This window comes from Tachypleus tridentatus, chromosome 8 (assembly GCF_004210375.1).
Source record: "Tachypleus tridentatus isolate NWPU-2018 chromosome 8, ASM421037v1, whole genome shotgun sequence".
Taxonomy (NCBI): domain Eukaryota; kingdom Metazoa; phylum Arthropoda; class Merostomata; order Xiphosura; family Limulidae; genus Tachypleus; species Tachypleus tridentatus.
In genome coordinates, this window is record NC_134832.1 from 157,603,352 (window position 1) to 157,747,530 (window position 144,179).

Genomic DNA, 144,179 nt, shown 5'->3' on the forward strand with positions numbered 1-144,179 from the left:
ATAGCAAAATAATGTAGAGGCTTTAAACACGCAAGTAAACTGCCTTAACTTATTTTGATAAGTTGATAGAGAGAACAATCGACTTCGGCTTAATGATATTGATCTAAGAGAACGTGTTAAACAACAGAGAAATATCAGTAAAGAGAAAGACAGAGAAAGAAGAAATTAGAATTGAGGGAATAAAATCATATTTTCAGAAAGAAATTAAAGAGAAAGATTGAAATCAGGAAAGATAACACAAGTTCAAATCACCAAGTTCACACAGAGAATGAAGTCAGAATCAGTTACCCAAATTTGAAAAGCAGAAAGACGAAATTCGTGGTTTTCAATAGCGGAACGAACAATTTGCTCAAAATCAGAAAAGTGAGACAAAGGGGAATGAGCTGTTTGTTTCAACTTCTTTCTGACAGTAAAATACCTTTTAGTTTGTGCAGGCAGCCGTCAAATGGTTCCGACAGCTATGACAAGTTAAAAGTGGCCATCATGAAAGGCTATGAACTTATCAAGTGAATTGTTATCTCGAATATTAACGAAGTCATATTGACACTGAAGAAACTGTATTTCAGTTTTTTACACATTTACATCGATACTTCACAAGGTCAAGTGTGAAAATAGTTTTGAAGTACTGGTAAATCTAATAATAAATGAACATTTCATAGTCAAGTGTTTCAGTTACATGTCACTGAATAAAAATAATAAAGTGATTTTTAATAAGAAAAAATCTTCAAATTAATTTAGAATTATTTTCAAACCAATAAATCTTAGCCTGCCATTTCTTACTACCAACAAAATAAGGTCATCTTCCATTGAAGGTTTTGAATTTTAAAACCAAGATTCATTACATTCGTGACTCGCAGGCCTGTCGTTCATATCAACGCCGTATTCTTTAAGTAGAAAGGTAAAATATGGAAGATTAAAGAAACTTACCAGTTAGCGTGAGTCATGTTATTTAGAATTTTGTTTCTTGCACGGACTTCAGTTACCTTAATAACAATATAAACGCTTTAAACTCCAAAATATTAGTCCGTTCTGAATAAATATATTTCAAAGTGTTAAGTTATATCTCTGTTAATTCGTTAAACTCAAACCAACTGATGTTTAACTTCGTTGACGTTGTACTTCCTGAAACTTACAAATCTGTTCTATTTATGGAAAAAAAATCTTCTATTTGTCAACATTTACATTAAAATTTAGTGATTACCTCAGCCCCTAGAATCTACCTATTAAACATTCAAATACCAAACTATCTTGTAAAACACTGTTATTCTGGATGTCAGTAATGCTATTAAAACTACAATAATAATGAAACATTGGTTTGTCGTCTTTCTACCACTTTAATTCTCACAGGGCACCTTGTTTTAGATCACTGAACTCTGAAAGAATACTGCCAAAAATTTCATTACTGTACCTTGTAGACAATTTCCACTGCAGTTTCAGTTGTGGATGATTTATCTAAAATGTAGAGTTTCAGATACACTATATCTTTCCTGTTACTTGTACATCCCGATTTGTACATTTTTTTCGGTATACCATATTTGTTTCGCTACGTGTAGTTCTAGGTTTGTACATTTTTAAATAGTCTATATTGGTTTTGTTATGTATAGTGTTTGGTTGGTACATTTGTTCTTGTATGCTATATTTGCACTGTCACGTATAGTGTTTTTCAGTTAATCTTATTGTCTATACACGTGTACATTAGAAAATAGTGTTTTGTTGTTTTCTCATCTTTAGATATTGATTACCTTGGCTGTGCATCCAAATTTATAGAGAAAAACCGAATGATTCATTATTGTGAAGGGTTTTGTCGTCAACCGTGTAGGTAAGAGAAATTATTTATTTGGAACAAAACACTCATGACCCAGTTAAACTACACATAATGAACACTAGAACCTAAAGTAAACAGTAGTGATGGTATCTTATTTAAAGGTATTTATGAAGTCGTAGATTTCACCACGATAACAATACATTGTCCATTTGATGGGATATGTGTCGTGAAGCATCGAAAGAACACTTTCACAATATAAACAAAATAAGACAGTTATTGAAGTATATTTTAGGGATACACTTATAAAAAATTCTAACTAAACTGTATTTCTGTAGGTAACAAGAATTATGTTCCTTTATCATTAATTCTTCATTAAGTTTTATTAACAACAGTGTTGAAGTGTATTCAAAACAAGTACGATGGGATAAAAAATCCCTTTAAACATCATATAAAGCTTTACTTATAATTTAGCTTTGAAACTGAAATTAATATTTTATAATATATAAACGGAACACGATTTAAAACAAATAATATTTACTATTGAATCCATTAGAATTAATTGTATGTATGCTCCGTTTTGAACGTTTGTTTATCTGACAACAGATTAACTATGAAACTTAAATGCATTTCATACGGACATTCTTGTAGACAAAGGTTTTGTATGGATATTTTAGAAACTGTTAGTTGTTTCAAAAAGCATCTAACATTAAAGATGTTCTAGGACTGCGTAAGCTTCAACCCTACTTCTGTTAGCCGGAAACAGAACCACCGGCTTCCTTTTACCTACGAATAATAGAACTGACCGTCATTTATGAAATTCCTACAAGTGAAAGTACGAGTACTTTCGGCGACAGGGTTTGATCCCACTTCTCACCCCAGTAACCAGGTCATGTCAAGCACTACTTATTGGTTGTATCACGTCTCAGTTGTATACCAGCAGTACAATGTGTATCATGGCTAATTCGAACATTAAGGACTACAACCAGTTTCTGCATTATAATAATGGAAAGGGTTCATAGTTATTGTAATTATGGTAGTATTCGAATGATCAAACAGAAAATAACAACGTAAGAACATAAATATATCCTCACATAAGAACTAATAGAGTCTATGATTTAAATAAAATAACAAGAAATCAAAACTGTTTTAGAGTCCATCTTCCTTGACAAATGGCGTCTCATGTTTTTAAAGATACAGTAAAACATTAATGGCTGCTTATACATAGACGAGAACAAAATTAATATTGAGAAAATGTAGGAACACAATATACTGGGTAAGAAGATCTGAACAAAGCTCAGCAAGGTACAGTGGAGTTATTATACATATGTAATACTAGTAATGGCGTATTGTGATAACAAACAAGGTATAAATTGTGGTTTTAGAACTTATTAAATGAATACATGATAGTAATAGTATATTTTGATAAAAAAAAACAGTAAGTTTAAAGGTGTTTTTAAAACAGTAACTTCACAGTAACAGTAAATACACGTATTTACACTCTAAAATCAAATTGTTGTGTAAATATTTTATATATATAAGTAGTGTTTCTCAGACCACAAAATAAACTAACTCTCTCTAGTGTAATCCACTGACATGTAAACAGAGATACACATTTCTCTGATTTTAGCACATAAAACAACACAACAGTTAAGCAATTCAACAATAAATTAGTCCTTTTAACAAATTTCAACAATAATATCCCATGATAACAGTACTAACATGTGATAACAATAGAATCACATTACCAGAACTTTTAACAAATTAACAATACACCTATTCACACCAGATGGACCTTCTCTCAATGTGACCCTCCAAGTAATAAACATAAACAACACTTCCACAAAACATCATAAATAGCGACATTTGTTGATATTCTACTTCTGTTGTTTGTTCTTCTTTACCCACAAACCCTAACACTTAAAACAGATACTGTATGAAATTACTAAAACACAATTATCAATGTTGACTGGATTCTTTCAAAACTATATTTCCCAAACTTGGGACTTCTTACACAGATAGCGCTCGAGTTGATTTGCACGAATTCTGGAAACAAACAATCCTTGAAGAATCAGTTTTAAAAACTCAATATCTTAAAGAAAGAATGGAAGATACTCCCCAGAAAAACGTGAACTCTTCACCAGAGATTAAAAATTATATATATATATATATATATATAGGTTACTAAGCCTACTGTAAATAAATGACAATAAAACCTATTTATAATGTGAGGAAATGTAAAACATTAGAGGACTTCAGTTTAAATAATATCTTTCTCTTCAACTTTTTAAAGTAAGTAAAGTTAAAAACTATAGTGTGAATATTTATTATTACCAGATTTTGTATATAAACTTAACTTCCGTCTTCATGATTTTTATTAGAATCAGATATATGTAGATAATGGAATAACAGTATCACAAAACATTCAAATATTCTGTAAAAATAAATACCTTCCGTCTTATTTATCATTTTCATGTTTATTATCAGACTTCATTACTGCTTATGTCCGTTTTTTTCTTCTAAAGACAGTAAAGTAAACATGGATGTAGCAAAGTCAGCCTTTTGTCCAACTGCTCTTATTACTCCAAGATTCCTTTTATGTCACAAATAATATTTCTCATTAACATCACATTCCATACCTAAGTTACGGTGAGTTAGGAGGAAAACCTCAGTTTTATAATGAATTACACATAGGAACATAAAATTTTTTACAGTATAGTGGACAAATAACTTTGATAAGGTATTAGATTTTAATACAAAATAAATCACTGTTTAGGTTTTGAACTTATTTATAAGATTGATTTAATAAAATAAAAGTCTTTGTGTTCGTTCGACATGATATTTTGTCCTATGTTTGACAGAGACAACTCACGGTCCTCACAGTCTTCAGTTTTATGTCTCCCGAAAACAAAATGTCTTGTCCTAAGATTCTTGAAAGATAATACGCTGCTGCCCTGACGATATTCTCGACACATTTCTCAATAAAGAATTATTAATGTATTGATGCAACAACATTCTTTGTATCTTAAGTTTTTCTGATCAGTTAACATTTATTTATTCAGGAAAGTTACTTACACCATTGAAGAAGAAAGCAGAGTTTGGCCTCTACCTAATGAAAAATACCAGGTAACGTAAAAGTCACAGTGAAAGTAAAGATAAAAGTTTTAACAAAAGTAATTTACATCAGGTTTCCTTTTTAACAAGTTGGTACACAATAAATAATGTTATTTTATTTCAACACTAACAGATATAGAACTTAACTTGTTCAACTACAGTTAAATCACTGTGTTTATGAGTGATGTCGTGACATCTTACTCAAACATTGTCTTCTGGTATTTACTAAAACTTTGATTAAATTAAGATAACAGTACAATAACAGATAGCTTTCTAGTGTATTCATGATGTCAGAAAAGCAAGTATTCAAGAGATCTTGATACAAAATGGTAAAACCCAATAACTGTATCACTTTCGAAAGATGGACCCTTCTTTTTTACAGTGAGAAACTTGGAATCATTGTGCATATGTCATTCTGACAGTATTATCAAATATATTTATTACTGGAATATTTCTGAACATTCTACTCCAGAGAAAGATTTAATCAAGTGTCAATTTTTATGGACTATTTTCAGTAGTCATGACAGCATGATGAACAAGGAAGGTCGAAACGTTGTTATTTGCTTATCAATAAAAGTGTTAATACCCATACCAGTCGTTCTCAGATACATTAGTGTTTAAGTTTATGTTAGAACTTTTGGTCTGTGGTCAGTAAACATCACAGCATTTGAGACTAGTATAGTGTATTCGTAAGTTCACTGAAATATCCTCGAATCACTGTCTCTTAAGTTAGACAACATGAAGTGCAGTTTGTCATTCTCATAGGTCTTTGGTGTTCAGTTTATAATTGCCAAAGGTGGTCTCTTGTGATGAATGTTCATAAAGGTTCCAGTAAGAAACGTATTTGATTATAATGTACTGATTGTGTGTATACATATATATATATATATATATACGTATACCCAGCAGTTCACATTATTTTCTGCACTACTTTGTAATAAATAAGTATACATCTAATAAACCACACTTTACTTAAATTATGTAAATAATCAGCTAAGTCACGATAATTTTGTGTATAATCCCACTACACAGGCAATAATATTAACGTAATATCCTTTTCAGCCACACTGTTATAACATCTGTGACCTAATGGTTATCGGACACTCTCCTGGTAGCAAAACTGGAGAGTTTGAACAAAACAAATATAAAAATTAATAACATTTATCCAGTTTTTATAATGTTATTCACTGTTCCCAAAGGGTCGAGCTATCAAAGAACAACTGTTTCTAAAAACAGCTCTTGAGCTTTGTAGGTTTAACATTAAAATATTTAGAAAATGTATTTAAAACTGATATCTTGTAGAACAGCTTTAGTTTTACTAACTTTTCTTATTTATGTAACGATGTTTTATTGTTATACACAATATGAAACTTTAAACGTGATTTTAATGTTTTCTTTCAATTTCTAAGTTAATCGTTGCTTTGTACAATGGATATATTTTTTTATTTAAGAAATATTTTTCCAGTTTACCTACTTAATGGATTTTTGGGTTCAACTGGCCAACAAAAGCAGCAACTGGACACTTACCAAAGATTTCATCAGGTGAGATTTGCCTCCCTTAAGAGTCATAGTGTGCTAAAACTAAAGATTCTTAATTTAGGATACAGAAATATAAATATGAGTTACATTTTCTAACACGAAACATAATTTATATCTAAGTATATTGTATATAATACACAGATTATAACTTCTTATCCACGGTGAAGACCAGTGAATTGATGTGCTAGTAGATATATACCTTTCTAAATTTGGTATTATTACATGATACTATGTCAGGCAAAGCACAAAAGTGTTGAATGAGCTTTGAAAATGAAGTTAAAGATGGGTAGGAAAAGTTCAATTAAGATTGAGATGTTTGTACAGCGACTGTTGTCGTCTTTATTTTGTTTTATTAAAATCTGAGGCTTAGTGATTTGTAGAATCCTTAATTGGCACAACGAGTTTGAGTGTGATAAAATACTTTAAACTTTGGATGTGCGATATGTGTGTATGATACTGCTAACCAACTAACTTCCCTCTGGCGAGTGATTCAGTTTTACCACAGATGTAAAAGTGTGAAACATATAAATAAAATCATACCTATATTACGGATACAATTTATCAGTTGAACCTAACATTTTATGTTGAGTATTGTTTTGCTTATTTCCTTAGACATCAATGTATAAATTACGTGAAGTGTGATAACTGATGCAAATATAATCTTAAACTGTTTTTCGCACATACTTAACGTTACAATCAGCCAAAGCCAACCTTTATTAATTTTCAAGTAAACTTACAAACACACTGTATCATGTAAAAGAATAATGTTTATATCATGTATTTTTATATTATTTGTACACTATGCGTGTATCCAATCATGTATACAGAATGGATATACTATATGTTTCTATGATTATAACCTGGTCAGATGAAAGAGTAACTCAATAGCTAAAAAGGTCCCTTATTTAGTATGGATAAATAAGACAAAGATACTATTGTCAACTCTTAAACGAAGAAATAAGGAAAAATGACCGTCACATTACTAGACTCTCTAGTGTGAAACACCTGACCATCTCTATGAAGGAATTTGAATTTTAAATTTTGTGGTCCACAGCTGACTTAGCTATCACACGATTGAATACTTATAAACGTGTATACATACGTAAGTAAGGTTTCTATATATCACATACAATAATCTGTACTTACACAGAATACTTAAATATCATGTGATTTTTATGTATAATTATTCTGACCATCGTACTTTATCAGAACTTAAATAATTTTTACATTGTATATTGATGTATACCATATTTGTGTGTTACTATTTTTAAGTTTAGTGTAATATAACTTGAAGTTACGCCTCTAACTTCAGTTTCATTTACAACAATAACATCTTCACTTTGGTTGATCACCAATACCAGATTCTACTTAATTTATCTCCAGTACTAGCTTTTCGTTAAATAACTCCAATACTAACTTAATAGTAATTTATCTCCAGTACTAGCTTTTCTTTAAATAACTCCAATGCTAACTTAATAGTAATTTATCTCCAGTACTAGCTTTTCCTTAAATAACTCCAATACTAACTTAATAGTAATTTATCTCCAGTACTAGCTTTTCCTTAAATAACTCCAATACTAACTTAATAGTAATTTATCTCCAGTACTAGCTTTTCCTTAAATAACTCCAATACTAACTTAATAGTAATTTATCTCCAGTACTACCTTCTCCTCAAATAACTCTAATACTAACTTAATAGTAATTTAACTTCAATATAAGCTTCACTTTAATTTAACTCCAATAACAGCTTCATCTTAATTTAACTCCAATAATAACTTATCAAATACCTTAACTGAGTGTATGGAATTACTGAATATATCATGTACATTAAATCAAATGATACGTCAAATAGCTAATTACTTATTATAAGGCCCGGCATGGCCAGGTGGGTTAAGCGACTTGTAATCGGAGGTTTACGGGTTCGAATTCCTGTTGTATCAAAAACACACTCGCCCTTTCAGCCGTGGAGCCGCTATAATGTGACGGTCAATCCCACTATTCGATGGTAAAAGAGTAGTCTAAGAGTTGGCGGTGGGTGTTGATGACTAGCGTCTTTCCTCCAGTCTTACACTACTGAATTAGGGAAGGCTAGCGCAGACAGCTCTCGAGTAGCTCTGCGCGAAATTCAAAACAAATCAAACCAAACTTACCTTTGAATCATGCGACCATATCTTCAAAGAGAATGTATGACATTAATGGTTATAAGAAATTGTGAAAGAAAATAAAGAAAAACGTATGGTACCAGACTATATGATATGTTTGTCACTTCCCGAATTAATACACAAAGGTTTAGAAATTTCTGTTTTATTTCAGTTCAGTTAAAAGACCGAGAGTTACTCAAAACATGTTATCTCACAAGATTTGTACACGGGACGAAGATCCACTAATTGGTTAGTAAGTGTGTTTGTTTTTTTTTTTGCTGTGGAGCCGTTATAATGTGACGGTCAGTAGCACTATTTGATGGTAAAAGAGTAGGCCAAGAGTTGGCGGTGGGTGTTGATGACAAGTTGCCTTCCCTTTAGTCTTTCACTACAAAATTAAGGACGGCTAGTGCAGATAGCCCTTGTGTAGCTTTGCGCCAAATTCAAACCAAACCAAACTTATAAGCAAAACTCGTAAAACTATAATATTCTGTAAGTGTTAATTTAGATTCACTGTACTATATTTTGAAATAACTGTTACTGACCTTGTCTTTCAATGACGTCATGAAGTAATAAAGATACTATAGTATCACAACTGTTAATACACAAAATGTTACTTCATTTGTATTTCAATTTTAACAGCTTTAAGTTTGACTTTATCGATTTCATTTTTATCCAGTGAACAAGTCCTTCTCGTTTCTATTGAACCCAGTAAATCTGAGAGTCTTGTCTATAAGTATTACCCAACTTTTCAGGTAAATAGTCTGTTATTACTTTAAGTTTTGTAATATTCAGGTTGCTTTAAATATTTAACAATTATACAGTTTACAGTTTCCAGAGTAAATGTTCGAATATTACTTTTTATTCTAAAATATAACATACGAGTGTCTTTATATCTGTTTATTGTTGTTAATAACAAAACTTCATTACTACCTTTCAAGTCAATATCTTTTACGTTATATTTATATCAATATTTCCTTGGTTATATCTTTCAGTATCAGACACCTTGTCATCTGTTATAATTATGAAACACATGGTCATCTTATATACGGATAAAGTACATAGTTTTTGTTATAATAATATTTCGACTCTCAAATTCATCAATGGAGTTCGTGGATACATTTCAACTAGCTGTCAGACTGATATAAAGCTTCACTGTGTGACATTCTTTTTGTCAACCCATGTAATATTGTTAGAATTTTAGGTTCTATATCGACTTAAACTTTAATGAATGACATTCTATATCTCAGTCATCCTGTTACCATAGCCACCAGATTGATTCAAGACTTCATTAGATAACATTCTATGTATAAAACAGTATAATATTACAGCTATCAGACTGATCTAAACTTTGTTAGGTGGTATTCTGTATCTCAACCATGTTGATATCACTGTTTTAAGTTTGATACAAAGCTTCGTTACATGACATTCTATGTCCCAACTATGTTGATATCAAAACTATCAGATTTATAGACAGCTTCATTTGATAGCATTCCTTATGTCAACCATATTGATATCACAGCAATCTGATTGTATATATTTGTTATTAACTTAAACAAACAAAGAAACAGAACAACATAATGTATGTCGTCTTCAAAGCACGAATATTTACTAGAACAAGACAAAACACAATAACTTGACTCTCTGATTAACAGATAATAAAGAAATCAATATTATCTTTTATAGATGATGAACACGTGTATTTAGTTTTCTCATTTTACCACACCAACATAATTTGGTTTTAACACAGAAGTTGTGTTCAGGTTGACGTTTAAACTGTGGTCGACACTTTACAATGTTTACTTTATTACTCTTTTTCAGAATATTGAGATATTCAGTTACTTTGGTGGTTACATGGGTATGTGGATAGGATACTCTGTACTAAGTATGACGACTATTTTGGTGAATCTACCATCAATTGTGGCCGATAAATATTTGAAGAAACGTAGAAAGGTCCAAACTGAGGAAGGCCTGGGTCAAGAAAAACCGGTTTCCTGTGATACTACAGTCACTGTTATATCTGTGGAATAGAATGCATATTTTAAAATAATCGTTTTCAACATGACGCACGAGAGATGCCTTATTTTGTGTTCTTTGAAACAATTTTTGTGATGAAAGTAAAGCAGCTGTAGACAAGCTGTGAAAACGAAATAAAAAAAAACAATTACCACATGTTTTTACCGCAGACACGTAGCTATAACTGGTTAGTTTTATCAACACACAAAAACACTACGTTCACCACAAAAAACACTACGTAAACTGTTCATAGTTTAGTGTAATTTGATGGTAAGATAAAAGTTTTTTAATATTTAAAATTATAACCCTTCTGTTAACAATACTGTTCAGTTAGTTCTGTAAACGTACATAAAATAGTCACCTGTATCTCCAGAATGTAACATTAAGTATTATTAATATAATACACGTTTGTTTTTGTTTCTCGTTATTTGTACTGAACTTCTACACCAAGCTACCTGATTATATGAAATTCATAATAACATGAAAATTATATGATAACCATTATAACATATTACATAAAGAATTCTACTGAAACATGTGTTGCATATCGCCATTGGATGGAAATGTGTGAACTCACGTGTGTAAGATGTGATGTGTATCTTCGACTCACAGTGTGATTTTTTAATTAATTAACATGTAGAGCTTGATATTATATTTGAATGTGATATTTGAATATATTAATGATGTTCGTATATCATGTTCTCGAATAAAGGAAAATATTTAGTATTTGAACTAACAAATCAAGATATTAATATTTAAATATAATTTATTATGATTATTTTTTATTTCACACATTTAAGATTGGTTTTTAATAATAATACATTTTTCTGTCCTATGAATGATTTAAGGCTGGTTTCTAACACTCTTCCAGTTTCATTTCAGTAAAATCATGAATTTTATTTTATTTTACACTTTACATCAGAATATTTTATACTAGTTATTACAAGAAACATTGTACGACTGTTTCTCTGCGCAGTAACACAATATAACGAAAATTTTGGTGTGTGCAGAACAATATTTCGTGTTATATAATTATGTTGCTGAATTACTGTGTGTTACGAATCAATGACCACTAACAACATATGAGGAATGATCAATAATCGCTAGAAACTATATATAAATTGTGACCAATAAATACTAGAAGGTACATGTAAAGTGTGATAAATAGATATGAGAAATTATATATATGGTCGATTAAAATATTGGAAATAATATATAAAATAAGAGTAATAAACACTAAAAATCATTTTATTGTGACTAATAAATACTAGGAATTGTGTATAAAGTGTGAACAATAAATACTAACTATTATATATAAAGTGTAACCAATAGGTACTGGAAATTATATGTAATGAATGATTAACAAACATTGGAAATTATATATAAAGCGTGACTAATAAATACTATAAAGTATATATATGGTGTGATAGAAATAATGGAAATAATATATATAATGTGAATGTATAAAGTGTGACTTATTAATACTAGTTATTTTATAGAAAGCGTGATAAAAATGCTGAAAAAATATAAAATGTCATTAATAAACACTAAAGGTTGTATTCAAGGTGTGACTAATGAATACTGTAAATTATATATAAAGTGCAAAAATAGTTACTGAATATTATATATAATGTATGATTAAATAATACTGTAATTTATTTATACAGAATGAACAATAAGTACTGGATATAATAGCATAACGTGTAAGTAATAAATAGTAGAATGTGTCGATAAAGAGTGATCAATACGTATTGGAAACCATTTATTGGGTGATTACTAAATACTAGAAACAATACATAAACTGGGAACAATAAGTATTAAAAACTATATATGATGTGTCACTTATATTTACTAGAAACTGTATGTAAAGTGTGACTAATAAAAAATAGAAGTTACATATAAAGGGTGACTAATAAATTCTAGAATTGAGATTTCAAGAGTGATAAACATACTAGAAATAATATATAAAATGTTATTAATAAATAACGTAAGTTATATACATAACTTAGCAGCGTGTCTGCGGACTTACAATCCTGAAATCCTGGTTTCGATACTCCTGGTGGTCAGAACACAGATAGCCCATTCTATACATTTGTAGTTAATTCAAAGCAATAATATATATGATGAGGGACTAATAAATACTAGATATTATTTTTAAAGTGTGATAGAAATACTGGAAGCAACATATAAAATGTGATTAATAAACACAAGTTATGTTTTAAGAGTGAGTAGTTGTTATTAAAAATTCTATGTAAATTGTGGCCAATAAAAACTGGAAACTAGATATCAAGTGTGATTAATAAAGATTGGAAATTATAAAATACTGTGACTAATAAATATTAGAAGGTATACGTTAGGAGTGATAAAAATTTTAAAAATAATATAATTTGACAATTTTTTTCAACGCTAAAAGTTATATAAAAAGTGTGAATAATAACTATTAAAATTTAAATACAAAAATGACAAAAATACCAAAAAATTATAAAATGATGATTAAACGTTATATATAAGAAGCGACTTACAACTGCTAGAAATTATATATGAGTGTGATAATTAAGTACTGAAAATTTTATATTATGTGTGACTAACAAATACTAGAAATTATATATAAATTGTAATGAATAAGTACTGAAAATTATAAATAAATTATGATTAATAAATAATAGATGTTACATGTAAAGTGTGATCAATAATTACATTAATGTGTGTTTAATAAGTACAAGAAATTGTCTATAAATTGTGATCAAAATATATTGAACATTATGTATAAAATTTGAGAAAAAAACATTCAAACTTACACATAAAGTAGGACTAACAATTCCATAAATTATATATAAAGTATGATAAAAATTCTGGAAATTGTGTATCAACTATTATTATTAAACTTTAAAAACAATATATAAAGTGTAAATAACAATAACCAGGAATTATATACAAAGCGTGATAAAAATACTATAAAATATATAAAATATGGTTAATAAGAACTAAAAGTTATATATATGGTGCGACTAAAAATAATAGAATTTATATATAAAGTATGACTAATAAATACTAGAAATCATAAGTACTAAATATTGTATGCAAAGCATGATTAATAAATACTAGTAATTATATATAAGGTTTGATGGGAATACTACAAATTATATATATGCATAATAAGATTAATAGACACTAAAATTGTATATAAAGTATGACGAATAAATACTAGAAATCATAAGTACTAAATATTGTATGCAAAGTATGATTAATAAATACTAGTAATTATATATAAGGTTTGATGGGAATACTACAAATTAAATACATGTATAATGAGATTAATAGACACTAAAATTGTATGTAAACTGTGACGAATAAATAATATAACTTATACATAAAAATATACTTTTGTAAAAATATACAAAATATTATTATTAAACACTAAAAGTTCTACATAAAGTTTGTCTAATAACTACTAAAAATTATATTCAAAAAATTATATAAATACTGGGAAAGTATATAATATGTGATTTATAAATACTAAAAGTTATATATAAAAAGCGACTTATAAATACTAGAAATTAGATATAAAGTGTGATTATTAAGTATTAAAATTTCATATAACGTGTAATTCATAAGTACTAGAAGTTATATACTGGAAATTATGTATAACGTGTGATTAAAAAGTACTAAATATTATATATAAAGAGTGATTAATAAACACCTGAAATTATATTTCAAGTGTGATCAATAAATTATGGAAATTATATACATATAATGCGTGACTAATAAATACTAGAAATTATATATTAAGTGTGATCAGTAAAAACTCAAAATTATATACAAGATATGTTTAATAAATGCTAGTAATTTAATTTAAAGTGAGACTAATAAATAACAACAATTATGTATATAGTGTGATAAAATACAGTGCAAAACATATAAAATATAATTAACAAACATTAAAAATATATGAAAAGTATATACATAAATATATTAACTAAACATAAATTATATAAATAGGTACTGAAAATTGTATATCCCGAATTTAGCAGTGTAAGATGAGAGGGAAGGCAGCTAATCTTCATCACCCACTGCCAACTCTTGGGCTACTCTTTTACCATCGAATAGTGGGATTCCCCGTCACATTATAACGCTCCCGCGGCTGAAAGGGCGAGCAAACGTGCGACCTTCAGATTACGGGTCGCACCTCTCAACCCACCTGGCCATACCGGGCAACATAATTGGTATATGAAGTTGATATAAGTAATGTTTCAGCCTCTTCTGTTCATTTATTCAAAAAAATATGTAAATTCTGAATACCAAACGCTAAAAGATATATATAACGTGTGACTAACAAGTAGTAGAAATTATAAATAAAGTGATATGAATAAATACTAGATGCTATGCGTAATGCGTCATTAATAAACATTAACAATTTTATATCAGGTGTGATTAATAAATAATAGAAATTATCTATAAAGTGTGGTTAATAAAAATTCAAATTACCTGTTAAGTGTGAGAAATAACTACAAAATATTGTACATCAAGAGTGATACAAATAGTGGACAAAAACGTATAATGTGTTTAATAAACAATAAAAGTTACACATAATCAATGACTAATAAATACTAGAAATTTTATATTTTGTGTCATAAAATACTGTAAATAATACATAAGAAAGATAAATAAACACTAAAAGTTATAAATAAAGTGTGACTAATAAATACTAGAAATTATAAATTAAGTGTGGTGAATAAGTACTGAAAATTATATACAAAGTGTGATTAATAAAGTCCAGTAAATATATATAAAATGTGTCTAATAAATCCTAGGAATTATATATGAAGTATGATAAAATACTGTAAAAATACATAAAATGTAATTAATAAACACTAATAGTAACACATGAACTGTGACTAATAAATACTAGAAATCTTACATAAACTTTGGTGAAAAAGAACTAAAAGTTACATGTAAAGTGTGATTAATAAATATTGGAAATTATATATAAAGTGCGACTAATAAATACTAGAAATTACATATTAACAATGACAAATAAGAAGTTAAATGTATATGTAAAGTGTGATTAATAAAAATTAATAATTAAACATAAAGTAACCCAATAATTACTGTAAATAAAATAAAAAGCGTGATAAAAATACTGAAAAATTATATAAAATGAGATTAATAAGCACTACAATTTTTGAATAAATGTCACTAGTAAATATAGAAATTATATATAAAATATCTTAAAAATGCGAAAGAAATATATAAAATATCATTAACAAACAGCAAAGTCACATGTAAAGTGTTTATAATAAATACTAAGAATTATATATAAAGTGTAATTAATAGGTACTGATAACTGTAGATAACGTGCGACTAGTAAATAATAGAAATTATATGTAAAGTGTTATAAAATATTCGAAATAATATATAACCTATTATTATTAAACACTAAATGTGACATATAAACTGTGACGAATAAATACTGAAACTATATAAGTGTTATAAAAATACATGGAAATAATATATAAAACATAATTAATAAATACTATAAATGAATATAAAGTGTAATTAATAAATACTAGCAATTATACATAATGTGTGATCAATAAGTACAAGAAATTGGGTATAATGCTTGATTAATAAACGTTGGAAGTAATGTATAAAGTGTGACTAATATACACTACAAAGTATATATAAAGCATAATATACAATATATATACAATAAAAATAATATACAAAATATTATCATTAAACACTGAAATTTATACATAAAGTGTGAGTAATAACTACTACAAATTATGTACAAAGCATGATAAAAATTATGTGAAAAATATATAATATGTGATTAATAAACACTAAGAGTTAAATATAGGAAGTGACTTACAAATTCAAGTAAATATATAGAGAGAGTGTGATAATTAAATAATGAATTTTTTTGATAAATATGACAAACAAATGCTAAAATTATATAAAAATTGTGAAAAATGAATACTGAAAATTATATATAAAGTGTGATTAATAAATACTAGTAATAATATATAATGTTTGAATAATAAAAATATAAATAGTACACCAAATTTGATAATAATATTCGATATAAATACTCTTATAAACTGTGACTAATAAACAATAAAGTTATCTATAAAGTGTGATAAATATATTGAACACAATATATAAAATTTGATAAATCAACACTAAAAGCTATATATAAAGTGTGACTATTAAATATTAAAAATTACAGGTAAAGTGTGTCCCATAAAGACTAGAAATTATATATAATGTGTGATTAAAAACATTGAAAATTATACATAAAGTGTGAATAATAAACACATTAGAAATTATACATAAACTGTGATGAATATGTACTGGAAATTAAATATTAAATGTGTGTGAATAATAATTCCTATAAATTATACATCAAGTGTGGCCAATAAATACGAGAAAAATATATAAAGTACGATCAGTTAGTTCATAACATATTGATCACAATTCATGTATAATTTTTAGTATTTATTAGTCATAAATCAAAATAATATTCTGATTAGATACACTAAAAGTTATCTATAAGGTGTGACTAACAATTCCATAAATTATATAGTTTTTGAAATGTTATCAAAATATACCAGACATCATATATAAAGTTTCTTAAATAAACATTTTCTATTTTATTTAAAGTGTGATTATTAAACCCTGGAAACAATATAAGTTCATGTCAAAAAAGTTTCAGATGCTCACATTAAAATATTGTTTGTAAATATCTACAGTTAGGATCCGTGTCTACAGATGATAGGATTTTGCAGCCTAATAACCAACAATAAAACTCTTCTTCAGAAACATGATAATCAGTTCGAACACTAAATCAATTCGAATACAGATGTGGCATGCTTAGTAGGAGTGAGTCAATGAACAATTGGAACAACATAATTAGATCTTCCATCATCGATGTTACATGCTCAGCAGAAGTGAGTCAATGAATAATTGGAACAACATAATTAGATCTTCCATCATCGATGTGACATGTTTAGTAGAAGTGAGTCAATGAAGAATTGGAACAACATAATTAGATCTTTCATCATCGATGTGACATGTTTAGTAGAAGTGAGTCAATGAAGAATTGGAACAACATAATTAGATCTTCCATCATTGATGTGACATGTTTAGTAGAAGTAAATCGATGAAAAAGTGGAGTAATGCCGCCAGGTCTTCAATGATATTCATCTACAAACATTGTCTGAAGGAAATTCTCGTGCTGCCAAGACCGTGTTTGGTTACTTTCAATTATGGGGTGCAACCCAGCCAGTTAATTTTCCTGATCAAAACGTTTTTCAGGATATCACTAATACATTAATCACAAACAGGTGTTGGGTAGCAATAATTAGAAGAATGTTCTAGCCGTTTGTCTCAGTGACACTATTGTTTGTAAGGCTGCATTCCAATATCTAGTGTCGCATATTGTCTCGTAATAAATATGTGTTGAAAATGATTCATGTTCTCCAATTCACTGTCTAAATATTTAACTGTTTGGAAGCATTTGTACATCCTGTAAACTACTTATAACAAACTACCTTATAGAATCTTTTATGGTAGACCTGTTTGACGACTCCCTTTCTGCCTTTGAAGAAAGAAAGTCGGCCTTTAGAAATCGCTCTGGTTATAGGATTTTTATTTCATTTCTAGAAAGCCTTTTTGAACCTACGTGTTTTTTTAATACTATGAAAATAGAATAAAATATTTATTTTACAATTATACACATAACCCTTATAATGTGCATGTCGAATCAAGTGATTTGTCACTTGATACATATTTTGCCCAGGAAGAAAATAGAGTCTCATTAACATTATATAAGAATGGTAGTCATAACTATCGTGTACAAAACTCCATTACCTTTATTATTAAACAGAACTTAAGATAATTTTATTTTAAAATTGTTGTGAATTAAGCTAAATGTAGTATTCGAGCTTCAATATGAATAACTATACGAGGACACTAATAAATACTGTTGTTTATTAGCACAGAAAAACAGTAGAGCTATTATTGTTCACTAAATGTTTCTAGATTGATGTTATATCTTGGATGGAGAAAAGTAAATAATTGAAAGAAAATGGTACTCCAAGAGAGAGTAACTTATAAAATAACAAATAGTTTTATTTTCAAAATAAACAGTCTCATGTAATACGAAACATTAAACTAAATGAAGATAAAAATTAAATTTCAACCCATCGTGGACAGCTTGAAATGAAAACTTTGACTCCAGCAAAATTTGAACAAACTCGAAAAGACTTAAACAAATAAACAAACATAAACTGAGAATAAAATCAAAACCTGTCTTCCTTGAAAAGAGTCAATCAGAAATCATAAGGTTTTGAGGAACTAGTAACTTGGAACTTCATGATTTTTCGTAGACTTACCGCATGTGAATGTGTTACAAAATCAACTATATCCTGCTTATTGGTTGGCATAGTGACTTGTGAGAACTTTAGAAAATTAACTACTTGGAACTTATTAGTTGTTCTATGAGAAAATGATATCGTTACAACGTAAACAACTTCGTACTTAATGGTACCAAAGTGACATGTCAGCATGTTTTACAATCATCAACTTCGTGTTTAGTGACTGGTTTAATGGCGTGTGAGTATGCCACAAAATCAATACCTTCTTGATTGCTAACATGCTTACTTGCCACTAACAAATGTTAAGGATGAAGTAGTTGGCTTCTTAACATGCACATATGTCACTATGATGACTTAATATAATGTGAGAGTGTTCTCAAGCTAATGATTGGTTTACTAGAATGTGAACATGCTATGTGGTCAAATACATCGTGCATAATGGTTGCCTAGTTGTTTGTGAGTATGATATAAATACATGTTTTTCATGGCTAATGATTAGTGTACTGGTATATGAATATGTTTAAAAACCAACCACTTCATGCATAATCATTGGCGTTATGGCGTGAGAATACATTTGCAAGACATCTGGTTCGTCGTTTATTAATAACTTTGTGTTTAATGGTGATTGAGTGACATGTGAGCATTCTTACTACTTAATAATTGACTTCATAATATGTTAGTAAGTTCGAAAGCCAACTACTTCGTTCTTAATGATCAGCTTACTGCAATGTGAACGTGTTATGTAGCTAACTACTTGTTGCTTACTAGTTCTCCTGGTTGTACGTGACCACATTACAAAGCCGTCTTCTTCATGCTTGACGATTGAATAATTGGCACGTGAAATTTTATAACGCCAATTATGTCATGCTTAATGATTGGTTAGTGGCGTGTGATAAGTTTACAAAGCTAACTTGTTTGAAATTATTGGCTAGATTACGGGAATGTTATAAAACCGACAATTTCGACCTCAGTGGATAAAGTAATGTATGTTAGAGTGTTACAAAGCCACCTTCTTCGTCCTTAATAATTGATTTTGTGCCATGTGAGCATATTATAAAACCAATTAATTCGTGCTAAATAGCTTTTCAGCATAATAAAAAACAAAATTCTAAGTGTTTTGTGGTCAAGTTAATGCATGTGAGAATGTTACAAAGCCAATTATTTCTTCCTTAGTGGTTGGACTAAAAGCATATGGAGCATGCTAGAAAGTAAACTACTTTGTTTTTCTTTGTCGGCGAAGAAGTATGTGAAACTTTTAGAAATCCAACTAATTTGTGCTTATTGAATGAGTTAGTGGCATGTCAGGATGGTACAGAGCAAACTATTTCGTGATTATCAGTTGGTTTTGTAGCCTGTGAGAATGTTAAAATGTCAACTACTTTATGTTTTATGGTTTTAGTTTGGCATGTGTTCATGTTTAAAAACCAACTAATTCATGCTGAATATTGGTTCAGTGGCATGTAGACATGCTAGAAATACAACTATTTTGGGGAAGGCACAAAAAACCACAATTCTCAGATCTTATCACGACCATTAGAGTGTTTCTTTATTCAGACTGATTAGTGAACCAGTAAACTCCATTTACGTGTTATTGGGATATGTGGCAAACAAGAAAAGCATAGGGAATCACTACCATAATCGATTAGGTTTTCTAAGCATTAGAACACTATATTTTTGAATAACAGATAGTCTATCTTTAACATAAAACATTTCAGTACCTACAAAGATGTATGATGTCGTTGGTTTCTAAAGAAATACATTAGTTGTCGTAGTGAAAGGATTTTGCTGGGTTTACGAAGGCGATGATTCCAGTCAAGCAGGTATTCTGTCACAAATATTCTGTCACACTTATCTAAAATACAGATTCTAAATCTTATATGTGTCTATACAGATCATGTAGTTCTTAGATAACTGAAATTGATCTTAAATTGTATAGGATGTAATACCTTGTGATGTAATGACATTTGTAGGATTTACAAACACGTGGTGTTTATTTTCAGTGTTAAAGCATATGAACATATTTCATACTTCTTGTTTCCTCATAAAGTAGAAAACTTACACTACGTCACTCGCTCAGTTCTCAGTTTTGAAGAACATTTTAGAAACGAGATAGGGATGTTAAAATTAAAATATAGGTTGGAATGTTCACGCATTAAGGACAAAATTTTTATTCTCAACTTGGAAAACGTACACAAATATAATTCGAAACATCAGGTGTGTATCAAAATATGGTAAGAGTTTGTTTGTTTGTTTTTAATTTCGCACAAAGCTACTCGATGGCTATCTGTGCTAGCCAACCCTAATTTAGCAGTATAAGACTAGAGGGAAGGCAGCTAGTCATCACCACCCACCGCCAACTGTTGAGCTACTCTTTTACCAACGAATAGTGGGATTGACCGTCACATTATAACGCCCCCACGGCTGAAAGGGTGAGCATGTTTGGCGCGACGGGGATGCGAACCCGCGACCCTCAGATTACGAGTCGAACACTTGGCCATGCCAGGCCTGTTTGGTAAGAGATGAGAATGTTCAAAATAATTGTAAAATCAGTCTGAAAATTCGAACTTTTGGAAATAGTCGGTGAAAACGAAATTTCTAAAATATTGTGGTTAAATTAGTTTCCAATAAATTCTGATGTTAAAATTATAAACAGATAAAACAATAATAATAATTCAGTCAAGATGAACATTTTTATTGTTATGTTTGTTAAAGGAAATACAAATAAAATGAAGAAAATGGAAAAACATTGGTGTTAAACCTATATTCACCCTAATTTTATTTTTTATCTCTCCGTCTTTCAGTCCCAAAACTACATGTCATGGTCTTTCGTTTATGTTCTGCTTCAGGAATATCTTGTTTCAATGACCAGAAGTGAACAGCCATCATGCTGATGTTCCATCTTCCCTAATACGTCATCTCCATTTTCCTGATGTCTGAATGAAATTTTTCCTCTTGTTTTTCAACATTTAAAGCATAAAATACTGTGATCTGATTTCAATGGAAATGATTGATTTGTGAGAAAAGTCTGTATTTGTACGTGATGGTGTAAAATGGATTTAACATATAGGGATTACAGTCGAACATGAAACATTTTAAAAATAAAACAGTTTTAGACCAATGTTAGATTGTTTATGATTGCCTGTATCGACTATATCTTTAATTATTACATTTAACAACTATCTAATTCCTTTATAACCCTGATTTTTAAAGTTAACCATCATAACCTATTTTTTGGTTTTGGTTCTTTACTACAAAACTCTTAAGATGATAAAATTTTCATTTCAGATTTTTAAAAAATATGACACACACAACTGTCACTGTTTTCCTTTAATATTAAATTAATGTATTTTTATAAAAGGTTTGTTTTATCAAATTATAAAATATTAATTGCACGAACAGATTATGAAATAATTAGAGCAATAATCGTCTTGTTTAACTTTTCTATTTAAATAAGATATACACTTGTACAACTACTGTGATAATAGGTATGTAAACAACGGTTTATATACATAATTTAAAACAAAATAGTAATAGAGAAGCGTATAACCTATTTGAAGAGTACTTTGACCTGTATTCTTGAAGTATAATTAGTACTAAGAAATTCAATCAAAACAATAAATATTAAAAACTCAGGAAAAAGACAGACCAAGGTTCTATATAAACATGTAAAACGTTCCATCATAAATGTAACACTTGGTTTGAACTATAAATTATTGTCCACCTATTTTATACTAAATCATATTATGATGAAACTCCTGGTTATATGTATGATACTAAAATAAAATTTTATTACACGAGGTACATTTTCAAAATGTTTATCCAGTATGCATGTAGATTTGCAATAAAGGTCACGATCTTGCAGTTTCGCCTCCGTTTCCAATTACGGAGGTGCAGGGTATTAAGACAGACCTGAAACATGACACAAAGATCTCAGAATGTAACTTCAAGTTTATATATATAACAATACTGTGTATTTTATAACCATGTAACTACTTCTAATGTTTCGATGGATCTTCACCCAAACTGGTATGGAGGTTTGTTGGGGGTCGGCTTGGACATATACAGTTTTCCAGTTTAGCATTTTACGTATTGTGTGTTTTTAAGGGTGTTTTATTCCTTACCACTACCCGTCTGTAAATAGGCAAATGAATTTCCAATAAATTTAGTGTTGATCTTCATTGAGTCCAAGATAAGATACGTAAAAATGTTGAATTTTGTGTGTTTCACTGTTTTGGTGGGTGATATTTTGTGGGTTTTCGTTTATTTTGCAATTACATTTAATGGAGCAAGTTCGTTTCCTGAGATAACCTTTCATTAGTCAATTAATTTATAAAAATCCAGCTAGTTATTCTAGTACAACTAACTATTTCAGGTTGAAAAAAATATAACTTTAAATTTCCGAGGACGATCTAAATTAAACTGCAGCGTAAAATATAAAATTGTTTCTGTGCAGAAAACCAATGACATGTATACTTAAAGATATCAATGATTTTAATACTTTAACCATTTTGTATGTCTGTCATTATAGAACGAACTATAAAAATTAAATTATCAAAACAAAAGTCATAGAAATAAATAAAGGTGAACGGCAGGCAGTACCAAGATGATTAGTACATGCACTTCAAGACGGTCCCTGAAAGTGTTGTGTTCAAAAGTAACAATTGTTTTCATTTCTTTGGTTTTGAACTTCATACGACATTCTGTTGTCTTCTACAAGTTGTATATTTGTTTCCGTTATTCATGGTGTGGCCACGCTGCACTGCTGTCTCGAAAATACAAATTCCAACGTTCGGTGCCCTTATGTCATTTTAGTGTCTACTGATTGACTGATAGACAACTCACTACTGTGTAACAGTGCAAATTGTCTCTACTGATTGACTGATAGACAAATCACTACTCTGTAACAATGTAAATTGTCTGTCAAATATGAGTTCTATCAAGGGTTCATCTACAAAGCTTAAGAATTATCTGTCATATATGTGACCTAAAGCTTTTTCTTCAACAAAGATTAGAGAAGTATTATTCAGATAAGTGGCATACCAAGTGCCAAACATTTTCACCTGAGAAGTTATCAATTATAGGGTCAAAATACAGTGGAGCGCCGTTAAGCCGCGGTATTTGGGGGGTCAACCTGCTTAACCGCGGCTTAAGTGGTCCGCGACTTAAACCTTTGTGACTGAAAAGCCGAAGTCGTCAACAGCTCCGCCGAGGAGCCTCATCCGGGCCATTGCGTGATCATTGTAATATTAATGTATGGATTATTCAGATACAATTGACAAGTGCCATTTGTCAATATGATATGCTCACTATTAATTCAGAAACTGAAGTGATTTCTATTGGGTTTGTGGCCAATATTTATACAATTCAATAAAAATATCGGATTATCGAATTAAATATAATACTTTAATTATTGATCACTTTGTTCACAGATTTACCGCGGATTAACTTTAATGTATGGAAAGGTGTGATTCGGTAACAATGGCGGCCTCCATAAAGCTGACATAGAGAGCGGATAAGGTAGATTAACGGTCGATTTCTATTGTAATATATTTTATTTATTTCCCAAATTAAAGCAAATTTTTTTAAAATATCTCTTTGAAGTTATAAATACAAGGAGAGTGTGAGAAATTTTAAAAAACCAGGTAGTAGATTTAATACATCAAAAATTTTGGGACAAGACTTGCTACAGCGGCTTAAGCGATTTCGCGGTTTACTGGTCCGCGGCTTAATGGCGCTCCATTGTATTAGAAAATGTTAAAGCATGAAGTTTCAACTGCTTAAATCACTATACAAAATCTTCAACTTCTATTTATATAGCTATAAATTTAAGGATCTGTCTTTGAACATTGAAATCCTAAAAATAGTGGATTAATATTAAAACTACAAAACCACGAGTTTTTACATATTACAAAATAAAATATGTAACGAGAAAAGAACCATGTTCATAGAATATTTTCAGTTATACTTGTCATGTTTTATGCCAAATATTATACTTCAAGTGCAAAAAAAATTGCGAAGATATAATACGTATTAAGGCAGGAAAATCTTGCCTTAATACTACTTCATAGTTCAACAAGATAGGATCTTAATTTAACAACAGCAGATCTCAATGTTTCAGTTTTTGAGTGCAGGAACGTTTATCAGATGGCTGAAAAAATATTTGAAGCTTGCCTTAACAGATGGCTGGATTTCAATTTTTGACTATAAAGAACTTTATCAGATAGCGGAAGAACTATTTGAAGTTTAATTCAACAAATGACTGGGTTTGTGTTCATTAGTAAAACAATCTTTGTCAGAAAGCTAAATAACTATCTCAAGTTATCCATAACAAATATCTAGGTTTCATTTCCTCACTACACTACCCTTATCAGACAGCTAAAGAACTGTTTTAAGTTAGCTAAAACAGATATCTGGGTTTGAATTTCTGATTAACAGAACCTTTATCTGACAGCTAAAGAACTGTTTTAAGTTAGCTAAAACAGATATCTGGGTTTGAATTTTTGATTAACAGAACCTTTATCTGATAGCTAAGGAACTATCTCAGATTAAGTATAATATATGCCCAGATTTCTGTTCTTAGGAACAGACACCTTTATCTGACAGTTATACAACTATCTTAATCCAATCATTACAGATGTCAGGGCTACGTTTTTCAACTAAAAGAGCCTTTATCAGATATCTAAGCAACATTCTTAAACTAACTATTACAGATGTTTAGTTTGAATCTCCTTATTACAGGAACCTTTATGTAATTGTTAAACAACAATCTTAAGCTAACTATAATGAGATAATATACGTACAAACTTGTTACGTTACTTTACATTTTTTACCCTTGTTTGTAACTTTCAAAAATATTTGTATGTATTTATAATACCATGTTAAAAACAGTTAACATATTATAAATATCTAATGGCATATTTGAGAAATCGTACAGAAAACAGGCACACATATGTTTATACACTGATCGTTTGACTCATTCCAGTTTACCGTAAGGAGTGTGCATTTGGTTTTTGACTCCTGAGTGCAAATGGACAAACACGTTCTCTGTTTGCTGAATTTCCTGCTAAACTAATGTAGTGATATTTGTATTAGTTCTACCTAATATTCAAGTGAAAAGTTACAGGGAAGATAACAGCCATTGACAACTCTTTAGGTTTGTGTACCTGTTTCTTTGGTTGTGCATGGTTAATGTAAAGTGACTGTAAACTTTTAAAAAATGAAGTTAATAAAGATTCACAGAATTCCCAACAGTTGTATATTTGTCAGTATTTGATTAGCTATGAGTTTTTTTTTAACTATCTCATGCTGTATATGTGCAGTAATTAAAGTATAAATCATGTGAATGACTCAAACAATTATGTTTCTTGGAGAAAAAACCCAAAGGCCTGATGAATTTGGTATTAATGAAAGCCTCATCGGTACTGTAGTTATAGAGTAATTGAGATATTATTATTATTATTTTTAAGTTTGATTCATAAATACCTATAATTATTAATATAATTTTGTTTTTCATGGTTAATTGACTTAATTCGGGATCAGAGAATCAGTCTTGTCGGTTCTTGAGTTTTGATGAATTAACATTCAATTAATTCAAATAGAATAAATTAATTAATAATATTAACAAATAATTTTTCTTAACATGAAGTCAATAAATTAAATTAATACACAACAGACCTAATTAACGCTGATAAAAATTAAAATCCATCAAATTCCGAATGAAACAGATTATGTTCAATCAGTTTGGTACACAAATAGTGTCCAGACCGTTACAATATCTGTTTGGCTGACAAGTTTTGATATTGGAAAAAAATACCTCGTCAACATTGGATATTACAGATATGTTGTAGCTTAAATGTTATTTCATTAATGGTGCATTTCGTTTCACTGCAGACAGTGTCATAACAAAGGGTTAGAATAAAATATTTCAAGTTTTCAGACTTCTTCAGACACACAAGTTAAGTGTCTGTCCCAGAGGAAAGAAGGGGTACCAGCAAAGATGATGTTATAGTTGAAGAAAGTGGAACCAGACAGAATAATGTACTTAGGATACAGTATGTCAATACCTCATCAATGTCTAGATTTAATCATGTTTTAAAAGTTGCAGGACAGTATGAATACAACAGACGTGATCATGGTTGAAATACTGTTTGTAGTGTTTACATGAAAAAGAACTATTTGCTAGAACAAATTGGTGAACTCCAATTTGGTTTTCAAACGTCTTTACTATTTTCACACATCAGAATTGCTTTAGGATTTACTGTCATATTATTTTATACTGTACAAAATCCACAATCACTGCTCTATGTTATTATGTCTGAGGAAACATATATTATTTGTAGTTTTCATTACCTGATAGAGTAATTATTGTTTGTCGCCTAGTGGTAGTTAACATGACTGATGAAGAAAGATCAGTAAGAATTATACACTAAGTGAACTGTACAATATTTCTGTGAAAGCCAATTTAATCTTAACAGTCCAGTATTTTATAATAAACATATATTTCAGTCAGTTTCATTTATAAATATGAAATGTTCTTGACTATCAGAGGAAACTGCTCCTTTCATAAATATGTTGAACACGGCCCACATTTTAAGATGGATGTTTGTGTTATTTTTTTGCGTGTTTAAAAAAAGTTAAATATCCACTATGTTAGACTATATACATATTTTAATGAGTTATATTCGTGAAATTATACTTAAATGAAAAAAAAATGAGTTAACACTCTCGAAACGAATGATACAATTCAATCCTTCTAATTATGTTCTGTACAGAAACAATAATATCTAATATCCACTATTTAAAGTCCTCCTTTTGACACCATATTTGTCATACGTCCTTGAACTTTCGAATATGAATATTCAAACTATTTGAATAAAGTGATGAAACAGTCATTACCGATACTTTAGGCATAATATTATTGTTTGTTTGTTTTATAATGTTGCGCAAAGCTACACGAGGGCTATCTACGCTAGTCGTCTCTAAAGTAAGACAAGAGGGAAGGCAGCTATTCATCACCATCCACTGCCAACTTTTTTACCAACGAATAGTGAAATTGACCGAACATCATTACGGCCCCACGGCTGAACTGATGAGTATGTTTAGAGTGACGGGGATTCGAACACGCGACCCTCAGAAAACGAGTCGATTGTCCCTACCACCTTTGTGACGTTGTTCCCCCAGTGGCGCAGCGTTATGTCTAGGGACTCACATCTCTAGAAATTGAGTTTCGATAGCAGTGGTGGGCAGATCACACATAGCCCATTGTGCAGCTTTGTGCTTAATTATAAATAAATAAACAATCGTCGCGTTGTATAACATTAGAGGAACCTAAAGTTGCTTATCTGATTATGTTGGGTAATGTAAAAAGTAAACGTGACACTAAAATTGAAGATTTGCTGATCCATAGTGAACTTCTGAAAAAGTAAAACTATCATCTGACATCAAGCTGGCACTTAGAGCGGTCAGAGGAGCAGATACAACAAATACCATTACACTGATCATAGAATATATCGTTCTAAATCAACGTATTTTGTGAACAACCATTTCAACGAACAATTAAGATAAAAAAAATATATCAAATAACTTTATTTAATTGTTTTAAAAATTATGTTATTGGTTTTTGCTATGTATAATTGTTCTATATTTCTAATAATTCTGAAGGATGTTTTTAATCTTCAGCTTTATTATGCTGTTTCTTTCTTGAAAAGGAGAATGAGCTCGAAACCTTGCCAAGCAAATGAATTACTACTATAATGATATAAATGTGATTTATCTCTAAACATATAATTCTAGAATTTCAGTATACGCTAGACTACCATCTCTATTTGTTTCACGCTAGTCCTTTGTGTATAATTCACTTACAATCATGTTTCCAGTTATTGATATCACAATCGTTTGGTCTTTTTGACTTCTAAGTGTCCTCTTTTCCTTTCAAAAAGTGTACTCAAGCAGGTCAAACTACCTTAACAAGTACACTCAGGCTAGTTAAATTACCTTAAAGAGTGCACTCAGGCGCGTTAAATTAATTAAAAAGTGCACTCAGGCTGCTTAAATTAGCTTAAAAAGCGTACTATACATTACCTATGTATAGTTTGCACTTTCTGAGGTAATTTAAGCAGCCTGAGTGTACTTTTTGAGCTAATGTAACGTTTAGCTTTGCAAGAAAAAATGAATGAATAATATATCTATATATACACTAAGTAACGTTTAATTGAGAAGTAAAAGTAGTAACTTGCAAGGTTTAAAACAATGAATGAATAATATATCTATATATACACTAAGAATGAATCTAAGTATGAAGGTAATTGAGAAGTAAAAGTAGTAACTTGCTAATTAACTGGTTTAAAGGGACAATATAAAAATGAATGAATAATATATCTATATATATACACTAAGAATGAATCTAAGTATGAAGGTAATTTAGAAGTAAAAGTAGTAAGTTGCTAAAGAACTGGTTTAAAGGGACAATATAAAAATGAATGAATAATATATCTATATATACACTAAGAATGAATTTAAGTATGAAGGTAATTGAGAAGTAAAAGTAGTAAGTTGCTAAAGAACTGGTTTAAAGGGACAATATAAAAATGAATGAATAATATATCTATATATACACTAAGAATGAATTTAAGTATGAAGGTAATTGAGAAGTAAAAGTAGTAAGTTGCTAAAGAACTGGTTTAAAGGGACAATATAAAAATGAATGAATAATATATCTATATATACACTAAGAATGAATTTAAGTATGAAGGTAATTGAGAAGTAAAAGTAGTAAGTTGCTAAAGAACTGGTTTAAAGGGACAATATAAAAATGAATGAATAATATATCTATATATACACTAAGAATGAATTTAAGTATGAAGGTAAGTGAGAAGTAAAAGTAGTAAGTTGCTAATGAACTGGTTTAAATATAAAAAGAGTATTGAAAATGTCAGGTTGAAAACAGAGAAGTTTGGTGATGACAATTTTGTCCAGAATAATACTTTATGAAGGAAGGATGAATGACACATTTTGGGCACATCATATGCTTCAAGTATTGACCAGTTGTGTGTATAAAAGATAGTTTGACACATATTCACAGAAGTATACAAAAAATATTTATATAACGGTGACTGCCAAACAAAAAAGACATGTTGAGAAACGTTCCTGCTTGTCTGTTTATGACAACCGTAATCAACGCTATCAAGGTCATGAGAAGAGTTATAAAGCTTCATTTGAAAGACAGAACTGAGAGTGTTCCCAACAGACCAGTTTCAGCACAGTAAGGAGAAAGCTACAGGGAACCTTTACATTATTATGCACAAATCTGCCAAAAAAGGAAGTTGATAAGAACTTTGAAGTAATATCATTGTCAAAAGTGTGTGTGTAGATAAAACCTAGAAGACTGTCATTTTACCAACTTATCTTCAACCAATGAACAAGCAGTTTTGTTTTTGTTGTTCATTATTGCAAAACGATCAAGGAAAATTAGCAAATTAAGTGTCAGAACTACTTGTGGGTTGTTCTGTGTGTTATTTGTAAGATTGCAAGAATACTAAATCGACTTTGATTAAATACTTCTGTTTGAAGCTAAAACGCAAGTTCCTTTCAACCCAGAATAAGTTCTTCCGAACCAAAATAAAGTTCTCCCTGAGCTGAAGTGAGTTCAGGCATCGCCAACTGGATCTTTTAAATAAAATCATGACCATTATAATGATGAGTTCTCCAAATGTTCCTTACCTAAACTGTTTGTAATTATCTTACTGTCAATATTCTTAACATCAAATAACACAGTAAAAAAATAGTTAAATTAATGATATTTTATAAAGTATCTTTAAAGAACAGTTTGCTGATTTATACAAAAACAATTTAGAATTTATTAGCTTAGTCAAAGAATCTAACATTCATTATAAACAGATGATATTTTGAAAGTATATTAAAAGTGCTGACCAGTGTGAATCTTAGTCTCAGAAACGGATTTTTACTTTAACTGTAACTACCTCGATTTAGTGGTTTTGCGCTTTACCGGACACTGCATTCCTCAGTTATCATAAATAAAATGTGGACTGACAGAAATAGACGAAATTACAATTGTTAGCCTATCCAATTGGCCTGTTTTTATGACATTCTTATGGAATTCTGCAAACCCCAAGTCAGATTTTACTGGCTGGTTGGTCATTGGAGTTGGAATATCTTCAAGGTAGATCATATTTTCATCTTACAGGGATACTTTTCAGTACTAATCTTTATGTCCAACAAACTTCAGCACAGAATATCCCATGTAGCACTTGAATAATCTGATAGTGAGATCTGCTATCCTGACTCACCAGAACCACCTTTCCTGCTGTTAGTTTTACTCTCTTATAATAGAAAACCTAAAAAAACATAGAATATTAACTTGCAAAATAAACTGAATAATAATGTCTACACTAAGCAGTATTTAATATCACGACATTGGTCAAGACATATAACTCTAATATTACGTCACACAGTTCGCGTTTGAACTGAGACAGAATTAATGAAGAAAGTGGACGTCAATAGATAAAAAATGTAAAACAAGGACTTTTAACAGACAGATATGAATAAAGTACAAACGTTCTCTTGGTATCAGACTGGCACAAGAAACAGTGAAAGGAAACATATATTTGTTCTCTCTCACAAGTTCTGTGTGAGTTCCCATCGATATTAAAATAAGACCTGTGAGTTATAAGACACAAACATTAAACTAAAAACTCACAATTTCGTATATTGTTGAGATTTACAGTTAAAAAATAACATAAAAATATTATTGCAATATCTCTAAACTACTTGTAGTCTAAATATAAGTATCACCAAATAGGAAAATAGACTCTGAGTTCAAAATAATATACTCAGACAAATGAATTGGACAACAAGGTTAAAGAAAGCATTCACAGTTAAAAATTTAACATCAGTGCTGAACGACACCACTGTATGTTAAACTTTGATCAACTTGTCATGTATGAGGTAAGCAAAAGTGAATACATCGTCGAGCCGTTTTTACATACATAAATAAATGGATACATCTGAAAAGTATCTGTTTGTATAGCGACAAATAGACAGGTAAACCTGCGAATCACTGTATGGTGACAACTTGACAAATACACACGAGAACCATTGTATCTTAGTAATGTTTCAGAAACAATAACACAAAGTTAAGTTAACGACAAAAGTACAGTGAAAGTTATTAGTAAACTAAATACAAGGATGTTGAACTATATGGAATTTCATTCATATACCAAGTCGCATTCTAGCATCTCGTAAAGAGATAGTACGAAAAAGTATGAAGTTAAACTTAACGCCATTGTTATTGTGGAGTCATCATACTAGACTAACTCCCAATAGATGGCGCTTACTCTGTGAAGTTAGTGATTGATTGCATATCTCACATCCACCTCCATGTAAACATACCCGTTTAAACAAATCACATTAGAACTTCTAAACGAAGCCAATTACAAGATGGTAGTAAATTTACTACTGAAAGTTTGTTCGTTTTATATCAGTTTGAAAGTGAGAAGGAACTGTACACTGCCTAAAATATGTTACATTGTTTTTTGTTTTATTGAAGGTCGTAACTATAATGCATCTATAAAAATCAGCTCGAAATAAGTAAATCTTTAAAATGGCGACTGATCCTTTATAAAAATATGAAAAGTTTTTGCTTAAAATAAACGATAGGTTTCAATATTTAACTTTTTATCAACTGTGGGTGGAGAAGGTGACAAGGACCAGCAGGTTCCTTTGTATCGATGTCTTCGTGAAACACAAACACGTCTGTGGTCTGCCTTAAATTAACAACCAAAACTTACCATCTTATAGTCAAATGCAAGAATACAGTCATGTAATGGTTTGATCAGAAAATTTAGAATCGTGCAAGTTCATGGTTACAGTTGGCAGAAGCGGAAGAAAATGAGACAAATGTCACTTGGGTTCTTGCGAATTTTTCGTGAACCAAACAAACAAGGGATAAGTACATTGGTTACTCTTTAGTTGTTGTACATATTTTTCTGTGATGTCGTTGTTGTCTTTGAGCTTTAAAACTGGATTATTGAATTGTCTTTTGTAACATTCGTTAAGAGTTTATGGTTCTTTGAATTTCATTGAATATTTTATGTCTTTTTTAGTAAGTTCTTTTATTATTCTGTTTCCATAATTACGGTTTCACAACCTTCATCAGTGTTTACTACAATAATTTGAGAATTATTCCATAATTACTTTTATATTGGTATATGACGTTTCGTAACGTTTTGTTTAATGTTGTAGTTATTAAGTAGATAATCTACAATTCTAGACGATGTTTCATGGATGAAATTGTTTAGGTTTTTATAAATACTGTTTCTTGATAATCAGTTTTAGTTCATTTTGCGGCCGTTAGGGTTTAAGTCTGCATGTGACACAAGGTTCATGATACCTTTATTTGAGCTACCTCAAAAGTTCTTCATTATATTATATTTAAATATGTATATCATAGAGAGAAAATATTTGAAAGATATAGAGAACACTTTGGGATGTTAGATACTTTTAAAATACATTTAATTGGAAATTTTATGTTCTTGTTTTATAAAATACGGTAATAATTACAATAGTGGTTCAGCCCACTACTGGAAAACAAAGATTCCATGTATTCACTTGTTTTATTAGATACAGCTGTAATTATAATAATATGTCATTGTACAATATAATTCTGGACAATAAAAATCCAGTGTATTACCCTGTTTTATAAAATAGAGTTATAATTCCAATGCTACGCCGTGGTACAACACACCATTGGGTAATAAAGACCGAATGTGTCTATCGCTACTTCTGTACGTATGTTACAGTATTTTTATAGCTGTAAGAGAGTAGTATAAATATATCACCCACATCTTAAAACTTCACGAAATTCTCTTGTTTGTCTCTTATAGTAAACAGAGTGACATAAAAAGAAATGTACCAGGCAATTCATGGTAGTCTTAATATCATCGTGGAACAAAATGATTAATGTTTGTTACGCATTATTAAAGACCAAACGGAATATAAATTGTTAATTTTCATGCTGTGTCAGGCTGTTTTCCTGTGTTTCTTTAATAACTTCATATCTTGAGTTTGTATAACATGTATCATAAGTTGATTTCACTAACAAATATTATTAGCTGACTTCAGTCACACAAAAGAAAGATTAGCACTACATGACAATTTTTACAAAGCAACCAGACTCCATATGTTTCAAAGGTATCATTATATGTTTAATACATTATTTCTAACATGTCATCAACTGCTTTGAACTATTTATTATTAAAGAGTTTAGGTGTTCCTTGAATAACTAACAAAAATTGTTATGCACGACAAACAAAATTTGTATTACGATGTAATTGTGTCATGTATTTAAAATACATTGTTCTAAGACTCTAAGTTTATTTTACTAATGAATTATTTTGTGTATAATGTTGTCACACAACTAAATTGATTACCGTTAAACGTAGTAGTTAAATATTTATATAGCTGTGTACTTTTGAACTGTACAAAGAAACTAAATTTGACAGGAACTTTTGCTTTAACGTATTTTTTCACCTTTAACATTAGAACTGCTTAAAATATTTTTATTTCCAGATCTTCAACATTAACATAAGAAGCTTCTACTCAGATTTTTTCCCTTACGTCTTTCATAACTTCTCTAATTATAACAAAAAAGATGATTTTTCTTGCAGTATTAATGATGTAACAATCAGACGTTAGAGTCATTAATTGTAGTTGCTCAGAAAGACGGCAACTTAGTTACAAATAATAATCAACAGAATAATATACTCAGAGCACATATCGAATTGTGACAGGCTGTGATAAAGTGAAATATAAATAGCTGTCTAACTGAGATGATTCCTCATGATGTGATAAAGAGAGAGATAAACAGACTGTCTAACACACTACGTTCTTTTACTGTGATACATATATAGAGAGAAAGAGGTTCGTTATCTTAGAAGATTCCCCATGTAAATAAATTACTTAAATTTGTTGATAATATTAAGGTGTTTGGTGCTGATGGTTGTGAACAAGATGGTGCTGATTTATATAAGGATTTAGATTATTTAGTGAGTTGGACAAATAAATGGTAGATGGGTCTCAATTAAGATAAATGTAAGATAATGAATGGGGTTATCATGATTTGAATTATAATTTGTATGGGAATAACTTTAACAGTGTTATGAAGGAAAGATATCTTGATGCTCTCTAACGCTATATGATCAGAGGGCTGTTACAAATGACAGGGAAAGTAGGATTTAGGTTGTATCTACAGAAAAATTGCATACAAGTTTAAAAAGGTTATAATGTGATTGTATAGTTTACTGGTTACACTACATTTGGATTATTGTGTTCAATCATGGGTTCTTTAATTCAGGAAAGATATTCTGTTGCAGAACGTATGCTTTCTGATCACAACCTTTCTCTTTTCAATACTAGTTCTTCTACTTATTTCCATACATCTACTCAGTTCTTTACTGCTAATGATCTCTCAATTTGCTCCCCTTATTATTTTCCCATTTTTCATGAAGGGTTAACAATAATAATGCATGAGTAAGTGATTATTTTCCTTTAATCGTGAGATAAATTGGCAATGGTCAATGTCACCCAACATGCGTGCCCCAGTGGAAGCTGTATCAAACACACTGGCCCTCTTTCACTGTTCTTGCAGAACTTGACACTTTCATCGTCTGTAAGCCCTCAATAGACAATTGTGTGGCAGCAGTACCTGATTGTATTATACAAGCAGCTGCTCAATGTATTCCTATAACCTCGATATGCTTTCCACAATATCCTCGTCCATAGTAGAATCCTGTCTGCCATATGGCACGTAGTGATCAAAACCAAGCCTGGGATATTTGCTATAGATATCCCACATTCTCGATCGGCATCGCTCTCCTGTGGGCCCGTGCTCGGTGGGTAAGACATTAAAGCCAGAAGGAATCTTGGATTAAGTTCACAACCAGCATATCTTCTACCACAAGTACCAAAGTCATATGGGAATCAAAAGAATCAAAAGGTCAGTGGGCAATATAATTCTGTCCCCCTCTTTATCTTGCTCTCTGATGGTCATGAAGTAGCTGATACCTGGAGCACTGCCGATACTCCAGATGAAAGCTTTTGCCGGGTATCTGGCACTTCTATTTCTTCTTCCACCTTCTTAGCCATCAAGAATCTGGCAGAGCAATCACCTGTTTCCTTTCGAGTTGACTGTCTCTATAATCGTCCCTTTACACTGGTGGTACTCAAACTGGCTCTTCAACTGTCTGATAGTAAATCAGTTGGACCTGATGATAAACATTATGACATGCTGTGCCATCTATCATCGTGATCCTGAACTCAGTATCAGTGAAGTTGTGCTACCTGAAATGTCAATCAGAGAAGCCATTGTCAAACGACAACCTTTTGTATCAATATTCTTTGACACTGAGAAGGCTTATGATACAACATGGAGGTATGGCATTTTGCAAGACCTCCATATATATATGGGTTATGTAGCCATTTGCCCATTATTACTAATTTTTTTTATTGACAGGAGATTCCGAGTTCGTGTGGGTTCGACATTTTTCTACAGGAACTTAGGGTCCCTCAGAGCTGTGTTTTGAGTTTCACACTTTACAGTATAAATATTAATACCATTACTGAACAACTCCCTCTCACTGTTGCAAATGAGCTCTATGTCGACGACTTTTACATCTCGTGTCGAATCTCCGCTATGGATCACTGGTCTATGGCTCTGCCAGACCGTCGGCTTCAAAGACGCTAGACCCTATTGATAATTAAGGACTTCGGCTCTGGAGCTTTCAACACTTTCTCAGTTCAGAGCTTATACAGAGAAATATATGTGCAAAAACAGCTCGTTTGGGTTGAGAAAATATTTTACATAGAAGAGCGAACAACGTTTCAACCTTCTTTGGTCATCGTCAGGTTCACAAAAAAAGAGGTATCTGACCGGAAGCTGACCACATGTTTGGAAAGGGTTGTGTAACCATATACTCCTGCACACCATATATTCCCGGCATCAGCAGAAAAATAACCAACATTTGACAAAAACTAGTCAAAAATATAACATTACAGTTAATAACAAATTTATTCAAAAACCAGGCACAAAACTAAGGTCTACACTATGTAAAAACTACATTGACAAATACCACACCAACATTATTTATAAAATACAATTAGACAACAGTCACGACTTCTATATTGGAGAAACAAGTAGAAAAATGGAAACCAGATTCAAAGAACATAAAAAGTCACCTTCACACGTTTTCGAACACTGCAAGTCAAATAAACACAACATAACCATAGAAAACACTCAAATACTAAATAAAGAAACAAACATAAACAAACGCAAAATTAAAGAAGCCTTACTTATACAACAACTTAAACACAAAATAAACCAATATAAAGGAACGCCATTATACCTATATTAATATAACAAAATAAATAAATTATATATTCAAACATCTAACACGGCCCTCTACATTCCAACACTCAGTTACACAACCCCTTTCAAACATGTGGTCAGCTTCCGGTCAGTTTCCTCTTTCTTTGTGAACCTGACGATGATCGAAGAAGGTCGAAACGTTGTTCGCTCTTCTATGTAAAAATTTTTCTCAACCCAAACGAGCCGTTTTTGCAAAAATATTTCTTTTCAAGTGGGTTTTCTCGACATCACTGATTATACAGAGAGTCTCATGAACATTCCTTACACCTCCGCCATTTTCAGTTGTCTTGAGTATATGCTTTGAAACTTCTTTCCTTACCAAATCATCTCACCTGGGGTTGTGTTTTCCTTCCTCGATGGGCCATGCTCTTTCAGACCAGATGGTCTGCAATTGCTACTTTTGTTCTTCGGGTCCTGGCACAGTTGGATGAATTGGTTCTGTTCTTGGATAACATTGCTGTGTCCACTGGTCATCCTATCCCTCCATGGCTTCTTACAGTCCCCAATTGTTACCTATCATTAAGTCAGCTGAGAAAAGTAGACACTCCAGATTGGAAATACTGTCTGCTATTTGCTGAAAATTTTTCGAACCATCTTTCTATTTCTCTTTATACAGATGGTTCGAAATCAGGTGACTGTGTGGGCTCTGTCATGGTTTGTTGTGATTCGGTAGTTGCACTGTTGAACTGTGTACCATTTCTCATGCCCTAGATCACATAGAAGCTAAGCAGTACTCGAATTGCACTATTTTTACTGACTCGCTTAGTTCTCCACTGGTTCTGGAATTGCTTCATGTTGGCTTACACTCTGTTCTCGCCGATATTCAAAGCCGATTGGTACATTTCTCTTTAACATCTACTTCTGTCCAGTTTTTCTGGATACCGGGCCACGTTGGTATAGATGGGAACGAGCTCGTGGACACGGCAGTTAAATCTTCTTGCTCTGGCACCATCACTGCTGTGCCTGTTCCATACATGGACCATGGTATTGTATTCAACGCTCGGCTCCATGCCAGCTGGCAGTCGACTTGAAGTGAGCAACGTGAAAACAAGCTTTTCCAAATAAAACCCTAAATTGGACTTTTGTGGTCTCGCTTCCGTAAGGATCGAAAAGACTAAGTTGTTCCAACTAGACTATGCATTGGTCACAGTTTTCAACTCATCGTTTTCTTTTATCTGGAACTGATGCACCAGTGTGTAGTTTGTGTAACACTATCTAGTTCAATTTGAAATTAGAAACTGGCCGTAACATTAAATAACTGGACACCAGCACTGAAAAGGCCAACTTTAGGTAACTAATGCTGCTGTTTGAACTACCCGTTAGTCATCCGGGCGAGTTATTATTATAATTCTGCTACATGTCTTTTAAAACCTTTTTATTACTTTCCTTTTTGAAAATGACCACAACGTCAAATAACTAGGAACCAGGACTGAAAAGGCCAACTTCAGTTACTGTTGTTTTTCTCTTAATCTTGTAGACTAGATGTAAACATATTTTTTTAAAACTTTGTTTTGTTTTATCTTAATTCTCTTTTATTAATTTTACTGAATTTACTTTTAACATTTTACCAGATGTTTGGCGCAGATAGCCTAGCTGCTTTGTGCCATAAAATACTAAATCAACCAACCAACCAATTGTGCGAAATGGTTCAAAGGAGGATATGTAGACTGGTACCTGGGACGAAGGATCTGTTATACAAGACGATACTGAAATCTTTCAAACTCTTTTACTCATGGAGAAAACAACAATAATTAAAGGGATGTTATTAAGGTGACTAAGATTGTAAAGGGAATTTAAAATGTTTATTTATCACTTATTTCCATATTCACAGGAAGAATGGTTGTGGACTCGTATAAATTTTGGCAGGATAGAAATCGTCTTCAGCTCAGACAATTTTATTTTTCTAACAATATGGTTAGTTTAAGGAATGAGTGGCGTTCAAATGTTATAGAGGCAGTAAAATTAAATAAGTACAAAAAAGCTTGATATGTATATGAATGAAAAGGGTTGACTTTAAATTTCTATGTATTAATTAACGGTTTTAATTTAACTTAGAACATGGCATAGCCGAGGTGGATCAATATGTCCATATTGTTTTAACACGTTATGTTACCTTAACAGTGTGTCATAAGGGAAGATGTTAACTATATAATGAACGTTATAGTAGTTTTTATATTTTAATATTGGTGTTCTAATACGATGTTAGCAGATTTGAAACATTAAGAAATGCTACAAGATGACACTAGTTCTTTTCAGTAACTAGTTAAGAATCACTGTTATGAGGAAGAGAAAAAACGAATGAGGTTAAGTTAAAGGACCAAAAACAAACAATGTGTTCATTATGTAAATATGAATATATTAAAATATATTGTTGTAGATTTACCGGTCAACACGCTTTTCAAGCAATTCTTACTCAACAATTAATCGTTAAAAGTAAAAATGGTCGATTTTGTGAAGCAAGTGTCTATAAAACAGTTTAAAACCATCCGGTAAACAATCAGAAATTCTTATTACATATATATATATACATTTACACTTACATGTCTACACCTGTAAACACATTTATAAATATATCCTGATATATAAGACACATACAAAAAAGGCACACATACTATAAACGTTTAAAATAAACATATAGAAATCAAAATGTGATAAAAATATTTGAAGGATCAGTAAGCAGAAGTTATTGAAACAAGCGTGTATCAAAAAAAAAGCACAAATAATTACATAAATTAGTGTATTATTTATTAAAAGTTAAATCAAAGTATAACAACATTATAAAAACATAAAACGTTCGTTTTATTAAATAGAATGGACAGTTCATTAATACGTTTCCTTTTGTGGTTCACAAACCCAACCATGATAATACAGAAAGTGTCTTGTTGAGAACCTCTGCTACCACATAATTATCACAGGACAATATTACTTTTTACTCTCTAGTTAAGAACCTTAACCACAACAGGATACTAAATAACATACTAGTGGTATAAACATGCTTTATAATCACCATAATAAAAAAACTGGATACTGGATAGATGAAGTGAAGGAAAAGTGACGTTGACCACTATTCAGTTCCTAACCTTATATAGCAGTACAATAGAAGATATAATATAGTGTTGCGAAAACTGTTACGTCATTGTCTCTATCTCCAGTCAATAATTTTCAGAATATATGTATATATATATCATATTTTAACTAGGTATTATTTCAATTCAATAGCTAGTTGAGAACCGGTGTTATAATATAGCTATAACAGAGTAATGTCTGTCTCAGTGACTGGTTAAGAACCAGACATAACACTCGGCTACAGCAAAACATAAGTCTGCTTAGGTCATAACCTTTGCTTTCACAGCACAATAACAGTTATCACACTAGTGTCAGAGTCTAGTCTAGAACCTTTTTTATAAAATAGATATAGCAGCACAATACTACTTGTAAATAAATTTGTTCAGAAAGTTTTCTAAGAAGTAACTGAAACAGAACACTTGTCCAAACTAGGATATAATTCGGAAATTTTACTAAAACCTAGTTATAAGTAATCAATAATGCAGCCAGTGCCCAGTTGATAATCTTACTACTGATGTCAATTCAGGACATTTAACTATTACAAAACTACAACAGGTTGCTAGTCCGCCTGGTTGTAAAGAAATGTTATTAAGATGTAATTGAGATCCTTGGCTAAAATAAAGTTATAGCACAAGGCTACACCACCTGAAAAACCAGTTCAGGACATTCGCTATCTTATAGATATAACAGATATCAATTAAAGTTAAAGGCTAGTTCAATCCTAGGCCATAACACAATACAGCTTTTATAGGTAGCAGTTTATCTTTGTGGCTAGTTCCGAACCTTTCTCATAATATAAGCTATAATAGGTGTCAATTCATGTTAGTAATTAGTTGAAACCTTTGCTGTATTTTATTAATTACTTGTATTTTGCTGTAATTTCTTAACTGTTTCGTTAAGGCAAGTATTGATTTGTTAATAGCGTGTTATTATATAATCTTTAATTTAAAGGTGTAATAATAACATAATATAATGTAATAATAACTTGAAATTTGTGGAACTTAATTGTAGAAAATTTATCACTTGTGAAATGCCAACATTATATAAATAAGTTACCAATTACATGTAAAACCAAATGACTGTGGAAAATTTGCTTTAAGTTTCTTAGCTTTCTTAAACACGCTCTCCCTTTATTCGATAAATAGCTTTTACTAATTAGGTTCAACATTACCTTAAGAATGAATTACATTTACTTAGATACCTTACAGAAAGCATCATTAAATTTAAACCTTAAGTTGTGTGTAGATTGTTTTTTCTTTCCTTGATAAGTTAGAAAAAGTTACTTTTTGTCAATATCTCTCAATTTCTCACTCTATAATTTAAAATTTACTTAAATATTTATGGTACTTTAAGTTTTCTGGTATATTTTTCTGGTAAAACTTATATTTTAAGTAAATTATTTTGTAATTAAATACTGCATACCAAGACATACCATTACCAAATGGTGGGCTTCCTAACTTATACGTCGCACCAAACATGGTGACGCTTTCAGCTGTGGATGTGTTATAAATTGACGGTCAAGTCCACTATTCGTTGGAAAGTGTGTAGTCCAAGAGTGGGCGGTAGATTGTGTGTACTAGCTGCCTTCCCTCTAGTCTTACACTGCTAATTTAGGTACCGCTAGCGCAGATAGCCCTCTTATAGCTTTACGTGAAATTCAACGAAACAAAACAACCAGAGAAACAATCGTAAATTATAAAACCTCATAAAGAAGTTTGAGGATTAAGTAACAAACGCGCAAGAAAAATGATATCGTTTTAAAATAACATTTAGTGTATACAATTAGTCACTCAATTTCTCTCAGTTTGAATGACGGGAAATGAAATACTTTCATAAGCTATAATTATATAATGGTGATAGTTTTCTTTATAATTTAGCTCTTAAATCACGACTCAATTAGGCCTAAACTCCAAAAAAGGCATGATATATTTTTTTTGCATTTTCCTACATAAGTGAAAAAACATTAATAACTGTTCTGTATTGTCAGAGATAAGACAAATTTATCTCTTACCAACTAAAAAAATGGATAAGATGAGTTTTATTATAGTGGACTTTTAGGTATTCTTGAAAGAAATGTTTCTTGTATAAACAGGAAATCAGATAACAAAAAACTATCTGAAAAAGGTTAACTGAATATGGAAAATGAAATATTTTAGATTAATTTATATTATCAGTAATAACCATAAAGTTAGGATAGGAATAAACATGAAAGAAAAACGATATAATATCATGATGATGGGATAGATTGGCTATTAAATAATTATCTTCATTTAATGTTCACTCATGCAAATTAAAGAAAGAATCATCAGTTCGTAGATGGAGACAAGATTGAATAAAATAAACACAATAGAACTGATCTTGTTAGAATAAAGTTAGAAATATGAACCTCTTAAGCCAAAGAACATTGAAACAAGGATTTTTAAATAGAACATTGAAACAAAGATTTGTAAATGGAACATTGAAACAAGAATTTTTAAATAGAACATTGAAAGAAGGATTTTTAAATAAAACATTGAAAGAAGGATTTTTAAATAAAACATTGAAAGAAGGATTTTTAAATAGAACATTGAAAGAAGGATTTTTAAATAGAACATTAAAAGAAGGATTTTTAAATAGAACATTGAAAGAAGAATTTTTAAATAGAACATTGAAACAAGGATTTGTAAATGGAACATTGAAACAAGGATTTTTTAAATAGCTAAGGACTTGATATTCAAGTTGTTTTATAATTAGTTAAATAGATGGATGTGCCTAAAGATGAAATGCTGACTAATTTTTTTTTTTTTTTCTTTTTACAAATAAGTTGAAGAAATGTACCATTAATTATTGATCTATTAGTTTTACATAAATGGTGGGAAAAGTCTTTGGAAAAGGTGTTGGACAATGTCATTTAACAGTGTTACAATTGAATAGTCAGCACTGTTTAACTAGGAGAGAACCTTGTATTAATAATTCTTTATATATTTTTTTTATAATGTTACTGTCTATATACATGAGGTTAAAGTTACTTCTATAGCTGTGGAGGGTAAGTTGGTTAATTTTATTTTAAAAGTAGCAAAGTTATAGAAAACACAGGATTATAGTGAAAAGATTTAATATGATTAAAGTGACAACTAAAGTAATTCTATTAGAAGTAATTACAAACAGGGTTGTTCTTAGATTCTGATGAAACGTTATTTGATCTTCTACTAGAAGTAAGTATAGGGAGTTTAGATCCTACAAAATGTTATGTAAACTTCTATTAGAAGTATATAAGTGTGGGGTGTTTATATTTTGAAATATCGTTATGTGATTTTCTACAAGAAATAAATAAGTATTGGGTGTTTTGGTTCCAATATAATGTTATGTGATCGTCTACCAGAAGTAAATAAGTACCGAATGCTTAGATCGTGATATTCCGTTACGTGATCTCTACTAGACGTTAATAAGTATATTGTGAATAGATCCTGATATCCGTTTTATTTGATCTTCCACAAGAAGTAAATAAATATGGGTTGTTGAGATTCTGATATAATGTTACGTGGTTTTCTACTAAAAATAAATAAGTGTGGGTTGTTTATATCCTGATATAAGGTTATGCGAACTTCTGTTAGTAGTAAATACGTATAGAGTGTTGATGTGAATATATGACGCATGTGATCTTCGACTAGAATCTGTTTGTTTCGTTTTTGAATTTCGCGCAAAGCTACTCGAGAGCTATCTGTGCTAGCCGTCCCTAATTTAGCAGTGTAGGACTAGAGGGAAGGCGACTAGTCATCACCACCCACCGCCAACTCTTGGGCTACTCTTTTACCAACGAATAGTGGGATTGACAGTCACATTATAACGCCCCCACGGCTGAAATGGCGAGCATGTTTGGCGCGACGGGGATGCGAACCCGCGACCCTCAGATTACGAGTCGCACACCTTAACACACCTGGCCACGCCGGGCCATCTTTTACTACAAATAAATAAGTATGGGGTGTTTAGATCCTCATATATCATTATGTGATTTTTTTCAAGAAGGAAATAAGTATTGAATGTTGATATCGTGATATAATATTATGTGGTTTACTAGAAGTAAGTAGGGGGTGTTTAGATCATGATCAATCGTTAAGTGATCTTCTACTAGAAAGAAATGAGTATGAGGTGTTTAGATCATAATATAATGTCATGTGATCTTCTACTACAAATAAATAAGTATAGGGTTATCAGATCCCGATATAACGTTACGTGATCTTCTAGTAAAAGTCAATAAGTATGGATGATAAAACATTCCACAAATTTAACATTGGCAGTCAACGCATGAAGATAAATAAGATATTTTAATTTACAATACGGATAACCAACGAACGGAGTCTAAACAATTGTTTAGAAGACTAATCTGCAGAAGGTACAACTCATCTTCATAGCTGATGGTGGACATAGGGGAGAATAATGTTGTGTAAAAAATCAATAAATATCTTTTATTAAAATACCTTAAAATAAACTAATATCCAAACCGTTATAACTTGACATCCTTGAGAAAGTACTTGAAAAGAATGTAAAGACATATTTTGACCACCTGACTAAAAGAGACTTGAGCAGAGTAGACTTTGATATCATGTAGAAGTAATTATGTATGACTGAAGTTACCTGACACCAGGCACTCCTCTCTCAATCAATGGCTTAAAAACCTAATTATGTTTATTTTTATAGATAGCTTTTAGTGTAAATAACCAATTTTCGTGTTGTGTACTTTATGGGTTTTTTGTCATAATGGATTCGTTTAAATTGTTCATTATTCATATCTTAGCTGATTTAAGTACAAAGGAAAACCGGGGAAAGTTGCTTCATATGTCCTGGACTTTAAATAAACGTACTGAATAAACATTGTGTGACGGGTCTAAATATTATACCAGCTGTTTGAAATATCAACTACGCTTTAGTTTGTTATTCATATTTCTTTTAGCTGTTATTGAGTTTTTCTAAGTAATTATCTAGTTTTGTTCTAGTTATTAAGTTAAAAACAGGAGTTTGTGTTGAATAATTTATTATATTTAGATTGAACTGAATTCATACAAAAATATAATATGATGACTTAAATACATTTCTAAAACATTATATAAACTATGTATCTGTGGTGTAAGCGAAACAGAAACTTAATGAGGTAAAACGTTTTCTTATTTTTATTGCATGATAACGAGAAACCCACTTGAATGAAATATGTTATAAAGCTAGCTGATATGAATACTAAAAACGTTTGTGTATAACACAAGTTAATCTGTTAATGACCTAAAGTTTTTTTCTTTCTGAAAATTGCAAACAAAGAACACAACACGAATTACAAAAACACGTCATTTCAGATACAACTAAAACAGTAAACATGAATGTTAGTTTCTTTTTAATTTCGCGCAAAGCTACTTAAGAGCTAGTTGCGTTAGCCGTCCCTAATTTAACAGTGTAAGGCAGCTACTCATCACCACCCACCGCCAACTCTTGAGGTACACTTTTACTAACGAATTGTGGGATTGCCCTTTACAGTATAACGGCTGAAAATGCGAGCATGTTTAGTATGACAGAGATTCGAACCGGCGACCCTTGGATTATGAGTCGAGTGCCTAAACCACCTGACCATGCTGAGCCAAATACAGATGAAACACTTTATATGAAATAACCACTCTGTATAAAATAAATGTGAAACATTTTGTACAAAAGAACATAAAAATTATATATAAAATGAACGTCAAAATACGTATAGAAATCATAATAAAACATTCTATAAAAATAAACTTTAAAAACTGTATTTGAAATAAAGGTTAAACTCTGTATATAAAGTAAATATTAAACACTATATACAAAAGAAACATGAAAACTATGTTGAAATAGGCATGGAACACTGTATACGAAATAGACATGAAACATTGTGTGTAAAATAACATGAAAATCTGCATCTAAAATAAACATGAAACACTGCATATAATGTACGCATGAGACACTGTGTAGTAAAGTAAACATGAAACACTGTATGTAAAAGAAACTGTTTATTTATACATCAATACATTTAAAACGAAAGTTTATGTGATTAGTAAAATTATAGGGAGTAAAATCCCAGTCCGCTATATTTTTTAACTTTTCTATTCGCTAGTATAACACCTAGATATTTAGAGAGAGAGTGAAACAACAAATCACCAAACATCTTTAACCTTTGAATATAATACCAGTATAACCTGATCGTTATGACAATATAATAAAATATACATCCTTGTAACAATCTATATTAAAACTTAGCCCTTAAAGTCATTATAACAAGATTTACTCCCTTAATGAGTATACAATAGAACATTTACCATTCAAGTCACTATGGCAATATTACACTATTGTAGATAAGATAACAAAATCAATTTATTTAAAATAAAAATTGTTTATTTTAAATTGTTTGTGACTATATATAAAGAGAAAGTTCGATAGATATTTCTGATGGGAAAACATAAACTTTCTTCTAATCTCTGAATCTCACGTAATTTCATGAAACTATTAATTGTTTGTAAATTTATAGATTGTATATAGTAAATTTTGATGCACGTTCCATATTTATTATAGAATGAAAAGTTTAGTTGATCTTTTTTACATCAACTGAGTTAAGGTTATTAATAAATCTCGTAATGTTGGGAAAGAAATTACTCTGAGCAATTCAACATGATGCACTGTGTTTTTGAAAGTTTTTGACGTATCTCAACGTAAACTTATTTATATTGTCAGTGACTCACATTCACATAGGATTTATGTTATTAGCCCAATTTTTTACTTTAAAATCGAATCCAGATAATTTTAGATAAATAATTGATAAACTCTACATTTTTAGGCCTAACATGTCTTAATAGTCAGTTTACTGGACATTTTATGAGCGGGTTTCAGATAAGAATCTTTGTTATTGAACTTTCTTTCTCTTTTATTCTTGATAAACGAGTAGCTGAATAGTTGGCAATAGGTGGTGTTGTTTAGTTGTCTTCCCTCTAGTGTATCACTGCTAAGTTGGGGAAGGATATGTTCCTGACCTCAAAGTTCACAGTAAACAAAAGGATTTCTTCAGAACTGTATTATCATCTTACAAATCTGCATACAAAACCAGAATATTTCAACTAGTGCATGTTAAATAATTTGCCTTTTAATTAGAATTCAGAAATATATAAAACGGTCTAAACATGTGTTAAGTTAATATCGAAATAAAACATACAGCCGTGTTTTTTGTAAAGCTAGTATCCAAAGAAAACATATACACATTTCTTTTGGTACGCCAATGTCTAATTAAAAGAAACAGATGTGTTATTGGAAGATTGAAAATAAATCATACATTGTAAACTGTATTTTGTGCATTTCGTATGTATGTTGGTTTCATGTTTCTAAATCTTACCGTAAATATAAATTTGGATAAAAAACAAAATGATAGTGTACCAACTAGACGGGACTAATTTTTCAAACAGCGCACTGACACAAGTGATCACTGAAGTGTCTAACACATAAATAGAGGTGTTTACAGTTGCTCGTCCGGATTTTGCACAAACTCGATATCGAGGTAACACCAGCTTGCTTCTGTCTTAATCACAGACTCTACACACGAAGGTAAGTTTCCCTTGTTCAACAATAGAACTAAACAATCACTTCCCTATCGTCGCTTTCAGTCGAAGAAACCAACATTTTGTTTCTAAAAAAACTAACAAAAAACATAAAAATACGTCGATTAGAATTACATATACTGGTAATATTTTCAATAAATAATGTAGAGACAAAGGATATAGACAACATCAAAGGATTACACTACTCTATCCCATTCCATAGTCATCCATTCCATCGTTACGTTACAATGCTGATAGTGTACTGGTACGCTGTTGTTTTAGTTTATCTTTGTCAGGTTTTGCACAGAGTCAGTGGTGTACTCGTGTTTTAGATTATCTTTATCAGGTATTGTTAACAGGCAGTGGTGTACTGATGTTTCAGATTATCATTATGATTTTTTGGTGTACTGGTGATTTAGACTGTCTTTATTAGGTTATGTTAACAGAGATTTGTGTGCTGGTGACGTATATTATCTTTATCAAGTTTAGTAAAGAAACAGTGGTATGCGGTGTTCTAGATTATTGTGATCAGATTTCGTTAATAGAGAAGGGTAGGTCATGTTTTAGATTATCTTTCTCATAATTTGTTAATAGACACTAGTGTACTGGTGTTTTATATTATCTTTCTAAAATTTTGTGAACTGACAGTGGTACACTCGTGTTTTAGATTATCTTTGTTTCGCTTTGTTTATAGAAATTGGTGTACAGGTTTTTCAGATTATCTTTACCAAGTTTTGTTAAAACACAGTGATATATTGATTTCTTTATATTTTCTTTATCAGGTGTGTTTAAGATACAGTGATACACTGATGATTTAGATTATTTTTGTCAGGTTTTCTTAACACACAGTGGTGATCTGATGTTTTACATTATCTTTATCAAGTTTTGTTAACAGACATTGGTATACTGATGTTTTAGATTATCCTGAACAGGTTTCGTGAAGAGAGAGGTGTATATTCGGCTTTTATATTATCTTTATTAGGTTTAGCTAACACATAGTGTGTACTTGGGTTTTCGATTATCTCTCTCAGGTGTTTTTAACACACAGCGGTGTACAGGTGTTTAATATCATCAGCTTTTGCTAACAGACAGTGATATACTGGTTTTTCATGATATCATTATCAGATGTTGTTAGCAGACAGTGGTGCACTGGTGTTTTAAAATATCTTTTTCAGGTTTTGTTAACAGAGAGGATTACACTGTGGTTTCAGATTATCTTTTTCAGGTTTTGTTGACATACAGTTATGTACTTGTATTTTAGATTACTTTCTTTAGGTTGTGTTAAGAGTCAGTGGTGTAGATGTGTTTTATATTATCTTTTTTCATGTTTTGTTAACATAAACTGCTGTAATGGTGTTTCAAATTATCTTTGTCAGTTTTTTAAAAGACAGAATTGTGCTCGTAATTTAGAATATATTCGTCAAGTTTTGTAATCAGACAGTGGTGTACTGGTGTTTCTGATTATCTTATTTTAGGTAATAATAACATACTGTGGTGTAGTGGTGTTTCAGATGATCTTTGTCAGGTTTTGTAAACAGACAGTGGTATACTGGTGTTTCTGATTATCTTATTTCAGGTAATAATAACATACTGTGGTGTAGTGGTGTTTCAGATGATCTTTGTAAACAGACAGTGGTGTACTGGTGTTTCTGACTATCTTATTTTAGGTAATAATAACATACTGTGGTGTAGTGGTGTTTCAGATGATCTTTGTCAGGTTTTGTAAACAGACAGTGGTGTACTGGTGTTTCTGATTGTCTTATTTTAGGTATTAATAACATACTGTGGTGTAGTGGTGTTTCAGATGATCTTTGTAAACAGACAGTGGTGTACTGGTGTTTTTGATTGTCCTATTTTAGGTAATAATAACATACTTGGTGTAGTGGTGTTTCAGATGATCTTTGTAAACAGACAGTGGTGTAATTATCTTATTTTAGGTAATAATAACATACTGTTGGGTAGTGGTGTTTCAGATGATCTTTGTCAGGTTTTGTAAACAGACAGTGGTGTACTGGTGTTTCTGATTGTCTTATTTTAGGTATTAATAACATACTGTGGTGTAGTGGTGTTTCTGATTATCTTATTTTAGGTAATAATAACATACTGTGGTATAGTGGTGTTTCAGAAGATCTTTGTAAACAGACAGTGGTGTACTGGTGTTTCTGATTATCTTATTTTAGGTAATAATAATATACTGTGGTGTAGTGGTGTTTCAGATGATATTTGTAAACAGACAGTGGTGTACTGGTGTTTCTGATTATCTTATTTTAGGTAATAATAACATACTGTGGTATAGTGGTGTTTCAGAAGATCTTTGTAAACAGACAGTGGTATACTGGTGTTTTTGATTATCTTATTTTAGGTAATAATAACATACTGTGGTGTAGTGGTGTTTCAGATTATCTTTGTCAGGTTTTTAAACAGACAGTGGTGTACTGGTGTTTCTGATTGTCTTAATTTAGATAATAATAACATACTGTGGTGTAGTGGTGTTTCAGAAGATCTTTGTCAGGTTTTGTAAACAGACAGTGGTATACTGGTGTTTCTGATTATCTTATTTCAGGTAATAATAACATACTGTGGTGTAGTGGTGTTTCAGAAGATCTTGGTAAACAGACAGTGGTGTACAGGTGTTTCTGATTATCTTATTTTAGGTAATAATAATATACTGTGGTGTAGTGGTGTTTCAGATGATATTTGTAAACAGACAGTGGTGTACTGGTGTTTCTGATTATCTTATTTTAGGTAATAATAACATACTGTGGTATAGTGGTGTTTCAGAAGATCTTTGTAAACAGACAGTGGTGTACTGGTGTTTCTGACTATCTTATTTTAGGTAATAATAATATACTGTGGTGTAGTGGTGTTTCAGATGATATTTGTAAACAGACAGTGGTGTACTGGTGTTTCTGATTATCTTATTTTAGGTAATAATAACATACTGTGGTATAGTGGTGTTTCAGAAGATCTTTGTAAACAGACAGTGGTGTACTGGTGTTTCTGATTATCTTATTTTAGGTAATAATAACATACTGTGGTGTACTGGTGTTTCAGAAGATCTTTGTAAACAGACAGTGGTGTACTGGTGTTTCTGATTATCTTATTTTAGGTAATAATAACATACTGTGGTGTACTGGTGTTTCAGGTGATCTTTCTCAGGTTTGGTAAACAGACAGTGGTGTACTGGTGTTTCTGATTATCTTATTTTAGGTAATAATAACATACTGTAGTATAGTGGTGTTTCAGATTATCTTTGTCAGGTTTTTAAACAGACAGTGGTATACTGGTGTTTCTGATTATCTTATTTTAGATAATAATAACATACTGTGGTGTAGTGGTGTTTCAAATGATCTTTGTCAGGTTTTGTAAACAGACAGTAGTGTGCTGATGTTTTATATTATCTTTATCAGGTTTTGTTAACGGAGAGTGATACACTGGTGTTTTAGATTATCTTTGTCATGTTTTGCTAACAGACACAGGTGTAATAGTGTTTTAAATTATCTTTGTGAGGTTCTTAATATACAGAGCTGTACTCGTGTTTTAGATTATATTTGTCAGGTTTTGTTAACATACTGTGGTATACTGTTGTTTTAGGTTATCATGACTCGTTTTGTTAATACACAAGTCTATATCGATGGTTTATACAGGGTGTTCGAAAAGTCACTGTGCACTTATACATTTATTAACAGACAAAAAAAAACTGCACAGTAACTTTCCGAACACATTGTATTTTCTTTGTCCTCTTTTGTTAATAGAGAGTTGTGTACTGGTGTTTTAGATTGTCTTTGTCAGGTTTTGTTAACAGTAAGTGAGGTACTGGTGTTTTAGATTTTCTTTTTAATATTTTGTTAACAGACGGTTATATACTGGTGTTTAGATTATCGTGATCTTCTTTTGTTGAGAGACAAATGTATATTCGTGTTCCATATTATTGTTATCAGGTGTAGTAAACAGACAGTGGGATATCAGTGTTTTAGATTATCTTGTTACCTTCTGTTAACAGACAGTTGAGTACTGGTGTTTTGCATTATCTTCATCAAGTTTTTTTTTAACAGACAGTGGTATACTGGTGTTTTAGATTATGTTTATCTGGTGTTGTTAACAGTCAGTGTATGGCAGGTGTTTTTTTATTATCTTTTCAGGTTTTGTTAACAGACAGTTGTGTACTGGTGATTTAGATTATCTTTATGAGGTTCTCTTTATTGACATGATTGTACTGGTTATTTATATTATTTAAATCACGTTTTATAAAGAAATAGTGGTGTATGGTGTTTTATATTATCGTGATCAGGTTTTGTTAGAGACAAATGTATATTTTTGGTTTATATTTCTCATGTTTTGTCTACACATAGTTGTTTACTGGAGTTTTAGATTATCTTTCTCAGGTTTCATTAACAATCAGTGGTGTATCGGTGTTTTAGATTATCATTATGAAGTCATGTCAACAAACATTAGAGTATGAGTGATTTAGATTATTTTTATTAGGTTGTGTTAAAAACATTTGTGTATTGGTGATTTATATTATATTTATCACGTTTTAAAAAGAAATATTGATTTGTGGTGTTTTAGATTATTGTGATCAAGTTTTGTTAATAGACAAGTGTATGACGTGCTTAGATTATCTTTTTAATTTTGTTAACAGACGGTGGTATACTGGTGTTTTAGGTTATCGTGATTATTTTTTTGTTTATAAACAAGTGTATATTAATGTATTATATATTCTTTGTCAGGTTTCATTAACAGATATACGTGTTCCGATATATTACTTTACCCTTGTCAGGTTTTGTTAACATATAGTGGTAAATTAGTGTTTTAGATTATTACTGCTAAGTTTCGTTAACAGAAGGTGTAAATGTGTTTTAGATCATCTTTTGGAGGGTTTGTTAACAAAAAGTTGTGTACTCGTGTTTTGGATTATCTTTGCAATATTTTGTTTGCAGACAGTGGTGTATCAGTGGAGTCTTAGATTGTCTTTGGTTTTGTTAACAGGTAGTGGTATACTGGTATTTTGGATTATCTTTGACAGGTTTTATTAACAGACAGTATAACTTTGATGTTTTACATTATCTTTGTTAGATTTTATAAAGAGCAAATTGTGTACTGGTGTTTTATATTATCTTTTTCAAATTTTTTTAACAGAATAGGAATTACAGATATTTCAGATTATCTTTGCCAGATTTTGTTAAAAGAAAGTTGTGTACTGTTGTTTTAGATTACTTTTGTGAGGGTTTGTTAACAGACAGTGCAATACTGTTGTTTTAAATTATCTTTGCAAGGTTTTGTTAACAAACAATGGTGCACTGTTGTTTCAGATTATCATTATGCGGTTTTTAAAAAACACGGGTGTACTGGTGATTTTCTTTATCTTTATTAGGTTATGTTAACAGACATTTTTCTGTTGGTGATTTATATTATCTTCATCAAGTTTTGAAAAGAAATAGTGGTATTTGGTGTTTTAGATTATTGTGATCAGGTTTCGTTGATAAACAATGTTATGTCGTGTTTTAGGTTATTTGTGCAAGGTTTTGTTAACAGACAGTAGAACATTGGTGTTTTAGATTATATGTGCAAGGTTTTGTTAATAGACAGTAGAACATTGGTGTTTTAGATTATTTGTGCAAGGTTTTGTTTATGGACAGTGTTGTACTATAGTTTTACATCATCTTTGTTTGATTTTGTTAAGAGACAGTGGTGTAATGGTGATTTTTTTTATCTTTGTTAGGGTTTGTTAACAGACAATGGTGTAGTGGTGTTTTAGGTTATTTTCGTCAATTTTTGTTTACAAACAGTGGTGTTGTACTCTTGTTTTAGGTTATTTTCGCCAAGCTTTGTTTACAAATAGTGGTGTACTCTTGTTTTAGATTATCGTTATGATGTTTTGCTAACAGACAGTGGTGAACTGCTTTTATGTTATCTTTGTCAGGTTTTGTTAAGAGACAGTGAAGTATTGGAGTTTTAGATTGTCTTTATATATTTTGTTAACAGATAGTGGTATAGTGGTGTAATAGAATATGTTTGTCAGGTTTTGTTAAGAAACAGTAGTGTACTAGTGTTTTAAATTCTATTTGGCATGTTTTGTTAACGGACAGTAGTGTTCTAGAGTATTAAATTATCTTTGTGAGGTTTTGATAAGATACTGTGGTGTACTGGTTATTTAGATTATATTTGTCAACTTTTTACTAACAGACAGTTGTGTACCGGTATTTTAGATTATCTCTATCAGGTTTTATTAACAGACAATGGTATGCTTGTCTTTTTTACTATCTTTCTCAGGTTTTGCTTCTCAAATAGTCATGTACTGGTGTGTTAGATTTTCTTTGCGTAGTTTTGTTAACAGACAGTTGTATGTTGTTGATTTAGATTATCTTTGTCTGATGTTTTTAACAGACAATTGTATACAGGTGTTTTAGATTATTTTTAACATATTTTGTTAACAGACGGTGGTATATTGGTCTTTTAGATAGATATTGATGACTTTTTTAACAGACAGTGAAACACTGGCATTTTAGGTTATCTTTGTCAGGTTTTGTTAACTCACAGTGATGTTCTGTTATATTAGATAATGTTTGTCAAGGTTTCTTAACAGACAGTTGTGTACTTGTGATATAGCTTATCTCTGTCAGGTTTTGTTAATAGACAGTGGTATAGTGGTCTTTTAGAGAGATCTTTATTAAGATGTTTAACAGACAATGATACTCTGGTGTTTTAGATTATCTTTGTCACGTTTTTTTAACAGTGGGTGGTATATGTGTGTTTTAGATTATCTTTATTAAATTTTGTTAACAGGCAGTTGCGTTCTGGTTATTTATAATATCTTTACCAGGTTTTGTAAAGAAATAATGATATATTGTATTTTAGATTATCGTATTGTTTTTGTTTAATAGACGAAGGTATATTCGTGTTTAAGATTGTATCTGATACATTACTACTTCTCTATCAGCATGTCTGATACTGTTTACATTAATACAGAGTAATCATCATATCTGTTACTGTTTACCTTAGCAACATATCAGCGTATATAATACTGTTTATATTATTACCATGTCATTATCATACCCTATACTATTTACTTTAACACAGTGTAATCAGCATATCTTTTATTGTTCACATTAACTCTGTGTCATCAGCATATCTGATACTGTTTCTGTAGAATGGAGTAAAAATGTTGAGTCTTGTACTACCAGTTTCTACAGAACAAAGAGTATTGAGTTTTCCAAGTGTAGTTTCTATAAAATAGATTAAATACATTGAGTTTCTATTTAAGCCATATTATTTACACTAAAAACTGTTGATTCTTTTTCTTATCTCTTCTTGAATATGGTTTATATTCAATGGTGTAAGTTATGCTGAGTCATCAGCTTATATGTTTATAGTATTTTTTAAGTTATATTGATACATTCACATTTTCTTATTATATGGAATAAGGTATGCTGTGTATGTGCTTATGGTTTATACATTGTAGGAGTATTTAGGATTATGCCTTGTAGTTGGAGTTTCAATATTATGGGGTAATTTATATAAAGTATTGTAATTCTGGTTTCTATAGCTTGTGTCTTGTACTTATGGTTTCTATACTAAGGACAGTGGAATATTGAGTCTTGTAGTTTCTATAGTAGGTAGTAAAGAATGTTAATTTACAACGAAAGTTGAGCTTTCTATTTATGTTTTGTTTTGTTACGTAATAAAAAATTCGGATTAGTTAAAATAATCTTTAACATTTCTTTCAGTAAATAGATGAATATTTGTTTCGAAATGGTAGGATTGTTTGTTTGATTTTTTTAGAAAGTGGTTTAATGTGTTAAAGTGTAGTCATCGGAGAGAACCACTGCTTTTAGTAATGTTTCAATTTTCTTTTCTTTCAAGTAAGTGTTGAGATCGTCACGTGTATAACGTTTAAATTAATTAACTAGACACAATTGTCATAGTTATCATTTGCCAATATGCATAGAATTACAATTGATGTCTGCTCACCAAGGGTAACGAAACCCGGTTTTTAGCGTTATAAGTTAACATACATAGCGCTGTACACCTAGGAGACAGTTGTTTATAGGTTACGGAGTAAGGAATTATGAGTTTAATATTTCATGTTAAGTTAATATGGTCTACGAAATGTCCCTTTTTGTACTTGTTGTTTATACGGTATATTTCATTATGTGATGCATTTCGTGTTTAACTTCTATCGTACGTAGTAAAAAATATTGAGCATTTTAATATAGTTTCTATTGTAGGTAAAAATTTGTTGAGTGTACTTCTTACTGTGGTATAGAATTTTAAGTCTTGTATTTACGGTTTGTATAATATAGAACGTTCGTTTCTTCAGTATGGACCAAGGAAAGTTGAGTCTCGTTCCTATGGGTTCAATAAAATGGATTGAAAATAATGACTATTGTTATTATATTTTAATTGGTATAAAGTAAGGAATATTTAGTTTAACTGTGTGAAATTTTGTTATTGTGTTTCTTCTTTGTATTGTATGGAGTAGGGAATGTTGAGTGTTATACCTACTGTTTCTATAGAATGGTTCACAGTGTTGAGTTTGTACTTATGGTCATGACGCACTTTCGTCATGATGAGTTTTCTATTAATGGTTTTTGTTGAAAGGAGTAGAGAACACTGCTTCTTGTACTTACGGCTTCTAAAGCATGCAGCAAAAATATTATTTATTAACAGCTTTTATAATATGAAGTGAAGAATGGTTAAACTTCAAGACACCAACAACTGTTTAATTCAATATGTTAACATATTTGGTTACATCAAGGTTATGAATTATCTTGAATATTTTCACTGTTGAAGCTACTAACTTCTTCAATATGAACATGTAACTATTCTTCAATTTAAATTCCAATAATACATATTTAATTCACTATTAGAACAATTAAATTATGTATTGAAACATCAAGAGATATATTGTCAGACATAGTTTACTTTAATTAACAATAACTATCTACATCCTGTCCTGTCTAAGGTATTCGTACATGAAGTTGGAGCGGGAAAAGTTTCTATATTCTTCAAAATGGTAATCATTTTTTATAATCATTTTTTAGTATTTCTATGTGCTGGTCTTGCAAGTTTTAAATTAGTTCTATATTCTGGTCTTTCAAGTTTTAAATTAGGTCTATATCCTGATCTTGCAAGCCTTCAAATAGCTCTATATGCTGCTCTTGCAAATAGATCATTAGGATGTTGGTGAAATATTTATAACATTTGTCTGTTACTTTACCGAATAATCCTAACTGAACAAATAGGCTTAGATGCTACTCAGTAGAAATATAACCTTTGTTATTGTGTTTGTGTTTTCTTACAGCAAAGCCACATCGGGCTATCTGCTGAGCCCACCGAGGGGAATCGAACCCCTGATTTTAGCGTTGTAAGTCCGTAGACTTACCGCTGTACTAGCGGGGAGCTTCTTTGTTATTAGCTGCAAATAATCTGCTGAAAAATATGGAAATGAATGAGTATACAAACACAACGGAAATAAACATGTCAATTATTGTTTGAACACAGCTAAAGTAAACATGTTATTTATTATCTGAGTTTATTTATTGCTAATCTTTAACTACCAGGGCAATTCGTTTCAGGGTATTATCAGTGGATCACCTCAACCAACTTGTGTAATGAAACTCAAAATTTTACTCAAGAGACTGTTGGGCCAGGAGGTCCTGGGCAAGCTTATTTTTGTAGGTTCACTTATTGGCTTTATCTTCCAAAGTTTCCAGTTTCTCCAGTTATTCATGGAGTATCAAACAACCATGGACATCTCCATAGAACCCCGTTCAGGAGTTATCTTTCCTGCAGTCACCGTATGTAGTTTCGAAATGTATGTGATGTTTTGTTACTTTATCTTATTTACCGTAATAACTAAAAAAAAACACACAATTTTCATTAATATTATTGGTTAGTAAACTGTGCAAGATAGATCTGAGAGTCATCACATCAGTGGCATTTGGTATTTCTTGTCACCACAACAACTGTCGACGAATAATTCATATATTTTCAACAGTATACACAAATAAATAATTATCATCATTTATTATATTCATTCGTTAGAAAATTTCAAAACACTAAAAGTAAAACATACAGACATATACTTAAAACTTTGTTGCAAAATATTAATAACGTCAACATTTGACTCGTACTGAAACAAGACTTGAGTAGAATATTTTATTATTTTAAATATCATGTTGTGTAACTACTTTTTATTACAAATACAGTACTGTCTGTTTTATGTCTGTGTAATTATTTATTTATCTAAATACAATAGTATTATCCATTATATGTCCATATAAATAAATATTACAACACCGTCTAAATGTCCATATAACTCCTCCTTAGAGTACTAATGGATCTTCACCAAAATTGGTTTGGAAGGCTCATAAGGTCAATGTTAGTGGTACATACTGATTTTCAGTCCTGCATTTTACCATTTTTATGTGTATGTTTTTTTTCGCCGCTATTGGCCTCATGTTAGTGGTTATTCAACAAATCTGGTGCAAAGATGTATTGTATAAAGAGGTGTTGTGTTTGTTTGTTTTTGAATTTCGCACAAAGCTGAGTATCTGTGCTAGCCGTCCCTAATTTAGCAGTGTAAGACTAGAGGGAAGGCAGCTAGTCATCACCACCCACCGCCAACTCTTGGGCTACTCTTTTACCAACGAATAGTGGGATTGACCATCACATTATAACGCCCCCACGGCTGGGAGGGCGAGCATGTTTGGCACGACTCGGGCGCGAACCCGCGACCCTCAGATTATGAGTCGCACGCCTTACGCGCTTGGCCATGCCAGGCCTAACATTAGGCAGGTGCACCCTTATCAAATTCCATTGTTTTTCTTTTACAATCTTATACCACAGAAATGTGATTCTATTGTACTTAACATTTAAGAACAATGAGGTCTTTTTCATATTCTGTTTTATGCTTGAAATATTAATTCAGTTTATTTCTAGGTTCAGAAACTCATACGACGAAATTTGGAAGGCTCTTCGAAGAGAGTATATGGAAGTAAGAAAATTTGTTCTCATACAAACATGTCATTTTGTTTATATATTTCATAGTAATCAAATTTTAAAAATATTAAAATGTCATATTTTGTGTGTTCTAGTGGAAAATATTTCCTATTTAATGCTATTAAAATGCATTTAAATGTATCCACGTCAACCAGCAAAGTCATCAACAAAAAATAAAAGCTACTGATAGACAGAAGTTTTTTCGATCTCACCAAGTGTGAAACAGGATATTGGTTGAAAAATAACTGGATTACTTTATTTTTATTATTAAATTATTTAGTTGTTAAATAACTGGATTAATTTAATGTGGTTATAAATTACTTAATTGTTAAAAAATCGAATTAATTTTATTTGGTAATAAATTGCTTATTTGTGTAGAATTAAGCACAAAGCTGCACAAGCTCTGCCAACCAAGGATATCTAAACCCTGTTTGCAGTGGTGTGAGTCCATTTGTACCATTGGATTAACTTGATTAATATAATTTTGTTAATAAATTTCTTAAATGGTTAAATATATCTTAACTAAAAAAATATTTGTGAAATAGCCTCAGTGAACGACATTTTATCGACGGTGGAAGTCAAAAGGCTCATATCGGGTTTCAATATCTGTGCTGTGTCTACAGCTCAGATACAAGGTATTGATACCCGTGGTGGGCAGAACACAGACAGCCCACTTAGTAGTTTCCTGTATATAACAAACAATGGGTTGCTACTTCTTTATTTTATTTCCATCTTTTGGTACATTTACTAACTAAACCAGACACATACTTAGAGCTTGAGTCGTAAGAAACTAAAAAGTTCATGGCAGGTTTGATATCTGATCTCTTGCTGAAAATATCTACCTGAGAATCACGACTCTCCACCTCAAATCAAGTACTGTCTGCTTTATAAACTTATTTTAATTTTAAATTATAGTTATAATTCACATATACTTTATCTTGAATAATATATATTTTTGTCAGTACGTAATTGCGACATTAACTGTTTTACGATAAAAATAATTCTTTCGGGCACTCGCTAATAATATCAGTTTTACATTAAAACACGGTGTCACTATTTTATGGATAAGACAAAATAATTCTGTATCATTTGAATATCTTGCAGATATCTAAAATGTTTGTACTTCTTAAACGGATAATTAAGTCCTCTTTAGAAAATCGTTCTCCAAACAGTTTCAATTTATTTTATATATATCTCGTACAGAACTATGGAGAGGACTTTTACATAAGAATATAGCACAGATGTATGTGGAAAGAGCCTTTATGTAATAATATAATAAGAGTTATACACAGGAAAATTACAAAATAACACAGTACAGACGTATAAAGAAGACATTTACATAATAATTTACTATGGATGTATAGACATGACCTTTATATAATCTGGTACAGATGTACAAAGTAACTGTATGTAATAAGCGATGTGTACATACTATGTACAAAAAATAATGTGATTGATCTGGAAATTACAATAACTCCCACCTCTAAAAAGGCAAATATGTTCTATACAATGATTTCAAACCACGACTTGCAAGTTCTGACTTCTTGCTTATGCCAAGCCATGATGTAAATTTCACTTCAACCAATCACGTTTGTTTCACAATTAATTTAAGGCAGATTTTAAACAGTCTGAATGCTCTTCCTCTTCGAACTGCGACTGAAAGGTTAAAGTGTCGGTCTTTGGGTTACGTGGTAAACACTCTGTTAACGCTAGGAAGTACGACGACACTCCATAGTTTGAACTCGTGACAGTATGTTATGAGAACGTGTGTCAAATGTTGTTACTGAATTAGAGCAGCTCTTATGTTGGTGTCGGGTAGAGTTTATTAGCTACTTTTTATCCAAAATTACGGATGGTTGATACAAATAAACCTCGGAAAAGAAAGCATCTGGTTAGAAATTATTGTATTTGTTAATAAAATGTGTGAAATATTCATGTATACAGTTGTATATCTTATAAGGTTGAATTGGTGTAAAACACTGTATAATATTAACCTATTGAAACTGCCTCACATACATTCTATTAATATTATAAACACACATGATACAAAGTTAGATATTTAAAACTGTTTCGTTTTAGCCGTTGCTGTAGATTCATCTACGTGGTGAAGGAACCTCCCATAGAAGATTGTGTTCTTTCAATTTACCTCTTTTTGGTTCCAAACAGCCACCCATGTGTTCGCCGTGAGTGACAACTCCTGAAACCCCAACGCACCACTTTGGCCTTAAAATCTGTTTACGGGCGGCCTTGCGGTGTTCCTCCAAGTCAATTGTCTGATCCACTTGTGTTAGAGTCTACCAAGTACCAATGTTTTTAACGGGTGTTGTGGGCATTGTATCTCATGATGGTGTTTGAGTATAGTGCTCACAAAACCCTGGTTGCTGCAATGTCCTGGTCTGGCATTGTAGTGCGTCCTGTCGTAGGTTTCCATGGTGTATGGGATCAGTGGGCACTGAAATGTATTCCCTTTATTATGGATACCTCCATCCACGAAAAAATAAACAATGAAAAATAGATTACCGATAAATGACCACATATGGAATACCGTTGTACAGTCACCGTCTCAGTTGGATTCTGTACTTCGATTTCTAATCCTGCACTCCATATCAGAGAAATCCTTATGTCTTTCTTTATTTATGTAAAATGGATTAAAGGGAGCATGCTAACTCCTCAAGACAGTTAGTAAGTTACGATCCGGAGACATTTTGGCAAAAACATTTTCAACAGAACATACTAACTTCCTTCTGAATTAAAAAAAAACATCGAGATATACCCATCGAGATTACTTACCATGTAACTTTGAATTATTCCAAATGAATTATAGTTGAAAGTAATTTAAAGAACATTCCTGAGTTGGAGAGCCTCGCTGGTTTCTATAACCAAAGAATTTCTGTGGTGCGCCGAATCTCCTCTCACAAAGACCGAATAATGCTATCTATAGATGTTCACATCGCCACATCTACCTGCCACTATCAAAGCAGGATACGTAAATTGTAAGGTTAGTTCATATATATCAAACACTCTCTGATGTTATCAGTGCCAGAAATATAGGTATTCTAAGACCTCTTGTCGTGCATCTTATACACGTGTTCGTTGTGGCAGCAAAGACCACGACGCCTATGAACTTGAACAAAAACTACCCTGTGTCAACGGTAGTGGTTCACAACCCTAGTGCTTTTGTTTTTTCATAAGCAAATGGAAAAGAAAGAGGAACAACGTTTGAATATCGTAAATATCTCTGGTCCAGAAGCTCAGAAATTAATGTCTCCTGCTCCACCTCGGTTATATGCTGCTCCACATCATTCCACTACCACAGTGAGAGTGCAGACAGATGTCTCTCTGCCACCAGCAAAGTCATTTTCAAATCACTTTAAGAGTCTTTTGTCCTTCATGATTAAGGGAGTAGACGAGTCAATGTTTACTTCCATATCTGCTTCATCATTTCATCCAGTAGCTCCCTGGATGTACTTCTTTTGGTTCATGATTATGGCGTTTCCTAGTGTCCATCTTCTTCTGCCCCACGATGCAGAACGATTATTTGTCACGCCCTGAGTCCCTGGAATCTACTTCCAATGGTAAATTGACCCAGGACAGGATGCATGGAGGTCGATACACATCCTTCTAATAAAGAGAATAGAGTAAAAAGATGTGATCGAAAACAGAAGAACCACATACACAATTCGACTATACTCATGCAAAAATGGCCACTTTGACATAGAGAAATTGTCGACGTTTCTTATCATCTGGATGACTTCAAAGCATTGATTGATTCTTGAGATTCTCTGTGCCTTTCTTTACAAGAAACATTTCTGAAATCTGCCGATAAAGTCACGTTTCTGCAGTTTTCAGTGCACAGAAATGACAGGTTATATGATTTACAAGAGCATGGAGTGGTGCAGATCCTATTTGATCAGTATGTGTCCACTCGTTTATGGCGATTCGACACACCCTTGAAAGATCTAGACATCCGTGTTTCATTGGATCGTACCATCACTGTTTGCTCTCTCTACCTGTCTTCTTGAGATACATATGATCAATCAGACGTTGATGCTTTCATTGAACAGTTGCAATCTTTCTTTTTAATCCTGGATACTTTAATGGACATAATCCCTTGTAGGGAGGTGCTGATATTGATGAGAGGGGTCCATCCGTAGAGCATATGCTCTTTGTATCACAACTTTTCTCTCTTCAATACTGGTGTTTATGCTATTTTCATTCACCTATTCAGTCTTTTACTGCTATTAATCTTTCAGTCAGCTCAATTTCACTTTTTACCATTTTTCACAGAGGGTTAACAGACACAATCAGGGGAGTGATCATTTTACTATCATTTGGAGAGAAACTAACCGTGGTTGATACCACCTGACCCGTGTGTCTCGGAGGAGGCTAGGCCAAGCCAACTGACTCTCTTTCACTACTCTCTCGGAACATGATCCTGCCATCGTCTGTGAGCCATTAACAGATAGTTGCATGGCAACGATAAATTATTGTAGTATCTAAAAAGTTGCTCAATTTATTATTGAAACTAAGTCCGTGATGTAGTCTCACCTGTTATATGGCACGATTGGCTTCAAAACAGGTCTAGGAAACCTTTTGTAAATATCCCACGCACATTATTTTTCTGCGAGCCCATACACATGCTTGGAAGTAAGACGTAAAAGTCAGAAGGAATCTTGGATTAAATTCAAAATCACCATTTTGTCTATCACTAGTTCCAAAACCAAAGCCCGCGAAAGCTTTGCGCTAAATTCATAACAAACAAACAGTCTAAAGTCATACGAGACAAAATTCGGAAGGTAAGTGGAGAGTATAATTCTGTTCTCTTCGAATCTCGCTCCCTGATGGCCAGGAAGTTCCTAATGTCCAACGCATCATCGATACTCTTGGTGAAACTTTTTGCTGAGTATCTAGTGCTTCTGCTTCATCCTCCATCTTCCTAGCCATGAAGAATTGAGCAAACCATTTGACTCTTTCCATTCGAACTGATCATCTCTATGAGTATAATCTTCCCTGGTGGAACTCAAGCTTGCTCTTCATTGGTCTGGCAGTACATCAGTCAGACCTGATAATATACGCTACGAGATGCTGCGCCGGCTCTCTTCTATTTTCTTGCTGTTCTTCTGGTTGTTTTTAACTGGATATGGCAGGAGAATGTTTATCCTGATGCGTGGTGTCAAGCTATTGTCCTATCTTTCTTTCTACCTGAGAATGATCCCAAGATTCCTTCAAACTACCGTCCAGTTGCATTGGCGAGCTGTCCCTGTAAGACCTTACAAAGAATGGTTAATGTTTGTCTTGGTTAGTTCCATCAATCAAACAATATCCTTTCGCCCACCCAGTATGGGTTCCGATGACAGTGCTCTTCCATGGACGACCTGATTCGACTTGAAACGTCAATCGGTGAAGCCTTTCTCAAGTGGCAACATCTTTTGTCAAAATCTTTGACCTTGAGAAGGCTCACCATACTACATGGAGGTATGGCATTTTGCCAATATTTATAACTTTGTGTTGTTCTGATACTTTCTCGTTCTTTCATAAAGGATCTTGAAATCTCTCAGGGCTGTGTTGAGTGTCACACTTTTTCAGTGTAAAGGTTAATGCCATCACTGGACATCTCCCTTCTACTGTTGCAAATGGTTATTTCTCTATCCATGAATCATACAGAAGCTAAATATGACCCACTTTGTACCATTTAATCCATTTCTCTCTGCTAGCCCTAGAATTGCTTCACATTAATTCTTACCCTGTTCTCACTGATATTCATGTATCTTTAATATCCGGTTTTTCTGGGTACCAGGCCACGTTGGTATTCACGGGAACGGCCTCGCTGACTGTAGATATGTTTGTCTGCTCTAGTACTGTCACTACCGTGCCTTATCCATACATGTACTATGTACTCGGTTCCACGCCTGTCGACTTTGAGTGAGCAGCTTGATAACAAGCTTTACTAAATAAAACCATCTAATGGAGTTTGGTCGTTTTGTTTTCGTAACAGTCAGACTGAGGAAGCTATCCTAACTCGACTACGCATTGGTTACAGTTTCTTAACTAATCGTTTTCTTTCATATGGGACATATGCGCAAGTGTGTGGTCTGTGTGACACTCAAGTCAAAATAGTCCACATTTTAATGTCGTGCTGTCGTTGTAAGTCTGAATTCCACAATATTTTAGACGTTTTATCCACATATTTACTCCTGACGCTGGAAACATTAATGGACGATAGTGACACTTTTCACCTTACAAATATTTTTTTTTAATTTTTTGAGGGCTATTGGCCTTTTTAATGCTCGTTAAGTTTTAAAATAAAAAATAGACTTCGTAATAATTTAACATGATTCCTTTTACAAATTTTCTTTGTTTTAAAATTTCGCGAAAAGCTAAACGAGGACTATCTGCGCTCGCCATCCCTAATTAAGCATTGCAAAACTAGAGGGAAGGCAGCTAATCATTACAAACTAACGCCAACTCAGATTGTGAGTCGCTCGCCTCAACCACCTGGCCATTTACAAATTTTAATAATTATACTTGATTTGTAATTTTATTATCGGTTGTTAGGTGCATATAGCTTTACCCCATTAAACACCAACCAACCAACCAATTTTCGTTTTAGATTTTCTTAACAGTTATAAGAATTCAAACATTCTAGTAAAGGTTATAGACAATACCAGATAAGTAATTAAAGAATGAATCAAACGACTACTTCAGAACATCCAAATTATTTTTATCACGTCCTTCGTTCTCCTGTGATTGGCTGTTGAGAGAAACATACACAGTATTTATTTCATCATAGAAGTTCTATGTAATATAAGTGAGGCGGTTCAGCTTAAGCTGATCTTTTTTGGTGTTTGAAGTGTGTGAACTTTTGGATTAACGAACGTTCCACATATTTATTTTGACGTATCCTCCAATTTTATATATTAATTTAACTATATTTCGATTGATTTTATTATCGTGTATAGAAACGTGACATTAATTGTTTGACAATCTCCTACATCACTCTGATGTTCTGTGGTTTTGATAATCTCAATCAATCAAATAACATTGTATCCATCAGCTGGATCAGAAGTTTACTTCGCGAAGGTGTTAACCTGATGGAAGGTTGTAATCACAGATATTGTACTTGGTTTAAAATGACAACTGAAACAGTGTAAGGTTTGTTTGATTAAAAAATAAAGAAATTAAATAACAGTTATTTCACTTTCAGTATTTACATATACATGTACATAAACAAAAGAGAGAAAACAAAAAGTCTTATAAATCTTATTTAAAAGGCAGTAAAAAGATCTTTGAAAACACTGAATATATCGTTTCTTTAATCTTGGATCGCAGATTTTCTTTGTTATGATAAAGTTTACTGGTGGTAGTATATAAAGCTATTTCTACAATATCATGTACGTCACATACATGAAGTATATTGTTTGAATTAATAAAAGTTATTTGTATGTTTTGTTTATGATATTTTTTGTTCTTTGATAACATCTCATGTCATTTTCCTTACAATTACTGTTTGTGTACTTTACAAGTAAAGCTTACCTTTTATTTCTTTAATGTTATTTTCATTAAGTAATGGTTAGAATTGTTAATTAATTATTTTTTTATTTTAACTCAATTTTTATTGTCATAAGTTTATTATAGAGTAATTTTTTACTGTTAGCTCAAATATATATGCATTAAGAACTAATATAGTTTTATGCTGAAGAACATCGTGAGATATTAATGGGTTTATGGCCTAAAACAACGCTAAACGTATTGGTACCTAACTGATGAAAAATTTTACTTCAAAATATAAACTTAGGAATCTATAAAAGCATATTTAATTAGGTATATTCATGTTGTTTTCTAACATTACTCTAAAGAGATATTTTTAATGAGACATTGATATTAAAATAATGAAATTACTTTTCCATTTCTCTTTGTGAACATTTTTTTCCTAGAGAGGAAGTTCTCAAGGAGTGAAATTATTATTTAAACAAGCGTGTAACTTTGTGTAGCTTTAATTCAGAAAACAAACAATCAAACAATTTATATCTATAAAAACAGATTGTATATTAACAGGTATTAACTTCATCAGTTTACCTGAAACTTTGAGGTTTGGTGAAACATAAAGTTCTGTAATCAGTAATACAAGCTTTGCTATCCACGAGTATTGTTGGGTGCGAAATATTGAGGAGTAAGGATAGGTTGATAATAGTGGAAATAAGTCGTTCACATAATCAAATCTGTAATACAACATTAAATAAACAAAGACTTGTGCAAATTAACATAACGATGATAGAAACAATCATAGTTAGAAGTGTTAAGTGTATAAAACACTTTTTACATCTTTATAAAGTATGTTTTTAATACCAAGATAAACTGTTACAGACACGATTTTTTGGTAAAAATGAAGTTCATATTCTCTATACACTCATTAGGCTAAATGTTATTGTAATGTTTCGTAGTCTTATCATTTCATTTACATTGGTTTTAAGTTTGAAATCGTAAGATCAGGAAATTATATGATTCACGAAAATAAACAAATAATAGGTGAACCAGACTAACATCAGTAAAAGTACATATTAATGGTATCATATAAACTGTTTTATTTTAATTTCATGTTAATTCGTATTAACAACTCATTATGGACCATTACAAGTTTGAAAATATCATCAATAGTTTTAAGTTGTGTAAGAGATGTCTATATTTTTTCGTCAAAACAGTATAATATAAAAATAGTTGGAGTGGAAAGTTTGTAGTTTATTTTCTATAAAACCCATTCATTTTTTCTTTAGGATATCAACATGACATTCCTCAAGAAAAGTGGATTTCAACTAGAAGATATGATACCCAACATTGATCCTTATTATATGTATGTTGCTCTCTATATTTAATCATTACGTACAATATTAGTCTTAAAAATAGGCTTTTAATGTATAATTTTTTTCACATTAAGAAAGTGCAGAAGCGAAAGTTCTTGTTATAAAAGAATTAATCGTAAATATTTGTATATTTAGACAATGTTGTTGAGAAACGTCATAAAATATTTCATACAGTATATCATGTTGTACCGTATATACTGTAATTCTTTTTTTTTTCATCTTTCATGATAATTCATTTTCCAGAAATAACTAGAGGTCGTCTAAAACACCAGGTAAATAAAGTGAACCTGTAATTCTGAGGGATACAGAAAGTTCATATTGTTGAATCTTATACAGTCAGTTATTTGGGCTGATGTCCATGTATTGGCGATGGAATAAAATCCGAAGGACAAACAAGATCTTCACTCAAGAGTTCAACAAATAATTCACTTGAAACCTGTTCGTTGACCAATAAACTAAATTGTTTTTGGTAATAGTGTACTTTTTGTGGTTAATTCATGGAATCAATATAAAAATTTTCTGACAAAAAATCATGTTTTAATTTCGTCATGTTAGACGTTGTTGTCCTAAGTAGAACATGATTTTTGAAATTTGGTGAAATATTACACATATAAAGTGCACGATTCTTTTAGTTATTTTGTATGGCGAGAGTATCCTGAAACCTATTATATAATTTAAAAATAAGGGTGTTTTTTTTACGAAAGTCGCCTTTTACGCCAATATATACACTAGCGCTGCATTTTTATTATTATTTGTTCCTTTGACTAAGAATGAGACTTATGTCATTCTAATTCACTGTAAATCTATTTATTTTCTTATTAAACAGCAACCTTGAAAATGTATATTCGATGAGAAATAAATGTTAAGATTTGTTTACGACTACAAACCTCACAGTAGGTGTCTGTGATGTTTTGGCAATAAATTTCAACAATAAACGAAGAGCACACAATCAAATCGTTTAAAGAAATATGCTAAAAGAATTAAACGTACATACAAATTTTTTGCAATATGAATCAACACAATTGTATTCACTTGCACTTTAAAACTGTCTAAATTATTACTCTTGCAATACATGTAAATGAAGCATTCGAATATCAACACACTGGAACCACTGAAATTTCTTACTTAAAAAACAACAACAATAATCTTAAAAGCTTAGGTGACACATCCAAACTTACAACTTAAAAATAGTCAACAACTGCCCGTTCTTTCTAGGTTTTGTTTTTAATGTAAATATTTGTAACATGGATTGACCCACGAGATATTTGATATAGCGTAAGTGGTGTGGATAAAATTTAAAACATTCAAGTTTTAGAATAGTTTCAGCAATACAGAAAGTAAGGTAGGCTATAAAAACTAAATATTGATAACTTGATGCATCAACAAGTTACACGGAGATTTTTGAGTGAAGTTCTAAATATGAGTTGGTTAGCGAATTTGTTCAGTGCTGTAAATATAAAGTTTACGTTCCTCATGAAATAGTAAGATGTAGCCATACAATTTGTATAGATCCAGAAATTATTACGATAATCGTATATAAAAATAACTTAAAGTAAACTGAATTCTTTGTAGTAGAATAAATATAAGTGTATTATTTGAATTGTGAAACACGAGAAGCCTTTACAAAATATAACTAGTCACGAAATGTTAACTAAAAATCGTTACCAAAACAAACAAATTGAATGAGATAACTACAACTATAACTTTGAATTTTATATGAATTTATGTCTTGTTTCAATTAATAATTATAAAATATTTTTGTTTCCCACTTACAACAGGTTTAATCGAGTAACCAGTTATTTTGATCCTGTTTATGGAAACTGCTACTCTTTCAACACAGCATGGTCTGGTGCTGAAATACGGAAAGCATTTGTCAAACATATCGAATCTCTGCATCATTCTCCGACTCTTAAAAGCAACAGTAAGTATCCGTACATATTACTGATAGAAAATATTGTTTATTTTCAAGAACAGTATTGTTATATTTCAGATCCAGATATACAGATTAAAACGTATCTATAGATACAATTTGTTGATAAAAAATAACATTCACATTCAACCACGATATTGATCGCTTTTATCTTTTGATACGGAGATAAATAGAATGAGAGAAGGTTATAAAACTATTTGTCAAATTCATTGTGCATAACGGCCATTAGAACAGAAAACGTAAACAAAGCTTATTATTTGAAAACAGAATAATTGTAAAAATGGTATCATTCATTATCACTGAATCATAAGGATTAACAAAAATATTATGGACTCACAACTCTAAAATACAAGACATAATTCCACACGGAGGAGAAAGCGGATAGTCCAGCGTGGCATTCTCAAAAATAAGGAACATGAAGCACGTCAAAAATTTAAATAGAGAGACATATAGAATGACGTAGTTCTGGACTTTAAAGACTGAATATCCATTATAATTACATCTACCAAATATCTAAAAAAAAATAAAACTAACATAAGCACCTAAATATGAACTTATTTTGTTACATATGATAGCAACACCAAAACGCAATTTATTGGAAATAAATTCAAAGTAAAATCACTTTAAGGTTACATAAAGGTTTGATGATTAAACATTAGTTCAAGTAAGTAAAGCAGATTGTTAATTTGACAACCAGTTCAACGAGCTATAAAATTTTATTTTTTTAACAATGTATACAAGGAAGTATAATAGCTTGTTTATTTGAAAATCAGTTAAAGGATTACAGTAGCAAGTTGATTTAAAAACAGTTGCACACGAGTACGACAGAGAACTAATTTCACAATCAGTTCAAGGAAATATAATAGTTTGTCGAGTCAACAATCATTTTATTGGAGTACAAAAACTTGTTCATTTAAACAAAAACTAATTCAAGAGAGTTTAATAGCTTCTTGATTTAACAACCAGTTCAATGAAGTACAATAACTTGTTTATTTAACAGTCAGTTCAAAGAAATATAATAAGTTGTTTATATAACAATCAGTTCTCTGAAGTATAATAGCTTTTTAATTTAACAATCATTTGAATGGAGCATAATAACTTTTTATTTAAAAATAACTTAATTATAATAAAACAATTTGTTCATTTAACAATCAATTCAAACGAATAGAGTCGCTTGTTAATTCACACTGTACAGTTATGCCAGAAGAAATCACACAGCCAATATTTCCAGATTAAACTCAGATAAAACACGTTTCCAATAATAACATCCGTGTTCATTTGTGAAACCAGGAGATCGTTATGTTGCTTGTAGTATCGTGGTGCAAGTTCTGTTACGGTTTAGGGGTAGTAGGGTGAGGAAGTCTGCTCGACAGTTTGCACTGTCCAAGAGTTTATTGATATTAATTGATGACTGTACAGAGATGACAATCTGTACCCTGATGTAATACCAAGTGTCATTGCGGACAACTTCACATTAATTTAGGATAACGTCATATCTTACCATTCCAAGTTATTCATAAATTACTTAGGGACTGAAGTGAAGTGTCCACTAATTTACCGGACTTCTATCCAGTTCAACCCCCTCGGTGTGGATTCCTGTACGTGGTGAGGGGACCTCTCAGGGAAGGTTCTGTTCTATCTGGTTACCTTCTCTGGGATCTAAACATCCACCCACGTGTTTGCCGTGCGTGGCGACCCGTGAAGGGGAGGAGAAGATCCTGGTGGTTGAGGGGTCCAACCCTAACACACCACTTTGGCCTCAAATTCCTGTAGACGGGCGGCCTTTGGGTGGCCCCCCTTGGGTCAATCGGCTGGTCCACTTGGGCTAGAGTCAACCAAGTACCAATGTTGGAAGTTCTCAACGGGTGTTGTGGACATTGTGCCTGATGCTGGTGTTTGGGTATAGTGCTCACGAAACCCTGGCGTTGCTGCATTGTCCTTGCGTGACTTTGTAGTGCGTCCCCTTGTAGAGCTCCATGGTGGGTGGGGTCAGTGGGTACCGAAATTTTTTCCTTTTCCTATGGATCCTCAAAAAAATTTAAATAAAATTGTAAAAAAACAGTCAATGGGTAAGTGACCACGTCTTGAATACTCAGAACAGCAATCTTCAACATCAGTAACACATGTACCTCATTTTCTTATATTACATTCTCTTTCGGAAAAACCTTTAGGGCAAATGTCCCCTTTTTTTATTCAAAAGGGACTAGAGGGACTTGCTGGCTCTCCAAAATCAGTAAAGAAACTTCGATCTGGTGACATATTAGTTGAAACATCCACATCCCAACACAGTGAACTCCTGTTGAAATCAAAGGCAATTGGGGATATACCTATTGAGGTTACACCCCATGCTGCCTTGAATTCTTCACGAGGAGTTATTGTTGAAAGGGATTTGAAGAACGTTCCCGAGTCAGAGATTCTCGCTGGTCTCTCCACTCAAGGAGTTTCTGCAGTGAGGCGCATCTCCACTCGCAAAGATGGAATTACACTGCCAACAAATACCCTCGTTTTAACATTTACTTCACCACGTGCACCTGCCACCATCAAGGCAGGTTATCTCATTGCAGGGTTCGGCCATACATACCAAACCCTCTTCGATGTTTCCAATGTCAGAGATTCGGCCACTCAAAGACATCTTGTCGTGGTTCCCTGACATGTGCTCGTTGTGGAGGCAAGGACCACGATGCCTATGACTGTGACATGAACCCACATTGCGTAAACTGCAATGGTTCTCACCCCTCATACTTTCATTCTTGCCCAAAATGGTTGGAGGAAAAAGAGGTGCAGCGTTTGAAAACAACACATAACATTAGTTATCTTGAGGCTCGGAAATTGCTGTCCACAACTCCATCTCGGACATATGCTGCTGCACTTCATTCCACAACTACAGTGGGAGTGCAGACAGATCTCTCTGTGCCTCCAAAAGAATCGTTTTCAAAACAAATGAAAAGCCTTTTGACCTCCGTGGTTAAAAGGTTGATGAATCAATTACCACACCTATCTCTGTCCCTCCCATACCTTCCAACACACCTCAAGATCCACGTCCTTCAGTTTCAAATACAGGCATTTCTTCTGATACATCTTTTTCTCCCACCACAAGAGACAACACAATTATTCGTTCGCGTCCTCAGTCACTAGATTCCCCTTCCAATAACAAAAACCTGCCCACCCGACACAGAGCAGGATCCATGGAGGTTGATAGACCTCCTCCAACTAAAGACATTAAAGAAAAAAGACGTGGTCGTAAACCGAAGGGTTCTCCAGCCACTTCACCTACCCGTTCTTAAAAATGGCCACCTTGATACAATGGAACTGTCGAGGTTTACGTTCTAATCTGGATGATATCAAAACGCTGATTGCTTCCTACCATCCTGTTTGTCTTTCTTTACAAGAAACATTTCTCAAAACTGCTGATACTGTCTCCATTCGGCAGTTTTCTCTGTACAGAAATGACAGGTTGTGTGATGGTCGAGTACATGGAGGGGTGGCACTGTTGGTTGATCAACACGTGCCCACCCTGTCTTTGTCACTCAACACACCCTTGGAGGCTGTAGCCATCCGTATTTCCTTGGGTCATACCATCACTGTTTGTTCTCTGTACCTGTCCCCTGGAAAGACATATGATCAATCAGATCTGGATGCTCTCGTTGAACAATTGCCATCTCCATTTCTAATCCTAGGGGATTTTAATAGACATCATCCCCTCTGGGGGAAGTGCTATTATTGATGGGAGGGGCCGATCTGAAGAGCGGATGCTCTCTGATCACAATCTTTCTCTTTTCAATACTGGTTCTTCCACTTACTTTCATGCACCTAGTCAGTCCTTTACCGCTATTGATCTCTCAGTTTGCTCCCCTTCATTATTTTCCCATTTTTCATGGAGGGTTGACAGTAATCCACTAGGCAGTGATCATTTTCCAATCCTTATAAGAGAGACTGGCCGTGGTCGATGCCACCCTACCCGCGTGCCCCGGTGGAAGCTGGATCAGGCAGACTGGTCCACTTTCACTGCTCTCGCAGAACTTGATCCTGCCATCGTAAATCAGCCATCAATAGACGACTGTGTAGCAGCGGTAACTGACTGTATTACACATGCAGCTGCTCAGTGTATTCCTAAAACCTCGACACGTTTTCCACGATATCCTCGTCCGTGGTGGAATCCTGCTTGCCACTTAGCACGGAAGGCTCAAAAGCGGGCCTGGGATACTTTTCGTAGATATCCCACACTTTCAAACCGGGTTGCTTTCCAACGGGCCCGTGCACATGCTAGGTGGGTAAGACGTCACAGCCAGAAGGAATCTTGGATTAAGTTCACAACCAGTATATCTTCTACCACCAGTTCCAAGATCATATGGGACAGGATTCGAAAGGTTAATGGACACTACAATTCTATCCCCCCTCTCGATCTTACTCTCTGATGGTCAGGAGGTGACTGATGTTCGGAACATCGCTAACACTCTAGGTGAAAGCTTTTGCCGGGTATCTAGCACTTCTGCTTGTTCCTCCACCTTCCTGGCTATCAAGACTCGGGCGGAGCGATCACCTCTTTCCTTTCGAACTAACTGTTTCTTTGACTATAATCGTCCTTTTACCCTGGTGGAACTAAAAAATGGCCCTTCATCGGTCTGCCAGTACGTCTGTTGGACCTGATGATATTCATTATGACATGCTGCACCATTTATCTCCTGCTTCTCTTAATGTCCTTCTGATTGTTTTCAACCGGATCTGGCAGAAGAATGTTTTCCTGATGCTTGGCGCCAGGCTATTATTTTACCTTTCTCTAAGCCAGGGAAAGATCCCAAGATTCCTTCAAACTACCGTCCAATTGCTTTGACGAGCTGTCTCTGTAAGACATTAGAAAGGATGGTTAATGCTCGTCTTGTTTGGTTCCTTGAATCAAACAACCTCCTCTCGCCCACACAGTGTGGGTTCCGTCGACAGCACTCCTCCACAGACCACCTAATTCGTCTTGAAACATCTATCAGAGAAGCCTTTCTCAACCGCCAACATCTTGTATCAATATTCTTTGACATAGAGAAGGCTTACGACACAACATGGAGGTATGGCGTTTTGCGAGACCTCCATACATATGGGTTACGTGGCCATCTACCCATGTTTATTAAAATTTTTTAATGGACAGGAGATTCCAGGTTCGTGTGGGTTCGACACTTTCCCGTTCTTTTGTACAGGAACTTGGAGTCCCTCAAGGATGTGTATTGAGTGTTACACTCTTCAGTATAAAGATAAATGCCATCACTGAACAACTCCCTCTCACTGTTGCGAATGGGCTGTATGTCGATGACTTTCACATCTCATGTCAGTCGTCAAACATGAGATATATTGAGCGGCAACTACAAACCGCCCTCAATTGTGTACGGAAGTGAACTATGGCGAACGGCTTTAATTTCTCTCTCTCCAAAACTGTGTGCATGCACTTTTGCCGTCGACGGGGTATTCACCCTGATCCTGAACTTCATATCGGTGGAGTTTTGCTGCCAGTTGTCCCGGAGACCAAGTTCTTGGGGCTTATCTTTGATCGTAAACTGACCTTTATACCACACTTAAAGCAGCTTCGGGTCAAATGCACAAGAGCACTGAACATCCTCCGTGTTCTCTCTTCTACCAGTTGGGGCAGATCGCTGTTCAATGTTAAAGGTATATCGTGCTCTTATTAGATCGAAACTCGATTATGGATCAATGGTCTATGGCTCTGCCAGACCCTCAGCCTTAAAGATGCTGGACCCCGTTCATCACCAAGGACTTCGACTCTGCACTGGGGCTTTCCGTACCTCTCCAGTTCAAAGTATATATATTGAATCTCATGAACCTTCTCTACACCTTCGCCGTTTGCAACTATCTTTACAATATACTTCGAAACTTCATTCCTTACCAAAGCATCCCACCTGGAAATGTGTTTTCCTTCCTCGGTGGGCAGTACTTTTTCAGAACAGACGATCTGTCATTGCTCCGTTTGGCCTTCGCATCCGGAAGCAATTGGATGAATTGGGTCTGTCTTTGGATAACATTGCATGTTCCACAGGTCGGCCCATCCCACCATGGCTTATTACAGCCCCCAAATGTGACCTTTCTTTCAGTCACCTAAAAAGGCAGATACTCCAGATTGGAAGTACCGTCTTTTATTCAATGAATATCTTTCAAACAATCATTCAGTTCCTATTTATACAGATGGTTCCAAATCAGGTAATTCAGTGGGCTCTGCTATGGTTTGCTATGGATCAGTAGTTGCACGCAGAATCCCTTCTACAGCTTCTGTGTTCACTGCTGAACTGTATGCCATATCTCTTGCCCTGGATCATATTGCAGCTGAGCAGTACTCCAACTGCACTATTTATACTGATTCGCTTAGTTCTATACTTGCCTTGGAATCGCTACACGTTGGCTCACATCCTATTCTCGCTGATATTCGTAACCGACTGGCCCGTTTCTCATTAGCAGCTACTTCAATCCAGTTTTTCTGGATACCAGGCCATGTTGGTATTCGCGGGAACGAGCTTGCAGACATGGCAGCTAAATATGTCTGCTTCAGCACCATCACTCCTATGCCTATTCCGTACATGGACTATGGTGTTATCTTCAAGGGTCGGCTCCGTGCCAGCTGGCAGTCCACTTGGAGTGAGCAACGTGACAACAAACTTTTCAAATCAAACCCAAAATTGGACTTTGGCCATCTAGCTTCCGTAAAGTTCGGAAGGAGGAAGTTGTTCTCACTAGGCTACGCATTGGTCACAGTTTTTAACTCATCATTTTCTTTTATCTGGAACTGATGCACCAATGTGTAATTTGTGTAACACTCAAATCACTATCAGCCACATTTTACTTTCTTTCCATCGTTACAATTCTCAACGACGGCAATATTTTAAACATATTTTTCCCAGGGTCAATCTGTAACATTGGACAGAGTTATTGGTGATGGTGACTCTGTCCACCTTGATAATGTTTTTAATTTTTAATGGCCATTAACCTTTTAATCTCATTTAAGTGTTGCATGTTTATTCATTACACCTTTTTAATTGTGGTTCCTTTTTTACAGTTTTAATCTCTCATTCAATTTGACATTGGACAATAGCCAGAACATTAAATAACTCAACACCAGAACTGGAAAGGCCAACTTCAGGTGACTAACGCTCCTGTTTGAACTATCCGTTTGAACTACTCGTTAGTCATCCTGGCGAGTTGTTATTATACTTTTACTGCATGTCATTTCACACTTTTACTAATTAACTTTTTAGTACTGGCCATATTGACTCATAACCCGGAACCAGGACTGGAAAGACCAACTTCAGGTGACTGACGGTGGTTTTTATACTTACTTGTTAGTCTTCCTGGCGGGTTACGATCATTACCATTCTGCTACAGGTAGTTCTTTACAACTTTGTTGACTGGATGTCAACATTGGTTTTTACGCCATTTTCTGTCTTAATTGCCGTTTTGCTTTTATCTTCAATTACTTCTACAAATTTTACTCTATTTACTTGACTTTATCCTTTTACTGGACATTTGGCTACTCATTATTACGATTTTGCGGAGTGTCTTTTAAAACTTTTACTTTCTTTTACATTTTGATAATAGCTGCTATGACACATAACCCAGAACCAGGACTGGAAAGGCCAACTTCAGGTGATTAACGGTGGTTCTTGAACTTACCTGTTAATCTTCCTGGCGGGTTATGATCATTACCTTTTTGCTAGAGTAAATACCTTACAACTTCTTATACTCTACCTTTTATCTTAACATTGTAGACTAGGTGTCAACATTGGTTTTATACTTTTTTGTTTTACCTTCAGTTCCATTTATGTCTGTTACTACATTTATTTATTTATTTTTTTTTTACATTTTTACCGAATGTCTGGCGCAGATAGCCTCGCTGCTTTGTGCCATAAAACACTAAATCAATCAATCAATCAATCAATCCAGTTCAACCCGCATGGGACCAATTGTAGAGACGGATTAGTTGTGTAAACCTTCTTGACAGAGTGAGGTAGCTGCGACAAGGTTTGACAGATGCATAGAATAACATGCTTCAATGCAACAATATAGTATTGTAAAAATATGACAGGACGTTGTCGAGGGTTAAAATAAGCTCAAGATAGTTGCAGCTATTACTGGAGGTTAAAATGTAAACTTTAGTTTTGTGTTTCTCGTGTTTTACACAGTAAACAGATTCGTTTTGACGATTGTTTCATATATTTAATAAATTTATTGGAAAACAAAAACGTAAAATTTTCCTCGAAAAATTTAATGATTTTTTCGTTTTTTTAAATTAAACGTTGTTGTTATCTTCATGGGGTTACAGAAGTGATGAGTACATGTTAGGTTCGTTGTCAATAATGTTGGAAAACGGTTATGAGTATTATCTTTTGACTTATGTTTCACATAACAAAAATTCAGAGAATATGGTTGAATGTTTATATCTGTTTTGATTAAATATTCTTAATTTTGCATGAGGCTAATGCGTGACTAAGAAAATTTAAAATAAATAATTTACAAGAATCAAAAGACAGAATCTAATTTTATTTTTACAGGTTTGAATTTATTAATCTACCTACCAATAAAAGATTTTTCCGAGTCTCCGACAGCGTTAATTACTTTCCACCCACCAGATGTGGCTCCGAATGTTCACAACTACGCCAATAGGTGGATTCTCAAACCAGGACGCTTGCAACAGTATTTTTTTACTCAGGTGAAAATAAAATCGGACTAACCTAACGTGCAAAAATCATTTTAAAATTTGCTTTTTGTATCTACTTGTTTTTACTAAATAAAATATGTAAAGTTTTCCTCAAACAAGTTTTTCTTACTCGATGTAAAAGTATTTACTTCACTATATTTGATAAATTATTACATAGCACAGAAAATATTTGAAACTAATTATTCCAGTACAAGTTACAGCTTTAAAAGTTATAAAAATATATCTATTTGTTTGTAGTAAAGCGCAAAAGTACACCTGTTTCGAAACTCGGTCTCTACCGTGTAAAATCCGAAGACGTTTAATTGTGCCAGCGAGGAACGAAAAGAGAAAACAAAAACAAATATATCGTTTCTATCACTGACGCGAAACGACATACCTATTTATAAAATTCGTTTTTCTTTACTGTAAAACAGTAGTGTGTAATAAAATAATACTTGTAATCAGCAAATAAACTCAAAGAAAAACTATTAGTTCAAACTTTGTTTACAATATTCTTGTGATTAAACAGAAAACATCACTGATGCTAGAACCACCGTACCAAACCAACTGTACAGACTATGATAAGATTGGTACAACACCAGCAAGACCAGGACTTTTGGAAGAAAATGTGAGAATGTTTTTGTTTTTATAATAGATTTGTAAAAAATTTTCTCGTAATTCTTACTACTAGCTTTCGGTGAAGGAAGTTTTATAATTATGTTTGTGTTACCGTTGGCTTTTAAGGAATAACATTGTTAATGTTGAACATGTTGCTTTACAATAAGTTTCTTTATATTTTGTGAGAAACGTGACGAGAATCATCTACTTATATTTAATCTCTTCCACACTACAGTATTAGTTAAAAAACAATAACAATATAAGACTAAATTTGACCGTTATAAAATATGTACGTGCGTTGACATTGTTTCAGTTGTAACTGATTGTTGTACTATAAATGTTTCCTGTAATAAGAGATGACCAATGAGTACTATTTTAATCTTCTCTGTAATCCTTTATTAACATGAGAAAGGGACTGTTTTATGGCGACGTCAAGATATTCTTAAAAAACTGTATTTTTAGAAGCATGTTGTGTGGTAACATGAACTTTCTTTGTTTCTAATTACTTAAATCTTCAAACTTTATTTGATAACATAAAACACATTCAATAACATTTAATAATTCTGATGACATTGATGAAGATAACCCGAAGAAATTAAGTCGGCAAAAATGTCCTTAATAACTTTTCAAACTGTAAGTCATATTTCTTTCGCTCGAGACCATAATTTTGATTAGTGAAACTTGTTTGTAAATTTAATGTTAAATCATTTATTAAATTAATAATAACACATATTATAATTTCTTTAATACTCCAATGGTTACTTGTAATTAGAATGTTGACATTGTTTATCTTTGTAATGGAAGTTAGGTTTGAGTATAACAAGAGATATATTAGTCCACCTGGGCTACGTCATCTTCTAAACTAAATTAAAACTATAAAGTAAATAAATCAAGGAAAATGTTGAAGCCAGCATTCATGTACTTATCAAGATTTATCTTAAACGATCTTAAATTTACTGTCTCTACAACATCTTAAGGGAACCCACCATCTTAGAATAACAAAACTGTCTTGATTGAAGATGACTTCTACGCTGCCAAAATTTACATTTGTGTCCTATAATTCACACCTTTAGATATGAAACAAAGATGATGCATCAACAAATCAATTTTCATTACAATCTTAAACACTTCAATCAGATTCACTCTAGTTCTTCCTTTTTTCAGATAAACAATTTGGGAGATTTCTGCCTCTCTTCATTTTGCAACCACTCTATCCAATATACCATTTTAGAAATCCTCCTTTGAGTACTTTCTGTTCAATGTCCTTTCTGAAGTAACTGAGCACAATACTTCAAATGTCGTCTGTACAATCGCATTATAACCTCTTCAGGCTTGTATTCAATACTTCTCCAAATACAACCTAAAATCCTGTTTACCCCACCACTAATAACAGCACACCTCTTATAGGGCTATCGAGTATGATCAACTATTATATCAAGATCCATTTCTTTTATAACTATTCCCGTCCAAATTATACTTATACTTGAAATTATGAAAACCCATATACATTATCTTACATTTATTATAATTAAAAACCATTGTGCCATTTATTTCCTCAAGTCATTAAATGATATAAATGTTAAATCAGCTACATCCTCTTCACAGCTAGAAATACTCAAGATCTTAATATTGTCTGCAAATTTAAGTTATTTATTGAACATTCTTTCATCTATGTTATTTATATAAATCAAAAAGTACAATAGTCCTAAGGTTGAGCCCTAAAGTACCTCACATGGGACACTAATCTAGTTTAAGTGAACCCCATTTATAAGAAGCCTCTACTTTCTTTCACCCAGCCACTCTTTTCTCCAAGTTCCTAACTTATCTCCCGTACTTAGAAAGATATTTTTTACAAGCCTCTTATGTGGCTACCTTATCATATGCTTTCTGTAAATCCAGATTAACTAAATCTATAGCTTTATAGTCATCTATATAGGCAGTAGCTCTTGCAAGATGTGCCAAAAGAATTATGAAGGAATAGTTTCCCTGAGAGAAACAATATTGAGCACCTAATAAAATGTTACACTTTCTGATGTGCCTTTCAAATTATCCTTTATTACTTTCGTAAACGTTTTCCACAACTGAAGTAAGTATCGTGGGTTAATAATTACTGGGACATATTTATCACCTTCTTTGAAAAGAACAGTGAGATTATCCAACTTCCAAACCTCTTGTGCCTGCTCTCTATTTAAGGACTGAAAAAAATTAGTTGTATGTGGCTCACAAATCCGATCTTTAACCTTCTTCAAAACAGCTTGGGAAATACTATCTGGCCCAGGAAATTTATCGTTTTTAAAACTTCCTTATTATGGTAATCTTGTTTGATCTTTTCCTATCAACTAATCAAGATAAAAACTAAAGAAAAAGCAGATATTATTTATGCAGCCATCTTATAACCATAAATTTCAAGTCTTCTTTTAGATATCCTAATTATCTTTTAGATATCCTTATTATCTATTAATATCCTAATTATCTTTTAGATATCCTAATTATCTTTCAAATGATTCAAATTATATTTATTTCCCCTCATTTTATCCCTTCGTGTTTGTTACTTACAGCCACTTGTTTTTTCAGTAAGGAGCATCTTTACCTTCAATATTTAAAAACACAAAACTTTGAACATTTCCGTAATTTATCAGTCTTAAAATTCACAACAGACAATTCTTGTCTGAAGTTTTCTTTTTAACTTTCTGACAAAAATATTGTTATTCTAGATCTCTATACCCAGCAAAACATCAAACCTAAGATAGAAGTAACTTGATCAGATGTTCTTCAGTTTCCATCCTCTTCTCGTCTAATCCTATATTGAAAATTAATAACAAATTGAAACTACTGTTATTTATAGTAGGTTTCTTGACAATTGATAAATAAATTCATCTTGAGCAGTTGCCAAAAACCTTTCTCGCTCGTTGTTTGACTCTAGCAATTCCCAATCAATATGTCTGAAATTAAAATCATGCAAAATTATAACTTCATTTCCAGCCCAAATATTAATTTCATCAGTTTCATCCGGTGATATGTTACGAATTCCCACAAAAAACACATTTCTCTTTATTCTATTTCCTAAATAGACACCAAAATGTATTCACTCTATTTGCTATTATCTTTCTTACTCTCAACCTAAACAGCATGTAGCTCACAGTTTACATATAGAGCCACATATCCATTTATTCACTGTTCATATTAAATAATCTATAACAATACATTTAAAAAAATGTTTGTCTTCAGAATCATCTGTAGTCCAACGTGTTCCAGTGATTAATATCATATTAAACTCATCCATTCTAACCAGTGATCTAAAGTAATCTAGTTTATTCCCTAAACTTACAAGAGTAAAATTATGTCTGTACTTATAACTCTTAAAATTAATCTCAACGTTTTCGATTTCTTATTATTTTTGGATTTATTTTATCTTGACCCTTTGACCCTCATCAGTGTCTAGTCCCAGTTTAAAACTTCTTTCACAGCTTAGTAAATAGCTTTAGAAAACAATCCATCCTCTACCATATTTAAGTGTAAGCCATCCATTGTAGAAAAGCTCCTTTCATCCACTGAACTGATGCCACAAGTACAAATAGCCTATCTGATCATCCTAGCGTACTTACAAAACTTGGAATTTAATCCCAGTGACCCACTTGTAACTTCATACCAACAATTATTTTTCATCAGTATCCTTGACAAAATTAAGTTATATCTCTTTTCTTTAAATATCTGTATCAACTCTTTGAAGTTATTAATTAGTTACTATGAACTATTTTTCCCTACTTCATTAGGCTCTCTATGTACAACAAAAAATTGTTTGTTATAGCTCCTTCTGTTATATCCACATACCTTGTCAACGAATCACTATAACTGTGTGTAACCTTCTTATACCTTGTCAACGAATCACTATAACTGTGTATAACCTTCTTATACCTTGTCAACGAATCACTATAACTGTGTGTTACCTTCTTATACCTTGTCAACGAATCACTATAACTGTGTGTAACCTTCTTATACCTTGTCAACGAATCACTATAACTGAGTGTTACCTTCTTATACCTTGTCAACGAATCACTATAACTGTGTGTAACCTTCTTATACCTTGTCAATGAATCACTATAACTGTGTGTAACCTTCTTATATAACTTCCTTATCATCCATATCCTTTTCTGACTCTGTTTTCCTTCCCTCTAATCGCTCCTCATCTGCAAAATCATACCTTTCAATTTGTATCAATTTTCTAAATTTCAAACAGAGTCAAAACACAGTTCCACCGTCACTTCATATCACTTTTGGTTGTTATTGATATTGAAAATTGGTTTAACACATTTTACTTAACGCTCAGTAAATTTTAATCTTACACTGAAAATCAAAGTTATGACTAACTTTGTAAAATAGTAATTGTCTATGTGCTAATTTTGTTTTTTGGTTCTTTTTTACAGTTGTGTGAAATGGAATGTCTCGAGAACGTAACGTTGGACGCATGTGGTACTGTATGTTCATTAGTGTCTCCGTTTACTATGGAGTCTAACGCCAAGACAGAAAAAAATACACTAGCTCGTAAGATAAAATATTTCTTTATTTATTGTTAACAACAACACTACAACGAACTATTTATGTTATGTTTACCAAGGGTTTCTAAAATTAATTTTTAGTGTTACAAGCTCAGAAACTTGTCCTAAACTACCATTAACGGTCAGGTTTTTTCAATTTTATAACCACAATGGAAAGATGAATTATTGATTACAATGGTACAATACAATTACTGAAATTCTGTAGCAGAATAAAGTTTTCTGCAGATCACAACTAAGAGTCAAGTCTTTCAGCTTTAAGGCGTCACCAAAAAATTTACACGCAAATTAATATAAAAATTCATTAACCTTTGTTAATGTACACGAATCTTTTCTTTAGACGTATTTTCCTTATCCCTTGTTTCTGGTTAAATCTTTCTCTTCAATCCATGGAATGTCTTCTAATTCCCACAATTATTTCCTTGGATTACTATTTCATTTTACTGATACATTATTTTATTATATTGTAAATTATATTTATTATTTTCCTGCGTATATATTTCCAAATCCAGTTTTAGTTGTTTTAATTACTTATTACATATTCTTAGTAATTTCAATAATGTTTGCATAATAATTTCATGAATTTTTATCAGTATTCTTGTCTTCATGTTCCACAATGAAATAACGTTTTACAATCTTTGTACTATGTAACATTAGTTAGGGTATCGTTTTGTGTCCAAAGAATGGCGCCTCAGTGGGGTCGCTAAATTATTGGATATCAAAGGATGCCAACGCAGAGTTACATAACTATTATGTAGTACGTAGCCGTCTCACGTTACATAATATGCAAATTATCCCGACACTTCAAGGTTACATAAAATGAAATATTAGGGACATCGTAGGACGATGACATTCACAAAGTAACACCAGATGACGCTTTTATATGACGATTGGGGAATTAAATTTATAGGAAGGAAGTCTGAAAACTAATATTTTAGTGAAATTGTACAACATCTGTTTCACAATTTTATCTTGAAAATGAAATAACATTAAATACAACTTATAAAGGCTGACAGTCCTATGGCGCTGTGTGCATGTTTCACATTATGTTTTTTGTTTTCATTTAAATATTTATTTATAATACATATATCTTACAAAAACAAACAATACTACAAAGCGAATATTAGATTTACATTATCATTTCAGAATCGATTGTGTTTTAGGATTTTATCATCTCATACTGTAAGCATACTTATCCAATGAAATAATAGAAATGTTTGACTTATTTGTATAGCTTTAGCGTCCTAAAAAGGATGCTTATTTTACAACAATTAAATATAACAAATAAAAGACTCACTCTTTATCAATACGTTTTCTATGAACATTCACTCACAGATAAGAAGTTATTTTTCAACATACCTTGAGATTATATTTTGTCTAGAGCATTGTTTTTAGGCACTCATCATGTCGTCAATCACACAAACAGTGTAAGGAATGACATGTAACAGCTGTAGGCAAACAGAACTTCAGACCAACATAATGACTTTTACTTATAAATTAAATGACTATCAAACATACTTAACAAAACTTCTGATTATATAAGCATCATAGTTTAAAACTGTAATGGATTAATATCTTGTAAATTACGTTAATTACAACTCAGTCCATAAGATTTTATATAGTTTATAAATGACGTTGAAGAATCTGTCAAAGTTTTATTTTATTATCCCATGTTATAATTTTCACACACTCTGAAAAATATGATTAGCATACAGAAAACAATATAGTAAGAACAAAAATCACTTTTACCATATATGAGATCATATGTCCTCAAAACAAGGCTGATTTTCATACTTATCTTCATAAGTCAGTTGGGTTTAAAGGATTTTTGTCAGTAACAATTATTGTTATGCCTTATCTAGGGCATTTCTTTATTAAATACACATTATCTGTATGTTTGCTTTGTCTGTTACAACGTATTCTTGACATGAATTTTATGTTAAAGTCTACTGGGTGGCTCGATAAACTCAGATTGTAGAAAATATAGAGGACAAGATGTTCACTTTTAGAAAAGCTTTTGACCTTTTATGTATGCTAAAACAGACAGTGATTTTGTATTAATGTAGGAATCTATATCTGACATACAGTTAATAGAAGAGGGTGATGAATATGGCAGAATATGGCTATCTGTGTAATTATACTTATTAAACTGTTCAAACTTACATAATCAGCTATTTTCTACATCAGTGTTTACTACACTAGAGTTTTTATGTATCAACTAATTTAAAGTTGGTAAACAGTGTTGTTTCAGTTTATGTAGTTATACAAAATACAATTTTCTTTTTCTGAGTATTTTATTGTACATTTACACAATACTCGGTGTACAATTCTCACATACTTTCTATTCAATACTGTGTGTATGTCAGTCAGTGTAGAATAATTTTGAAAATAAAAACTGATTTTATTCTAATATGTACTCGGGAATTAACATGTAAGATTGTAAGTGGGTTTATAGTCATCAAGAATGTATTGACAAAATCAAGAAACCAATCTCAGAATCAAATATTGTACATATTGAAACAGTTATTAGCAAATATTAAAGATTCTCTGATACACTATTTACTATTTATAAACTAGAGACTAATATACGTCTTGCTTATACATTTATGATAAACTAAACCTCTTCAATTTTAGTTTTTAAAAAAGTCTCCATTCATGCTAAACGAATATATTAAAAAACGTATTAACAAAGTTTCACGATAAACTAATACACTATAAACATCTATAATACAATATATTAGTTTTCATCCAACCAGTGTATAGTGTACTAATATTATTATTTTAGTTATTTGTGTAAACAAATATTTAATTCATCATGAAATATGTTAACATATATTCTTGGCATATCATGTATTATCTTTCATAGTTATACCAAGAAGGAAGTGTGCAAGAATTGTACGCTAACTGAAATGTAGATGTCCCATCAAATATTGAGAAATAAACTATCGTAAATACACTTGTAGCGTTTTGTATCACTACATAAGGCGAAGTAGCTGTATTTACTGACTTTTAAATAAGATGTTCAACGAAAGCTATAATGTGAATAATAAACGGATTAGAAATATGCATAGTTTGAACCTTTTTATTTTTATTAAGTATAATATTAATACATTGAGAACAACAATGTATTGTAATTTATTTTTTCCAAATTTTTAATAAGATCTCTACCGTTTCCATCACCCTGTTCTTTTAGTTAAACTGTAAGTCAAATAAAGTGTTCTACGGTAAAACGAAACCATTTTCTATTTTAATGTACATGAAAGGTGAAAAACTTTTATAAAACGTGATGTCTCTTCGTTGTTTGCAATATTACATCCAATGAGTTTAACATTTTTGGAAGTGCGGTTTAGAAAGAAGCGCTACTTTCGATACAGGCCCGGTATGGCCAGGTGGTTTAGGCACTCGACTCGCCATCTGAGAGACGCGGGTTCCAAACATGCTCGCCCTTTCAGCCGCAGTGCGTTCTAATGAGTGGTCAATCCCACTGTTTGTTGGTAAAAGAGTACCTCAAGATTTGGCGGTAGATGGTGATGACTAGCTGCCTTCCCTCTAGTCTTACACTGCTAGATTAGTGACGGCTAGCGCAGATAGCCCTCGTGTAACTTTGCACGAAATTCAAAATACATTAAACAAACCAATCCATCGATACAAAGGAAAGTCAAGAGTTAAACACAAACAAAACAGCGCCATCTTTGCTTCTAAAACTGCTGTCAGAACATAATTCAAGAATACCTCATGAGCTTAAGCATTACATTTAGACTATAATAAAAACATGCAGATGCAAGAAAATAAGTTAAAACACCTAATGACCTAAATCTTAGCCTGCCATTTCAAGTTAAAACACCTAATGACCTAAATCTTAGCCTGCCATTTCATACTACCTAGAAAATAACGTCATCTTCCATTGAAGGTTTTGAATTTTCAAACAAAGATTCATTACATTCGTGACTCGCAGGCCTGTCGTTCATATCAACGCCGTCTTCTTCAAGTAGAATGGTAAAAATGGAAGAGAAAAGAAAGTTACCAGTTACCGTGAGTCATGTTATTTAGAATTTTGTTTCTTGCACGGACTTCAGTTACCTTAATAACAATATAAACGCTTTAAACTCCAAAATATTAGTCCGTTCTGAATAAATATATTTCAAAGTGTTAAGTTATATCTCTGTTAATTCGTTAAACTCAAACCAACTGATGTTTAACTTCGTTGACGTTGTACTTCCTGAAACTTACAAATCTGTTCTATTTATGGAAAAAAAATCTTCTATTTGTCAACATTTACATTAAAATTTAGTGATTACCTCAGCCCCTAGAATCTACCTATTAAACATTCAAATACCAAACTATCTTGTAAAACACTGTTATTCTGGATGTCAGTAATGCTATTAAAACTACAATAATAATGAAACATTGGTTTGTCGTCTTTCTACCACTTTAATTCTCACAGGGCACCTTGTTTTAGATCACTGAACTCTGAAAGAATACTGCCAAAAATTTCATTACTGTACCTTGTAGACAATTTCCACTGCAGTTTCAGTTGTGGATGATTTATCTAAAATGTAGAGTTTCAGATACATTATATCTTTCCTGTTACTTGTACATCCCGATTTGTACATTTTTTTCGGTATACTATAATTGTTTCGCTACGTGTGGTTCTAGGTTTGTACATTTTTAAATAGTCTATATTCGTTTTGTTATGTATAGTGTTTGGTTGGTACATTTGTTCTTGTATGCTATATTTGCTCTGTTACATATAGTGTTTTTTCAATAAATCTTATTGTCTGTACACGTGTACATTAGAATATAATGTTTTGTTTTGTTCTTATCCTCAGGTATTGGAGACATTGGCTGTGCATCCGAGTTTATAGAGAAAAACCAAATAATTCATTATTGTGAAGGGTTTTGTCGTCAACCTTGTAGGTAAGAGAAATTATTTACTTGGAACAAAACACACATGATCAGGTGTGACTCAGTTAAACTACACATAATGAACACTAGAACATAAAGTAAACAGTAGTGATGGTATCTCATTTAAAGGTATTTATGAAGTCGTACATTTCAGCCACGATGACAATATATCGTCCATTTGATGGGATATGTGTCGTGAAGCATCGAGAGAATACTTTCACAATATAAACAAAATAAGACAGTTATTGAAGTAATTTTTAGGGATACACTTATAAGAAATTCTAAGTAAACTGTATTTCTGTAGGTAACAAGAATTATGTTCCTTTATCATTAATTCTTCATTAAGTTTTATTAACAACAGTGTTGAAGTGCATTCAAAACAAGAATGATGGGATAAAAAATCCCTTTAAACATCATATAAAGCTTTACTTATAATTTAGCTTTGAAACTGAAATTAGTATTTTATAATATATAAACGGAACACGATTTAAAACAAACAATACTTACTACTGAATCCATTAGAATTAACTGTATATATACTCCGTTTCAAACGTTTGTTTATCTGATAATAGATTAACTATGAAACTTAAATGCATTTCATACGGACATTCTTGAAGACAAAGGTTTTGTATGGATATTTTAGAAAGTGTTAGTTGTTTCAAAAAGCATGTAACATTAAAGATGTTCTAGGACTACGTAAGCTTCAACCCTACTTGGCCTGTCATGGCCAAGCGCGTAAGGTGTGCGACTCGTAATTTGAGGGTCGCGGGTTCGCGCCCGCGTCGCGCCAAAGATTCTCACCCTCCCAGCCGTGGGGGCGTTATATCTGTGACGGTCAATCCCACTATTCGTTGGTAAAAGAGTAGCCCAAGAGTTGGCGGTGGGTGGTGATGACTAGCTGCCTTCCCACTAGTCTTACACTGCTAAATTAGGGACGGCTAGCATAGATAGCCCTCGAGTAGCTTTGTGCGAAATTCCAAAACAAACAACCCTACCTCTGTTAGCCGTGAACAGACCCACCTTTTACCTACGAATAATAGAACTGACCGTCATTTATGAAATTCCTACTATCGGCGACAGGGTTTGATCCCACTTCTCACCCCAGTAACCAGGTCATGTCAAGCACTACCTATTGGTTGTATCACGTCTCAGTTGTATACCAGCAGTACAATGTGTATCATGGCTAATTCGAACATTAAGGACTACAACCAGTTTCTGCATTATAATAATGGAAAGGGTTCATAGTTATTGTAATTATGGTGGTATTCGAATGATCAAATAGAATATAACAACGTCAGAACATAAATATATCCTCACATAAGAACTAATAGAGTCTATGATTTAAATAAAATAACAAGAAATCAAAACTGTTTTAGAGTCCATCTTCCTTGACAAATGACATCTGATGTCTTTAAAGATACAGTAAAACATTAATGGCTGCTTATACACAGACGATAACAAAATTAATATTAGAAAATGTAGGAACACAATATACTGGGTAAGAAGATCTGAACAAAGCTCAGCAAGATACAGTGGAGTTATTATACATATGTGATACTAGTAATAGCGTATTGTGTTAACAAACAAGTTATAAACTATGGTTTTAGAACTTATTAAATGAATACATGAGTACATGATAGTAATAGAATATTTTGATAAAAAACAGTCAAGACAGTAAGTTTAAAGGTGTTTTTAAAACAGTAACTTCACAGTAACAGTAAATACACGTATTTACACTCTAAAATCAAATTGTTGTGTAAATATTTTATATATATAAGTAGTGTTTCTCAGACCACAAAATAAACTAGCTCTCTCTAGTGTAATCCACTGACATGTAAACAGAGAGACACATTTCTCTGATTTTAACACATAAAACAACACAATAATTAATCAATTCAACAATAAAAGTAATCATGTTAACAAATTAACCACACACTTATTGAGACTTAACCTTCAACTTAACTTAATTAACCACCTAAACATAATACAATCACTAATATTCTCACACCAAATGAACCTCATCGCAACATTTCTGGTATTGTACCTTGATTTTAAGTACTTTTTTACCATAACATTCTCCCACTTCCTTTTCTAAGTTACCACAATCATCTCTTATTTCTACTTCTAACATATTTTTTGTCCCACTATGTACAAATCCTACAGTTCTCCCCGTTTTAGGAATAACCAACGTATCACACAGCATTACCTTTATAACTCAATATACTCAACTAAAAACTCGTTCTCTCTCTCAATGTGACCCTCCAAGTAATAAACATAAACAACACTTCCACAAAACATCATAAATAGCGACATTTGTTGATATTCTACTTCTGTTGTTTGTTCTTCTTTACCTACAAACCCTAACACTTAAAACAGATACTGTAATAAATTAGTGAAACACAATTATCAATGTTGACTGGATTCTTTCAAAACTATATTTCCCAAACTTGGGACTTCTTACACAGATAGCGCTCGAGTTGATTTCCACGAATTCTGGAAACAAACAATCCTTGAAGAATCAGTTTTAAAAACTCAATATCTTAAAGAAAGAATGGAAGATACTCCCCAGAAAAACGTGAACTCTCCACCAGAGATTAAAAATAATATATATATATAGGTTACTAAGCCTACTTGAAATAAGTGACAATAAAATCTATTTATAATGTGAGGAACTAGAGTCGTGATTGTAAGCCAAAATAAGTTATTCCAAACATTATTTGAACGTCAGTTTCACTCTTCATAACTCGATCACGTTTTTAATTAGTTATGGTTAACTCTTTAACAATAAATACCTAAACCATTAAACTTCAGAAACACGTGAGTTAAAACATTAGAGGACTTCGGTTTAAATAATATCTTTCTCTTCAACTTTTTAAAGTAAGTAAAGTTAAAAACTATAGTGTGAATATTTATTATTAGAAGATTTTGTATATAAACTTAACTTCCGTCTTCATGATTTTTATTAAAATCAGATCTATGTAGATAATGAAATAACAGTATCACAAAAAATTCAAATATTCTGTAAATATAAATACCTTCCGTCTTATTTATCATTTTCATGTTTATTATCAGACTTCATTACTGCTTATGTCCGTTTTTTTTTCTTCTAAAGACAGTAAAGTAAACATGGATGTAGCAAAGTCAGCCTTTTGTCCAACTGCTCTTATTACTCCAAGATTCCTTTTATGTCACAAATAATATTTCTCATTACATCACTCACATTCCATACCTAAGTTACGGTGAGTTAGGAGGAAAACCTCAGTTTTATAATGAATTACACATAGGAAAATAAAAGTGTTTTACAGTATAGTGGACAAATAACTTTGATAAGGTATTCGATTTTAATACAAAATAAATCACTGTTTAGGTTTTAAACTTATTTATAAGATTGATTTAATAAAAAAAAGTATTTGTGTTCGTTCGTCATGATTTTCTGTGCTATGTTTGACAGAGACAACTCACGGTCCTTACAGTCTCCAGTTTTATGTCTCCCGAAAACAAAATGTTTTGTCCTAAGATTCTTGAAACATAATACGCTGCTGCCCTGACATTATTCTCGACACATTTCTCAAAAGAGAATTATTAAATGTATCTTTGATGGAAGAAAATTCTTTATATCTTAAGTTTTTCTGATCAGTTAACATTTATTTATTTAGAAAAGTTACTTACACCATTGAAGAAGAAAGCAGAGTTTGGCCTCTACCTAATGAAAATTACAAGGTAACGTGAAAGTCACAGTGAAAGTCAAGATAAAAGTTTTAACAAAAGAAATTAACATCAGGATTCCTTTTTAACAAGTTGGTGCATAATAAATAATGTTAATTAATCTACTGATGTTATTTTATTTTGACACTAGTAGATATAGAACTTGTTCAACTATAGTTAAATCACTGTGTTCATGAGTTTTAAGTCTTACTCAAATATTGTCCACTGGTATTTATTAAAACTTCGATTAAATTAAGATAACAGTACAATAACAGAGATATTTCTAGTGTATTCATGATGTCAGAAAAGCAAGTATTCAAGAGATCTTCATAAAAAAATGGTAAAACCCAATAACTGTATCACTATCGAAAGATGGATACTTCTTTTTTACAGTGAGAAACTGGAAATCAGTGTGCATATATCATTCTGACAGTATTATCATATATGTTTTCGACTGGAATATTTTTAAACATTCTACTCTGGAGAAAGAAAAAATCAAGTGTCAATTCTTATGGACTATTTTAAACAATCATGACAGCATGATGAACAAGGAAGGTCGAAACATTGTCCTCTGCTTATCAATAAAAGTGTTAATACCCATACCAGCCGTTCTCAGATACATTAGTGTTTAAGTTTATGTTAGAGCTTTTGGTCTGTGGTCAATAAACATCACAGTATTTGAGACTAGTATAGTTTATTCGTAAGTTCAGTGAAATATCCTCGAATCACTGTCTCTTAAGTTAGACAACATGAAGTGCAGTTTATCATTCTCATAGGTCTTTGGTGTTCAGTTTATAATTGCCAAAGGTGGTCTCTTGTGATGAATGTTCATAAAGGTTCCAGTAAGAAACTTATTATATCTTATAAACCACACTTTACTTAAATTATGTTAATAATCAGCTAAGTCACGAGAATTTTGTGTATAATCCCACTACACAGGCAATAATATTAACATAATATACTTTTCAGCCACACTATTATAACATCTGTGACCTAATGGTTATCGGACACTCTCCTGGTAGCAAAACTGGAGAGTTTGAACAAAATAAATATAAATATTAATAACATTTATCCAGTTTTTATAATGTAATTCACTGTTCCCAAAGGGTCGAGACGATCAAAGAACAACTGTTTCTAAAAACAGCTATTGAGCTTCGTAAGTTTAACATTAAAATATTTAGAAAATGTATTTAAAACAGATATCTTGTAGAACAGATTTAGTTTTACTAACTTTTCTTATTTATGTAATGATGTTTTATTGTTATACACAATATGAAACTTTAAACGTGATTTTAATGTTTTCTTTCAATTTCTAAGTTAATTGTTGCTTCGTACAATGGATATATTTTTTATTTATGAAATATTTTTCTAGTTTACCTACATAATGGATTTTTGGGTCCGACTGGCCAACAAAAGCAGCAACTGGACACTTACCAAAGATTTCGTCAGGTGAGATTTGCCTTCCCTTAAGAGTCATAGTGTGCTAAAACTAAAGATTCTTAACTTAGGATACAGAAATGTTAATATAAGTTACATTTTCTAACACGAAACATAATTTATATCTAAATATATTGTATATAACACATAGTTTATAACTTCTTATCCACGGTGAAGACCAGTGAATTGATGTGCTAGAAGATATATACCTTTCTAAATTTGGTATTATTACTTGATACTATGTCATGAAAGCAAAGAAGTGTTGAGTGAGCTTTGAAAAAGATAGGTAGGAAAAGTTCAATTTAGAGTGGGATGTTTGTACAGCGACTGTTGTCGTCTTTATTTTCTGGGGCCTGGCATGGCCGAGCCCGTAAGGCGTGCGACTCGTAATCCGAGGGTCGCGGGTTCGAATTTCTGTCGCATCAAAAACATGCTCGCCATTTTAGCCGTGGAGCCGTTATAATGTGACGGGTCGCACTATTCGACGGTAAAAGAGTAGCCCAAGAGTTGGTTGTGGGTGTTGATGACTAGCTGTCTTTCCTCCAGTCTTACACTACTAAATTAGGGAAGGCTAGCGCAGACAGCTCTCGAGTAGCTTTGCGCGAAATTCAAAACAAATCAAACCAAACTTACCTTTGAATCATGCGACCACATCTTCAAAGGGAATGTATGACATTAATGGTTATAAGAAATTGTGAGAGAAAATAAAGAAAAACGTATGGTACCAGACTATATGATATGTTTGTCACTTCCCGAATTAATACACAAAGGTTTAGAAATTTCTGTTTTATTTCAGTTCAGTTAAAAGACCGAGAGTTACTCAAAACATGTTATCTCACAAGATTTGTACACGGGACGAAGATCCACTAATTGGTTAGTAAGTGTGTTTTTTTTTGCTGTGGAGCCGTTATAATGTGACGGTCAGTAGCACTATTTGATGGTAAAAGAGTAGCCCAAGAGTTGGCGATGGGTGTTGATGACTAGCTGCCTTCCCTCTAGTTTTACACTGCTAAATTAGGGACAACTAACGCCGATAGCCCTCGTGTAGCTTTGCGCCAAATTCAAACCAAACCAAACTTATAAGCAAAACTCTTAAAACTACAATATTCTGTCAGTGTTAATTTCGGTTCACTGTACTATATTTTGAAATAATTAAAATATTTCATAACGATGTTATACATATTCTGAAGATATCATTTTCAAAGCTCTAGCCTGATCAATGTAGATACTGATTTAAGGCCTCCAGATAAACCTACGAACAGTGAGTTTTTAGTTTCTGATATTTTAGGAAAATCTCAGTTGTTGTTGATATCCTTCTGACATACAGTAAACATTATACTATAATGACTGAGATGTAAGAAATGACTAGTATTTTTATTACTGTGTATTAAAAGTAACTCCTGGTCAGTATCAATTACCCTACGATCATCTCACTCTTATTGTTGGCCCAAATCCACTACACCTTTTGTTACTGACCTTGTCTTTCAATGACGTTATGAAGTAATAAAGATACTATGGTATCACAACTGTTAATACACTAAATGTCACTTCATTTGTATTTCAATTTTAACAGCTTTAAGTTTGACTTTATCGATTTCATTTTTATCCAGTGAACAAGTCCTTCTCGTTTCTATTGAACCCAGTAAGTCTGAGAGTCTTATCTATAAGTATTACCCAACTTTTCAGGTAAATAGTCTGTTATTACTTTAAATTTTGTAATATTCAGGTTGCTTTAAATATTTAACAATTATACAGTTTACAGTTTCCAAAGTAAATGTTCGAATATTACGTTTTATTCTAAAATATAACATACGAGTGTCTTTATATCTGTTTATTGTTGTTAATACCAAAACTTCATTACTACCTTTCCAGTTAGTATGTCATGTGTTATAATTATGAAACACATTGTCATCTTATATACAGATAAAGTACATAGTTTTTGTTATAATAATATTTCGACTCTCAAATTCATCAATAGAGTACGTGGATACATTTCAACTAGCTGTCAGACTGATATAAAGCTTCATTGTGTGACATTCCTTTTGTCAACCAATCTAATATTATTAGAAATTTAGGTTCTATGTCGACTTAAACTTTAATGAATGACATTATATATCTCAGTTAGCCTGTTACCATAGCCACCAGATTGATTCAAGACTTCATTAGATAACATTCTATGTATAAAACAGTATGACATTACAGCTATCAGACTGATCTAAACTTTGTTAGGTGGTATTCTGTATCTCAACCATGTTGATATCAGTGTTCTCAGTTCGATACAAAGCTTCGTTACATGACATTCTATGTCCCAACTATGTTGATATCAAAACTAGCAGATTTATAAACAGCTTCATTTGATAGCATTCTATAGGTCAATCATATTGATATCACAGCAATCTGATTGTATATATTTGTTATTAACTTAAACAAACAAAGAAACAGAACAACATAATGTATGTCGTCTTCAAAGCACGAATATTTACTAGAACAAGACAATACACAATAACTTGACTCTCTGATTAACAGATAATAAAGAAATCACTATTATCTTTTATAGATGATGAACACGTGTATTTAGTTTTCTCATTTTACCACACCAACATAATTTGGTTTTAACACAGAAGTTGTGTTCAGGTTGACGTTTAAACTGTGGTCGACACTTTACAATGTTTACTTTATTACTCTTTTTCAGAATATTGAGATCTTCAGTTACTTTGGTGGCTACTTGGGTATGTGGATAGGATACTCTGTACTAAGCATGACGACTATTTTGGTGAATCTACCATCAATTGTGACCGATAAATATTTGGAGAGACGTGGAAAGGTCCAAACTGAGGAAAGCCTGGGTCAAGAAAAACCGGTTTCCTGTGATACAACAGTTACTGTTATATCTGTGGATTAGAATCCATATCATACAATAATCGTTTTCAACATGACGCACTAGAGATGCCTTATTTTGTGTTCTTTGAAACAATTTTTTCTGATGAAATTAAAGCAGCTGTAAACAAGCTGTGAAGACGAAATAAAAAACAGTTACCACATGTTATTACCGCAGACACGTAGCTATAACTGGTTAGTTTTATCAAACGCACACCATACAAAACACTACCTAAACTGTTCATAGTTTAGAGTAATTGGATGGTAAGATAAACGTTTTTTAATATTTAAAATTATAGCCCTTCTGTTAACAATACTGTTCAGTTAGTTCTGTAAACGTACATAAAACAGTCACCTGTATCTCCAGAATGTAACATTAAGTATTATTAATATAATACACGTTTGTTTTTGTTTCTCGTTATTTGTACTGAACTTCTACACCAAGCTACCTGATTATATGAAATTCATAATAACATTAAAATTATATGATAACCATTATGACATATTAAATAAAGAATACTATTGAAACTTGTGTTGCATATCGCCATTGGATGGAAATGTGTGAACTCACGTGTGTAAGATGTGATGTGTATCTTCGTCTCACAGTGTGATTTAATTTATTAACATGTAGAGCTTAATATTATATTTGAATGTGATCTTTGAATATATTAATGATGTTCGTATATCAAGTTCTCCAATAAAGGAAAATATTTAGTATTTAAACAAAAAATCAGAATATTAATATCTAAATACAATTTATTATGATTATTTTTTGAGAATTGTTTTTAATAATAATACATTTTTGTTTACTAAGTATAATTTAAGGCTTGTTTTTAATACTATTTCAGTTTTATTTAACTAAAATCATGAATTTTACATTATTTTACACTTTACATGAGAATATTTCATACTAGTTGTTACAAGAATCATTGTACGACTGTTTCTTAGTACAGTAACTACATCTTATGGAAAATTTTGGTGTGTGCAGAAAACAATATTTCGTGTTATATAATTATATTGCTGAATTACTGTGTGTTACGAATCAATGACCACTAACAACATATGAGGAATGATCAATAATCGCTAGAAACTGTATATAAATTGTGACCAATAAATACTAGAAGGTACATGTAAAGTGTGACAATTAAATATGAGAAATTATATATATGGTGGATTAAAATATTGTGAAAAATATACAAAATGCGACTAATAAATACTAAAAGATATATGTAAAGTGTGATCAATAATTATTGGAAATTGTATTCATGTGTCACAAATAAATACTAGATATTATATATAAAGTGTTAACAATGAATACTAACAATTATATATAAAGTGTAACTAACAGTACTGGAAATTCTGTATAATGAGTGATTAACAAACATTGGAAATTATGTAAAAAGCGTGACTAATAAATACTGTAAACTATATACATGGTGTGATCAATAAATACCGGAAATTATATCTGATGTATCATTAATAAATACAAGAAATTATATGAAACATGTGATAGGGATATTGGAAATAGCGTCTAAAATGTGATTAATAAGAACTAAAATGTATATATAAACTGTGAGTAATAAATCTTAGGAATTATATATAAAGTTTTATCAGTAGGTGCTGAAAGATATATATAAAATGCGACTAAAATATAGTGGTAATTAAATATAAAGAGTAACTAATAAATTGTATCAATTGCATATTGTATATCATAATAAATTCTTGATAATTTATATAAAAGTTATTGCTAAACACTGAAAGTTGTATATCAAGTGTGACTATTAAATACTAGAAAAGTTATAATAATTACTAGTAATTATGTACAAAACCTCATTAATAAAAACTAAAAGTTGTATATAAAGTGTGACTAGAAAACACCTGAAAGTACATATAAAATGTGATCAAAATATTGGAAAAATATAAAAAATATGTTTAGTAAATATTAGTAAATAAATATAAAGTGTGACTAATAAATACAAGAAATAATATGTCAAAAGTGTGATAAGGATACTGTTAAAATATACAAAATGTGATTAATAAACACTAAAAGTTATATATAAAGTGTGATATAAATACTGTAGTTAATATATAAAATGTGATTAATTAATATTAAAGTTACATATAACTTTTGACTAATAAATACTGGAAATTATATATATGGTGTGATATAGATATTGGAAAAATATATAAACAGTGATTACTAAACACTAAAAGTTATAAAAAATGTGACTAATAAATGTAGAAATTATATATAGAGTATCATAAAAATACTTGAAAAATATATAAAATGTTATTAATAAAGAGTAATGTCATATATAAAGTACTTTAATAAATACTAGAAATTATTTATAAAGTGTGATAGAAATAATGGAAATAATATATAAAATGTTATTAATAAAGAGTAATGTCATATATAAAGTACTTTAGTAAATACTAGAAATTACTTATAAAGTGTGATAGAAATAATGGAAATAATATATAAAATGTTATTAATAAAGAGTAATGTCATATATAAAGTACTTTAATAAATACTAGAATTACTTATAAAGTGTGATAGAAATAATGGAAATAATATATATAATGTGATTAATAAAGAGTAATGTCATATATAAAGTACTTTAATAAATACTAGAAATTACTTATAAAGTGTGATAGAAATAATGGAAATAATATATATAATGTCATTAATAAAGAGTAATGTCATATATAAAGTACTTTAATAAATACTAGAAATTGTAATCAATAGGTAAAGAAAATTATACAAAAAGTGTGACTAATAAATACTAGAAATTATTTATAAAGTGTGATAGAAATAATGGAAATAATATATATAATGTGATTAATAAAGAGTAATGTCATATATAAAGTACCTTAATAAATACTAGAAATTACTTATAAAGTGTGATAGAAATAATGGAAATAATATATATAATGTGATTAATAAAGAGTAATGTCATATATAAAGTACCTTAATAAATACTAGAAATTACTTATAAAGTGTGATAGAAATAATGGAAATAATATATATAATGTGATTAATAAAGAGTAATGTCATATATAAAGTACCTTAATAAATACTAGAAATTACTTATAAAGTGTGATAGAAATAATGGAAATAATATATATAATGTGATTAATAAACGCTAAAAGTTACAATAAAATGTGACTAATTAATACTAGTAATTTTATAGAAAGCGTGATAAAAATACTGAAAAAAGTATAAAATGTCATTAATAAACACTAAATGTTATATTCAAGGTGTGAGTAATAAATACTATAAATTATATATAAAGTGCAAAAATAGTTACTGAATATTATATATAATGTATGATTAAATAATACTAGAATTTATATATACAGAATGAACAATAAGCACTGGATATTATACATAACGTGTAAGTAATAAATAGTAGAATATGTAGATAAAGAGTGACCAATACGTAGTGGAAACCATTTACCGTGTGACAACTAAATACTAGAAATAATACATAAACTGGGAACAATAAGTACTAAAAATTATATGTAATGTGTCACTTATAAATACTAGAAATTATATACATAGTGGGGTAAAAGAGTGGAAAAACATATATAATGTTATTTATCAACAATTAAAGTTATATGTAAAGTGTGACTATTAAATATTATAAATTATAGATAAATATTAACAAATAGACACTGGAAATAATAAATAAAATGTGATAAATAAACATTGGAATTTATTGATAATGTGTGACAAATAAATATTAGAAATTATGTATAATGTATGAATAAAAGTAGTAGAAATTATATACAGAGTGTGATCTATATGCGCTGGAAATTATAAATAATATATCACGAAGAATACCAGAAATATACAAAGTATACAATAAGTACTAAAAATTATATGTAATGTGTCACTTATAAATACTAGAAATTATATACATAGTGGGGTAAAAGAGTGGAAAAACATATATAATGTTATTTATCAACAATTAAAGTTATATGTAAAGTGTGACTATTAAATATTATAAATTATAGATAAATATTAACAAATAGACACTGGAAATAATAAATAAAATGTGATAAATAAACATTGGAATTTATTGATAATGTGTGACAAATAAATATTAGAAATTATGTATAATGTATGAATAAAAGTAGTAGAAATTATATACAGAGTGTGATCTATATGCGCTGGAAATTATAAATAATATATCACGAAGAATACCAGAAATATACAAAGTATACAATAATTACTAAAAATTATATGTAATATGTAATTAATTGATTCTAAGAAATACATATAAAGTATGATCAGTATGTACTGGAATTATGTATAATGTGTGAGTAATACATAGTAGAAGAAATATACGAAGTGTGATCAATACGTAGTGGAAACCATTTATCGGGTAACTACTGGGATCAATACGTACTAAAAATTATATATAATGTGTCACTTATATTTAGTAGAAACTGCATATAAAGTGTGACTAATAAAAAACTGGAAGTTATATATAAAGGGTGACTAATAAATTCTAGAATTGAGATTTCAAGAGTGATAAACATACTAGAAATAATATATAAAACGTTATTAATAAACAACGAAAGTTATGCATAACTTAGCCTCCCAGTGGCTCAGCGGTATGTCTGCGGAGTTATAATCCTAAAATTATTTGTATACATTTGTAGTTAATTCAAAACAATAACATGTATAATGAGGGACTAATAAATACTAGATATTATTTTTAAAGCGTGATAAAAATACTGGAAGCAACATATAAAACTTTGTATTTCCATTAACAAACATAATAATAAAAGTGTTCATTGTGGAAAACGACATAATAATTTCATGTAAAAGTATTAAGCAGTACAGTAACTATATATATTTGGGTATAGATTATGATGTTGTTGGGTTCAGGATTCTTCTACAGCAAGTGTCTGATACTTGTTAGTGATGAATTCAAAGATAAATGAAGAGCACAATCTCCACATGTTTTAAAAACAATATATGCATACGAAACTAGTTTAACATAAATATACAACAAATTATTTACACTATAATTATCGTAATGATATAATGAACGCTATATGGTTCTTTTCTTCTTGTCAAAAGTCTGTTTAAGTTTATTCAATTACTTTAGAATTTCAGTTGACAAGCCAAACTCTATCTTCCTATTTATATTGCACCAGTATTCTTGGTAAAATTCAGTTACAATTGATATGATAGTCATATGCAGCTCTTCTAGTAATCGTTTGGTTTTATTCCTTTAAAATAATATTTACTTTTCTGTAAAAATACATTTAAGTAGGTTAAACCACTTTAACATCACATTTTGATAGAATTATTATTACTGTTTTATCCGTTTATAATTTTAACATTACTGATCTATATTATATGTCTGGCCGATGTGAATCGTTCGACTTATCACTTCTTTCAAAGTTAAATTCACCTCAATATTTTCCTTGGGCTACATTTATTTTATTCTTATATAGTATGTCTGCTGTTTTCTGTTCATTTCATATTGTTTACATGTTTATTATCAAGTCGCTATATTCTTTTTGATATCTTTCTCTTGGTATACATCTTCCATGAGATTTTGGTTATTAGTGGAAGTAGTGACATTCTGGTGATTTGTATCTTCTGTGGCGTCTTGTTTAATAATGACAATACTAATGTCCTAGTGTTATACGTATCTTCTCTGGGGTATTGGTTAATAGTAGTAGTACTAATGTTCTGGTGATCGGTGTTTTTTGTGGTGCATCGGTTAGTAGTAATAGTAATAATGTTCTGGTGATTTGTATCTCCTGTGGTGTAGATATTAGCAGTGGTAGTACTAATGTTCTGGTGATTTGTATCTTCAGTGAGGTATATGTTGGTAGTGGTAGTACTAATGTTCTGGTTATTTGTACCTCCTGTGGTTAATATATATTAGCAGTGGTAGTACTAGTGTTCTGGTGATTTGTATCTTCTGTGGGTTTTTGTTAGTAGAAGTAATACTAATGTTCTGGTGGTAGGTGTCTTCTGTAGTGCATTGGTTAGTAGTGATAGTAATAATGTTCTAGTTATTTCTGTGGTGTGTTGGTTAGTAGTGGTACTGATGTTTTAGTGATTTATATCTTCTATCGATCTTCGTTAGAAGTGGAAGTTCATAGCTTACCCTTATGTATTTCTTTCCAACTGGTACTGTATATGGTTTGTTAAATAAAATTTAAATCTTCAAATGGGTGATACAAGTTAGTTTTCCCTAAAACTAAGTTTGATTAGAAGTGATATAGAGTAAGGCTGAATATTTGTGCCAATATCTACAGTAATTGTTCTTTAGATATTAATTTACCTTTTCATAACTAAATGTTGCTGTATTTTAGGGCAACGGCAGTTTGCAGGTTATATTTACCACGGATTTATTACTGTTTTGGAGTTTTATTTTCTAAAGATTCGTTGTCTAAAGAGATGTTGGTATGTTGTTTTTTTTATTCAGTACAATTGTAGAAATCCTATTTGTATCACACCAGTTTGTTTTGTTTCAGGTGTACTAGCTATAGTGCTGCAGGGGTTATAATTGTCTGGCAGAAACGTTTTGCTGGTTTCAGAAATTCTAGTGTATAATGCAGGGATTTAGATATTTTTGACAATAAATTAAGAAAAAACTACTTTTAGTCTCAAGATAATTTAAGTCACACGTTTGACCTAACCTACGTTTTGACAACGGATTAGTATGAAAATATATGTGTAAAATTGTTGTTTTTAAAAAGTAAGTTTGTCATTTAGAAGAAGTAATATAATTATATGATTAAGTACAATGATAATAACATTATAATGAAAAAATATAAGTTCAAAGACAAAGAGCATGTTTCAATGTTAACTGGATTGAGTCGTTTTTCCTGTAATGTTACTTTAAAAAAAAAAAGTCTACATTAATTTATTATGCATAAAGTACAGCCTCTTAAAACAACCACAACATCTTTATTAAGCTTGCAGTTTCACTTACGTAATCTCTAGAATGGAAACTAGTTACATACTCGGTTTGTATGTTTATATAATGTATTTTTGAATAGTGGTTAGTGTTACTAATGTGAAGTAGCAAAACATTAGTGTTTGCATTTCTGTATGTAATTTGTCTTTTTTTCTGGCGTTTTTAATGTAATTTGAACAAGTCTGTTTGTTGTGCACACATATTCACAGGTTCCTGCCTTGTTGCACAAAGTGCGTGTAACTTTCTATTCTGAATTACCTCTTTGATTATTTTCCCATTCTAAATGGTAAATTATATAATAAGTATTATTATACGTAATAACTTTTTCTAAGTTAATCCACTTGAAATAGAGTAAAATACTTAATTAATTGACAACTGAATTATTCTATCATTCACTTCATACCTGGTATTGCCAGCTATTACCTTGATTTTAAATGGGGAGTTATGAAGAAAGCCAAAGTTACAGTAAAGAGCACTAAAACATTTTTATGTTCATAGTTGGTATTACTAATATGCCAATTACTTTCCCTTTAATATCTGTCCATTTTATTTTAACTTGCAGTAACATCTTTAGAATTTATTGGAAATTAATTTAACCACAATGTTTCAAAAATTTCGTTTTCACCAACTACTTCCAAGAAGTTCGAATTTTCAGACTGATTTTAAATTATTTTGAACATCCCTATCATTTACAAAACATATTTTGAAACACAACTGACGTTTTGAATTATACTTTTACATGCTTTCCAAGTTGAGAATAAAAATTATGTCCTGAATGCGTGAACATTCCAACCTATATTTTAATTTTAACATCCCTATCTCGTTTCTAAAATGTTCTTCAAAACTGAGAACTGAGCGAGTGACGTAGTGTAAGTTTTCTACTTTATGAGGAAACAAGAAGTATGAAATATGTTCATATGCTTTAACACTGAAAATAAACACCACGTGTTTTGTAAATCCTACAAATGTCATTACATCACAAGGTATTACATCCTATACAATTTAAGATCAATTTCAGTTATCTAAGAACTACATGATCTGTATAGACACATATAAGATTTAGAATCTGTATTTTAGATAAGTGTGACAGAATATTTGTGACAGAATACCTGCTTGACTGGAATCATCGCCTTCGTAAACCCAGCAAAATCCTTTCACTACGACAACTAATGTATTTCTTTAGAAACCAACGACATCATACATCTTTGTAGGTACTGAAATGTTTTATGTTAAAGATAGACTATCTGTTATTTAAAAATATAGTGTTCTAATGCTTAGAAAACCTTATCGATTATGGTAGTGATTCTCTATGCTTTCCTTGTTTGCCACATATCCCAATAACACGTAAATGGAGTTCACTGGTTCACTAATCAGTCTAAATAAAGAAACACTCTAATGGTCGTGATAAGCTCTGAGCACTGTGGTTTTTGTGCCCCCCCAAAAAAAAAATAGTTGTATTTCTAGCATGCCTACATGCCACTGAACCAATATTCAGCATGAATTAGTTGGTTTTTAAACATGAACACATGCCAAACTAAAACCATAAAACATAAAGTAGTTGACATTTTAACATTCTCACAGGCTACAAAACCAACTGATAATCACGAAATAGTTTGCTCTGTACCATCCTGACATGCCACTAACTCATTCAATAAGCACAAATTAGTTGGATTCCTAAAAGTTTCACATACTTCTTCGCCGACAAAGAAAAACAAAGTAGTTTACTTTCTAGCATGCTCCATATGCTTTTAGTCCAACCACTAAGGAAGAAATAATTGGCTTTGTAACATTCTCACATGCATTAACTTGACCACTAAACACTTAGAATTTTGTTTTTTATTATGCTGAAAAGCTATTTAGCACGAATTAATTGGTTTTATAATATGCTCACATGGCACAAAATCAATTATTAAGGACGAAGAAGGTGGCTTTGTAACACTCTAACATACATTACGTTTTCCACTAAGGTCGAAATTGTCGGTTTTATAACATTCCCGTAATCTAGCCAATAATTTCAAACAAGTTAGCTTTGTAAACTTATCACACGCCACTAACCAATCATTAAGCATGACATAATTGGCGTTATAAAATTTCACGTGCCAATTATTCAATCGTCAAGCATGAAGAAGACGGCTTTGTAATGTGGTCACGTACAACCAGGAGAACTAGTAAGCAACAAGTAGTTAGCTACATAACACGTTCACATTGCAGTAAGCTGATCATTAAGAACGAAGTAGTTGGCTTTCGAACTTACTAACATATTATGAAGTCAATTATTAAGTAGTAAGAATGCTCACATGTCACTCAATCACCATTAAACACAAAGTTATTAATAAAGGACGAACAAGATGCCTTGCAAATGTACTCTCACACCATAACGACAATGATTATGCATGAAGTGGTTGGTTTTTAAACATATTCATATACCAGTACACTAATCATTAGCCATGAAAAACATGTATTTATATCATACTCACAAACAACTAGGCAACCATTATGCACGATGTATTTGACCACATAGTATGTTCACATTCTAGTAAACCAATCATTAGCTTGAGAACACGCTCACGTTATATTAAGTCATCATAGAAGAATCCTAATCGTGGATTCTCCTCACAGTTCGTTAATGATGTGGCAGTCTGGAAAAATGTCACAATACCAACAATAGCAGCCACAAACATACACAAACACAACTTGTCGTTTTTACAAAGCTAACGAAGTACAAAAACCTATAGTCTGAAATATATATGAATGGAACACTACTTCAGACTGCCACATCGAAGAAATTTCTAGGTCAAACCTATGACTGAAAATAAACATGGATTAACCATGTAAATGAAATTAAAAGTAAAGTCTGGTGAAAAACCACTTATGCTAGGAGTCTAACTGACAAAAATAATAGAGTATCAATAGACAACATACTGAAAATTTACAAAATATACATTAAACCAGTAATCGACTATGCAACTCCAGGATGGATAACTGTAAGTGACAAAACAACTAAAACCAAGCTACAAACAATAAAAAACTTACTCCTCACAACAGCATACAGAGTTCACAAAGAAACATCATCTAAATTTATATACATAAATATTCAAACATAACAGACATAGCAGATAGACTCCTACCCAGTACAACAACGTATTTATATACATAAATATTCAAACATAACAGACATAGCAGATAGACTCCTACCCAGTACAACAACGTATTTATATACATAAATATTCAAACATAACAGACATAGCAGATAGACTCCTACCCAGTACAACAACGTATTTTGATAAAAATACGATGAAAAATGAGCTTGACAGGCACTTTTATACATAATGAAGATAGGCCTAAACACCCGATTAAAATATATAATGAAGATAGGCCTAAACACCCGATTAAAATACATAATGAAGATAGGCCTAAACACCCGATTAACATATTTCAAACACAAAAATAAATAAATAAATAAAATAAATAAATATATAGAGAGAGGGGAAAAAAAAGCTACCATCAAACTAGATTCCCTACTGATGGGACAAATGTATCTGTAAATGAAAAGCTACCATCAAACTAGTTTCCCTACTGATGGGACAAATGTATCTGTAAATGAAAAGCTACCATCAAACTAGTTTCCCTACTGATGGGGCAAATGTATCTGTAAATGAAAACCAGTACATAAACATTGCCCTGAAAAAGGTCGGAGAAATTCAGCCCACTCTGACCCTAAAGCAGTCACTAACCCAACATGACCATATAAGTAAAGGAAGGATGAAAAGGTTAAAGATCAGCTGACCCTCCAGGGTTCATATGATACCCAAATCCCAAGAGAGAGAGAGTGAAAGTAAATTACATTATGAACACGAGTGTCGCCCCATATAACTTAATTATCTCTTGTTTCACAAGAGAAATAAATCATTTTATAACACACTTGAAGTATATATAACACGTATATTATATGCTTGTAAACATTCTTAAAGATTATTTAGCAACACCGTCGATTAATTTGTTATGGTGTAAAATTTCTGAACTAGTTTTGTTTTCCTCTTCGCGTTCCTGTTTAGGCCTACATTTCTATGACTTTCTGTGGGAACAGTTCTGTGATCGCGAATGGCTCCTGTTCATGAACCAAACGGTGTTTATGCCGGAAATGATATTTGGAGTATTTCTATCTGGTCATCTCAGCATCACAGAACCTGGATTATCATTTTATAAAACAAACTTATTTATTGTAAATACATTCTAATAGGAATGAATACAAATCACAAGAAACATAATTCTTAAATAAAAGCCATTATTCCTCAGTTTGTATTTATCTATAAAAATTAGTGTGTATTAATATTCGCATCCTGAAGACAATTATTACAAAAGGTGTTTGATGTAATTCTAACCCTAACATTTTTTACAGTAAGCTACTTCTATAAAGGACTAAACCTACCTTTTAGAACCTGCATTGTACGGGTGAAATATTTTACGTATATGCATAAAGATTACGGGGCTAAACTCATTAGTTTATAGAAATTATATTAGGTGAAATCATTGAGGTAAATATTCAATTTCCCATCACTGTTTTGATTCCCCCCCCCCATCAGTTACACAGCAGTATATTTGCGGACTTATAATAACGCAAGTAATCGCAATTTGATACCCGTGATAGGAAGAGCACAGAAGTTCATTGTGTATTTATATCATTAACTTCAAATAAACCGTCACCATTTTTGCTTTTTACGTACATTCTGACAATGGTATTGGATGCAATACGAAATGTTTATCCACGAACCACACAAAGTCTGTTGCTATGATATTTTTCAGTAGAAGAATGGATGCTATTTCATGACTTTCAGAAAGCCCATAAGTAACGAACAGAACACGTGAGATCAGGAGAAAAATGTTGACTAGTTATTATGCAAAATCTGCGAAAGCAATGTTTTTACTGGATACGAGGCAGAATACAAACCTATTAGAATTTAACATCATGGGCACCTTTAACCTCCTAGAATTCTTCGTGATGTAACTGGAACACTAGAATGTAACACCTTAGACACTTTTAAGTTTTAGGAATTCTTTATGATACAACCAGAACACAGTACTGTAAGAGTGTAACACCTTGGACATAGTTAAAATCCTGGAATTATGCATGATGTAATGTAAGCACAGCACTATTATGGAGAAATTTAATGTGCAACCGTCACTAATTTCAAACTTATAAAATAAAATAAAACCAGATCGTCATAAACAGCTGCTGTAATCTATTCTGCTACCACTCTTAGCAGACCAGATAATCGATTCCATCTTCATTCGTGTAGCATAATCCTTACTTATTAAATGTCGAAAGCGTGTCTATAACAAGCAACCACGTGACACGTGAACCCTCAGATTGACAGTTCAGAAAAGATTTTTGTTATGCAAAATTCTGAAACAAACACTACTTCTAGTAAGTAGAAGAAGCTACTCCCGCGTGTTGCTGTGTACTTTGATCATGCCCCCCGTTAGTACAGCGGTATGTCTCCGGATTTACAACGCTATAATCAGGGGTTCGATTAACCTCGGTGGGCTGAGCAGATAGCCCTTTGTGGCTTTGCTATACAAAAACACACACACACTTTGATCACTGTATATTTTTAAACGCCCTTTCAGCCGTGGGGGCGTTATAATGTGACGGTCAATCCCACTATTCGTTGGTAAAAGAGTATCCCAAAAGTTGGTGGTGGGTGGTGATGACTAGCTGCCTTCCCTCTAGTCTTACACTGCTAAATTAGGAACGGCTAGCACAGTAGCCTCTAGTAGCTTTGTGCGAAATTCAAACAAACAAAATAAAACTTTTTTTTAAAAAACGCTGCTTTGGAGGTAAACTGAAAGTACTACTTTATCGGAATTTAGCGAATAGAAATCACGACATGAGGCTTTTGCGTTTTAGTGGTAATGAAACCAATCGTCGAAACTCCGTATTGTTTCATGCACAATGAAATTAAAACAGTAAAGAAACAGTTACTGAACTATCGAAACTCAGATTCTAGCGTTAAAAGTCCGAAGACACAAATTCAAACCTACTGTAACTCACAGGTAGCTTGAAAGTATTGTTACACAAATACAAAGCTACATTAGTTCACAAGTAACATGAAAGTATCTTTAAACAAATACAAAACTACTTTAGTTCACAAGTATCATGAAAATATTGTTACACAAATACAAGACAAATACTAAACTATAAGAACATGTTATTAGGTAATATGTAACATTGATTTTGGTTTGATAACGCACCTCTTGACCTCTTATTTCACATATAGTTTTCATTGGAGTATTTATGATGTTATGGATTTCTTTCTTAATTAATAATTGGGCTTGGACGACGTCCAGCGTTGCTGGGTTCCTGTGTATTGTATCCAGCTGCACAGGTACAGCTGTTCTAAACTTACCCTTTTTTACGTCATTCGCTTACTTCAGATAGCATTGCACACAGAATGCGGATATTTGTTAATGCAAGCAGCTACAAAATGTTTGTTCAGTTTCATCCCCTAATTATGTTGTTGCAGTAATTAATATATATATAATAAGTTAAATAATTTGATGTTGCACAAAAATTATTTTTTATTAGTTACTAGAAGAAAGAAAATTACTTGTATGTAAGACGAAATATTAATTTTCCTTCTTTTAGATGTTCATTGTTTCATTGGTGTTTACTGTTGTGGACCAAGTGTGTTCATATCATTTTAAATATAACTACTTCAGTCTATAAATAAAACTTATGAAGTTTATATTTCTTTTCAAAGTAGGAGTTAGCAAGTGTGTTCATATCATTTTAAATATAACTACTTCAGTCTATAAATAAAACTTATGAAGTTTATATTTCTCTTTAAAGTAGGAGTTAGCAAGTGTGTTCATATCATTTTAAATATAATTACTTCAGTCCATAAATAAAACCTTATGAAGTTTATATTTCTTTTTAAAGTAGGAGTTAGCAAGTGTGTTCATATCATTTTAAATATAACTACTTCAGTCTATAAATAAAACTTATGAAGTTTATATTTCTTTTCAAAGTAGGAGTTAGCAAGTATGTTCATATCATTTTAAATATAACTACTTCAGTCTATAAATAAAACTTATGAAGTTTATATTTCTCTTTAAAGTAGGAGTTAGCAAGTGTGTTCATATCATTTTAAATATAATTACTTCAGTCCATAAATAAAACCTTATGAAGTTTCTATTTCTTTTTAAAGTAGGAGTTAGTGTGCATAGTTCAAGCCATTAGTTTTAACCATTATTTGAATGTAGTCTCCGAAAAATAGATGTAAATTGCTAAGTAATTTAGGATTTTTGTAGTTTGTTTCTGTAGCAATGAAGAGTTACTCAGGAGTATTGACTTAGGGTTTCGCTTTCATTATCTTTAGGTTAGACTATAGGATTAATTATTCTTCCTGGACTTAAGAACTGGGAATACTTTCAAGCTGTAACCACATGGTAGTGGCTACCAATGTTAGTATCCTGGTGATGAGTTGGAGATTATCTTTTGTTACCTCCTGAAACACAAACTATTTACAGTTGCACCATTACTTTAATATTTCACAAGTACATTTACTAAAACCCTTAAATTAAATAGTTAGAGCTACTTTATATTCAACTGAATAATATTATAATTTATTGTGACGAGTCACTAATTATCCAAATACTTAAAGTATTTTATTTATTGGTGATGACTAAGGATTAGACATGAAAACTAAACGAATTATGTGTTAATGTTGATGTGTATAAGAACTATTAATACATATAATAAAATATTTAACTATAGCTGTGTGTTAATATTCTGCCCGAATCTCCAAGATGGTTTCTTACCAAGAAGCGGTATATAGATACAGAAAGTTTCTTAGTGTCAATAAATTAAATGTTTCAAACCTGGACCATACGGTGATTATTTGGAAAATTCAAGCAATAATTAACTCATGTAATGTAATGAAACACTTGAATGTTGTTTATAAAACTGAATTTTTTATTGCTACCGTTTCCTTGTTTCAAGCTCAACGCTGGATGATCGGCTAACCACGCTGCACCCAGTGTAGAATTGGACACAGAATGCTTTAAATCCTTTAGAATATCGCCGAAGTGGGATAATGTTAGTTAAACAATAAGAAAAAATAAATGTGTGTGAACTGACAATACTGATATTTTTTTTATGATAATAATATACCAGCTTATATAAAAACTACGAACACCCAGAAGTTTCACTAATAACTTGTTATTTTGTGTTCTGTGTTTAATTAGAAAGTTCGCGTAGAAAAATCAATTGATTTGATGATAAGAAAATAGTTATTTTTAGCCTCTAAGTCTCAAGTTTAAGCAACTATATTGTTACTCAGGCATTTTTATTAACATTGTAACTATATTTATTTTACAAGGGTCACGCATAACCTAGTGATTAGCATACTCGTACCGGAAGATTCGTAATTTTCATCCAACTCACTTCGTACTTGAGGGATTTACGTATCTTTTAAGCGTGTCGTTCAAAGCCATCTATTTAGCTAGTCACCAGTAGTCAAGGAGCTGTAGTTGGATATTTTGTTTTTGGTCAATCAGTTTAAAGTTAAGAAAGTTTTCGAGCAGATAGTTTTCTGATTTTAATAATTATTTCATTCTTTGTCCTGAGTCTGATAAACAGAAATAGATCAACTGTGAATAATCCAATAACAGATAATAATCGCGATAGCTACTTAGTAAAATATTGCATCTAGAAGAAAAATAGTGAAAAAATTATTTTTGTTCGAGATATGCTTTACTTCCTCTAAAATCAAGTAATTGTCTCCGAACATCGGTTTCATAATAACCCGTTTTTTAAATCATTTTGGTCGACCAATATTGTAATTTGATTCATGCAACCAATAACAGATTTAAATACGATTTCATCGAAAGTATTTCCTTGTTATGCAGATAGACGTTATGCAATTTGTGATATTATTAGAGAAGTACATTATGTATTGTAAATAATGAATCTTAGGTTATCAGACTCCTTTGATAAAAGCAAGCAGCCAACAATTATGAGTATGAAAGTTTAACAGAATAAATAACGTAGCTTTATTTAATACACAGGTCTAACAAAGCATGTCCCACTTACTAAACAAAAACTTGTAATAATTAAAATATAGTGATTTTATTTTACTTGGATATACTCACTTTTATCATGATTTTCGGCCATAATTCCAGCAATATCTTCCAAGATTCTTCCGGCTTAAGAACATACATTAAACTAAGCATGTAAAATTGTTTGACTCAGTACAAAGCAAATAATAAATTAATAACAATTGAAAGTAATTAAAACGTATACATATATTCGTATAAAACATTTTTTCCACTAGCTTTAAACATAAAAGAAAGTTGGTGTTAATTTTAGCTCACATAATTACCTTGTCTATAGCGTTATTTCCTTAGCTAAAAGAAGATGATTGTCTGGAAGGATAATGATAAACTTTGTATAAACAAACTTATTAAAAATTTTATTTGTGTTTAAATTGTTTAATCTCAAGACTACCGACAGTACCTCAGGATATGGTTGCTACAGCGTATATTTTTAAGATATGAATTTACTATTAATTTGGTATCTGTAAGAAAACAATTAAGTGATTAATAGGGTGTGTGTCTAAGTAAATTGCAAGCTAAGTGGTCAAGCAAACTTGTAAGATGTTTTCTTATGCAGTATTTAAGTTAGCAAGGTTTGATTTCTGTGGTTATTTTTTTATTTTCCATGCTATACTTCAAGCTTTGGTCATTTGTGGTAAAAATCATTTAAAAAGTTACATAAAAGGCAACGAAAAAATTACAATAGTTGAAACATTTTTTATGAAGACAAATAGATTTATAAGAAGACAAGCCACAAAGATTCCTTGTTTGATAAAATATTTTCCTATTCTTTCACTGATCTTCTTGACATTTGAAGAAATCCAAAATAAAAATAAAAGAACCTTTGTCACAGGCATTCCCCTTGTAAACCTAGTTTACCATTTGATTTCCTGCAAACCACTACCTTAAAAACACATTCAGTACTTGAAATATAATAACCAGTGTCCTAGGACTAACAGACTGAGTTGAGTAATGGCCATTTTAACCTATTTGAATATTATAAGCAATTTCAACTTTTTGGGGGGATTATTTATTTATTAACCAATTATATACATTACATTTTTAGGATTAATTCAGTCAAAATTAATATTATTACTAATATTATTATTAGTTACCTTCAACTTAATATCTACACAAAAAGGCTAAAACTTTCAAGTATTATTAAGTGTTGAATTCACCGGAGTGGGTGGCAACTATCTGTTCTAGGTCTTTTTGCAGGTCTTTTGTGGTATCTTGGTGAATTGTGGAGGACATTTTGTGAATGAGTGTTTGTCCTTGGTTCCGATTGGTGGATAGCTAAAACTAATGGTGTTGTTCACCTCTAATCCTTAATCTCTGTTTAATGATGTTAGGCTGTTTAAGCATTACTGTATTGATATAGAAAGATTCTTTAATTTTTCTTGTCTTCAAAATTTGTACGTTTTGGTGATTCTCATGTTTCTTGTACAACTGGAATTTGCTGCCCATTCCAGTGTACACATAACGAATACAGTGCCTAAAGCCTAAACAATCTTTGAAATACCACAAGATTCTGGTTAAGAAGTTAGCACATAGAATCACAGACAAAAGTAACGGTTTTCAAATGAGACCCAAAGAATACAAGATATGTTGTTTTATATGTACATTTAAGAGAATTCAAAGACACATTAACCTAAATATCTTATACTAACCTTGTGTGAACTCTGAACAGGGAACAACTTGATGTAACATTCTTGTTATATAACTAGGATTCATATGTTTTATTACATAATGAATTGCTTAGAATATTTTTCTCCAAGTTGTTCTCAAACCAGCAGCTACTGGATTCGTGACAGATAACAGTATAAACACCCAACTAATGGGTTAGTGGTATTCTATTCAATGTAAGTTTTCTTTGTATGTTGATTTATGGCAAGCTGTACTTCTGGTGAATTTGATATTTATAGTTAACTTTAAGATAATTCTTAAATTATGATCGACTTCTGCTTCATATAATCATCCAACTTTCTGTCAGAAATTACTAATAATTACTGGATGTTATTATTCAAATTAATAATACTGGTATAAGTAATTGATGAGACATAAATCATGTGTAGTAAATCTTTTTTAATATCTGATTAAAAAAAGTTCATATTCTAATGTTTTACTCTACTTAACAATAAAGATCTATATGTAGATGAGCAGGTGTTTTTATTTCTTTTCCCAAACATTGCTGCCACAAAAACGTGTAAGTTTACTGATAACATATGCTAGAAGTAACCATTTATTTTCTAAAGGAAGAAGCAGAGATTAGAAGTGATGGAACTCGATCAACTATTCGACCTTCTCAGTTGTCTGTTGCAAGAATATCTTGTGTTCAAGGGTAAACAAATTAACTCTTTACCAAACATTGAAAGTGTATTAAATATTATTTGTTTCTTTATTCCTGACTGCATTAGATCTCATTAAACTGTAGCCATATATTCCCTTTCTCTTATCAGCTAACCCTATATATGGTTTTATTTTCCCTGTAAATACTTATGATTAACAATTGTCCCTCACATCCTCACTGACTATTTTAACAATTAAACATACTTAAATTTAGTTTGTATTTATGTTATTCATATGGCAGTATGTCTTTAGACACTTGATGTATCAGTTTCACTTTATGGGGAATTATTACCATTGAATATATTCTGGTTTAATGGTTATTATCTCTGTTGCAACATTAAGTGGTTATGCATAAGGTCAGAAGGTGCTGACAGGGTATGAATAAACCATATCTTAGTTTTTCACACAATCAGTTCATCTGGATGTCTGAATGATGTACATGTGGTTACCTCTAACTAGAATAAATTGCAACAAAGAAAAACTGAGTAAGGATGTGTGAAAGTAATTTTAGTTCACTTTGATTTTTATCATTAAATTGCTTAAATCTATGGGCTAGATTCACAATGATGTTTTGTCTGAAATGTCTTTGAAAGTCACTTACACACTTTGATTAGGGATCTGTAATTTTTAAGTTTGAACTCTTGTTAATAAGTTTATCAAACTAACAGTACTGTAAACCAAATCTGAACAGTATCACAAAATGATACAAGTCTTGAAAAATAACAAAATATCCAACAGGATAGTCAATACTTTTACTGATTTTACACTCTCCATAAAACTTCAAGGCAAATTTGTGTGGTCATTTACCTTATAATCATGTGATATTCAGGGGAGGTTTAGCATATCATATTTCTATGTCTTTTAACTGTGTATTTGCAATATTTTATATCATTACTGCTACCATTTGATAGCTTGGGCAATCTGTGAGTCACATTTCACCACAGAATGTGCTCGTCCTTTTAGTAGTGATAGTATTATAATGGAATGGTGAATCCCATTATTCATTGGTAAAAGGGTTAAACTAGCTAGCCTCTCATAAAGGCTGAAGGGTTTTTGTTTTTTATCTTATTGAAGCTGGTTTAGAATCACTGCAAGTGTAAACAAAGTGGAATACACCATCACCAAAAATTCTCTCAACCTATACACCCAAGACCCATCAGGACTAGTCACATCATTCATCTCTGCACACTAAAAAGGTTTCTAAGAGATTTTTCAAAAAGAAAATGGAATTTTGAACAAAAGAAAATACCCGAGCGAGGCAGAAACCATTCTTCGTAATTATCACTGATAGTCTTCAAGACTGTTACTAGGTAGTTGATTTCATCTGCACCTTTAGACAGGGAAATGCTTAAATATTTGGTATGTTTGCAAATATTTTTTCAGAAGCATTGCACACAAATTTAAACTTGAATTGTCAAAGCAGGAGGTAGAAATTGTCAGAGGAAAATAGATACTGTATCAGATGGTGAACATTCCTGTACACTGATGGAGAGAAGTAGATGACTTGCGTTTGGAGTGAGAAGACAATCAATTAAACAGCATTGGGACCCAACTATAAGATTCTGTTGTGCAGAAATGTAGTTGTTAAGAAACTACTCTTTTCAAAGAGTGGACTAGCTTAGATCTGTACACCTTCAAATATCTGCCACTGCATAAGTGTTTTGCAAGCATTTATTTGCTGTGCTAATAAAAACAGAGTCTGATGAAAGGCCTGAGTTTATGAAGCAAAACAGAGTTGTGTATATTAAATATTGCCTTTTTATAGGGTACATCAACAGCATTGAATTTACTATACAACAAAACCAAACTCTAGTTTTCAAAACACTTGTATTTCCTATACGTAGTGAAGACCTTTGCAAAATAAACTCTTCCTGTTCAACAGAATTTCACAAAACCTTCACAAAAAGTTACTTGTTTATGGGCTACTGATATGCAAATCTAGAAGATAAAATAACCACTTGCTCATTTCTTTCTGTCTGACTTTTGACATATAGCCTGATGTAGAAATTAGTAAGATAAGAGCAACCATTTGCTCAGTTTTGTTTGTCTGATTTTTTACATCCAGCTTGATAGAGTGATTTGTAATCCCACAGTTTTGAACCCATGTTTTATCAGTCTTTTATAGGAATGTCTATACATAATTCTAAACACCAGTGAGTGAAACTACAGACAAATATCTAACATGCCAACCACTTTGTATCTGCTATGTCCAGTGCTGACAGGACCTTACACTCAATACCAGAGTTCATAAGGCCAGCTTTGATAAAATGGATACATGTTTAAATGCCACTTGCACTGTCAAATTGCATCAATAACAGTTATGGTGCAAATAATATTAAATTAGCAAATGCCATTTTTTTCTTGACTCCTTATCGATCATTTATAAATCAAAATTAGGGTAAGGATTAAGAAGATACATTTATATATTTTTAACACCAAGTATATATTCTCATGAACTGATTTTTACCCACTATTCAAAAGAACCCTTGTTCCCAAAAGTGGTGGTGGTGGTGATGGTATTTAAATCAGGTCAGTGTGTGCATGTGTCTGTCTATGTTTCCAAATGCATATTTTCAAAACTAATAGACCTATGTACATGAAAATTTTAATTTTAATCTTGTACACAAGATGGGAAGTCAGTAATGGGATAGTGCTCCACAGATTTGGTCAATATCTAAATCTGGATTTCTTTGAAACCTTTTATAATGATCAGAGGATGCACTTCTGTGGTTTGTGGTTATTAACTGTGTAAAGTGCAATTGGATTTGCACTAAATTTCATGGGCACATTAAGGTTGAGACTACTCATCACTGCTACAAAATAATGATCCTGGTCATTGATCCTTCCAGATCCGAGAGGGATTTTCTGAGTTTTTCAAAGGCAAAATTCGAAGTCATTCCATGCAATCTCAAAAAGGAGCAGGATAGCAAGGGTATGGAATCTCTCATATTGCTTGTTTTTCCTGAAGTTGATTAAGCAATCAAAGTGTCAGCTGAAGAAGATTGCATTAGTAATTCTATGAGTGAAACAAAGTATGGCAAGATGTCAACCACAATGAAACCTTTAGCCAAGATGTCATCCACAACAAAACCTTTAGCCCACTCACGTATCCTAAATTATATATAACACCCTTAAGTTTTCCAAGCTATACCCTCTCTCACTTTTTTCTTTGCAAATTACCTTATTATGCAGTTCTCTAATAACTTTGATAAAACTGCGTAAAAGTATTCTGTAATATTTAAACGTGTTCATATTCACAAAAGAAGTTACACTTCCATTTTCATCTCACAAGTAAAACTAATTTTTTTTTCTTTCCTAAAGATGCAATTAACTGCCCTCTGAGGGATTAAAAGATCAGAATGTTTTAAATCATACACATCCTAGGGATTGTTCCTATTAAATTATTAATTAAGGCTTTGGACTAGTTTGTTCAAAAGATTTAAAGCTGTAGCCCATATCAAACCAATTCACTTTTCTTTCTTTTTTTTTTTTTAGACTCATTTTCTGATAAAATATTGGATCTGTTGATAACTTTGAAAACAGTTTCATTCAATAAGGGTATTACTTCAGTTGTAAAATAATAAAACACAAATTCAAGTTAAAACAAGTTTTAATTCACGAGTTCTCTCTGTTTTTATTCAGTTTTCCCCTAATAACTAAACAATATTTATATATTCTTTCAGTAATTTCACAGGGTTTACCTTATAAACGAAACGGTTTCAATAAAGTGAAGTAAATGATTTATCAAAACATAAAAATACCGTGATGGTAAAATTAACTTTCTGTATATCTACTTATTGAGGTGTTACTACTGTAAATAACATTAAATTATTAGTTATTTCAGAAATACAATACCAGCAACTTTTATAACAGGCCAGTTCTGATTTTAGTAATAACAATGTTTCTACCACAGTAAATCTCAGTTACACTTGACAATGATATCTTTTAAAAACTGACTGAATGTAATTCAGTCACAAATTCATGACGGCTTTGCTTTTCTTCTAACCAGAGAAGGTCCACAAGAAGGAGTACCTTTCATTGACGATTACATTTCAACCCAAGAACAGGTAAGAATTATCTCTTTTTGTATGAATGTAATGCACTGAATGTTGTGAATTAGATTTTCTCATAAATCAAGGCTAAAATAATCAGAAAGTTGAATAAGCATGTATGTGACTGTTGTCTTATATCAGGTGGTTGACGACATGACTAAGTTCTCTGGCATAGAGCCAGAAGACTTGGATGCATCTGTCTCCAATAAACATTTGACAACACTCAAAGACATGTACATCAAACTGAGATTCCTCATAGACATTGGAGTCAAGTTTGTTGATCATGGTCTAAAGAATGATTTCAGAGTGATAAATTTAGTGGTAAGTAGAATTTTATTATAAATACTGTTGTCATATTTATTGGTTGTGGTCAGGATGTTCTGAGAGTAATCAACATTTTGGTAGCTTGTGTTTTATTATTGGTTGTGGTCTGACATATGTTTTGAGAGTAATCAGTGTTTTGGTGACTTGTGTGTAATTATAGATACAGTTGTCATATTCATTGGTTGTGGTCTGGATCTTCTGAGAGTAATTAACCTTTTGGTAACATGTGTTTAATGGTTTATTGAACTGTGTGTGAAGAATATTTTTGGAGTGATCAACTTAAGTAACTGCAGTAAGATACTTCTCATGATTAAGTCAAGTTTGGTCATTTAGAAATTTTCTGCATACCTTCGTAACAGTCTTATACTAAACATCAGTATCTCCTACAAAATGACATTATTGTAGAAAAGTGATATCAAATTGATAAACGTTTTGAAGATTTGCGATGGAAAATGTTGAAACTAATTTTGTGAATTTCCTTGAGTAGGAATTACAAATTTATCTTGTTAATCTATCGATATGTATTGAGAAACACCACTGTATGAAATTTGTCATGTGGCAGCATACAATATGAAGTGACTTTCCGCTATACCTTTGATTTATTTTTAATTGTATATACGTTGGGTTTACACTTTAAGTACACTATATTTTTGTTTAAAAACAGTATCAACAACCCGTGAGTATTAGTTTAAAAGACAAAGGATACATTTTGCTTATAATAAGAATAAATGTCATAAAAATTGTGGTTAATTTTAAGCCACAGCTTTGATATGACATCTTTTTTTTTGTCCTTTCACACACTTTTGATGCAAATTTGGTTATGTTTATGCTAATGTTTACATTTTTGTACTTTTCTAATGATTCCAGTTAGTTTAGTTTATTCATTGTTATTACAATTATGTTTTTAGACAATACTCGTTTTATAAACAGTTTCATCTGTGTAGATGCTGGCCCAGGATGTCCATCCTTGTAGAGAGTGCTCTTTATTTAAAAGACAACATATGAAAATGAAACTTGTAGATGTGTATTTAGGTACCTGTAGTTATTTTGATATGTCTTTTACTGATCCTTTATTTGTATACATGTTTTGTTTAAATTACTTAGATTATCCCCACCTGGTCAGCTCTTGGTTTGTGTAGTTTGTTTAATTATCTAAAGATTATCCTTGAGTGTTCAAGCCCATGATTGTACTTTTAAACATATAATTTTATTATGAAACAGGTTCCACCTGATCAAGTACGTGGCTCTCCTGTTTCAACTTCCAAACAAACATATGATTTCCTTGAGATTTCTGGCATGGCATTTCCTGAGTAAGAAAACTAAACCATCCTTTTTCGGATTCCTTTAAATTATGAATTTTTCTTTATTGTCAAACACTAAGTAGTTTTCAGTATTCTTTGAATAGTTAGACAGTTACAGGAAGGCAATTTAATTACATATATGTACAATTCACATCAGTAATCAAACTATCTCTAGAAACGTACTAATTATTTTATCATAAATAGCTCCTAGTAATAATACTATATGAAATGTAATTTTCAACTATTTAGTACTCCATTGTTTGGCTTAAATGCATGTCAAGATGTATAACTGTTTAATTCACTGTTAAAGACTTTATACAGTAATTAATGGTACAGCTGGTTTCTAAGAGAACATTTACTATTTTGTAACCATTAGGGTAGCTTTCATCCAAAATATCCATATTTCCTTTTGCAATGCTAGCTAATTATTTCCAAATTTAATATACTGTTGATTTATTTAAATATTTACTTTCTTGATAGTTTAAACCTTATTGAGAAATGTTTATATGGAATATTAGTACTGACAAGTATATAGTTTAAGATGGTTATTTATTGTAGCAGCAGAGAAAAACTGCTGTTTGATTTTTACATGGAACTTGAGAGATAGTTTATAAAAATGTATCTCGCGTTTGATTTCACAGTTTTCTTTGAAGCTGCTTTTTTCTTTAATTTAACAACATAGTTTAACTCTTTCTTGTGTATAAATATGAATTGTTTATATAACTATATCTTAAGATAAATATCTATATATAAACAGAGTAATACAAAGAATAGTTTCATATCTATAGTTTAAAGGGAGTTAGTTTGTTCATGATGTCCGAGTTTTATGCAAGCACAAAGCAGCACATATTTTATTTTTTCCTTTAAGTACATTAATAAACCAACCATCAGTAAAAATGTTTCTCATGAAAAAGATTGAGCACATCCTTTATAATAAAAAATATAATTTGTGTTTATTTCTAATGCTTACAAAAGTGTACTCTTACCATCTCTTAGTTATAAGAGTCAGTAAAAGACTCATGATGCATGCAAGCTAATCAGGTATTTACTTCTACTGTTCATGTTAATGTAGCCTTACCTTCTTTTAGGTATAAAGATTCAGTCGGAGACCCACGACTCTACAGAGGATTCCAAGACAGCCTTGTGGTTGTACAGGAAGTACACCGAACTAGAGAAGGAAGATAGAGTGCACGAAGCCTTCAAGGAGTTATATGAAGCAGGAAGGGATTTACAGTGGAAGGTTCCAGGAATGGATGACACCTGACCAGACATCTGAGCTATCAAGAAACTGCAAAGTTTGTGACCAACCACACAATAACTTGTCAGTAAATGTACATAACCTTGTAATCAGCCCTGCCATACTTTACACAGGAGTGACAATGAAGCTGACATTGTTGAGAAAACAGTCAGACCACATTGGAGTTGTACAGTTCAGTATTTGATCATTTTATCATCACAACAAGTAACTGCAGAGTTCATTATGTTATACCATACATAAAACCTGTGTCTATAAAAAAAAAAAAGTCTTTAAAAACTTCTGTATAATAGCTGTTAATAGGTAACCACATTTTACCTATTTGATTTATTAAAACACACTGACCATTTTTTACAGCACTTATACAAAAACACTAAAGGATCATTACATTATCAACTCAAGATCGAAAGTATCCGAGGCATTTTTGACCAATACTGAATGCCTAAGTCATAATAGATCACCTTGGAGAGTGGGATTATTACATATTAAGATACGAAAGGAATGAGTTGTCCTTCACATACGACTTGTAAATCTTAACTCTTAAAACCCGATCTCAAGTTCTTCTTCGTTCCAAACATAAGTGAGAAATAAATTTTGTATCTGCTTTCATAAGTCTAAATCTACAATAATTACCTATAATTACGAAGTATTCTTTTTTTTTCATCTTTCTTTGCTCTGCTAAGAGCAGATATAAACAGAATTGTTGAATCAGTCCATGAGACATGGATAAGAAATGTATTTACGGTTCACTGCCATTTTCCACTATTATTCATAACACAATGGAAACAGTTTTTTGCTCCATATTTGTACATCAGCAACAAACTTAAGTGTTCTTGATAGATTTGAATGTAGAAGGCTGATTCATATTTATATTCTTCGAGATGACAAAACTTTTGATATGTCAATGAATATCGTGTAGTTCCTGAGTACTATGAAAATAAAGAGTATTTCTCACAGAAGCTTTGTAGTTTGTTAAAAAATGCTCCAGATTTAACTTGTAATGTTAACCCTACAGTACTGTTAAAAATTAAGTTACCATAGGAGCTTCAGTCACAGTGACACTCCTGGTCTAGAATGGTATGCAGTACCACACTACAGAAGATACTTGAATATGTACCCCCCTTCTTTTGGTTTTGTGCTGCAGATAGTTGATCTGAGGATTCATAGTTCATGTTCCATTGCTGTCAAAATAAATAAAATCATGTGGGTATTTAAACAAGTGACAGTCAATTAGCACTATGCAATTTGGCAAGAGAACCCTAACCGTGGAAGTGGATGGTGTTGACTAGCTGCCTGCCCTCTAGACAGATTAAGGCAAGGACTTTTTAATGTAACATCACCATAAAAAAATAAAATAAATTACACTGTTTGTTACTAGCCAAATATAAGTTTCCAAGACATCATAGGGGTTGTAACACTTCAGCTACCAGAGCCTTACATCTTACTACTCCATGTCATGTCCCACCAGTCAAGGCATTCTAAATTCTAAGATAATTTTTCATTAATTAAACACACAACTGTATCTGAGAATGGCTGGTATGGGTATTAACACTTTTTCTAATAAAGCAGAGAACAACGTTTCTACCTGAAGATCACCTAGGAAGGTCAAAACATTGTTCTCTGCCTTATTAGTAAAAGTGTTAATATCCATACCAGCTGTTCACAGATACATTTTTACTCCAATTGGGTTTCTTGTCATCAAGAATAAATGTAATTGTGGGACATCAAAGAAATATATCTTTCTCTGCAATTGAACAGCTCCATCTATCAAGAACTTTTGTGAAATTGTCTTCATGGTTCTGGATTTTACTTCCTCTAGATAATTTTTTATACACAACATGAAGTTCAAACCTCTACACATTTTATGTCATTGTAATTAGTGAATAGTAGAAGGCTGTCCATCCATACTGTTCAGTATTGACAGCAAATTATCGGTGACTTATCGCAATGTTTGTGTCATGAAATGGATAGTTGATAGTTTTATTTATGAAGGGTGTTTCTTAACAATATGCAACTCTTTGTTTTTGATATACACTTTAGGCCACTCAGTAAACTCGGGAATTATTTCAATCCAACCTAATTTAATAATCAAGTTATTCAGTTGGTGCACAGAATCAGGTGCATTGTGATATTGTACTAAAAGTAAAGAATGAAAATGTTTGTTGTTGTTTTTTGCACAATTATTATGGTAACAATGATGAAACAACTGATATTGTTTCTCTTTCACATTGCTAAAAAAGTTTTGTTCGTTAGTCTTAGTAGCCTTAAATCTTCTAAAATTTAACTGTTGTAGAACGAACGTTAATCATTCCATGTCAACACTTAGGGCTTCCCAGTTCTTGTCTTAGTAGCCTTAAATCTTCTGAAATCTGTTGTAGAATAAATGTTGATCATTCCATGTCAACACTTAGGGCTTCCCAGTTCTTGTCTTAGTAGCCTTAAATCTTCTGAAATCTGTTGTAGAACGAACGTTAATCATTCCATGTCAACACTTAGGGCTTTCTATTTCTTGTATTAGTAGCCTTAAATTTCTAAAATCTAACTGTTGTAGAATGAATGTTGGTCATTCCTAGTTGTCAGTTTTTCTCCATAAACTTAAAGCAAAAACTTCGTATTGATTTACTCAGCATCTCATGTGATTAGTTATTACCATAAATCTACATAATCTTTCACAACATTAATATCTGTATGTCACCGCTAGGAGAAACTTGTCTCGGTTTCATAATACATGAAAACTCAAAATTAACGTGCTGTTTCGAGAAAGTGAGTTAGCACTTTAACATAGTTAAAAATTCATAGTTTAACTAAACGATCGAAAATGTACAAACTTAATGGTAACAGAAACGTCACAAAATAAAATTAAAATCTGCTATCTCACAGTAATGCTATCTCACATTATCGACTTTTCAAAATGTTATGAGACCAGATTTAATTCTAAAGTAAACAATGTTTCAAGTTGTTGTTTGATCAACAGTTTTTCGACTTGCTTTCAAGTTTAATGACTCAGAAGTTACAGAATTCTTCTAAAGACTGGTGAAAGTAACGTTAAGTTCATTGTTTTTTTGTTGTTTTTGAATTTCGCACAAAGCTACTCGAGGGCTATCTGCGCTAGCCGTCCCTAATTTAGCAGTGTAAGACGAGAGGGAAGGCAGCTAGTAATCACCACCCACCTCCAACTCTTAGGCTATTCTTTTACCAACGAATAGTGGTATTGACCGTAACATTATAACGACCCCACAGCTGAAAGAGCGAGCACGTTTGGTGCGACCGGGATTCGAGCCCGCGACCCTCGGACTACGAGTCGAACGCTTTAACACGCTTGGCCATACCGGGCCGTTAGGTTCAATAAATCACGTTGTTTGAAGAATTATATTTACATAATAAACATAATATCTGATAAAACAGATATTAAAAATATGTTATACTGTGTTACTCACTAAGTTTTTTTCTGAAAACTTAAAAACAAAGATATTCCAGAATTGTATGTTTGATGTTGAAAAAAAACCTAATTTTAGGGACAAAGAAAAAGAACTTTTTTGTTTTATTTTTATATACGCATTACGTATTCTTAGATTTAGTTCGACTGACCTTATGTGTCAGTTAAACTAAGTTCAGCTATTAAAACAACTCAACATTTCCGATAAAAATAGACGTAAAACACTGTAAACATTTTATTTTTTATTTGAGTTTTTACAGTAGAAATACAATGTATACATAGATTTTATCTAAAATTGTAAACTAAAATAGAATGACTAGAGCTGACAGGAACATTTCATATGTTACGTTGTTTAATTACACATTTTGTTTTATCTAAAATTGTAAACTAAAATAGAATGACTAGAGCTGACAGGAACATTTCATGTTACGTTGTTTAATTACACATTTTGTTCGACTTGCAAAGCAAAAATTCGCCGAGTAATTTCATCACTAACTGAACAATATAAACAAGAATTATTTAAACACACACAACAGAGAAATATTATGACACGGGATTCATGGTTTCATAGTAAGGTGAATTCGGTTTGTCGGTTGATGGTATTAGCTTCTGCTGGTACATTTTGATTGTGAGTAGCTTCAGTTCGTGTTCCGAGCCAACTAGCTGCTTTCCGGGTTTGTGATCTAGGCTCGCCAGACGATAAAATCGCAGGCTATTGCAAAAAGATCTCGTTTTTGATGTCCATTTTGGTCATTTTCCAGAAGGATGAAACATGAAAGAAGGACAACATAAAGGGAAGTCCGGCCTCATTTGTGGCAATAATAGTTTTTGTGCTTTTGACACCCTAACAGTGTCTGCCACTTATAATATCGTAAGCTGGTGTTTTCCGTATCCAGAATTGTGCAAGTTCACACATATCTTCTCCAATAACACGGACCGATAAAAGCTAGAATTTTTAAGTTACGATAGCATGAATTCAGTAAATTAATTTAGAGTATTTGTCTTTCCGTTATGTCACCAAATATTAACACAGTTAACAGACCTTCACACCGTACATGTTGTGATCGTCCGTAAGTTAAAAAGTATATCAACCATTTTACTCAAACCCTATTATACTGATACATAATGGATTAACTAACACATTGATGGTTAAATGTGGTAAGTACATGTGTCTATACAAAATATGTGTTATTTTTAGAATAATTCATTCATAATAACTTGAGGAAGTACATCAAGAAACAATACAAAACATGAACAATATGTGAAGTAAACAAGTGTAATAACATAACAACTAAGGCTGACGGTGGGAAACATATCAGAATCTATTAAATGTTTTACATACATATATACTATTGATAAATTATAAATAAAGTTGAACCTCAATGAAAAACAAAATCATTGTTTATTACAACCCTTGTCTTTTCAGAAAGTTCATTTCGCTCAGAACATTAAAAAGGCAGTAAGCTAACAAAACTCGTCGTCAACTCTTTGGCTACTCTTGAGTGATCTGTTGATGTATATGACTGTCACACTTAGTGTAGCCACGGCTACAAGAAGAAGTTGTGAACATATTTTTTTTAAAAGTAACGAACGAAAATAATTAGTTTTTGAAACTGATAAAATGGAGGCAGAATACAAAAAGAACAAATTACAATAAAGTCAAGACTGAGTAATAATGTGAAGTTAAAGTGTGTGTGTGTTTTGTTTTAACAAAGTCACATCGGGATATCTGTTTTGTTTTAACAAAGCCACATCGGGATATCTGTATTGTTTTAACAAAGCCACCCACCTCGGGATATCTGTTTTGTTTTAACAAAGTCACATCGGGATATCTGTATTGTTTTAACAAAGTCACATCGGGATATCTGTATTGTTTTAACAAAGCCACCTCGGGATATCTGTTTTGTTTTAACAAAGTCACATCGGGATATCTGTTTTGTTTTAACAAAGTCACATCGGGATATCTGTTTTCTTTTAGGAAAGCCACATCGGGATATCTATTTTCTTTTAACAAAGTCACATCAGGATATCTGCTTTCTTTTAGGAAAGTCACATCGGGATATCTGTTTTCTTTTAACAAAGCCACATCGAGATATCTGTTTTCTTTTAACAAAGTCACATCAGGATATCTGTTTTCTTTTAACAAAGTCACATCGGGATATCTGTTTTGTTTTAACAAAGCCACATCGGGATATCTGTTTTGTTTTAACAGAGTCACATCGGGATATCTGTTTTCTTTTAGGAAAGCCACATAGGGATATCTATTTTCTTTTAACAAAGTCACATCAGGATATCTGCTTTCTTTTAGGAAAGTCACATCGAGATATCTGTTTTCTTTTAACAAAGTCACATCAAAATATCTGATTTCTTTTAACAAAGCCACATCGGGATATCTGTTTTCTTTTAACAAAGTCACATCGGGCTACCTGTTTTCTTTTAACAAAGTCACATCAGGATATCTGTTTTCTTTTAACAAAGTCACATCGGGATATCTGTTTTGTTTTAACAAAGCCACATCGGGATATCTGTTTTGTTTTAACAGAGTCACATCGGGATATCTGTTTTCTTTTAGGAAAGCCACATCGGGATATCTGTTTTCTTTTAACAAAGTAACATCAGGATACCTGTTTTCTTTAAACAAAGCCATATCGGGATATCTGTTTACTTTTAACAAAGCCACATCGGGATATCTGTTTACTTTAAACAAAGCCACATCGGGCTACCTGTTTTCTTTTAACAAAGCCACATCGGGATATCTGTTTTCTTTTAACAAAGCCACATCGGGATATCTGTTTTGTTTTAACAGACTCACATCGGGATATCCGTTTTCTTTTAACAAAGCCACATCGGGATATCTGTTTTCTTTTAACAAAGCCACATCGGGATATCTGTTTTCTTTTAACAAAGCCACATCGGGATATCTATTAAGCCATCTGAGAGGAATTGAACTCCTGATTTAAGCGTTGTAAATCCGTAGACTTACCGTAGTACTAGCGAGTCTCTACTATGTAACCAGATGTTTATATGAAATAAGTTTGGACACGTTCATGTATTTTATTCAACTGGAATTCAGAAATGATTTTTATGTCTTTTCAAAAGATTAGTAAAGCATAGTATTATATTAACTTTAAAAGTGAACCAGTACCTTGTCGCTATATTTAGACATGTTTACAGCTAAAGCAAAACAAGAACTGTTATTTCTATCTGTAGAAAACCAACAAGAATTTTAAGCAATGTTCACCTATTGTTATACTACTACGAAAGAATAGAAAGTTTAATGTATTTAAGTGAAAATGTCCTGCATGGTCGCTGATGAAAAGCAGAATTTTGTTTTGAAATGTTACGATATGTTATAGGCTTTATCAAAAAATGGCCATCTAAGGATATTTGGTTTGTTTGGAATTTCGTGCAATGCTACACGATGCTGGTATGGATGTAAGTCTAAAGTAATATATGTAAATAGACTTAGTGAACACATTGGATGTAAATCTAAAATAATTTCAATAAATAGCCCTAGTGAACACATTGGATGTTAGTTTAAAATAATATAAATAAATAGACTTAGTGAACACATTGGATGTAAGTCTAAAATAATATAAATAAATAGTCCTAGTGAACACATTGGATGTAAGTCTAAAATAATGTAAATAAATAACATAGTGAACATATTGGATGTAAGTTTAAGATAATATAAATAAATAACGTAGTGAACATATTGGATGTAAGTTTAAAATATTATATATAAATAACGTTGTGAACATATTGGATGTAAGTTAAAGATGTATAATGGGTGAAAAATTAAGCTTTCTTTCTTTCTTTCTTTGAGATAAAGCTTTCTGCAACCTGTTCACCACGGGTATCGAAATCCGGTTTCTAGCGCTATAAGTCCGTAGACATTCCGCAGTTCCACTGAGGGGTGAAATACTAAGAATATAGCTTTAAAAATAAGAGAACATTACAAACAATCATATAGCATTACAAACCATCATATAACATTACAAACAATCATATGACATTAGACAATCATGTAACATTACAGACAATCATATAACATTACAGACAATCATATAACATTAAAAACCATCATATAACATTACAAACAATTATATAACATTACAGACAATCATATAACATCACGAACAATCATATAACATTACAGACAATCATATACCATTACAAACAATCATATACCATTACAGACAATCATATAACATTAGACAATCATATAACATTAGAGACAATCATATAACATTACAGACAATAATATAACATTACACACAATAATATAACATTAGAGACAATGATACAACAGTATAGACAATCATATAACATTACAGACAATCACATAACATTACAGACAATCATATAACATTACAGACAATTATATAACATTACAGACAATCATGTAGATTATATATGAAACAATGAATAATATGTTTGTTTCTAATGCCTAGAAAAACAAGTTGTTACTGTTAGCCACCATTTGATTTTACAGGCAGAAAAACAAACTGTTTTTCAAAATACAGAACATGGAAATTAACGGAAAAATATTGAAGACGATACACAGAGAAAGAGTAAATACAGTAAACCTTGACAGATATAAAATGTTTGGATGCAAAGTTAATAATTAAGATACAGTGACACATGATGAAGAAATGAAACACATGATGATAAAACTTGTATAAAATATATTGTTTAAAGTTTGACACAGATATAGTGACACATGATGAAGAAATGAAATACATGATGATAAAACTGGTATAAAATATATTGTTTAAAGTTTGAGACAGGTATAGTGACACATGATGAAGAAATGAAATACATGATGATAAAACTGGTATAAAATATACTGTTTAATGTTTGAGACAGGTATAGTGGCACATGATGAAGAAATGAAATACATGATGATAAAACTGGTATAAAATATATTGTTTAAAGTTTGAGACAGGTATAGTGACACATGATGAAGAAATGAAATACATGATGATAAAACTGGTATAAAATATACTGTTTAAAGTTTGAGACAGATATAGTGACACATGTTGAAGAAATGAAATACATGATGATAAAACTGGTATAAAATATACTGTTTAAAGTTTGAGACAGGTATAGTGACACATGATGAAGAAATGAAATACATGATGGTAAAACTGGTGTAAAAGTCAGTAGTACGAGTGCACAAATCTTGAACATCTAGTAAAGTTTAATTCGTCAACGTTCTCAATCGATTTAGTTCTGAAATTTAACCCTAATTGTTAAAGACACTTTCTGAGATGTCGCTGAAACATATAAAATATAACAATAAACAAGATTTAGTGAATATATATTTTATATACGTTTTATTTCAGTTGTGGAATATTCGATTTAAAATGTTTCATTACAATTAAAGTTGTAAAAAACATTCAACCGTAACTCATGTTGTTTTTTCAGAGAAAACTACGTAGGGCTATATGCGGAGAATCGAACCTCGTATATCAGTTTAGACATTTCGCTGTTCCACGTGTAACCTCTAAATCGATCGATTGAACTCCAATAAGTAGACAGAAACTGTTTAAACATAGTGTACAATATTCCTTGAGTTTATATCCTCTCGTAACACGCAAGAGAAACAAAATGATAAAATGTTCGCAGACCTTAACTGAATATTTACATTGGTTACAGTAAATCATTGATGTTTGTTTGTAGAGACGATTCATCAATTGGTTTAAGATTTCCAATCACAAAACATATTTATTTTATTCTAAATTATAGCCATATATCTATAGTTCAAGTGTTGTGAAATCTAATGTGAATTGTAAATATTATGTTAAATGTAGTTACACTACAGGGAGTTATGTTGTGATTCAGCTATGTTACCTATACATATTCACGTGTTATCATCCGGGAACTGTTTAGTAGTACAAATACACGATTCTTTGTGATATTGTTTAAAACATAGCATGAAAGTCCTTAGTAACAGGACCTTTAAAAACGTATTGTTTGAAAAACCATGTGCACATCATGACTTCATTATTCTTGGCCAATATCTACAACGTCTTGTTTCAAGCAAGCAAATGCACAATACAAGTTAAAGAGATGTATAGAACGAAGTTAATACACAATACAAGGTAAAGAGATGTATAGAAAGAAGTTAATACACAATACCAGGTAAAGAGATGTATAGAACGAAGTTAATACACAATACTAGGTAAAGAGATGTATAGAATGAAGTTAATACACAATACTAGGTAAAGAGATGTATAGAACGAAGTTAATACACAATACAAGGTAAAGAGATGTATAGAATGAAGTTAATACACAATACCAGGTAAAGAGATGTATAGTACGAAGTTAATACACAATACAAGGTAAAGAGATGTATAGAACGAAGTTAATACACAATACCAGGTAAAGAGATGTATAGAACGAAGTTAATACACAATACTAGGTAAAGTGATGTATAGAACGAAGTTAATACACAATGCTAGGCAAAGGAATGTATAGAACGAAGTTAATACACAATACTAGGTAAAGAGATGTATAGAACGAAGTTAATACAAAATACTAGGTAAAGAGATGTATAGAACCAAGTTAATACACAATGCTAGGTAAAAAGATGTATAGAACGAAGTTAATACGCAGTACTAGGTAAAGAGATGTATAGAACGAAGTTAGTTTACAATACTAGGTAAAGAGATGTATAGAACGAAGTTAATACACAATACCAGGTAAAGAGATGTATAGAACGAAGTTAATACACAATACTAGGTGAAGGGATGTATAGAACGAAGTATGGTAAGGGGGTGTAGAATGAACTCAGTACACAATACTAGATAAGAGGGTGCAGAATGAAGTTAATACACAATACTAGATAAGAGGGTGCAGAATGAAGTTAATACACAATACTAGGTAAGAGAGAGTAGAATAAAGTTAATACATAGTGTTAGGTGATGGAGTGTAGAATGTGGTTACAACACTGGATTATGAACAGATTTATGAGGCTTAAGATGTTATCCTTTAGGATTTCCACACAACCAGTAGGCACGAATCCATAATGTTAAAGGTTTACTTGTTAATTTCTATCCAATTCGAAATTCACCGTGCAGTTTCACAAGTTATCATTGCAATGAAATAGGTGTATTACATTAAGAATCGTCTTAGAACAAATTAATTCTGGTAAGAGATTCCCAAGGTGCGAATGAAAGAAATAATATAAGAAGGTTTTACTCGTATTTCTAAATTATATTAGAGAAATGTAATCGAAAGCATTATGAGACCTAAACTGTCTCATGTGATTGCTAAGATAAAAGAAGATATAATGTAATGTAATGTAATAGAATTATATGATATTCAACATTATATAATCATATTACTCAGGCGATCTTGACTGACAGTGTGACGTGTACATTAAATCATCAAATTATTTACGGTATTCTGACAGAAATAACCTTTTACCTTTGTGTGGAAGTTTTGTTTGCTTTGTAATGTTTAGAGCAAAGCCAATTTAGGCTATCTGTTGTATCTACCACCGGGAATCGAACCTTGGATTTTAGTGTTGAAAGTCAGTAAGATTGAAGCCGTCCCACCAGAGGGACAAAATAATAAAAGAAAATATAGCAAAGAATTATGGACAGTTTTATCACCTCGAAAAACAGAAAAAAGGCAATACATATATGAGTTAAAACACTTTAATTTATTAATATATGTTTATGTTTGTAAAGTTAACGATATTTTATCCTAATTATGTGAACATTTTTAGTAATCATATCTTCTTTATGAAAAGCATTGTGAATGCCTTAACAATTTATTTTGCATGATTCCCATCATTTGCTTGTAACCCTAGTTTGGTGCAATGTGGAGAAAATTAATATTGATAAAGTTAAGTAAACAAAATTACAAGGAATGATTGCGTTGAAAACAGCAAATCCAAATCTTTGACTAATTATATTAGTTTGTTTTAGCCTAAAAACAAGCCGAAAACAAAAATAAATTATAAAAATAACAAACAAAATAAAAAACGCTGCACTAAATGAAATGATCCCAGGATACAAGCTATAATGTGGGATATAAAATGTACCCTAGGTTTTGGAGGTAACTGAAGTAGTAGGCCCCACACTATGGTGGGGATACACCGTCTTAACCTCCATTAGCCAGTCTCACATAAAGAAAGAAAATAAAGGAATAGCAATAGATATAGAAATAGAAAATAGAAATTGGGAGAGCAAGATGTGGGTGCTGAAGCCCACAACGTCCCACATCCATATCACCCTTCACTGCCTGCAGGGAGTTATGGGAAGGTGACTGATTTCCAAAGTAAAGAAGAAAATAATGAATTGAAAAATAAATATAAGGTAAGAATAAGAAAAAGAAACAAACAATCTGTAACAGTTTCATCAACTGACATTCACACCTCAACTTAGTCAACAATAACTTCATCTCTGAGAAATACATTGCTGGTATTTACACTTCATAATGATCCACGATGACTCTACCATTGCACTTTACAGCTCACAATGGTTAACACTAACTTCTAAACCTTTTTCGTTGTTATCTGCTAAAAATGTTCAGTATAGACTTTTTTTATCTAAGTGAAACATTAGCTAAATAGGCTACTAATTCATTTTCTCAGGTAGTTATTATTTATCACGCATGCGTTGATCACAATCGATCAAGTCTACTAAACAGGAGCCATTTTTGAATAAACCAGCGCCATCTTCAGGCAGACTGTGAGTGTCATATTTCTTATTCTCATTAACCAATAAACTCCATAATTCCTCCATAGCCTATTTGTATTGATTCAAGAAAGTTACGGTTTGATGAGCCAACAGAAAGTCTCATTCATTTATTACCCTGGTTTTTTTTTTACCATTTCCAAATCCCATGTAATTAAATTAATACTTCCTACAATAAAAGTTAGAAATTGAAGAATTAACAAAAATGTATAAAAGTGGTCTTTACAAATTCACGTTTCCTTTCTAAGAGAAACTGATAGTTCAAATGAAATACATACTGTATAAACTTACAAAGTGGTTTGGCATGAAAATGGGTTAAAAATTTACAATTATAGAATTGATTTTCTCGAAAAATCACAAACTAATTAAAGTTATCAAGAGCATATATTTAAAAACTACTGCAGGCAACAGTATAGTCTGTCAAAATTACATGGAATTTATCAGTTGCTTCTGAGTATAAGATACAAATGAAAGTCTGATATTGTTTCATCCATACACTTACCATTTGTAAGGCAAGTGTTAAGATAAATACCTCGGTCACACACCCATTCAGTTTAAATGCAGGCATGCCCCAAGGGTCTGTACTCAGCCCAGTACTTTATAATATATATATTAATGACATAACTTTTCAGAAAAAAAGTTCAAAAACATTAAACTTAACCTCAATAAAACTAACATCATCTTCACAAAGTCTATCACTTTTCTAGGCCTTACCATGACTCACAACCTATCTTGGACACCACACTTTCAGAAAATCGCTACCCGAGCAAGTAATAGAATTTTCTTTCTTAAACGTATTAGTGGCCCCAACAAAGGCTGTTCTCCCAAAATTATTCTCGCAATATACAAAGCATTCATTAGACCCCTTTTCGAATATGGTAGTGCAGCCACATGTAACATGACTGAAGGACAATACTCAGTGTTACAAAACCTGCAAAACCGCACCATTAAAACCGCTTACCGCCTTCCCAACTATACAACCGCAACATACCTCAACTTCCTAACTCAACTATTACCAATTCAGGATCGATTCATCAAACTTACCAAACGATACTACACTAAAGCTACTGACAGAAACTCCCAAACTCGCCATTTATTCCGACTGGCAGACACACCTCAAAGTATACTTCACCATTAAACTGGACTACTAACCACAGGGACCAGTACTAACCATTACCGATAAAACAGACAATGCTGTGTTACCCATTTATATGTCATTAATGTTTTTACATTCCAGGTTGGGCACTGGGTTGGTATTGTTTTTCCGCGCCCACCCAGTGAAAGTGGTTTTCTCCGGGTACTCCGGTTTCCCCCACATTTAATTTCTCGCCATTTGATTTATAGATCCCCCGCACCCTAGCTCTGAAAGGACCTTCTGTCTCTCTTCCTCTCACTCTCCACACTATCCTCTTTCCTATCTTTCTCTCCATATTTTATTCTCTTTCTTTCTTTCTTTCTCTCTCCCCTTTCTCTGTCCCTCCTTATGTCACTGGTTCTTTTAAAAATTTGTGACCTGCTGCAGCTTGGTCTCCCTGCTCGTGATCATGATGATTTCCGTCCAAAGTGTACCAGTCCAGCTCTCCCGCTCCTCAACTTTCCTATATTATCGTTATTTTCTGTAATACATCATTCAATTGGTTTTTTCTACCTTTCTCCTCACGACACATCTTACCTTATACGCGTGTGGGGCTGAAGAGAAACAAAAGTTTCTGAGCGCCCCAGGTTTGCCTTAAGGGTCTCCTTTAAGGACTTTAAAACCTAAACTACTACTAAGTCAGAAATAAATAATAAATAAGTAATCCATACCCGGTTGACCTAGTTTCCAGATATTTTTCGTTGCTTCAGCGTCTCTGACATTTGTGTTTCTTCGAAATGTTGCAGAACTTTTTCCGAATTGTTCTAGCGAACCAAGTTTGTTTAGAAAATTTAAATTGGTATTTGAACATATAAACATTTACATTGCAAAGGCCTATTATATACCTTTTCCAAAAGCGAGCAATCTTTGGTTACAACAAGATATCTACGAAATGCTAAGCTATGTCATAAAGAAGTTCTGATAAATTCTGTTGTACTTCGACTTCATATCTCATTGATTGTCACATTAGTTGCCAGTTTGCATATTCAAAACGGTTTTGGTGTGGTTTATTCATTCCTATAAACTGAAGAGTATGATAACTCTAAATTTCAAAGGCAGCCTGGCACTGATACAATACCAATAATATCACGAGTTCTTCTTCATCATTTCCCTGAAATATCCCTTGCAGCTCATCTTTAGTATCAATTAATAAAATAAGATTAATGTTCCAAGAGTATCCTATTGGTGTTACTATAAACATATTCAAAGATTGTATAGATCTACTTAGCATGTTGAATTTGGCGATATCACTTATAAGACTGGAGTCGTGATTAATTGGATCAGTGTATAGACGTACAAATGTTCCAATGGTTTGTCTTTAGAATGTGTGGGATTTATGGTAATATTCATAGGAATTAGAGGTAGATATGTTTACCAATCATATTTCCACATGGACAAGTCCTCCCATAAAAATTATGAGAATCTGATTTCATGTTCTTTCGAAAGTAATAAATTGTTCACTTTAGATTATTTGGAAATGAAGCCTCAGTGTTATATAAAAATGATACTGCTCACGTGGATTTATATTGTGAGTATTTTTAACACAATTGTAAGCAGTCTATTTCGTGCATTTATTTTGTTGAGAAACGCACTTGAAGATAAATAGTTTAGGAAACATTCTGAAATGAGTTACTTAAAACTTTTTATTACGAGATTCAAATAATATTCAACATTTTTAGGTTATAGAGCGACTGGGAAGGATATTTGAAGTAACTAGTAAAGGGAGAAACCTCAGTCAACAACGCGATAATCACCCTGTGAATAACCCTAATCCAAAAAAAGAATTAACAACAAAATACTTTCATTCTGGTAAAAAAATAGAAAGCAAACACAATACTAATGTCGTATATAAATTACATGATAGTAAGTCTCATGTATTTTAAGTCGGGGAAGCAACACCATAACTCTGAAAATTTTTTTTTTTTAAATTGCACCTCAGGTAAGTATAACATTCGTAACATTTACTTACCAAAGAGGAAATTCAACATCATAAAACAATAAACCTAATAATTCCTTCTAATACAAGAGTAAAACCACTCTAAACCTATGCAAAGTAAAACACTTTTATACCTATATTTAAAACTTTTATTAAATATTGTTGTGTGTATTACAACTTGAATGTGGGACTCTTAAATTATAACATGTAAATCATTAATCGCGTTTCAATACTCATGGTAGGGATAACACAGATATCACATTGTGTGGCTTTCTGCTTAATTCTAAACAAATAAATCGACCACTTCTTCACTGTACCTCATGTGTGTGTTTTTTTTTCTTATAGGAAAGCTGCGTCGGGTTATATGCTGAATACACGGAGAGGAATCGAGCCCCTGATTTTTGAGTTGTAAATCCGTAGACTTACCACTGTATTCAGCGAAAGAATGCAATACTCTGTATAATTTGTATACAATATATATCCCAAATCATGAATATTAGAAGCTAGTAGGCCCGGAATGGCCAGGTGGGTTAAGACGTTCGACCCGCAATTCGCGGGTTTGAATCCATGTAGCACCAAACATACTAACCCTTTCAGCTCGGTAGCAGTTCCTAATTTAGCAGTGTAAGACTAGAGGGAAGGAAGCTAGTCATCACCACCCACCGCCAACTTTGGGCTACTCTTTACCAACGAATAGTGGAATTGACCGTCATATTATAACGACCCCACGGCTGAAAGGGCAAACATGTTTAGTGCGACGGGGATTCAAACCCGCGACCCTCGGATTATGAATCGAACGCCTTAACCCACCTGGCCATGCCGGGCCATTTCTCGTATATATATATATATATATAGCTTTATGTACTGTTATCTGTATTCATAAACAACATTACGAATCTTGTTGTCTTTACGATATCTAGTGATAACGATAGGCCTCGTCTGTAATGATATGGTCGATCATGTGTTGTTTTTATAAATGAGATTATAATTAAAAGTTTTAATTCAAATACCTTTTAACTACCGGGTTTTTTGTCGTATTTAGTCCAATTCAGACACTAAATCATAAGAAGTGTAAAATCATTTAGAGAGGAATAAGGGCAAAGGATATCTTCGTTTGAAGTGGTTCTTCAACTCTTTTATTATCGGAAAACCTTCTTTGCTTCACTAGCCTCTGCATTAATACCCATGCTATATATATTTTATGATAAAAATCACGTAAACTGCATATAGTATCAGGCTGGACATACAAATGGCGTTTTGGGAAATATTTTGTCTCTCATTATTATTGGTATATAGCAGTTGATGCGATTTGTTAATATAAAAAAGTTGTTATTGCTGTTAATCACACTAGTGTTTTAATATTACTGATACTATTTAGTGTTAATATGTTAGTATGTAATAATAGCTGGATTTCATTACCTAAAGAGCTGTTCTCAACTGTATTCTCGCCAAGGGCAGAGCGCTGAATGCCCACTGTATCGAATTGTACTTATCTCAGAAATCTATGTTACAAAATAAAAAATAATGGTTAAAAATTAATTAGTTATCATAGTCATTCACGTTTTTAAAACCTTATTACTGCTAGTGTGGGTATTAAAACTTTTATTAAAATAAAGAAGACAACAAAGCTTCAAACTTCTTAGTTTGAATAAATTTCTTTGTACAATTAATTGATACATTATGCGCATAATGCGATAAGTTGCCATGTCGGAGATACCCAGTGATTTAGGCTTAACAGACCGTAATTTTGAACCAAAAAACATTGGTAAGGTAATTAGTCCACACCATTTACCGTCTGAAGAGTTTTTCTTAAAGAAAAAAGTGGGATTGACTGTTACTATTATGACGCACATACAGCTGAAAGAACGAAGCATGGTCAGTAGTACCACTTCTCAAACACAAGCAAGACCCAAATTAATTAAGAACATGATCATAAGAACGTGAGAATCTAACATTTTGTTCGTTACGAATAGCCCAAATGTTGGTGATGTTTGGTGTTGATAAGTTGTTTTCCCTATAATCTATCACTTCAAAGTCAGGGACTGATGACACAGATAGTCATCGCTAAATTAAAAACAACCAATCAATCTCTGAGGTCTTACTACCCGATATGGATTATATCGCTTCCTTACAGACCCTTCATACCGAAGACGTCATACTGTATAAAACAAAATGCAAGAAAACCTAGGGAGTGAAGTACCCATAGCTCAGGACTTCAAGACTGATCTGCGATTCCAGAGCTCCACGTCATAGCTTTCAACAGGATAGTGAGGCCATTTTGGTGGGACTCTTCGAAGAACCAACCTGTGTGTCATCCATACGAAAACAGTGAGAATCATGCAGAAAAAACAACAAACTTAACCCACGAATGCGAGGAATACGGGCTTAAACAATAAAAGCATTTGCGGCCTATTGCTCACTTCTTTAAGCGAACTACCAGTAATCCAGACTATGGGACTGAGGGTTCTTGGTTAAGTCCAGTTACTACTAAACGAAATAATGCCCTGCACTTTGGTGCTGTGTTGGCATGCTATAAGAGTGACAGTCAAACAAGAGTAGTTCAAGAGTCAAATATATATATCAATAAAGATTAGATTGCAGGAATTAGTGTTTAATTTACGTTATCTTAAAACTGAAACCTTCCACGAGGGAAGGCAGACAGTCAGTGTGTAGCTTCCTCCACTATCAATTGTGGTATCCCAAGTGGTCCTGGCCTGACTAGGTGGTTAAGGCGATCGACTCGTAATCTAAGTATCGCGGGTTCGAATCCCCGTCCCACCAAACATGCTTACCCTTTCAATCTTGAAGCGTTATAATATGTGGCCAACTATTCGTTGGCACAAGTGTTGGCGGTGGGAGGTGATGAGTAACTGCCTTCCCTGTAGTCGTATACTAATAAATTTGGGACGACTAGCACAGATAGTCCCCATGTACTTTTACGGGAAATTAAAAAAAAAAGAAAAAAGAATCACACACAATAATACACTTGTAGCTCTTAAATGCGATGTGTAATAAATTGTTTGCTTGTTTGTCATCAGATACCAACATAGACCCTCTGATACAAAATATAACATCCTATTCATTAAATCACACCGAGCCTAACATTTTTCCTTTAACAGGAAATAAGTTTCTCTCTTTATTCTCTGTCGAGGTCTTTCTCTCACGTTATTACATAAGTTAGAGATATTGGGTTGCGCTTTTATTTATTTAAACTGAATCTAGCTACAGATATAATTTTAACAGCACTCTCATGATTAAGCAATAAATAATTGTCTAGATTCCTTAGCTAAGTGTATTCAGTCATAATATTTCATTATTTCACACCATCAAACATAGTATCTCACATGAAGGCGGATGTATCAAAATAGTACCTCATAAATAGTCGAAGGTCTTAAATTAATACCAAGCCTGAAATCAGATGTATCAACATAATATCTCGTATGAAAGAAGGTTCAAGAATATAGTATCTCACATGAAGGAAGATATTTCTAACAGCAGTTTGGGCACACAAACCAAACTTTAATGAAGCATTTAGGTAAGTAATATAAATAACACTGTCGTTCAACAAAATGAGAAACAAAAAAGTGTGTTTTTCTTTTAGTTTATTATATATTAAATTTAAAGCAATGTATTTTTATCATTTTATTCACTTACGATAAATACTTGATAAATCTTCACACAAAAATTTAGTAAATAATAGTTACTGTGAGAAAAAACATGTTTAATTATTATATAGAATGTCGGTAGGTAGTGCTAGCTATAACTGAAAATCTTGTTTGGTTTCATTCGTAAGGTTAATTAAACGTACTGACATTTGAACTTCCCAAAAAAAGCATTGAGCATACTTGACATTTTGAAATGTGGGAGAGATACAATTGAACACCTAACCCTGCTATTCAATTAAAAGATAGTCGGTATTGAGGTCAGATACTCTCCCACAACTGTATGATAAAATGATTAATTCCTGTTCCACATACTTTAAATATCAAGAACTGGAACATAACATGTATCTTTCCACAGAGCAATAAAACATCGAAATAAGAGCTAGCTTTACCGTCCACCAAGGATATCTCACAGCTTCGGGTTTTGAAGCCCAGAGAAATAGCGCTTAAGAACCACTTCAGTTGAACCTTAAGAGAGAGAGTCGTATTTAAAACCGATTTACGTACTGTATCGATTACATGAAACCGAGAGAAAAATGAAAATATCAGTTATTAATAACAGAAAAATGTGTAATTCTTTAAACCTAACGATATCTTGATTTAACATCGTAAAAAATGTTAATTAAATAAGTACGACATTTCTTGCATTTTTATATTAGATATTGATAATAAAGTATAAAATCTGACTTATTCCACTTAAGTAAATTAAGTTTTATTTAATCCCAAAGTAACTTACTTTAAAAGATCGTTACTCACCTTTTGAAACTATAAAACAAGAATGAAACTAGTTAATTCAACCTATACAAATCTTTATAAACAATACAGAAGTAAACCAGCTGGTATCTTTAACTCCTATTTACTAGCTTTAACAACACACTCTACTAATTAAATTAATCACCTAGACACAGTTAGTTTCACAAGATCTCTCTCAGTTATATAACATAAGTATTTTGCTATGTAATAACTATAGCTATATAGTATGTAAAAGGGTTTCAGCTCGGTTTTCCTAAGGATACACCTTACTAGACTACATTACAATAATATAACTGGTTTTATTATTCGAAAGTAGTTTTCACAATTAAAAGAGCTTTCGTCACCACTATTGCAGAAGATCAAAACAGTATTTCAATTTAGTATTTACTTTTAATATTGCAGACTGAGGGAAAATGTGAGTTGTTATAAATATCTATTGTCACGCTAATATTACTTAGTAATTTATAAATTTATATGTTTAATAATTTAAAATATTCTTTTAAAAATTGAAATTCAAACAACACATGACTTAAAGAACTAATGTGCAGTTGACAACATGCCACTGCACTTGTGGTTTTGAATTTTTTTAAAGTTTAACTTAAGTTCAAGATTAAATAAATAAGTGATACAAATTGGGTAACTCGAGTAGACCCCTCTGTGACACAACGGTATGCATTCGGGATTTACAACTATAGTGAGCAGGGTTTGATATCCATGGTGGGCTGAGAACAAATACCGAATTTTGTAGCTTTGCGATTAATTACAAACATAATATATAGATCAGAGTACTTCTCCAGACAATGTTAAAAAACAACAACAACAACAACAACACGAAAAGTATAATAAATAATCTTAGGTGCGTGTTTTTAGGCTCATAAAAACGAAGGTGTTTTTGTTTGTTTCATAATTTTAGCGTAAAGCTGAGCAAGTTCTTTGTGAGCTCAGCAGTTTTGTATTTTGAGCTAGAAAAAAGACAGCTACAAAAAAGGTATTCATTGTCAACTGTTTTACAAATATTGGAATTTTACTGTCCCTCTTGTAGCGAATCCATTTTCCTAAAGTGTAAGAGAAATTTTTTAACAGCGGGATGCGAATAATAAACCCTCCAGGTACGCTAACACCAGGACGTGCTCTCTCAGTGAATAAAGAAACGATAAATTAAATAATCGAACTCCGATTTTGTGTTAATCAAGTAAAAAAATGTACTTTACGAAAGCGCGAGAACATTCTGTTAAGCTTGATTTTTTTGTCTACTGTGAATTATACATTTGTGGAAAAATGAGAAAATGTACCTAAGGTAAAGAAAAATAAAATGGGAGAAAACTTCATTTCTAAGATTTTCTTGTTTGATTTGTTATTTTCATTATGAATGATATTTTTCTACAATATATTGTATAGTGTACATAAATACCTAGATGTATTTATAGCCTTACTTAATAGTTTAGATGGTACTTTTGAATGATGACTCGAGTATTAGAATAAATTAGTACTTGAAATATCTGAAACTTATTAACGTTATTCTTCGTCAGTAGTCTTTGATATAACTAGACGTGCAAAATAAAATATAAAAGAAAAATAATCATATGAAATGCAAAACAAAGAAGCTTTATTGAATTTAATTTTGATAACTGTACAAGTCAAAAATACAATAAATAAAATACAATTCAAATTTTGAAGCATAAAAGGAAGATAATTTTGTTCAAGGTGAGTGGAATACGCCATTATTTGAATATGATTATGTTTTGACTGAAGGTAAGGGAGCAACCTAATTATTTAAGTATAAATGATAAACGTTTTTACGAAAGTGGATTACTTAATTTTATTGTAAATATAATAATATATTTTTGTATTATCAAATTGGGCGACATTTTTCAAAATTTTCATAATTTATTAATTGGCTTGGTGGTTCGGACGCTCGTTCCATGATCTGAGGGTCACATGGTCGAATCGACGTCACACATACTCGCCCTTTCGTCGGTAGGGGAAGTTATAAATTCATGTTAAATACCACTATTTATTTTTAAAATAGTAGTCCTACAATCATCGGTGGGTCTTTAACTGCTATATTAAGGACGGCTAGCGGAAATAGCCCTCGTATAGCTTAGCACGAAATTCAAACAAAAATTATTTATCAACTGACATTTTCTGATCAAGCAGTTGATCAATAAAATAGAAGCTCCCTCTTTTGCAGTTATTAGATTTGTCCAATATTCCTGACAATTCTCTTAAAAATAGTGAAATTAATATTTAATCAAATATGAAAATTATTAGAAATAACCACTTTATAATGAAGCATCTGATTTTCTGAATCTATCCTCCTATGTTTAATAGCACGATGGCAGTTTTTGGTAGTTAAAATATTAGAATTATTCTGCACTATGTATCAGTACTGCTATTAGTTGAAAATTGTTTTCCAGAAAAATGTAGCTCATGAGAGAGTAAAAATCTGAAGTTTTCCTGATTGTGGATATTCTACATCGGATTTAAAAGGACGGTTTAGTTTTAACATTTATTTCTTAAACTAATAAAATATTCGTTTTATCGTGTGATGAATTGTATTAAGTTTTTGTCCGACATTTTCTGTCAGGACGAATTAATTAAGATCAAACAACCA

The 144,179-nt window shown here is 31.8% G+C and overlaps 2 protein-coding genes across 2 annotated transcripts; both read left to right on the top strand.

Moving 5' to 3' along the window:
- Positions 1 to 57,000: 57,000 nt before the first annotated feature.
- Positions 57,001 to 98,275, top strand: LOC143223801 (degenerin-like protein unc-105). The gene is made up of 13 exons (XM_076452246.1): positions 57,001 to 57,045; positions 57,608 to 57,846; positions 58,974 to 59,028; positions 67,805 to 67,881; positions 69,670 to 69,812; positions 78,362 to 78,519; positions 79,037 to 79,135; positions 83,550 to 83,667; positions 88,508 to 88,595; positions 92,240 to 92,303; positions 93,661 to 93,737; positions 95,336 to 95,411; positions 96,418 to 98,275. Exons 1-13 carry the CDS (start codon positions 57,043 to 57,045, stop codon positions 96,625 to 96,627), a joined length of 1,407 nt encoding a protein of 468 aa, XP_076308361.1. The 5' UTR covers positions 57,001 to 57,042; the 3' UTR covers positions 96,628 to 98,275.
- A 16,562-nt stretch (positions 98,276 to 114,837) lies between these two features.
- LOC143223802 (PAN2-PAN3 deadenylation complex catalytic subunit Pan2-like) lies at positions 114,838 to 121,905 on the top strand. The gene is made up of 5 exons (XM_076452247.1): positions 114,838 to 114,992; positions 119,010 to 119,067; positions 119,194 to 119,373; positions 120,598 to 120,686; positions 121,766 to 121,905. Exons 1-5 carry the CDS (start codon positions 114,877 to 114,879, stop codon positions 121,860 to 121,862), a joined length of 540 nt encoding a protein of 179 aa, XP_076308362.1. The 5' UTR covers positions 114,838 to 114,876; the 3' UTR covers positions 121,863 to 121,905.
- The last annotated feature ends 22,274 nt before the right edge of the window (positions 121,906 to 144,179 follow it).

Excerpts from the sequence above, each read along its gene's own strand:
- LOC143223801 (XM_076452246.1), top strand. Across the intron at positions 88,596-92,239 it reads TTTTGTCGTCAACCTTGTAG|AAAAGTTACTTACACCATTG; the intron begins GTAAGAGAAATT and ends TTATTTATTTAG. Across the intron at positions 92,304-93,660 it reads TACCTAATGAAAATTACAAG|TTTACCTACATAATGGATTT; the intron begins GTAACGTGAAAG and ends ATATTTTTCTAG.
- LOC143223802 (XM_076452247.1), top strand. The coding sequence starts at position 114,877 with ATGCTAGAAGTAACCATTTATTTTCTAAAGGAAGAAGCAGAGATTAGA. Across the intron at positions 119,068-119,193 it reads ACATTTCAACCCAAGAACAG|GTGGTTGACGACATGACTAA; the intron begins GTAAGAATTATC and ends GTCTTATATCAG. Across the intron at positions 120,687-121,765 it reads TCTGGCATGGCATTTCCTGA|GTATAAAGATTCAGTCGGAG; the intron begins GTAAGAAAACTA and ends ACCTTCTTTTAG.